The sequence below is a fragment of the Tachyglossus aculeatus genome, chromosome 4 (assembly GCF_015852505.1).
Source record: "Tachyglossus aculeatus isolate mTacAcu1 chromosome 4, mTacAcu1.pri, whole genome shotgun sequence".
Taxonomy (NCBI): Eukaryota; Metazoa; Chordata; class Mammalia; order Monotremata; family Tachyglossidae; genus Tachyglossus; species Tachyglossus aculeatus.
Window position 1 is genome coordinate 116,701,316 of NC_052069.1, and position 119,798 is coordinate 116,821,113.

Here is a 119,798-nt window from a genome sequence, read left to right on the forward strand (position 1 = left end):
GAGTACGGGATGCTAACTAAAATATTGCTCGCCCGGCTTCTGAGTGAGCCCCGGCGCCTAGTACGTTGTCTGCACTCAGGAAGCGCTCAATAAATACGAGTGAATGAATGAAATAAACTCTCAACTTCTACCCCTTGTGATCCAAGGTGGTCGTTGGGGGGCCGGCCCTCCTCCGGGAAGAACGTTTTCATTCAATCGTTATTTATTGAGCTCTTACTGTGTGCGGGGCACTGTACTAAGCGCTTGGGAAGTGCAATTAGGCAACATATAGAGACGGTCCCCACCCATCAGCGGGCTCACAGTCTAGAAGGCAGGAACGGGTTGGGGCCCGACTGGGCCAACCACGTGTGGAAGCCAAACTTTTGCGGGGGAAGGGAAGGCTTTGGGGCGCGGAGTGGGAGGGGGCCACCTAAGTCGGGCAGAACAAAAAAAGGGGTGGTGGGGGGGTCCCCATGAGGAGGGGAATGGCGGGAGGGCGGCACGGGCGATGGGGTCTTGTTAAGTCCCCGTTAAGGGCCGGGGGTCGGCCCTAGACTGTGAACCCACTGTTGGGTAGGGACCGTCCCTATATGTTGCCAATTTGGACTTCCCAAGCGCTTAGTACAGTGCTCTGCACCCGGTAAGCGCTCACTAAATACCGTTGAATGAATGAATGAATGAATACCCCGCTGCGAGGCCGGCCAGCAGGTCTATTCATTCATCCAGTCGTATTTAGTGAGCGCTTACTGTGTGTAAGCGCTTGGGAAGTCCGAGCTGGCAACATAGAGGGGCGGCCCCCTACCCAACTGTGGGCTTACAGTCTAGGAGGGGGAGGCACACAACACAACAAAACCGATTAAATGGGGTAAATATGTGCAAGTAATACACGCGGGGGAGGCCCCACGTGGGGCCCGGGGGGACCTGGGCGGCCGCGTGGTCCGGGCACGGCGGAAACAGGAGAAGAATTGCGGCTCAGTGGAAAGAGCCCGGGCTTGGGGGTCAGAGGTCATGGGTTCGAATCCCGGCTCCGCCCCATGTCTGCTGTGTGCCCTTGGGCAAGTCACTTCTCTGAGCCTCAGTTCCCTCATCTGTAAAACGGGGATTCAGTCATTCAATCGTATTTACTGAGCGCTCACTCTCCCCCTCTAGACGGTGAGCTTGTTGTGGGCAGGGCATGTGTCGTGTTATGTTGTTGTGTTTGTACTCTCCCAAGAGCTTAGTGCAGTGCTTTGCCCACAGTAAGTGTTCATTCATTCATTAAATCGTATTTCTCGAAAGCACTGTAGTAAGCGCTTGGGGAAGTCCAAGTTGGCAACGTATAGAGACCCATGACTGTGAGCCCCACGTGGGACAACCTGATCCCCAGCGCTTAGGACAGTGCCTTGCGCATAGTAAGCGCTTAACAAATGCCACTCGCTCTACCGTTCATTCAATCGTATTTATCGAGCGCTTCCTACGTGCAGGGCACTGTACTAAGCGCTTGGGGAAGTCCAAGTTGGCAACATATAGAGCCGGTCCCGACTCATGATTGTGAGCCCCACGTGGGACAACCTGATCCCCAGCGCTTAAAACAGTACCTTGCGCATAGTAAACGCTTCACAAATACCATCCATTCAATCGTATTCACTGCGCGCAGAGCACTGTACTAAGCGCTTGGGGGAATCCAAGCTCAATCATTCAATCGTATTTATTGAGCGCTTCCTGTGCGCTGAACACTGTACTAAGCGCTTGTGGAGTCCAAGTTCAATCGTATTGATTGCGCGCTTCCTGTGTGCAGGGCACTGTACTAAGCGCTCGGGGGAGTCCAAGTTCAATCAACCAACCGTATTTACTGAGCGCTTCCTGCGTGCTGAGCATTGTATTAAGCGCTCGGGGGAGTCCAATTCAATCAACCAATCGTATTTATTGAGCGCTTCCTGCGTGCTGAGCATTGTACTAAGCGCTTGGGGGAGTCCAATTCAATCAACCAATCGTATTCATTGAGCGTTGTGTGCGGAGCACTGTACTAAGCGCTTGGGGGGGTCCAAGTTCAACCAATCGTATTGATTACGCGCTTCCTGCGTGCTGAGCACTGTACTAAGCGCTCGGGGGAGTCCAAGTTCAATCAATCAATCGTACTTACTGAGCGCTGTGTGCGGAGCACTGCACTAAGCGCTTGGGGGAGTCCACGTTCAATCAATCAACCAATCGTATTTATTGAGCGCTTCCTGTGTGCAGAGCACTGTACTAAGCGCTTGGGGGAGTCCAATTCAATCAACCAATCCTATGTATTGAGAGCTTCCTGTGTGCAGGGCACTGTACTAAGCGCTTGGGGAGTCCACGTTCAATCAACCAACCATATTTATTGAGCGCTTCCTGTGTGCAGAGCACTGTACTAAGCGCTCGGGGGAGTCCAAGCTCAATCAATCGTATTTATTGAGCGCTATGTGCAGAGCACTGTACTAAGCGCTCGGGGGAGTCCAAGTTCAATCAACCAGTCGTATTTATTGCGCGCTTCCTGTGTGCTGAGCACTGTACTAAGCGCTCGGGGGAGTCCAATACAATCAACCAATCGTATTCATTGAGCGCTGTGTGCGGAGCACTGTACTAAGCGCTTGGGGGGGGTCCAAGTTCAATCAATCGTACTGATTGAGCGCTTCCTGCGTGCTGAGCACTGTACTAAGCGCTCGGGGGAGTCCAAGCTCAATCAACCAATCGTATTTATTGCGCGCTTCCTGTGTGCAGGGCACTGTACTAGGCGCTTGGGGGGGGAGTCCAAGTTCAATCAATCGTATTGAATGCGCGCTTCCTGCGTGCTGAGCACTGTACTAAGCGCTTGGGGGAGTCCAAGCTCAATCAATCAATCGTATTCATTGAGCGCTGTGTGCAGGGCACTGTACTAAGCGCTCGGGGGAGTCCAATTCAATCAACCAATCGTATTTATCGAGCGCTTCCTGCGTGCAGGGCACTGTACTAAGCGCTCGGGGGGGTCCAATTCAATCAACCAATCGTATTTATCGAGCGCTTCCTGCGTGCAGGGCACTGTACTAAGCGCTCGGGGGAGTCCAATTCAATCAACCAATCGTATTCATTGAGCGCTGTGTGCGGAGCACTGTACTAAGCGCTTGGGGGAGTCCAATTCAATCAACCAATCGTATTCATTGAGCGCTGTGTGCGGAGCACTGTACTAAGCGCTCGGGGGGGGGTCCAAGCTGGCACCACAGAGAGGCGGCCCCAACACAGTCCATCACTATTATCATTATAAGCAGGAGGAGGCCAAGCTCCACATCATCATTATTATTATTATTATTCTAAAGAGGAGGAGGAGGCCAAGCTCCAACGTCCGGCAGCACCATGCGGCGGCTGATGGGAGCGAGGCATCATGGCGGAACACAATAAAGAGCCGCTGCTCGGCCCCGTCGAGGGGAGGGGGGAGGAGGAGGAGGAGGAGGAGAATGGAGGACACACACACACAAAAAAAAAAAGACGGGGAGGGAGGGACCGTGCCCCTCCACTACGGCCGCGGGCCGCACAATACAGCGCACCCACACCCCACACACAGCCCACACAAAAAAGGGCGCTAACATGGCCTCCTCCTCCTCCTCCTGCTCCTGCTCCTCGGGGGGCGCGCGCTCCCTCACGCCGGCCTGCGCGCGCGCGCCTCCTCCTCACGCTGCGCGCGCACCCCCCCACCACCACACACACACACACACACACACACACACACAGGCGAGAGTGGCGGCGGGAAAATGGCGCCGGCTCGGGGCCCCCGCCGGCGCTCACCTGAGGTCTCGTCGGCCCCGTCGTGGTTGGAGTTGAGCTCCTTTTTACTGACTTTGGCCGCCGGCGCCGACATGGTGGCCGTCGCGGTGGCCGGGCGGGGGGGGAGTGGGGGAGGGAGGGGGCCGGCGGCAGGACTCTCTCTCTCTCTCTCTCTCCCTCTCTCGCGCGCGCTCGCTCTCGCGCACGCGCGCGCGGCTGGGTCCGCGCGCGCGCGCCGGCCTCCTCCTCCTCCCGCGGGCTGAGGCGCCCGCTCCGCGCGGCCTGCGGAGAAAGCGGCGGCTTCGGCGGCGTCTCGGACTCCTCGCTCACGCTCTCCCAGACCCTCCTCCACCACCTTCACCACCACCACCAGCTCCTCCTCCTCCTCCTCGCGGCGACGCGCATGCGCGCCAGGCGGCGCGCGCAGGCCCCGCCCCCCGGCCGTCGGAGCCGGCGCGGCCGTCCCATTGGCCGGGCCCCGAGAAGGGGGCGGGGCCGCGCTGAGGGGGCCCCCTTATCATCATCAAGCGTATTTATTGAGCGCTTACTGTGTGCAGGACACTGTAGTAAGCGCTTGGGAAGGACAAGTTGGCAACATCTAGAGACAGTCCCTCCCCAACAGTGGGCTCACAGTCTAAAAGGGGGAGACGGAGAGCAAGACCAAACATACTAACAAAATAAAATAGAATAGATATGTACAAGTAAAATAAATAGAGTATTATGTACAAACATATATCCATATATACAGGTGCTGTGGGGAAGGGAAGGAGGTAAGATGGGGGGGATGGAGAGGAAGGAAGGGGCTCAGTCTGTCCCCCCTTAGACAGGAGGGAGGGGAAAGTCCCACTTCAAATCACCGCGTCCCCCACCAATCAATCAATCAATCGTATTTATTGAGCGCTTACTATGTGCAGAGCACTGTACTAAGCGCTTGGGAAGTACAAATTGGCAACACACAGAGACAGTCCCTACCCAACAGGGGGCTCACAGTCTAAAAGGGGGAGACAGAGAACAGAACCAAACATACCAACAAAATAAAATGAATAGGATAGAAATGTACAAGTAAAATAAATAAATAAATAGAGTGATGAATATGTCCCACCACATGCGGGACGTCAGCGCCCGACTAGCGCGAAGGAGAGAGGAAGGAAACGATGGGGAGGGGAGAAGGGGAGACAGAGCGCGCGCACGCGCGTGGGGTGGGGGGAGCTTCCGCCCCCATCTCGCGCATGCGCCGGAGCACCGCAGCGCGCGCGCTGCCCCGGAGGGGGGGCCGGTCACGTGGCCGCGGTTCTTTCCGGACGGCGCTTTTCGCGCGAGGAGCGGAAGGAGAGCGCGCGCGCGCGCCCCCTCCCCGGCGTGACGTCACGCGTCACGTGCTCTCCCCCCCTCGCCTCAGGCCTCCCGCGCGGCTGAGGGGAAGGAGGCGACGGCCTCCCTGAGGGAGCTGGAAATTCCGCCAGGGCGATGGAGGGCGGGCGTTCCCACGGCCAGCAGGGTGTTTCTAGTAATAATAATTAACGATAGTCATAATAACTACAATGTCCGGAGGCCAGTCCTCTTCTTCAGCCGCTCGATCGTATTGATTGAGCGCTCACTGTGGGCAGGGCACTGTACTAGTAATGATGGTGTTGGTTAAACGACAAGGTAGTTTGTCTCCTGTGGGGCCCACAGTCTTCATCCCCGTTTTACAGATGAGGTCGCTGAGGCCCAGAGAAGTGACCTAATAATAATGATGGTGTTTGGTAAGCGCTTACTATGTGCCAAGCACTGGGGGGACAACGACAAGGTAGTTTGGCCCCCATGGGGCTCACAGTCTTCATCCCCATTTTACAGATGAGGTCACAGGCCCAGAGAAGTGACAGTAATAATGATGGTATTTAAGTGCTTACTGAAGTGACCTAATAGTAATGATGGTGTTTGTTAGGCGCTTACTATGTGCCAAGCGCTGGGGGGACAACGACAAGGTAGTTTGGACCCCGTGGGACTCACAGTCTTTATCCCTGTTTTACAGATGAGATCACTGAGGCCCAGAGAAGTGACCTAATAATAATGATGGTGTTTGTTAAGTGCTTACTATGTGCCAAGCGCTGGGGGGACAACGACAAGGTAGTTTGGCCCCCGTGGGGCTCCCAGTCTTCATCCCCGTTTTACAGATGAGGTCGCTGAGGCCCAGAGAAGTGACTTAATAATAATGATGGTGTTTCTTAAGCGCTTACTATGTGCCAAGCGCTGCGGGGACAACGACAAGGTAGTTTGGCCCCCGTGGGGCTCCCAGTCTTCATCCCCATTTTACAGATGAGGTCACAGGCCCAGAGAAGTGACAGTAGTAATGATGGTATTTAAGTGCTTACTGAAGTGACCTAATAATAATGATGGTGTTTGTTAAGCGCTTACTATGTGCCAAGCGCCGGGGGGACAACGACAAGGTAGTTTGGCCCCTGTGGGGCTCACAGTCTTCATCCCCATTTTACAGATGAGGTCGCTGAGGTCCAGAGAAGTGACCTAATAATAATGATGGTGTTTGTTAAGCTCTTACTACGTGCCAAGCGCTGGGGGAACAACGACAAGGTAGTTTGGCCCCCGTGGGGCTCATAGTCTTCATCCCCGTTTTACGGATGAGGTCGCTGAGGCCCAGAGAAGTGACTTAATAATAATGATGGTGTTTGTTAAGCTCTTACTACGTGCCAAGCGCTGGGGGGACAACGACAAGGTAGTTTGGCCCCCGTGGGGCTCACAGTCTTCATCCCCGTTTTACAGATGAGGTTGCTGAGGCCCAGAGAAGCGACCTAATAATAATAATGGTGTTTGTTAAGCGCTTACTACGTGCCAAGCGCCGGGGGGACAACGACAAGGTAGTTTGGACCCCGTGGGGCTCAGTCTTCATCCCCGTTTTACAGATGAGGTCGCTGAGGCCCAGAGAAGTGACCTAATAATAATGATGGTGTTTGTTAAGCGCTTACTATGTGCCAAGCGCTGCGGGGACAACGACAAGGTAGTTTGGCCCCCGTGGGGCTCCCAGTCTTCATCCCCATTTTACAGATGAGGTCACAGGCCCAGAGAAGTGACAGTAGTAATGATGGTATTTAAGTGCTTACTGAAGTGACCTAATAATAATGATGGTGTTTGTTAAGCGCTTACTATGTGCCAAGCGCCGGGGGGACAACGACAAGGTAGTTTGGCCCCTGTGGGGCTCACAGTCTTCATCCCCATTTTACAGATGAGGTCGCTGAGGTCCAGAGAAGTGACCTAATAATAATGATGGTGTTTGTTAAGCGCTTACTATGTGCCAAGCGCTGGGGGGACAACGACAAGGTAGTTTGGCCCCCGTGGGGCTCAGTCTTCATCCCCGTTTTACAGATGAGGTCGCTGAGGCCCAGAGAAGCGACCTAATAATAATGATGGTGTTTGTTAAGCGCTTACTATGTGCCAAGCGCCGGGGGGACAACGACAAGGTAGTTTGTCCCCCGTGGGGCTCACAGTCTTCATCCCCGTTTTACAGATGAGGTCACTGAGGCCCAGAGAAGCGACCTAATAATAATGATGGTGTTTGTTAAGCGCTGACTATGTGCCAAGCGCTGGGGGGACAACGACAAGGTAATCAGTTTGTCCCCCGTGGGGCTCAGTCTTCATCCCCATTTTACAGATGAGGTCACAGGCCCAGAGAAGTGACAATAATAATGATGGTATTTAAGTGCTTACTGAAGTGACCTAATAGTAATGATGGTGTTTGTTAAGCGCTTACTATGTGCCAAGCGCTGGGGGGACAACGACAAGGTAGTTTGGCCCCCGTGGGGCTCATAGTCTTCATCCCCGTTTTACAGATGAGATCGCTGAGGCCCAGAGAAGTGACCTAATAATAATGATGGTGTTTGTTAAGCGCTTACTACATGCCAAGTGCCGGGGGGACAACGACAAGGTAGTTTGGCCCCCGTGGGGCTCACAGTCTTCATCCCCGTTTTACAGATGAGGTCGCTGAGGCCCAGAGAAGTGACTTAATAATAATGATGGTGTTTCTTAAGCGCTTACTATGTGCCAAGCGCTGCGGGGACAACGACAAGGTAGTTTGGCCCCCGTGGGGCTCCCAGTCTTCATCCCCATTTTACAGATGAGGTCACAGGCCCAGAGAAGTGACAGTAATAATGATGGTATTTAAGTGCTTACTGAAGTGACCTAATAATAATGATGGTGTTTGTTAAGCGCTTACTGTGTGCCAAGCGCTGGGGGGACAACGACAAGGTAGTTTGGCCCCTGTGGGGCTCACAGTCTTCATCCCCGTTTTACAGATGAGGTCGCTGAGGCCCAGAGAAGTGACCTAATAATAATGATGGTGTTTGTTAAGCGCTTACTATGTGCCAAGCGCTGCGGGGACAACGACAAGGTAGTTTGGCCCCCGTGGGGCTCCCAGTCTTCATCCCCATTTTACAGATGAGGTCACAGGCCCAGAGAAGTGACAGTAGTAATGATGGTATTTAAGTGCTTACTGAAGTGACCTAATAATAATGATGGTGTTTGTTAAGCGCTTACTATGTGCCAAGCGCCGGGGGGACAACGACAAGGTAGTTTGTCTCCTGTGGGGCTCACAGTCTTCATCCCCATTTTACAGATGAGGTCGCTGAGGTCCAGAGAAGTGACCTAATAATAATGATGGTGTTTGTTAAGTGCTTACTATGTGCCAAGCGCTGGGGGAACAACGACAAGGTAGTTTGGCCCCCGTGGGGCTCATAGTCTTCATCCCCGTTTTACGGATGAGGTCGCTGAGGCCCAGAGAAGTGACTTAATAATAATGATGGTGTTTGTTAAGCTCTTACTACGTGCCAAGCGCCGGGGGGACAACGACAAGGTAGTTTGGCCCCCGTGGGGCTCACAGTCTTCATCCCCGTTTTACAGATGAGGTTGCTGAGGCCCAGAGAAGCGACCTAATAATAATAATGGTGTTTGTTAAGCGCTTACTACGTGCCAAGCGCCGGGGGGACAACGACAAGGTAGTTTGGACCCCGTGGGGCTCCCAGTCTTCATCCCCATTTTACAGATGAGGTCGCCGAGGCCCAGAGAAGTGACCTAATAATAATGATGGTGTTTGTTAAGTGCTTACTATGTGCCAAGCGCTGGGGGGACAACGACAAGGTAATCAGTTTGTCCTCTGTGGGGCTCAGTCTTCATCCCCATTTTACAGATGAGGTCACAGGCCCAGAGAAGTGACAAGAATAATGATGGTATTTAAGTGCTTACTGAAGTGACCTAATAGTAATGATGGTGTTTGTTAAGCACTTACTATGTGCCAAGCGCTGGGGGGACAACGACAAGGTAGTTTGGCCCCCGTGGGGCTCACAGTCTTCATCCCCGTTTTACAGATGAGATTGCTGAGGCCCAGAGAAGTGACCTAATAATAATGATGGTGTTTGTTAAGCGCTTACTACGTGCCAAGTGCCGGGGGGACAACGACAAGGTAGTTTGGCCCCCGTGGGGCTCACAGTCTTCATCCCCGTTTTACAGATGAGGTCGCTGAGGCCCAGAGAAGCGACCTAATAATAATGATGGTATTTGTTAAGCGCTTACTATGTGCCAAGCACTTTTCTAAGCGCTGGGGTAGATATAAGGTGATCAGGTTGTCCCCCGTGGGGCTCACAGTCTTCATCCCCATTTTACAGATGAGGTCACTGAGGCCCAGAGAAGTGACTTAACAATAATGATGGTATTTGTTAAGCGCTTACTATGTGCCAAGCACTGTTCTAAGCACTGGGGTAGATATAAGATGATCAAGTTGTCCCCCGTGGGGCTCACAGTCTTCATCCCCATTTTACAGATGAGGTCACTGAGGTCCAGAGAAGTGACTTAATAATAATGATGGCATTTGCTAAGCGCTTACTGTGTGCAGAGCACTGTACTAATAATGATGGTGTTTGTTAAGCACTTACTATGTGCCAAGCGCCGGGGGGACAACAACAAGGTAATCAGTTTGTCCCCGGTGGGGCTCACAGTCTTCATCCCCATTTTACAGATGAGGTCACTGAGGCCCAGAGAAGTGACTTAATAATAATGATGGTGTTCGTTAAGCGCTTACTATGTGCCAAGCACTGGGGGGACAATGACAAGGTAATCAGTTTGTCCCCTGTGGGGCTCACAGTCTTCATCCCCATTTTACAGATGAGGTCACTGAGGCCCAGAGAAGTGACTTAACAATAATGATGGTATTTGTTAAGCGCTTACTATGTGCCAAGCACTGTTCTAAGCACTGGGGTAGATATAAGATGATCAGGTTGTCCCCCGTGGGGCTCACAGTCTTCATCCCCATTTTACAGATGAGGTCGCTGAGGCCCAGAGAAGTGACTTAATAATAATGATGGTATTTGTTAAGCACTTACTGTGTGCAGAGCACTGTACTAATAATGATGGTATTTGATAAGCGCTTACTATGTGCCAAGTGCTGGGGGGGAAACAAGGTAATCAGTTTGTCCCCCGTGGGGCTTACAGTCTTCATCCCCATTTTACAGATGAGGTCACTGAGGCCCAGAGAAGTGACTTAACAATAATGATGGTATTTGTTAAGTGCTTGCTATGTGCCAAGCACTGTTCTAAGCACTGGGGTAGATATAAGATGATCAGGTTGTCCCCCGTGGGGCTCACAGTCTTCATCCCCATTTTACAGATGAGGTCGCTGAGGCCCAGAGAAGTGACTTAATAATAATGATGGTATTTGTTAAGTACTTACTGTGTGCAGAGCACTGTACTAATAATGATGGTATTTGATAAGCGCTTACTATGTGCCAAGTGCTGGGAGGGAAACAAGGTAATCAGTTTGTCCCCCGTGGGGCTCACAGTCTTCATCCCCATTTTACAGATGAGGTCACTGAGGCCCAGAGAAGTGACTTAACAATAATGATGGTATTTGTTAAGTGCTTACTACGTGCCAAGCACTGTTCTAAGCGCTGGGGTAGATATAAGGTGATCAGGTTGGCCCCCGTGGGGCTCACAGTCCTAATCCCCATTTTACAGATGAGGCAACTGAGGCACAGAGAAGTGAGGTGATTTGCCTAAAGTCACACAGCTGACAAGCGGCGGAACAGGGATTAGAACCCACGACCTCTGACTCCCAAGCCCGGGCTCTTTCCACTAATCCACGTCACACACCTGGCAAGTGGCGGAACCGGGATTAGAACCCACGACCTCCGACTCCCAAGCCCGGGCTCTTTCCTCTGAGCCAAGCTGTCCAGCTCGGACTTAACTCCGGTCCAGAGTTTTCAGCACCGACGACCCATTCCAAGGGCACAGGGAGACTCGAAACGCCCAAATCCACGGGGTCGGTGGCTGGGGGTTCAACCCCACACAGCAGGCTCCCGCTTCAAGCAATCAGTCGGTTTGATTGAGCGCTTACTGTGGGGCAGAGCACTGTACTAAGCGCTAGGAAGAGGCCGGTACAACGGAGCGGGTAGACGCATCCCCCGCCCGCAACGACCGACCGCGGGATTGAAGGAGCCCCAAAGAAGATGGACCGGTAAATGGACGACGGCTCCACGGCTCGTGAGTAGTTCAATTAAAAATAATGGTGGTATTCGTTAAGCGCTAACTATGCGCCAAGCCCTGGGGTAGATCCAAGGTAGGTCGGACACAGTCGCTGTTCCACGTGACACTCGTTGTCCAAGTAGGAGGGAGAATAGGTGTTTTAATCTCCACTTTGCAGATGGGGAATCTGCAGCCCAGAAGAACTAAGGGTCTCATCCGAGGTTGCCCAGCAGCAGGAAGGTGGGCAGAGCCAGGATTACCCTCTAGACTGGGAGCTTGTTGTGGGCAGGGGACGTATCTACCAAGTCATTCATTCATTCATTCATTCAATTGTATTTATTGAGCGCTTACTGTGTGCAGAGCACTGTACTAAGCGCTTGGGAAGTACAAGTTGGCAACATAGAGAGACGGTCCCTACCCAACAGTGGGCTCACTTTTTTTTTATATTGTACTTTCTCAAATGTTTAGTAAAGGGCTAAGCACACAGCAAGCGCTCAATAAATATCATTGGTTGATTACAACCCTGGTCCTCTGATTCTCTACTGAGCCCTACTGAGAGCTCACCTCCTCCAGGAGGCCTTCCCAGACTGAGCCCCCTCATTCCTCTTCCCCTCCCCATCCCCTCGCCCTACCTCCTTCCCCTCCCCAAAGCACCTGTATATATGTTTGTACAGATTTATTCCTCTATTTATTTTACCGGTACATATTTACTATTCTATTTATTTTATTTTGTTAATATGTTTTGTTTCATTGTCTGTCTCCCCCTTCTAGACTGTGAGCCCGCTGTTTAGTAGGGACTGTCGCTAATATGTGGCCAACTTGTACTTCCCAAGCGCTCAGTACAGTGCTCTGCACACAGTAAGCGCTCAATAAATACGATTGAATGAGTGAATGCTCAGGCCAGTCCATTAGGTCAGGCCGCTTCCCTCATGGTGGCTTCTCTAAAACTGCTTCAGTTGATGGTGGATGGAAGCTCTTCATGCCTCTCAGATCCACGTTAGGTTAGATTGTGAGCCCCGAATGGGCCAGAGAATTGATGATCTTGGCTCATAGTAAGTACCACAATAAACAGTTTCACCTGAAACTCCCCTGCTTGCAATCCCATGAGTGAAAGAACTTGGGCTAGTGCGTTTGAAAGCCTTGTTGCCATATGACTTCTCCATTCGGAACATCCCTCTTCTCACCTTTCCTGCCCTGGACCTGGAATATCCTGAAGAGGGAGGATTCCAGAATTTGAATTCAGAGAGCTATAAGGCTCTACATGGTATTTGTCGTATTAGCCAGAACAGCTCATCAGAGGAAGTAGGAGAAAGAATTTCAACCCCATCATCATAATAATAATTATTATTATAACAGGGACCGTGTCTAATTTTAACATGTGCATTCTCTCCCAGCGTTTATTAAAGCGTGCTGCACTTTAATACTGTGGCAGAAATACTATGTCTGCCATTACTCCTGTGAGCCAAGTACTGTACTAAACATTGGGGTAAATACAACCCCAGGTTGGATGCAGTCCCTGTACCACATGGAGATCACAGTATAGGTGGGGTGGGAGAACAGGTATTTAATCCCCATTTTACAGATGAGGAAACTGAGGCCCAGAGAAGTTAAGTGACTTGCCTGAGGCCACGCGGCAGGGGAGTGGTAGAGCCGGGATTAGAAACCAGATCCTCTGGCTCCCAGTCCCCAGGGGACCTAACTCCATGCAGAGCTGTTGTCCTTCGCCTGCTGGATAGTTGGACCAGATTGGAGCGTGCCACATTCTGGATGCGGGGGGTGAGAACCGAGGATCGCTGGTCGTGTGCCAGGGTGAACACGGCATAAAGCGAAGTTGGCAATTCGTCTGGTTAAGTTGCTGGGCATAGTCCAGGATCGGTCAATTCAACAACTCCTCCGGGACTCTCACGCTGAACTGATCAATCAGTGATAATTATTGAGCACTTACTGTGCGCAGAGCACTGTACTAAGTGCTTGGGAGAGTACAATCCAACAAGCGTTGATAGACACGTTCCAGGAGATGCTGACAAAGGGGTTGGAAAGGGAGGAAAGCCCCGAAGAGACCGGGCAGTTACCGCTGGGTGGAAGAGGGGTGTGAACACGAGGAGAGAGAAAAACGGAAAACTTTCCAATGATTTACCCATGTCAGCTGTTCCGTTGTTTGATTCTGAAAAGACTCTGAATTCCCTCCCCAGCTACATATGCCAGATCACCATTCTCCCCACCTTTAAGGCTTTATCGTCATCAATGGAATTTATTGAGCGCTTACAGTGAGCCCTGTACTAAGTGCTTGTTAAATAACCATGGTATTTAAGCGCTTACTATGTGTTAGGCATTGTTCTAAATGCGAGGGTGGATTCAAGCAAATCAGTCAGTCAGTGGTATTTATTGAGTGCTTACTGTGTGCAGAACACTGTACTAAGCATTTGCGAGAGTTCAACATAATTTGACAGACACATCCCTGTCCACAGTGAACTTAGTCTAGAGGGGGAGACAGACATTAATATAAATAAAATTATAGATGTGTGCATAAGTGCTGTGGGACTGAATGGGGGGGAGCAAGTCAGACGCAGAAGGGAGTGGGAGAAGAGGAAAAGGAAGGCTTAGTCCAGGAAGACCTCCTGGAGGAGATTCTGTAAGGCTTTGAAAGTGGGGAGAGTCATTGTCGGATATGAGGAGGGAGGGCGTTCCAGGCCAGGGGTAGGACGTGGGCGAGAAGTCAGCGACGAGATAGACGAGATCGAGGTATGGTGAGAAAGTTGGCATTTAGAAGCCAAGTGTGTGGTTTGGGTTGTAGTAGGAGAAAAGTGAGGGCAAGGTGATTGAGTCCTTTAAAGCCAATGGTGAGGAGCTTCTGTTCGATGCTGAGGTGGATGGGCAACCACCGGAGTTTCTTGAGGAATGGGGAAACGTGACCTGAATGTTTTTGCAGAAGAATGATCCGGGCAGCAGAGTGAAATGTGGACTGGAGCGGAGAGAGACAGGAGGCAGGGACGTCGGCAAGAAGGCTGATACAGTAATCAAGGTGGGATAGGATAAGTGTGGAGAGGAAAGAGCAGATTTTAGTGATTCATTCAATCATATTTATTGAGCGCTTACTGTGTGCAGAGCACTGTACTAAGCGCTTGGGAAGTACATGTCGTGAAGGTCGAATTGACAGGATTTAGTGATGGATTGACTATGTGGGTTGACTTCCCAAGCGCTTAGTACAGTGCTGTGCACACAGTAAGCGCTCAATAAATATGTTTGAATGAATGAATGGGAGAGAGGAGTGAAGGATAAGGCCAAGGTTAAAGGCTTGTGAGACAGGAAGAATGGTGGTGCCGTCTACAGGGATGGGAAAGACAGAAGGACAGGGTTTGGGTGGGAAGATAAGGAGTTCTGTTTTAGACATGTTGTGTGAAGTGACAGGAGGTCATCCTAGTAGAGACGTCTTGAAGGCAGGAAGAAATGTGAGACTGCAGAGAGGGAGAGAGATTAGTGCTGGAAATCAGGTTGGACACAGTCCCTGTCCCACCTGGGCCTCATTTTACAGATGAGGGAACAGGGAGGTGAAGTGACTTGCCCCACATCAAAAAGCAGACAAGTGGCGGAGGCAGGATTAAAACCCAGGTCCTTCTGACTCCCAAGCCCATGCTCTACCCGCTAGGCCACGCTGCTTCTTGGGCCTAGTTAAAGCCACATCTCCTCTAAGAGGCCTTTCACAATCAAGACCTCTTTTGCCTGGCTCCCTCTCCCTTCTGCGTCTTCTGTGCACTTGGCATAGACCCTTAGGCGTTTGATATTCGCCTGCCCCTCAGCTCCATGGCACTTTTTAAAAAATCAGATTTGTCAAGTGCTTATCATACGCCAGGCATGGTACTAAGCGCTGGGGTAGATACAACAATAAACAGTGACAATCCCTGCCCACAAGAGCTCACACTCTGGGGGGATGAGGGGGTAGTGGGGAGACAGATGTCAGTACAAATAATAGTAGTGTGTTCTGTACACAGTGAGCACGCAACAAATACCACTGATGGGCTATTTCATTAGTCAGTTGCCCTCCTACAGAAGGTGGGAAGGGGCTGAATGCAGAGGGGTGTCTTCTTTTCAGGAGCTCTTCAAGGGCAAACTGCAAAATGGAAGTTCGGTCTCTGGTCAAGAACCAGAATCCCCACTGACCTCTCTGACCCATAACCCACCATCAGCATTATCAAGTCACATTTACAGGCACCAAATACAGAGTAAGTAGACGAGATCCTTGCCAGGAATTTACAACCTAAGCAAAATGATAAGCAGTGTGGCCTAATGGAAAGAGCACAGGACCTGGATTCTAATCATAAAATGGGGATTTGATACCTGTTCTCCCTCCTGCTTTTTTTGTTGTTGTTGGTATTATATTCATTCATTCAATCGCATTTATTGAGCGCTTACTGTGTGCAGAGCACCGTACTAAGCGCTTGGGAAGTACAAGTTGGCAACATATAGAGATGGTCCCTACCCAACAACGGGCTCACAGTCTAGAAGGGGGAGACAGACAACAAAACAAAACATGTTGACGTTATTTAAGTGCATACTATGGGCCGGGCACTGTACTAAATGCAGGGGTAGATACAATCTAATTAATTCATTCAATCGTATTTATTGAGCACTTACTGTGTGCAGAGCACTGTACCAAAGCGCTTGGAAAGTACAATTTGACAACATATAGAGAGGATCCCTACCCAACAATGGGCTCACAGTCTTAATCCCGATGAGGCACAGAAAAGTTAAACAAATTGCCCAAGTACATTCATTCATTCATTCATTCAATCGTATTTATTGAGCGCTTACTGTGTGCAGAGCACTGGACTAAGCGCTTGGGAAGTCCAAGTTGGCAACATATAGAGACGGTCCCTACCCAACAATGGGCTCACAGTCTAGAGGGGGGAGACAGACAACAAAACAAAACATATATACAGGTGTCAAGTCATCAGAACAAATAGAATTAAAGCTAAATGCACATCGTTAACAAAATAAATAGAATAGTAAATATGTACAAGTAAAACAAGGTCACACAGCAGACAAAAGGCAGAGCTGGCATTAGAACCCAGGTCCTCTGACTTTCCATTCATTCATTCAATCGTATTTATTGAGCGCTTACTGTGTGCAGAGCACTATACTAAGCGCTTGGGAAGTCCAAGTTGGCAACATATAGAGATGGTCTGTACCCAATAGCGGGCTCACAGTCTAGAAGGCGGTGGGGGCTTGGGGGGCATGCTACTTCTCAATAATAAGCAGTGTGCTTGAGAAGCAGCGTGGCTCAATGGAAAAGAGCCCGGGCTTTGGAGTCGGAGGTCATGGGTTCAAATCCCGGCTCCGCCGCTTGTCAGCTGTGTAACTTTGGGCAAGTCACTTGACTTCTCTGGGCCTCAGTTCCCTCCTCTGTAAAATGGGGATGAAGACTGGGAGCCCCCCCATGGGCCAACCTGATCACCTTGTAACCTCCCCAGCGCTTAGAACAGTGCTTTGCACCTAGTAAGCGCTTAATAAATGCCATTATCATTATTATTATTAACAATAACAAACATCCTGCCGTAATCCGGTACAAGGAATAGGTGAAATGGGGTCAACCTGCCCTATCTAGGGTTGAATTCCATCCTTGGCCAAACCCTTCCTTCTCTGGTTCCAGGTTCTTCCCTTCCTGGTTTCCAGGCGAGGTTGCTAAGTGTCCTTTATAAACAAGGGTTGTGCTCCAGCCCAGAGGCAGCTGCCGATTTGATGGAAAACTCTCATCTCCCTCCCCCCCACGGAGAGTTAGGCAAGGCAGAGGGCTGAAGATGGACAGATGTTAGGTGACCTGGCAGCTGGATGGAGAACCTCCCTGCCACATGACCCTCCCCAGGGACACAAGCCTCCATTAGCGAAACCACCCCCTTGGAAGCCTCCGTGGCTACAGAGCGGAGAGGTGATGTTGAGTCAAGGCAGTCCCCCACCCGGGCCCGGGAAAAGGTCAGGGGTGACATCCGATTCCCACCACGGGGTGACCCCAAATAACAATGGGACCAAATAGAGATCCCATGGAAGCTTCCCCCCCATCCTCCCTTCCACGCACACAAACACACCCCCTCTAGAAATGACAAAGCCATGACAATGGGCTTCATTAAGGGGTTCTCCGGGTCCTCATTAACACATCTTTATCCTCCAGGGCTTCAGAGCCGAGGGCAGAGACAAAAGCAGCTTGGGGAAGGAGGAGGAAGAGGAGGAGGGTGGAGAGAGAAAGAATCGATTTTCTGCTTTCATTCATTCAATTGTGTTGAGGGCTTACTTTGTGCGGAGCACTGTACTAAGCACTTGGGAGAGTACAATATGACAATAAACAGACACTTTCCCTGACCACAACGAGCTTACAGTCCACAGTCTGCTCTTTGTCATCTCAAAGGCAGAGACCACTGTCCCTCTGCATGGGCTGGAGGGTCAGGGCACCTGGCTGGGTTCTATCTCTGGCCCTGATTCCCGGGTGATCTCTTCCAGCGGCTCCGTACCGAGGTATGAAATCCCCATCTTCCTCCCAAAGGGCAAGGAAGAAGGAGATGTGTCTGTTATATTTTTCTAGCATATGCTCCCAAATGCTTAGTACAGTGCTCTGCACACCGTGAGCGCTCAGTAAATAAATAATTAAATACAAACCATCGATGGATTGCCCTGTCCTTTTCCCTCTTCCCTGGAGATTCCCACCCTTTCCACCCCCACCCCACCTCATTATCCTTGGGAGTTAGATCTCACCTCAAGCCCAAATCAGTGGTTTGGCTCAAACCTCCGCCATCCCACATGTCCCAAAGTTTCCCTAGTCCCTCCTGCTCCTCCACTACATTCCCCTGCCCTAGGGCCTCCCTATCACCCAATAAGACAATCACAATGGGGAAAGTGCTGACGAGCAGCTTTAAAGCCCTCAATCAGCTCACCCCATCTTACCTCTCCTCACTGATCTGCAACCTAGCCTGCACACATTTCACTCCTCTAGTGCCAGCTTACTCACTGTGCCGTGATCTCTTCTGTCCCACCGCTGACCCCTTTCCCACATCCTGCCTATGGCCTGGAACTCCCTCCTTCTCCATAATTTGCCAGACCACCACTCTTCAAAGCCTTATTAAGATCTCATCTCCTCCAAGAGGCCTTTCCAGTTGAAGCTCTCTTTTCCCTGAGGCCCTCTCCCTTCTGTGTCATTTATGCACCTGAGTCTGTAACCTTCAGCCCCATGGAACTTATGTACATAGCCTTTATTTATTTATTTATGTATTCATCTATTCACCCTCAGCCCCACAGAACTTATGTACATATCCTTAATTTATTTACTTTTTTTCTTTATATTAATGTCTGCCTCCCCCTCTAGACTGTAAGATCATTGTGGGCAGGGAATATGTCTGTTTATTGTTATATTGTACTCTCCCAAGCGCTTAGTATAGTGCTCTGCACACAATAAGCCCTCAATAAATACCAGTGACTGACCCCTCTACAGTGTAAGCTCCTTGTAGGCAGGGAATGGGTCTCCCAGCTCTGCTGTAATGTATTCTCCCAAGCACTTAGCACAGTATTCTGCCACTCTAAGCACTCAATAAACACCATTGATTGATTATTTGACTGCTGAGAGGGCATGAAGTACTCAACAGGGTAGCTAACTGCCTCAGTCATCATCCAATTAATCACTGTACCAAGATAGAGTTGGTAGGTGGGACCCCTGCCCTCAATAATAATAATAATGATGGTATTTGTTAAGCGCTTACTATGTGCCAAGCATTGTTCTTTCAGCCTAGTAGAAGAGACAGATATTAAAACAAATTACAGATAGAGGAAGTGGTGGAATATCAGGAAATGTCCCTAAGTGTTGTGGGGCTGAGGGGGGTGATAATGAATACCAAAGTGCTTAAGGGGTACAGACCTACGGGGAAATAAGGTTAGGCAAAGAAGGCCTCTTGGAGAAGATATTACTTTAGCAGAGCTTTAAAGGTGGAGAGTGGTGGTCTGTATACCAAGTCTGGTAGAGGAAGAGGGAGGGAGTTGTCAAGGGGTTAGAGATGAGACAGACAAAGTTGAGGTACATTAGACGAGCGAAGCGTGCAGTTGGGCTTCTAATAGGAGATACGGAGGGGTGAGCCGATCGAGCACCTTAAAGCCGGTGGTGAGGAGTTTCTGTTTGATGCGGAGATGAATGAGCAACTACCGCAGATTTTTGAGGAGTGGGGAGACGTGGACTGAACAGTTTTTTTTAGAACAGTGATCCGGACCGCAGGGAATTTGTGGATTTTATGGCTGGGTCAGTCAGGAGGGGTCTCAGAGTGACCCAGGCTCAGCCTCTCTGCCAGAGCGAGGAGTAGGCGAAGTCAGTGTCCTGCAAACTCCAAACAGAAATCTGGCAATGCTAGTGATACCGGGCAGGAAGGGTTTTGTTTTTTTTAATTGTTATTTATTTTTAGGGTATTTGTTAAGCACTTGTGCCAGGCACTGTACTAAGCACTGGGGTAGATACAAGATAATCAGGTTGGATACAGTCCCTGTCGCACATAGGGCTCACAGTCCAAGTCGGTGGGAGGAGGATTTAATGCCCATTTTATAGATGAGGTAACTGAAGCACAGGGAAGTGAAGTGGCTTGCTCAAAGTCACACAGCAGACAAGTGGTAGAGCAAGGATGAGAACCCAGGTCCTCTGACTCTCAGGCCCAAGCTCTTTCCACTAGGCCACACTGGGACCGTCTCTATATGTTGCCGACTCGTACTTCCCAAGTGCTTAGTACAGTGCTCGGCACACAGTAAGTGCTCAATAAATAAGATTGAATGAATGAATGATGATAATGATGATGATATTTGTTAAGTGCTTACTGTATGTCATGCACTGTTCTAAATGCTGCAGTAGATGCGAGCTAATTGGGTTGGACAAATGGGGCTCACGTTCTTAATCCCCATTTTCCAGATGAGGTCACTGAGGCCCAGAGAAGTGAAGTGACTTACCCGAGGTCACACAGCAGACAAGTGGTGGAGCTGGGATTAGAAGCTAGATCCTTCTGACTCCAAGGCCCGGGCTCTATCCATTAGGCCACGCTGCTTCCCACTGTTTCTTGTTCCTGTCCTCTCGCTCTTCAAGCTCTCAGCAGCTTGTGGGCAGGGAATGTGTCTGTTTATTGATAGACGTGGCCTAGCGGATAGAGCACGGGACTGGGAGTCAGAAGGACCCAGGTTCTAATTCCGGCTCCCCCATTTGTTCGCTGTGCGACCTTGAGCAAGTCACTTCAATTCCCTGGACCTCTTCTGTAAAATGAGGATTAAAACTGTGAGCCCCGTGTGGGATACGGGATTGTGTCCAACCTGATTAGCTTGTAGCTACCTAGCCTAGCACATACAGTGCCTAGCACGTAGTAAGTGCTCAACAAATGCTACAATTATTATTGTATTCTCCCAAGAGCTTAGTACAGTGTTTTGCACACAGTAAGCGCTGAATAAGTACAATTGAATGAATGAATGACTGCGGACTGACCGGCCGGGACACGTCGAGCAGAGCCCCGAGTCAGAGCTCTCCCACCTGTCAAGGCTTCCCCATCCATGATAGCTGGTAGCCGAGAAGGTGAAACGTGGGGCCGACTCGTGGTTAGGCCCTGGACTTCCGCTGGGAAGGCCAGGAACTTGGCATCCCTTAGCCCTCGGGGCTGCCCAGGCAGCAAAGCTCCTTAATAAATACTTAGTGGAAATAGCAAGCGCTTCCTCAGTGAGACCCAGGGCAGGAAAAGGAAGTGAGGAGGACAGGGAATGGGACCCTGGTCAAAGCTGCTTTCTTTTTTCATGGTATTTGTTGAGTACTTATTATGTGCCAGTCAGTCAGTTGTATTTATTGAGCACTTACTGTAATAATAGTAACTGTGGTATTTGTTAAGCACTTACTATGTGCCAGGCACTGTAATAAGCACTGGAGTAGGTACAAGTTACTCAGTTGGATGCAGTCCCAAGCTCACAGTCTTAATTCCCATTTTACAGAACAGGTAACGGAGGCACAGAGAAATGAAGTGACTTGCCCAAGTCACACAACAGACAAGCGGTGGAGCCGGGATTAGGATCCAGGTCCTTTTGGCTCCCAGGCCCCTGTTCTATCCACTAGGCCACGACATTGCTAAACTGCTACTATGCTGATCCGAGCACTTATCCTATCCCGCCTTGACTGCCTCCTCGCTGATCTTCCGGCTTCCTGTCTCTCCCCTCTCCAATCCATACCTCAATCTACTGCACGGATCTTCTAACAACAAAAACATTCAGTCCATGCCTCCCCATTCCTCAAGAACCTCCAATGACTGCCCATCCACCGCCGTATCAAACAGAAACCTCTTACCATCTGCTTTAAAGCACTCGATCAGCTCACTCTATACTAATAATAATAATGGTTTTTATTAAGCGCTTCCTATGTGCAAAGCACATATTCTACCTCTCCTCACTAATCTAGTAAAGCCCAGCCCACTCACTCCACTCCTTTAGCACCACTTTGGTCACTGTGCCCCAATCTCATCTGTCTCGCCACTGAGCCCTCTCCCACATCCTCCCCCTCTATATATGCCAGACCACCACTCTCTCCACCTTCAAACCGCAATTCCGGTCACATCTTCTCCATGAGGATTAAGCCTTCTTCTCCCTGGCTCGCTCTCCCTTCCACGCCGTCTATGCACTTGGATCTGTGACCTTTGGACATTTGATATTCACCGCACCCCCAACTCCACGGCCCTTACGTACATATCTTTAAATTATTTCTTTTAAATTACTTATCCATATTCATGTCTGTCCTGTCTTCCAGACTGTAAACTCATTATGGGCAGGGGACAGGTCTGCTAATTCTGTTGTAATGTACTCCCCCAAGAGCTTAGAACAGTGGTCCGCACACAGTAAATTTTCAATAAATATGATTGATTGATGTGGTGGAGCTGAGACTAGAACTGTCCTCAAGTTCACTCCTTTCTTGGCTACCCCTGTCAGCTCCATCACCGATTCGAGGAATGACTTCAGGGGTCTTCCAGACCCATTTCTTCCTCTGTGCCTCTCCAGCCACCCTGCCTCTCAAGAGAGCTGGGAGCAGAGTGGAGAGGGCCAGAGGAAGAGAGGGTGGCGAGTAAGCGCCTAACAAATATTATTATTATTATTACTAGTAATATTAACAATAAACTCACACGCTTACATTCCCGAGCAGAGATACCTCCTGGGTCCCAGAGAGAACCGTCAGTAAGCAAGAGCTGTGATGATCATCATCAGTGGTATTCATGGAGCGCTTACTGTGTGCAGAGCACTGTACTAAGCGCTTATGTTATCAGTGCCTGAAAATCACACAAGCCCTTTTCCTCTTCTGACGTCCAAGCAGCGATGCACATTTCCCTGTGTTTCTGTGAGTTGGGGAGGAGGACATTGGCGGTGATAGCTTCCATTTCCTAAATAAGGGATCTCAAACCTGGAAGGAGAAGGGACTGAGGGTCATGGGCAGGAACTGTACTAAGTGCTAGGGTAGATACAAGCTAATCAAGTTGGATACAGTCTATATCCTTTGTGGAGCTCACAGTCTTAATCCTCATTTTACAATTCAGATAACTGAGGCACAGAGAAGTAAAGTGATTTTCCCAAGATCACACAGCAGACCAGTGGTGGAGCCGGGATTAGAACCCAGGTCCTCCCCCGGGCCTGGGCTCTTTCAAGTAGGTCATGCTGTTTTTCCCAAGATACTTTTTCCTTCCTTATTCAAACTCTGTAAAACAGTTATCTATGCTCATGACCTTCACTTCCTTTCCACTAGATTGCCAGTTCTCTGAGGGCTTGAATGGAACAGGCCCACCAACTTGACTGCATTGTACTCTCCCAAGTGCTTAGGGAAGCAGCGTGGCTTCTCTGAGAAGAGCCCAGGCTTGGGAGTCAGAAGTCCTGGGTTCTAATCCTAGCTTTGCCTCGTGTCTGCTGTGTGATCTTGGGCAAGTGATTTAACTTCCCTATTTCTCAGTTTCCTTATCTGTAAACTGGGGATTAAAACTGTGACCCTTATGTGGGGCAGCAGCTGGGTCCAATCGGATTATCTTATATCTATCCCCAACACTTAGTACAGCGCCTGGCACATAGTATACACTTAACAAATGCCACAATTATTATTATTAGGGTGCTCTACGAACAGGAAGTCGTCAACAAATAACATTGGTTGATTGAGAAGGGTTCTAAAGGTGGGGAGGGTCTGTACTTAATATTTTTTTGTATTTGTTAAGTGCTTTCTATGTGCCAGGCACTTTACTAAGCACCAGAGTAGATCCAAGGTAATCAGATTGGACACAGTCCCTGGGGCTCACTGTCCCATTTTACAGATGAGGGAACTGAGGCCCGGAGAAGTGACTGGCCCAAGCTGACCCAGCAGACAAATGACAGAGCCGGAATTAGAACCCAGGTCCTTCTGACTTCCAGCCCGGGCTCTACCCACTAGGCCACTCTCCTCCCCTGCCCCAGGGATGACTCATCCTCACATTCTCAATTGCAACAACAGGACTGGGGTCTTATGAGCCCTATTTCATATGAGGATGAAAGCGATAAAGTAATAATGATGGTATTTATTAAGTGCTTACTATGTGCAAAGCACTGCTCTAAGCGCTGGGGAGGTTGCAAGGTGATCAGGTTGGCCCACGGGAGGCTCACAGTCTTAATCCCCATTTTACAGATGAGGTAACTGAGGCCCAGAGAAGTGAAGTGACTTGCCCAAAGTCACACAGCTGACAATTGGCGGAGCCGGGATTTGAACCCCTGACCTCTGACTCCAAAGCCCGGGCTCTTTCCACTGAGCCACGCTGCTTCCCCAAAGTAATAGTAATAGTATTAATTAAACACTTACTGTGGGTAAAGCACTGGGAGAGAATACAAGGGTTAGAACTAGACATGGTCCCTGGCCCTCAAGGGGTTCACCATCAAAGAACTGAAAAGCAGTGTGGCCTAGTGGAAAGAGCATAGACCTAAGAGTCAGAAGTCCTGGGTTCTAAATCCTGGCTCTGCCACTTGCCTACTTTGTGACCTTGGGCAAGTCACTTTACTTCTCTATGCCTCAGTTTCCCCCTCTGTCAAATGGGGATTTGGAATACCTATTGTCCCTTCTACTTCCTTCATTCAGTCGTATTTACTGAGCGCTTACTGTGTGCAGAGCACTTGGGAGAGGACAGTACAACAATAAACAGTTACATTCCCTGCCCACAAGATGCTTAAAGTCTACAGGCGGGAAGATAGACGCCGATACAAATAAATAAAATTACAGATATGTACATAAGTGCCGTGGGGCTGGGAGGGGTACTTGTATTAATAATGAGGGCATTTGTTAAGTGCTTACTATGGGCCAAGCACTGTTCTAAGCGCTGGATAATAATAATGATGGCATTTGTTAAGTGCTTACTATATGTAAAGCACTGTTCTAAGCACTGGGGAGGATACAAGGTGATCAGGTTGTCCCACGTGGGGCTCGCAGTCTTAATCCCCGTTGTACAGATGAGGTCACTGAGGCACAGAGAAGTTAAGTGACTTGCCCTAGCTCACACAGCTAATTGGGGGAGCCAGAATTTGAACCTATGACCTCTGACTCCCAAACCCGTGCTTTTTCCATTGAGCCAGGGGATTCGCGCCAATTGTGAACCCCATGTAGGATGGGGACCATGTTCGACCTGGTTATCTTTGTGCTTAGTACAGTGCTTGGCACAAAGCAAGTGCTAAACAAAGATTATCAGCATCATTATTATAAGGGGAAGGGCGATCGACAAAGGAGGACAAATAAAATAGTAAAACCACAAAAGACCAGGACGGGGATAAATACAAAGTCAAATAAAAGCTGAAGGGTACTGTGTCCAGAGGAGCAGAGTCCAACAGCCACAGCAATAGCCGCAGCAACTAACAGCCCCAGTCGCTGCCAGAGTTGCAGTCTTCCCCACTTTCCACGTTGTGTGGAGGCGGCATGCTGCTGCTGCTGCCTCTGTCTTTGAAAACCTCCCCGAGCCGCTTGGAGACGGACGTAATAGGAATGGAAGGATCATTATTACCATCTAATAAGTCCTGCCTTGGGTTTTCATGAGGTCTTTTCACAAGACCTCATGACCACAAGACCTCCCAACCATTAGCTTTCAAGCACTCAATCAGCTTGCCCCCTTTCATTCATTCATTTGATCATATTTATTGATTGCTTACTGTGTGCAGAGCACTGTACTAAGCGCTTGGGAAGTCCAAATCGGCAACAAATCGCCCTCCCCTTCTACTTTCCTGATATCCTGCTACAATCCAGCATACTCACTTGGCTCCTCTAACATCAGCCTGCTCTCTAAACCTCCATCTCATCCATCTCATTGCCAACCCCTCCTTCCCCACGTCCTGCCTCTGGCTTGGTACCCCTTCCCCCTTCATACCTGACAGACCATCATTCTCCCTACCTTATTCACTCATTCATTCATTCATTCATTCAATCGTATTTATTGAGCGCTTACTGTGTGCAGAGCACTGTACTAAGCACTTGGGAAGTACAAGTTGGCAACATATAGAGATGGTCCCTACCCAACATTGGGCTCACAGTCTAGAAGGGGGAGACAGAAAACAAGACAAAACATATTAACAAAATAAAATAAATAGAAGAAATATGTACAAATAAGAGTAATAAATAAATAATTTATGATGGGGTGATGGGGAGGAATCACTTCTCCTCCAAGAGGCCTTCCCTGACTAAACCCTCATTTCCCCTACTCTTTCTCCTATCAGACTCGCTTTTGCAGTTGGATTTGTACCCTTTCTTCCCCCCACCTTCTCAGACCCACAGCACTTATGTCCTTATCTGTAATTTATTTTAATATCTGTCTCTCCCTCTAGTCCAGAAGCTCCTTGTGGGCAGGGAACGTGTCTGCCAACTCGGTTGTATTGTACTTTCCCGAGTGCTTAATACAGTGCTCTGCACACAGTAAGCACTCAAAAGATATGATTTAGATTTTAGAAAATGATCTATTGGGATTCCCAAGAGCATATGCTCATTCTGGGTCATTCTGCTTATACTCTCCCAAGCGCTTAGTACAGTTAAGAGTTCCGCTCGGAGTACAGTAAGTACACTGCACACAGTAAGCGCTCTTTAAATACCACTGATTGATCATTCAATAGCTGTTTTCCCGGGGAAAGCTGAGTTCCGAGGTCCATTTTTAGAATTTGGGGCAAAAATCTTCCAGACACTTTTGCAGATTTCCTCACTGGTGGAGCCAGATGCTTCACCGCTGACAACCCCAACTGTTCCTTGCTCTAAATCCTGTCAGTTTTTCCTTCACAACATATTCCCCCTTCCTCTCCATCCAAACAGCTGCTGTGCTGGTCCAGATACTTGTCGTATCCTGGTGTGGCTAGTGCATCAGCCTTCCCACTGGGCTGGTCTCCCTGCCTCCAGTCTCTTCCCTCTCCAGTGCAGTCTTCGCACTGCCTTTCCATTTGTCAGTCTGCGTGCATCTTCCCACTCCTCAGAAACCTCCAATAGTTGCCCACTCCTCTCTACATCAAGCAGAAATTCCTGACCATTGTTTTTAAGGCTCTCCATCAGCTCTCTCCCTCCTGCTTTTATGCTCTCTCCTCCCACTACACCCCAGCTCACACTCCTCATTCCTTTTAAACTGATCTACTCACTGTGCCTCGTTCTCACCCTTCCGAATGCCCACCCCTCTGCCTGGACCTCCCTCTTCAAATTTGACAGAACACAAGTCCTCTATTTTCCAAGCCCTTATGAAATCTCTTCTCTAGGAGGCCTTCCTTAAATTAATGCTAACCTCCTTTGCCTAAACTTCCCCTTACTGTTGTTCAGTAGTTCTGTGTCATCTAATAAGTACTCACAACCTCTCATAGCGTTATATATATGCCTGACTTAGGACTTAAGAAATACTGTACCATATGATACATATCTATATATCTATAGATATAGCTATATAGCTATATATCCTCTGGCCTGGAATGCCCTCCCTCTTCAAATCCAACAGACAAATCTCTCCCCCCTTCAAAGCCTTCATTCATTCAAATTCACTCATTCATTTAACCGTATTTATTAAGCGCTTACTGTGTGCAGAGCACTGTACTAAATGCTTGGAAAGTACAGTACAGCAATAAGGAGAGACAATCCCTGCCCACAATGGGCTCATCATACAGTACAGTATTATTGTATATTACTATGTATAGAAATATTTCATGCATAGATACAGTACAATACAGTATTACTTAAGCCCTAAATCATGTCCATTTCCCTTCTTCCTTGTGTCTGTAATTATTTTAGTGTCTGTCTCCCCTGCTAGATTGTAAATTATTGGAGGAAAAGGGATCATTTCTACAAATTCTGTTATACACTCCCAAGTGCTTAGTACAGTGCTCTGCGTACATTTGGCACCCAATCAATCAATCAATCAATCAATCAATCGTATTTATTGAGCGCTTACTATGTGCAGAGCACTGTACTAAGCGCTTGGGAAGTACAAATTGGCATCACATAGAGACAGTCCCTACCCAACAGTGGGCTCACAGTCTAAAAGGGGGAGACAGAGAACAGAACCAAACATACCAACAAAATAAAATAAGTAGGATAGAAATGTACAAGTAAAATAAATAAATAAATAAATAAATAGAGTAATAAATATGTACAACCATATATACATATATACAGGTGCTGTGGGGAAGGGAAGGAGGTAAGACGGGGGGATGGAGAGGGGGACGAGGGGGAGAGGAAAGAAGGGGCTCAGTCTGGGAAGGCCTCCTGGAGGAGGTGAGCTCTCATCAGGGCCTTGAAGGGAGGAAGAGAGCTAGCTTGGCGGATGGGCAGAGGGAGGGCATTCCAGGCCCGGGGGATGACGTGGGCCGGGGGTCGATGGCGGGACAGGCGAGAGCGAGGTACAGTGAGGAGATTAGTGGTGGAGGAGCGGAGGGTGCGGGCTGGGCAGTAGAAGGAGAGAAGGGAGGTGAGGTAGGAGGGGGCGAGGTGATGGAGAGCCTTGAAGCCCAAGGTGAGGAGTTTCTGCCTGATGCGCAGATTGATCGGTAGCCATTGGAGGTTTTTGAGGAGGGGAGTAATATGTCCAGAGCGTTTCTGGACAAAGATAATCCGGGCAGCAGCATGAAGTATGGATTGAAGTGGAGAGAGACACGAGGATGGGAGATCAGAGAGAAGGCTGGTGCAGTAGTCCAGACGGGATAGGATGAGAGCTTGAATGAGCAGGGTAGCGGTTTGGATGGAGAGGAAAGGGCGGATCTTGGCAATGTTGCGGAGCTGAGACTGGCAGGTTTTGGTGACGGCTTGGATGTGAGGGGTGAATGAGAGAGCGGAGTCGAGGATGACACCAAGGTTGCGGGCTTGTGAGACGGGAAGGATGGTAGTGCCGTCAACAGAGATGGGAAAGTCAGGGAGAGGACAAGGTTTGGGAGGGAAGACAAGGAGCTCAGTCTTCGACATGTTGAGCTTTAGGTGGCGGGCAGACATCCAGATGGAGATGTCCTGAAGGCAGGAGGAGATGCGAGCCTGGAGGGAGGGGGAGAGAGCAGGGGCAGAGATGTAGATCTGGGTGTCATCAGCGTAGAGATGATAGTTGAAGCTGTGGGAGCGAATGAGGTCACCAAGGGAGTGAGTGTAGATTGAGAACAGAAGGGGACCAAGCACTGAACCTTGGGGAACCCCCACAGTAACAGGATGGGAGGGGGAGGAGGAGCCTGCAAAAGAGACTGAGAAAGAAATACTATTAGTTGAATGATGGGGTTTAAAGAGCTCAATCGCCTTGCCCACTTCTATCTAATCTTTTCGACCTCCTTCTACAATCCAGGATGCTCACTTTGCACCTCCAATGCCAACCTACTCACTGTACCTCGATCTCATCCGACTCAATGCCGACCCCGAGCCCACTTCCTATCTCTGGCCTGGGACTCCCTCCCACTTCATACCCGACAGAGGAGCGCTTTCCCCACCTTCAAAACCTAATTGAAGGCACATCTCCTCCAAGAGGCCTTCACCACTATCCCCTCATTTCCCTCTTCTCCCACTTCCTTCTGCATCACCCTTGCACTTGGATTTGTACCCTTCATTTACCCCACCCTCAGCACTTATGAACAGATCTGTGATTTATTTTAATGCCGGTCTCTCCCTCCAGACTTACTGAGTGCAGGGAAAGTGTCTACCAAAACTATTATATTGTTTGTGTTCTCCCTAGTCCTTAGTACAGTGCTCTGCACAAAGTACGTTGTTGTTTTTAAATGGCATTTTGTAAAGTAATAATAATAATGGCATTTGTTAAGCACTTATTATGTGCAAAGCACTGTTCTAAGCGCTGGGGGGGATACAAGGTGAACAGGTTGTCCCACTTGGGGCTTACAGTCCTCATCCCCATTTTACAGATGAGGTAACAGGCTCAGAGAAGTTAAGTGACTTACCCAAGGTCACAAAGCAGACAGGGACTGTCTCAATGTGTTGCCAACTTGTACTTCCCAAGCGCTTAGTACAGTGCTCTGCACACAGTAAGCGCTCAATAAATACAATTGATTGATTGATTGATTGATGTTAAGTGCTTACTTTGCGTCAGGCATTGTACCAGGCACCGGGGTAGATATGAACTAATCACATCCATGTCCCACATGGGCTCACAGTTTTAATCTCCATTTGACAGATCAATCAATCAATCGTATTTATTGAGCGCTTACTTTGTGCAGAGCACTGTACTAAGCGCTTGGGAAGTACAAGTTGGCAACATATAGAGACGTTCCCTACCCAACAGTGGGCTCACAGTCTAGAAGGGGGACAGATGAGGTAACCGAGGCAGAGAAATGAAGTGACTTGGGCAAGTGGTGGAGCTGGGATCAGAAATCAGGTCCTTCTCAAGTGTTCAATAAATACAATCAACTGATTGTTGATCTCTCTGGGCAGACTGAGTTCTGCAGGTATGCCTGCCCCAAATCTGTGACTTCAAATCTTTTTAGTTCAGAAAGATCCTGGCAAGAATGAATAATTCAGACGGAAGGAAGGTGCAGAGAGGGGAGGCTCAGGCCTCGGAGGCTGGGCAGGTTTCCAAAGGCCATTCCGGGGTCCTGCCGACAGAAGGCTGGCCATGGCTGCGGGGCTGACAAGAGCCCCAAAGGCCTTGGGGATGGGGGCGTAAATCATCATCAATCGTATTTATTGAGCGCTTACTATGTGCAGAGCACTGTACTAAGCGCTTGGGAAGTACAAATTGGCAACATATGGAGACAGTCCCTACCCAACAGTGGGCTCACAGTCTAAAATACGGCCTAAGCCCTCGCCTGGGCTACTGGGATCGGAGAATCATTTCAGCTCTCTGGTGACCCGCTCTCCTTACTCGGAAGCCCCCTGCTCCAACGGAGCCCGGGCCTTCTGGCCCGCCCCCGCCGACATTGTCAATCAATCAATCAATCAATCGTATTTATTGAGCGCTTACTGTGTGCAGAGCACTGGACCAAGCGCTTGGGAAGTACAAGTTGACAACATATAAGGTTTCCCCTTCTAGACTGTGAGCCTGTTGTTGGGTAGGGACCGTCTCTAGATGTTGCCAGCTTGGACTTCCCGAGCGCTTAGTACACAGTAAGCGCTCAATAAAGACAATTGAATGAATGAATGAATAAGGTTGTCCTTCTCCAGCCTCCCTGCCCGCCACCATCTTTGATTAGGGATCCCTTTTCCCCACCTTCCCTCCCTCCCCAGAAGCTCCCATCCCACCTTTTTGGATTCCCTCTTCCCCGGGAATTCCCGCCCGAGGGAGCCCCCCCCCCCTAAACCCGCAGGAATAACGCGGCATTCCTCTCGTCTCTGCCCTCACAGGAACCAGCCGTGCCCGCCACAAAGATGGAGTCTCCCGCTTCAGCACCGCCGCCCTCCCGTCGTCGGCCCCGGGCGATGGCCGCATCGGAAAGCGCCCGGCTCGCCGAGGAGGGGCGTCACCTAGGCAACAGGGAGGTGGGGCGGTTGCGCGTCGCCAAGGCAACGGAGGAGGAGCGGTTGCGCGTCGCCTAGGCAACGGGGGCGGGGATCCCTCGAGGCTGCGCGAAGAGGGGGCGTTGGGCGAGTAACGGCGGGGCGGAGCAGGCCCCGGCTCCCTCCCCGTGGGCCGGCCATGCTGCGGGACGATGCGGTAGACGTGCTCTCCTTGCCCTCCCTCTGGAGGGGGACCCAAGAGAGCCGGAGCGAGGCGGTGAGCCAACCCCCCCCGGGGACCGGCAGCGGGAGGGAGGAGGCGCTCAGCACGCAGTAGAAGCCCCCATAAAGAGTACGGCTTGACTACGTCTGTACCTGTGATTTATTTAGCCGTTTCCCCATCTATTCGTTTCTGTTAACGTCTGTCTCCCCCGCTAGACTGCGAACTCGTGGGCAGGGAATGTGTCTGATGTTCTGTTCATTCAATCGTGTTTATTGAGCGCTTACTATGTGCAAAGCACTGCAAAGCACAACAAAGTGATCAGGTTGTCCCACGGTGGGGGGGCTCACCGTCTTCATCCCCGTTTTACAGTTGAGGCAATTGAGGCCCAGAGAAGTTAAGTGACTCGCCCAAAGTCACACAGCGGACAGTTGGCAGAGCCGGGATTTGAACGCATGACCTCTGACTCCAAAGCCCGGGCTCTTTTCACTGAGCCACGCTGTTCCCAAGCGCTTAGTAAAGTGATTTGCTCACACTAAGCGCTCAGTAAATGACTAACGAGGCAAAGGAGAACCCTGGGGCGGGGGCTGAAGAGAGGGTTTGGAGATAATAATAATAACAGATGATGGTACGTGTTAAGCAGTTACTATGTGCAAAGCACTGTTCTAAGCGCTTGGGGGATACAAGGTAATCAGGCTGTCCCACGTGGGGCTCACAGTCTTAATCCCCATTTTACAGATGAGGGAATTGAGGCCCAGAGAAGTTAAGTGGCTTGCCCAAGGTCACACAGCTGACAAATGGCGGAGCTGAGATTCAAACCCATGACCTCTGCCTCCCAAGCCCATTCTCTCTCCACTGAGCCACGCTGCTTCTTTGAGATGTAATTGCCGACAGGAGGTCACAGAGTCAAGGGGTGAAGCAGGTTTCCCTACCTTCTCTCCCATCTCTAATAACTTCTTAAAGTCTGAGCCGACAGCACTGGGAAGGGGCTGTGTCTAATTATTATTTGCATGTTATCGCTCAGCGTTCAGCACAGCACTCTGCACACGTTAAGTACCGAATAAATATGATTTTTACAACCCTCAAACCCCCCAAGGGAGAGGGAGGGTTGGGTACCCACAGTCCAAGTTGAGTAGGTTTTGGGGCCTCATTATAGGGGAACCCCTCAGTTAAAAGATGCCGCTTGACCCCATGCAGATGAGAGAGATCACTGATGGAAAAGGGGACTTGGGAAAAGAAAAAGAACCGTAGAAATGTAAGGTTTTATATTATTGTGGCGCCGGGGAGGTAGTGCCCGGCGAGCCGTGGGGCCACTGTAGCCTGCCGGGCAGTTGACAGACAAGCCCTTTGAGGAGAATATGGGGGCATTTCTTCTGGGATCCAGCCCTGTGCTTGCAGAGCCAGACAGGACAGTGGGTTCTCATAGACCAGAGCGCTCAGCGCTGTGTCCTGATGACAGAGGCCCTGCACCCCAGGACATCTTGGGCTCCTCCTGAGTCTCCCCTCACTTGGTGCCCCACTCACTCCCTTCTGGCTGTCTGGAGGGGTGGGGATCCAGCAACCCAGGCCAGACCCAGCTGGCTGCAGTTATGATACAATATGCCCCAGGTGAAATCCTGGAAAGCAGCTGATTCCAATCCACGTGTCCCCTTGTAGACCATGAGCTCGTTATGGGCAGAGAATGTGTCTGTTTCTTGTTGCATCGCACTCTTCCAAGCGCCTAGTACAGGGCTTTGCACATAGTGCTCAATAAATATAATCAACTGAATGAATGTGTTTTCCCCCAGCATGGTCTCTGGGCTAGGAAGATGGTTGTCCCAGGCCTGCTTGCTGCTTTGGTTAAAAGGTTGTTTTTGGGGTTTTTTGATATTTGTTAAGCGTTATGTGCAAAGCACTGTTCTCAGCACTGAATAATAATGATGGCATTTGTTAAGCGCTTACTATGTGCAAAGCACTGTTCTCAGCGCCTGGAAGACTACAAGGTGATCAGGTTGTCTCCCATGGGGCTCACAGTCTTCATCCCCATTTTACAGATGAGGTCACTGAGGCACAGAAAAGTGAAGTGACTTGCCCAAAGTCACACAGCTAAGTGGCGGAGCTGGGATTTGAACCCAAGCCCGGGCTCTTTCCACTGAGCCACATTTTGCCACCGTTTTGGTCCCTGCTCTTTGGGTTGGGTCTGGTGAGGCAAGAGTTTGGGGGTACTCCTTCCTAGAATCCCCCCCCCGGACCAGGGCAGCCCAGTAGACATGAAACCCCTGGTCTGAGCTGCACTGGTTTTGCTGGCAGGGCTGCCTGGGTGGAAGTGAGGTAAATGAAGGGAAGTATCTGGGGGGCTCGAGCTCCATCTGCCGAAGCCCAGCCTGGAGGTGAGAGAAGGAAGGGAGGGTGGGATTGCCCTGGTTCTGCCAGCTTCTGCTTTGGGGTTTGGTTCAAGCCTGTGAAATCCTAAGTCAGCTAACCGAGAGGCAGGTGATGGGCAGGCGGCAGGGCTATGGCGGTGCCGGACGTCCATCTCCTCCTTCTGAAGTCAGCATCTCCACCCCCAGCAGCTCTCCGTTAACCTGACCCTTGCCCCAGGGCTGGCAGACCGGGAACCTGGGTATCACATGCCGTCTCTTGCTCTCTTCTCCAGAAAAGCTGCCAGACCGTCAGCATCAGCACGGCTGAGGCCTCGGCCCAAGTCCTCCAGCAGGCGGATGCAGAGGTGCAGACCGACCCCCCCGGCCTCCCGGCCCCGCAGGCCGGGGCCCTCCCCGACCCCCCGGGGTTGGCGGCCTTCCTGCGGCGGGTGGAGGGTCCCCTCATCCGGGAGCTGAACAGGAACTGGCAGAGCCACGCGTTCGACGGGTTCGAGGTGAACTGGACGGAGCAGCAGCAGACGGTAAGTCCCTGCTTCCCGGACCCCCGCGCCGGCCGGTCTCCCTTCCGGCTCGCACCGGCGGCTAAGGAGCGTGGCCCTGGACCTTTGCAGGTTTCCTGTCTACACAGCCTGGCCTACCCGCCTGCCCAGGCGCAGAACCTGCAGGTCACCAGCGTCTCCTGGAATGCCACCGGCTCGGTGGTGGCCTGTTCTTACGGCCGGTGAGTAGCTCCGGGAACCAGGGATCAACCCGTGGCCCCTCCTGGTGTCTCCAGGGTCAGTCTGCTTGGGATTCGAATGCCGGTAGGTGAGATTACACCTTGCCTCTCTCCCCTGCCCTCTCGGGGTCCTTAGCGCTCAGGTCCGAGCCACACCTGGGGGTCAGTCCCCTCAAAAGTGGGGCTCTGCTTTCTCCATTCTCGGGGAGCCGCCTCTTGCTAGTTGGGGCATCCGGTGTTTCCTGTCCATGTTGTGCGCATGTGAGCCCAGCAGGAGACAGATTCCCCAGGGGCTGAGCCCGAGGGTCCTTTTTTCGGGGGGGGGGGTTATTTGTTAAACACTTACTACATGCCAGGCACTGCAGTACTAAATGCTGGGTTAGGTACAAGCTAGTCAGGTTGGACGTAGCCCATGCCCCACATGGGGCTCACAGTCTCAATCGCCATTTTTACAGACGAAGTAACTGAGGCACAGAGAAGTGAAGTGACTTGCCCGAGGTCACCCAGCTGGCAAATGGCAAGGCTGGGGTTATAACTGAGGCCCTTCGAACTCCTAGGCCGGAGCTTTACCCACTAGACCATGCTGCTTCTCTGGGCTTCTCTCAGCTCTGTGCCTTTCGAAGGGGCCCGGGACCCGATCCTGCCCAGGCTCTGCCCTTGCGTCTCCCCGTCTGACCCCGCACCCCCTGTCTTTTCTCCTGGCCGGGCCAGCACCCTTTGAAGACAGGGAATCGGGGCATAAAAAGCGACTGGAGGTTCTGTGTTTTCGGCATTAAATGAGCAACACACAGATTGGCATCTGAGCAGCTGTTTAATTCCTTGCCGTGGCAGATGGCGGTGTTGGCTGCACTCAGGCTCCTGGCCCAAGGCCTAGCGGTGCAGGGAGTCGGCCGGGTGTGCCCGGCTAACCCCCAGCGAACCCGAGCCACCCCTCAGAGGCTTCTCGGGGCAGACTCCGGTTACCCGCCTGAGGCCTTCATCCTGTGGGAGTCGTTTCCTTGTCGCATTCCCGAGAGCATCGAGTTGAGTCTCTCAGGATACCTATGGGAACGAGAAACTCAGGAGGGCCTTCTTGCTCCCTCCCCACCAGGGCCAGCCTGGTCTTGTTCCTGCCCTCGCCGGGGCAGGCTGCCCATCTGCCAAGCTAGCTCTCTTCCTCCCTTCAAGGCCCTACTGAGAGCTCACCTCCTCCAGAAGGCCTTCCCAGACTGAGCCCCTTCCTTTCTCTCCCCCTCACCCCGCTCTCCATCCCCTCATCTTACCTCCTTCCCTTCCCCACAGCACCTGTATATATGTATATATGTTTGTACATATTTATTACTCTATTTATTTTACTTGTACGTATCTATTCTATTTTATTTTGTTAGTATGTTTGGTTTTGTTCTCTGTCTCCCCCTTTTAGACTGTGAGCCCACTGTTGGGTAGGGACTGTCTCTATATGTTGCCAACTTGTACTTCCCAAGCGCTTAGTACAGTGCTCTGCACACAGTAAGCGCTCAATAAATGCGATTGATGATGATGATGATGAAGTGCCAGCCGGGGCCCACCCAACTGGAATTGGGCCGGGATTCCCCGTGGAGCTGGGAGCTGCTGGCTTAGTGGAAAGAGCACCGGCTTGGGAGTCAGAGGACATGGGTTCTAGTGCCAGCTCCACCACTTATCAGCTGTGTGACTTTGGGCAAGTCACTTAACTTCTCTGGGCCTCAGCTACCTCAACTGTAAAATGGGACTGACTGTGAGCCCCACCTGGGACAACCTGATTACTTTCTATCTACCCCAGCACTTAGAACAGTGCTTGGCACCTAGTAAGCGCTTAACAAATACCATCATTATTAAACCGCCAGGGTCTGCAGGGATGGGGCTGGATCCAACGGGCGGGAGGATTATTCCTGGCTCCTCTCCCGTCACTGAGGTCGGAGTGTGGAGAAAAGTCCACATAGAGTGGGGAGGAGTGAAGCCCCCGGGCCCAGGCCAATGGGCCGCCCCCATTCCTGGCTTCTCCCCTTCCTCCCACAGGCTGAGCGATGGAGACTGGAGCACGGAGAAGTCCTTCGTGTGCACCTGGAACCTGGACAGGCGGGGTTTAAATCCCAACCAGCCCTCTGCCGCTGTGGAGGTGGCCAGCGCGGTGATGTCCCTGGCCTTCCACCCGTCCCAGCCATCCCACGTTGCAGGTGGGACCCCGGTGCGGGCCTCGGGGAAGCCCGACTGCCCTCCCTGCTGGCCCTGGCCCCCGGCTCCCTCCCCCCAGCCTGGGCCAGGGCTAGCCGGCTGCCTCTCCTGGGCCTCTGCTTGCGTTATTTGTGGGGAGCCCTGTCCGGTGGCCCGGGAACCCACCACTCACCTCCCTCCTGGGCGGGATCTGCCCCCCCAACACCAGGGGATGGGACGAGAGACCGTGGCCGGCATCTGAACCGAGTCCCCCTCCCCTGCAGGCCAACACCCATCTCTGGGGTCAGGGGTGAGGAGCCGGTGCAGGGCTCCGAGCCCACGCGGCTCCCGGGTAGGCTGGCCGAGGACCCGTGCTCCCCCAGGGGGGCCCGTACGGCGGTGAGGCCCTGGTGTGGGACGTGAGCCAGCCAGAGGGACTCGGGGGAGGCTGCCCCAGGACCCGCTCTCTCCCCAGGGGGCCTGTACAACGGGGAGGTGCTGGTGTGGGACACAAGCCAGCCGGAGGACACCCTGCTCTGGAGGACGGGGTTGACGGACGACACCCACACGGACCCAGTCTACCAGGTGGGTGCAGGTTCCGGGGGCTTCCCCCGGGGGGGACGCTGACCCTCACAGGTCTCTGGCAGCTGCCCCTCTCTGGGAGCCTCAGTGCTCTGCCGATCCTCGACAGGGCCCAAGAGCAGTAGGCCGGGGTGTGGGGGAGGAGACCGAGGCAGGACGAGGAGAAGGGACTTGGCCAGATCCCACGGCGTTGGGAGTGGAACTCAGGGTAGGACGCAGGCATCCCGACTCTGTTCGACAAATCATTTCCGGAGTCCTCCGGCCCCTTCCCGCCCCACCGGGGAAGGGGGGAGAAGAGCATCTCTCTCCATAGACCTTCTCTCCCAGCTCGGAGCCGGGCCCCACCCCCAACCCCCGGAGCTGTGCCGGACAAAGGTGGCATTGAGCTGCCCGGTTGCCCTGGTTCCTGGCTGGCACAGTGATCCGCGCGCCAGGGGAGGCTCCTGGCCTCTGATGGCATTTCCCAGAGAAGGCCAAGGCCTGAGGCACCCCCGCTCAGTGAGAGGAGGGAGCCTGCCCTCCCCGCCTGGCTCGCAACGCCCTGCGTTGGGGCCAGAGCCGGGGCCTGTGGCTCACGCCTGCCCGGGAAGCGGGCATCTTGGGGCCTTGGCCAGCTCCGTCCCTGAAATCCCCTTCTTAATGTCATCTCCCAGTCTCCAGGCAAGCAGGTGGGAGAGATTGGGGAAGTCCAAAGAGAAGGGCAGGATGGCACCAGGCACTAAAGCTACAACATTATTATTATTGCCAACATTGTTATTATTGCCAACATTATTATTATCAGCGCTTAGAACAGTGCTTTGCACATAGTAAGTGCTTAATAAATGCCATCATCATTATTATTGGGCTGGCTGGTCATTGAGGGCCCCGATATGGCACCATCAGAGAGGGGCACACACAAGGCCTGGGGGTCTGACGAGGCTGAGAGTTGGGCAGTCGATCAGGCAGTGGGTGCAGGGCGCTGTACTAGGCGTTTGGGAGAGTACTGTAGCATGGGGTACGTAGGTACGATCCCTACCCTCGTAGAGCTTACTGTCCAGCGGGGGAGACAGTGAAATACATGATTGAGAGGGGAAGTGTGGTCCACTGTGCGGCCGAGATAGTGACCACCCCATTCCTCCCCGCCACCGATTGTCCTCGAAGGCTTGCCCCACTAGGGAAGAGGGACAACTTTCCAGCCATGTGGCTGAGCAGGTGGCCCCTCCCCGCCCCGCAACTCCCCCGTGCCCCAGGAGAAGCAGGGGCCAGATGTGACAATGGTTCATCGGCGACGGGTGCCAACCACAGGTGGGGGCGGAGGAGCTTCCTCCGTGGCAGGGCTGGTGGCCACTAAAAGCCCCCCTGGCTTGGGTAACGCCCGTCTTCTTCCCAGCACAGGTGGCCTGGCTGCCTGACCCCAAATACAGCCACCGCTTCCAGCTGCTGAGCGTGTCCACGGATGGCAAGGTGCTGCTTTGGCGGCTGGGCGCTGATGGGCAGCTTCAGCTGGCTGCCGGCTATGCCCTGGCGGCCCAGCAGGTCCCCCGCAGCACCGGGCTGAAGAAGGTAAGGATGGGCACGGCTCGCCGGCGCACCCGGGCACCGAGACGGGGTTGGGCCCCGGGCCAGCCAGACACGGGAGCTTTCTGTTGAGGCTCCGGGGCTTCTGGTCTCCCCGGCCAAAGCGAGCGGCAGAGCCAGCTGTGCCCCCAGGGGACAGGAGCAACAGGGTAGGGTTGGGGGAGCTCGGACCAACTGACCAGACCCCACAGCCTCAGCAGCCCTCGGGCAGACCGCATCCCTCCCCGGCTCCTCTGCCCTGGGGGGCCTCGCAGAGGCTGTGGCTCAAAGGGGGATGGGTGGAGGTGAAGAGAGGCCTCACTGACTTCTTGAGTAGTAGTGTGGACACCTGGAACGGCCCTGAGGGGTTCAAGGCTGCTGCCACGCTAGTGCTGAGCTCCTTTCCAGGGAGGTTTCAAGACTGATAATAATAATAATGATGGCATTTGTTAAGCGCTTATGATGTGCAAAGCAGTGTTCTAAGCACTGGATGTGCCTGTCTCTTCTCTCCCCACAGCCGAGCCAGGGTGAGGCGGCCGTGGGAGTCACGGCCCTGGCCTTCTCCCACTTCGACCCGAGCCTGTTTGTGGTGGGCTCCGAGGGGGGCTTCCCCATGAAGTGCTCCACGGCGGCCGAGACAGCGGCGCTCACTCGGCTGCCCTGCTCCGTCCCGCTGCGAGCCCCCGTCCAGTTCACCTTCTCCCCCCACGGCGGCCCCGTCTACTCCGTCAGCTGCTCCCCGTTCCACAGGTGAGCCCCGGGCTCAGAGCCCGTCAGCTCTGGAATCCCGCCCCAGGCCGGGCTTCACTATTTAGGCGGCTCTTGGGCCTCAGAGAGAGGGCTTATGGACCCGTCAGTCAGTGGAGCCTTAGGCCCGGGAATTCGGCCACCCTTCCCGTGCACGGATCGGCTCTGACCTCTCTGGCGTGGGATGGTGAAGGAGCAGTGAGGAGGTGGAGCGGGAAGCCCAGGAGAAGGGCTGGTTTGCAACAGAGCCTAAGGGAAGGTCACAGAGAGAAGGCCACCTGACCCTCGTGTATGAGGGGACTGACTGGGGCTGCCCATCCCCTTTGAAGGCTCCTTCTCAGCCCCCCACCCCCCCCCCAATTCTTGCTCTCCTCAGGAACCTCTTTCTGAGCGCCGGGACCGACGGCCACGTCCACCTCTATTCCATGCTGCAGGCCCGGCCGCTGGCCTCCCTGCAGCTGTCCCAGAAGTACCTGTTCAGCGTGCGCTGGTCTCCCACGCGCCCCTTGGTCTTCGCCACCGCTTCTGGGGAAGGTATGGCTACTTTCGGGGGCAGGGGCGGACCCGCCTCTCAACCCCGCGGGCCGCTTGAGAACAAGGAGAAGGCACCAAACTGCCGGCAGGCATCGGACTGAGGAAAGCTGGCGTTCGTATGCTGGGAAGGGCGGGGACGGCTACATCCTGCTCCTCACATCTCCCCTCTGAGCTGCCTTTTTTTTTTTCTTTAATGGTATTTGTTAAATGCTTACTATGGGCCGGGCACTGTTCAATTACAAGGTAATTGAGTTGAACACAGTCCCCATCTCTCAGCCTTAACTCCCCATTTCACAGCTTTGGTGTCAGCCAGCCCTCACTCCTGCCATGGATCTTTTCCTCCCACAGGAGCAGTGCAGCTGTTTGACCTCCGAAAGAGCTCCCAAAAGCCCACGGTGTCCATTCAACAGACTTCTGACCGGAGCCCAGTGTACTGCCTGGAATTTAACGCCCGGCAGACTCAGCTGCTGGCGGCCGGCGATGCCCAGGGCACGGTGAAGATCTGGCAGCTGAGCTCCGAGTTCACGGAGCAGCTGGCCCGGGAGACGGAGGACCTGGATCAGCTGGCCAACGAGGTGGCCGACTGAGAGCGGAGAAGAGAGCCCAAGTCCAGCTGACCGGGCCGCAGGTAGGGCAGGGCGATGGAGGAGGTGGAGTTAAGGGGAAAGAGGGAGACTGAGATTGCACCACTCGGCAGCAGCTTCCCCACCTCCTCCCCTGAAGCACCACGGGCCCTTTGCCCAGACACCCGCTGGCCCCCGGACCGTCTCCTCTTAGAGGGCATGGTGCTCCCCAACGTGGGCACTTGATGATGATAAAAAAAAGCCTCCACTTAGAGTCGAGCCGTTTATTTCTCTTTCGCATAGACAGAAAAATCGGGGAGGGCGGGTTGGGGTTGTGAAGCCGGCTGTCCGTTTCCCGCTCAGAAGCGGAGGGGCTGGCCGGAGGACACACGGGAGGCAGGTTGAAGTCCCATAATTTAACACGAATCCGGACCCTGACGGGGACAGGGCGATCCCGACTGGAGCGGTAGCGTTTTATGAAGCACCATTTTTTTTTTTTTTCTCTACTAAGTTTTCACCCAAGCTAAGCAGTTTTGAAGGTTACAGTGGAGAGTAACACTGTGTGGAATTTACCATAAGAGCACAAAGGTGGACAGACATGCAGAGGCGGCGAGGACGAGCGGTACCGGGGCCATTGCGAGCGGTGGCTAAGGGCCGGGCATCAGTTCACGAAGAGTGAACGCGTGAATTCTATATAGTCGAAGGAGGAGGGGAGTTCGCGGCCCTTGCTGTCCATGTAGGGCTTCATGTGTGAGATGCAGTAATCCGCTTGCTCCCTGGTCAGATTCTGGAAGGCGAGGGGGAAAGACAGACACACACACAAAACAAAAACACAGGGGGGTCAGGCCAATCTCCCCTCACCCTGGGTCTCACCCTCAGGACCCCAACCCCGTTCCCACTTTTCAGAGTCCAAACCCCCTGCCCCTGAGGAGCTGTCCTTTTCCTATGACCTCAGCTACTCCTGAGTCCTCCCTCCTTAATCAGGGCTGGAAACTGGATCTGACACCATAATTAATTTTAATAATAATGATAGTATTTGTTAAGCTCTCACAATATTAGACTAAGACCGTTATGGGCAAGGAGCGTGTCTGCCAATTGTTGTATTGTAGGCGCTCGGTAAATACCCCTGATGGATGTCAAGCACTGTTCTAAGTCGGGGATAGATACAAGTTTATCAGGTCGGATGCAGGCCCTGTGCCTCTCAGGTGGGGCTCACAATCTAAGGCACGAGAACAGGTATGGAGCCCCCCACTTTACAGTTGAGGAAACTGAGGCACAGAAAAGTTGAGCGACTTGCCCAAGGTCCCACAGCAGACAAAGGGCAGAGGCGGGGTTAGCACTCAGGTCCTCTAACTCCCGGGCCCGAACCCTTTCCACTAGCCCACGCCGCTCAAAACCTCTCCAGCGGCTGCTCGAGCTCCTTTTTTCTTGCTCTATTGAGGGCGGCTGCTAAGCAAGGTCTCCAAAGTGGATCCGACTCGCCCTGGGCCCCGGGCTCCTACCCACAGCTCCCGTGGATCCTGTCTCAAGTGCCAGGGGGCCAGGTGGTCCCCCCCCGCCCCCCTGTAGCCCTCACATACCTGGTACAACTCTTCCTTGGTCACGTAGGGCTTGCCCTCGGAACTGAGGGCGCGGAAGGCGCTTTCGATCTCCTCGCTGGACTTGACGTTCTCGGTCTCTCGGCTGATCATGAAGGCCATGTACTCCTGCAGCGAGACGTGGCCGTCCCTGGGAGAGAAACGTGAGGGTGAGGCGAGGCCCTGAAGGCACATAATAGTAATGATGATGGCATTTATTAAGCGCTTACTATGTGCAAAGCACTGTTCTAAGCGCTGGGGAGGTTACAAGGTGATCAGGTTGGCCCCCGGGGGGCTCACAGTCTCAACCCTCATTTTACAGATGAGGTACTAAGGCACAGAGAAGTGAGGTGACTTGCCCAAAGTCACCCAGCTGACAATTGGCAGAGCCGGGGTTTGAACCCATGACCTCGGACTCCAAAGCCCGGGCTCTTTCCACTGAGCCACCAGCTTAGGGCGGGCGGGGAGTCTCGTCCCGTAGGCCCAGGCCCCAGCCTACCTGTTGGGGTCCACGGTGTCGAGGATAGCCTCGAACTCGGGATCTGGCTCCCCTTCCTCCACCATGGGCAGGTCGTAACCCAGGGAGCGCAAGCAGGACTTGAACTCCTGATGATTCAGCCGGCCAGACTTGTCCTTGTCGAAGTGCCTAGGAGACAGGGGTGCGGGGCTTAGCTCCAGGGGGCCGGGGCCGCCCTGACTTACCCCCTCTAGCCCCCGGGGCCCGGAAGCTCCTGCGCCCCTGGATCACTCACTTAAACATCATGCTGAACTCCTTCAGGGCCTCCTCCGTCACTCCAGTCGTGTTCCTGAAAAACCACAGGCAGGGGTGAAGATAAGTAATGGTACTCATTCATTCATTCATATTTACTGAGCACTTCCTGCGTGCGGAGCACTGTACTAAGCGCGGGGGAAGTAGCGCTTACCACGTGCCAAGCACTGCTCTGAGCACTGGGGTACATACAACATAAACAGGTTGCCCGCTTGCGGAACCTCTGCCCCGTCCCACGGGGGGCTCACAGTCTTCACGTACGTATCTATTCTATTTATTTTATTTTGTTAGTATGTTTGGTTTTGTTCTCTGCCTCCCCCTTTTAGACTGTGAGCCCACTGTTGGGTAGGGACTGTCTCTATGTGTTGCCAACTTGTACTTCCCAAGCGCTTAGTACAGTGCTCTGCACACAGTAAGCGCTCAATAAATACAATTGATTGATTGATCCCCATTTTACAGATGAGGTACTGAGGCCCTCAGAAGTCACTTGTCATCCCCAAGTCTCCCCAGCCCGCATGGCCTATTACTAGTAATTATTATTCCTCTGTTCTATTTGCACATATTTATTCTATTTATTTTGTTAATATGTTCTGTCGTCTGTCTCCCCCTTCTCGACTGTGAGCCCGCTGTCGGGTAGGGACCGTCTCCATATGTTGCCAACTTGGACTTCCCCAGCGCTTAGTCCAGTGCTCTGCACACAGTAAGTGCTCAATAAATCCGATTGAATGAATGAATGAATGGCCTCTGAAGACGGCGGGGGCTGGATCGCAACGTCGCTTCCCCATCACCAACTCCCCGCCTTCCCAGTCCACGGTCCGACACTGAAAACGCGGACGACGGGAGCCAAGCCTGGCAGCGGAGGGGCCTCGGGCCCGTGGCCACCAACTATTTTGTCCCGTGTTCCCCCGATGGCTCACCTGGCCTGGATCTGCTGCTCCAGGTTGTGCTGCATCCTCATCCCCAGCTGGTCCAGTTGGTCCCACTGCTGGGCCAGCCCCACCGTGCTGTGCTCCGTGTACTTGTTGTCCAGGATGAGCGCTTCCTCCATGGCCGCTCCAAGGTCCTCGATCTTCTTCAGCTGGCTCCGCATGGCCCGGATCTCCTGGTGCTTGCGCTGTGCGGGGAGGGGGACGGGACGGAGGGGTCGGCACGCCGACCCTACGGGGTCAGACTCTCCCAAGGGCGTGGGGCCCGGGGGATCAGGCGCCCGCCCCCAGCCAGCTTCCAATGTGAGGAGGGCAGGATCGAGACCACCAAGGAGCCCAACAGATAATAATAATGGCATTTGTTAAGCGCTTACTACACGCAAAGCACTGGGAATCACGGGGGGGCTCACAGTCTTAATCCCCGTTTTACAGATGCGGTCACTGAGGCCCAGAGAAGCTGTGACTTGCCCAAAGTCACACAGCTGACAATTGGCGGAGCCAGGGTTTGAACCCATGACCTCGGACTCCAAAGCCTGTGCTCTTTCCACTGAGCCACGCTGCTTCTCTGTGACCAACCAGGAATAAATAATAATAATGACGACGGCATTTCTTAAGCGCTTACCAGGTGCAAAGCACCATTCTAAGCGCTGGGGAGGTTACAAGGTGATCAGGTTGTCCCACGGGGGGCTCCCAGTCTTAATCCCCATTTTACAGATGCGGTCACTGAGGCCCAGAGAAGCTGTGACTTGCCCAAAGTCACCCAGCTGACAATTGGCGGAGCCGGGATTAGAACCCATGACCTCTGACTCCCAAGCCCGGGCTCTTTCCACTGGGCCACGCTGCTTCTCTGTGACCAACCGGGAATAAATAATAATAATGATGACGACATTTATTAAGTGCTTACCAGGTGCAAAGCACTGTTCTAAGCACTGGGGAGGTTACAAGGTGATCAGGTTGCCCCATGGGGGGCTCACAGTCTTAATCCCTATTTTACAGATAACTGAGGCCCAGAGAAGTGAAGTGACTTGCCCAAAGTCACACAGCTGACTATTGGCGGAGCTGGGATCTGAACCCGTGATCTCTCAGACTCCAAAGCCCGGGCTCTTCCCATTGAGCCCTGGGAAGTTCCTCTGGGCGGCAAAAAGGGCCCGCGGAGGCTCCAAGAGGCCCCCACCCACCTCTCCCACCGGAGGAGTTTGGCTGGGAGTGGAACAGCGTCCCCCCACTTCCCCGGGGGCCAATCCCGGAAGCGGCGTGGCTCAATGGGAAAAAGCCCGGGCTTTGGAGTCAGAGGTCATGGGTTCAAATCCTGCCTCCGCCACTTGTCAGCTGGGTGACTTTGGGCAAATCACTTCACTCCTCCGGGCCTCCGTTCCCTCACCTGGAAAATGGGGATGAAGACCGTGAGCCCCACGTGGGACAACCTTCTATCTCCCCAGCGCTTACAACAGTGCTTTGCACATAGTAAGCGCTTAATAAATGCCATCATCATTATTATTAATTCCTCAGAGGGGCCAAGCCGAGAGGCCCGCGCTACTTACTTTAGTGGCTTCCAGCTGAGATTCCAGGGTCCCCGACTCCTCCACCATGCACGACCTAAACACAGACCCACAGTGAGGGAGGGGCCGGGCCTGGGAAAGGGCTCCGAACACCCCTTCCCTCCGGCTCCCTCGGCCCTCCTTGCGGGAGAGAGCCACCATAATAATACCGTGCCCCTCCGTGAGATGCTCCAAGTCCCTTGGGCCTTGGCTGCCCATCTCAGTGGGTGAGGTCAGGGACCGGGCGGGTATTATTAGCCCCATTTTACAGATGAGGAAACTGAAGCCCCGAGAGATTAAGGGACTTGCCCAGAATGGCCCGGACGAACTGGGGACGGGACCCAAGCCCCCGGGCTCCCAGCTCAGCGCTTCAACCACTAGACTCCGCCGCCTCGGACCATCTTTTCGGTCCCGACGCCAGTGCCCCCGGCCCGGACCAGGCCCCTCAATCCGCCCGCCGGCAGGAGCCGAGACGCTCGTGACCGGCTTCCGGGCTTAACTGGTCGCCTTCCCGACAAACCGAGGGACTCAGGCTCGGACTTCCCAAATCAGGGGAAGGCGGTGATCTCCGCCCAGCTCCTAGTTTCTCTTCCCTGATCCCGGAACGTCTACGTGCCCACCCTCCTGATGCCAATGGGCCAAGCCTTCGGTTGTGGGTGCCAACCACCGTCTGGGCAGCAGTTACGTTTGGCTTCTAAGGGCCTTCACCCTTTCAACGAGTCACGGGGAGCTACCGCAGCGGAGCACCAGTGAGCAAACACGGGGTTACTGCGTGGGGGGGAGTTAACGTTACTTGTGCCCCCTTTCCAGTTCAAAACCCCACCTCCGCCCCAGCGCAGGCATTCCTCACACCCCGGGGGAGGGAGGAGGGGAGGAAAATAATACATAAGACCAATCTTCTTGGGTTCTCAGAGTTCCAGAAATCGTTCCAGCCATGGAAACTCGCCAAGCTTCCTCCTAGCCCAGTGGGTTAGATACCATCACACCGTTTCCAAAAGGGAAAAGCCAACGAGGCGGGGGCCCCCGCTCCGTCCTAAGCGGCCGAGGGCAGTGAGAGAGAGTTAGAGAAAGCACAGCGACTTAATGGGGGCGGTGGGGCGGGCAATCACAAGTGCATCGGTCAAACCACAGTGAGGTAAGAAGAGAAATAAGAGGAGAAAAACCTTCCAGACAGATCATCCCCAACTTCATACTGATAGACACGAATGACCCGACGATACGCTATGCTAGTCAAAGAAAAGAAACCAAATGAATACACCGAGGGCAGAGGGGGGCGGGGGAGACACGGGCCACGGAATCCAAGCAGGCAGCGGAGCACGGAGGACGGCGACACCGAAGCCCGGGGGGGCGGGCCCGGTGCCGGCCGGACGGCGCAAGCGGGGACGGGGGGGGGACCGGACGGGAATTAAGGAGCCATGAGGTGAACGGACCGCCGGACGGCACTCGTGGATGCACGGACAGCGGGAGGTGGAGCACGGGGAGGCACAGGAGGAGAGGCGGGTGCGGGAAGACGAGGAGGAGGAGAGCCAGGTACTCTCTAAGTTCCCCTTCCCTTCTCCACCCACCCTCGTATCTGCCTTCTGGAGGAGAAAGAAGCAGTTCTCACCGACGCCTGCCCCCACCGCCAGTCCCCTAGCTAAGCTTGGCCGCCGGGCGGTCCCGGAGAACAGACTGAATGCCCTGCTCCACATCCCACTTCTTCCCCCTTTATATGCTGCCCTTGCCTCAGTACCCCATGTGATCCCGCTGTTGGGTAGGGACCGTCTCTATAGGTTGCCAACTTGTCCTTCCCAAGCGCTTAGTCCAGTGCTCTGCACACAGTAAGCGCTCAATACGACAATGAACAGTGGAAAGAGTGAGGGCTTGGGAGTCAGAGGTCATGGGTTCGAATCCCAGCTCCGCCACTTGTCACTTGGGCAAGCCACTTCTCTGGGCCTCAGTCACCTCAACTGTAAAATGGGGATTAAGGCGGTGAGAGCCCCAAGTGGGACAACCTGATCACAAGCGCTTAGAGCAGTGCTTTGCACGTAGTAAGCGCTTAACATATACCACCGTTAATTAATTAAGTCCGAGCCCTGGCGTGAGGCCCAACCACGGTCTCGCTCGTTCTTGCCGGTGCCTCCTCCCCCGGCTTAAATAGGAAGATTTCAAGCCCCAGGTTTGACGGGCCCTCTGAGGCCAAGGCACACCCACCGGCCCGGCCCCAAGGAAAGCATCACAGAGAGGCTCTGGGTCCCAAAAATCCTTCTCAGAGGCACCGCAGGCGGGCCCCGTCTGAGAAAGGAGGCCCCCGCTCCGGTTCACCGGTGTCACCCGGTGCCCTGGGCTTCTACGTGGTCAAAACCAGCAGCCACCGGGTCCCCGGCCACGAGGCCCAGCGGGGCAGCTGGGCCCAACGCGCCTCCGTGGCCCATCAGCCCGGTTGGTGCTCAGGACGCGAAACCGAGCTGATGGGCCGGGGCAGCCGATCGGCAGATTTTTCCCAATTACAACCTCATCTGCCCCCGCGCCGTGGAACGCAGGAGCAAACTGAAGCAGGGGGGAGGCTCAGGCTTCGGCGGGGAACTTCAAACTACAACCCGGGTCTCCCTGACTCCCGGCCCAGAACTTCAACCCCGTCCGACGCGGCCTCTGAACGAGGTGACGCTCCGGGTCTGACGACGGATCCCTCATCCTTAGGCCTCGACGACCTGGGCTGGGGCCACCCTCTCCCCGCAGCCGCCCCGCGCCGGGAAGGGGCAGTGCACGGTGTTTGTGAAAGGTGGGAGCCGCCTGCCCGACACGAACGTCCACGAGCCAAGCCATGGGCCGGGGGGCGGGGGGAGGATGGGGACCAAGCGCACGAGACACCACCAACGCCACAACATGACGAGGCCCGGGGAAAAGAAAAAGACAATATTAACCCGTCGAGGAGATACGTTCTTCGCGGGTGACGATCCAGGAAGTGGATGGTGGTGGCGGTCGCAGCAGCAACAGAGGAGAGGGAGGGGAAAAAAAAAAATCTACGTTAGCACACTTTTAAAGCATCGCTCTCATTCAGGACAGAGGAAGTGTCTCTGGGGGCCCCCAGTCTCCTCGGTTTCCAAAACGTGCAAATCCTCGGTGCTCCAAGTAGGGGGGCTGAGCCAGGTGGCATTCCCTCCTGGCTTTATGATCTTGTATCCCCCTGAGATACAAGGCCCTACTGAGAGCTCACCTCCTCCAGGAGGCCTTCCCAGACTGAGCCCCTTCCTTCCTCTCCCCCTCTCCATCCCCCCATCTTACCTCCTTCCCTTCCCCACAGCACCTGTATATATGTATATATGCTTGTACATATTTATTACTCTATCTTGCTTGTACATATCTATTCTATTTATTTTATTTTGTTAGTATGTTTGGTTCTCTGTCTCCCCCTTTTAGACTGTGAGCCCACTGTTGGGTAGGGACTGTCTCTCTATGTTGCCAACTTGGACTTCCCAAGCGCTTAGTACAGTGCTCTGCACACAGTAAGCGCTCAATAAATACGATTGATGATGATGATGATGATGAGAAAAACGGGAAAGGCAGATGTGCCAGCCCAAGAACCTCCTCTCTAACGGAAGACCGAGGCCCGGGTGTGTTGTTTTCCCTTAAGGCTAATCTACATCCACGGCTTCCGCCAGCGGTCCGACGGGCTCGTGACCTCCCTCGGCCGGCTGAGGAGGATGGGCGGGCGGGCCGGTCCTGTTTCCCGGCCGGGGTGAGACCGGCTGGGTGGATCCATGTCAGTCTTTGCCCCTGCCCACACCCTGGCCCAAGTGGGTGTCTCGGGAAGGAGAGCCCAGCCGCGGGCACTCTCCCTCCAGAAAGCAACCGCAAGCGGGGCGCCGGTTTCTGGGTACCTGGTCTCCTGGATCCACTGGTGGAAGGCGTTGGCGTGCTGGGCAAACTCCTGGCGCAGCTTGTCATTCTCCTCTTGCCTCCTCTGTTCCTTCTGCAGCTCCAGCTCCCTTTCCTGAGAACCAGAGACAAGCGCTCTTTGTGCCAGTCCTCTCACACACACACACACACACGCACGCGTGATCGCCTCAACCCCCTCAACCCAGAGAAGCCCTTTGGGGAGTCCATGTGAACCCAGGTGTGGCCTCACTGACTTCCAGTGGAAGCAATCCGGGGCCCGGCCCTTAGAGGGATAGGCCGAGGAAGCGAAGAAGCCGCAGGGGAGACCAACAGATGAAAGATACACTATAGGGGCCAACTCTCCCCCACTAAAGTGCTTGAAACACTGCAGAAACATCATCATCATCATCATAATAATGGCATTTGCTACTATGCTAAGCGCTGGGGTTAGATACAAGCTCATCAGGTTGGACACAAACCCTGTCCCACATGGGGCTCACAGTCTTAATCCCCACGTTCCAGATGAGGTAACCGAGCCACAGAGAAGTGAAGTGACTTGCTCAAGGTCACCCAGCAGACAAACGGCAGAGTCAGGATTAGAACTCAGGTCCTTCCGACTCCCAAGCCCGGCCTCTATCCACTAGGCCATGTTTCTTGCCATCTTCATGGCATCCCCAGGGACTTGGGGAAGGAGCGATGCTCATCCTCAGGGGCAAAAGAGGGGGAAATCAAAAGCCCAGAGAGAGGAAAAGTGACGTGCCTCAAATCAGAGCGGTCAATGACGGAGCCAGCAAGAGAATGCCCACCTTTCCCCATCTCCCATTCAATCAATCATCAATCGTATTTATTGAGCGCTTACTGTGTGCAGAGCACTGTACTAAGTGCTTGGGAAGTACAAGTTGGTAACATATAGAGACAGTCCCTACCCAACAGTGGGCTCACAGTCTACAAGGGGGAGACAGAGAACAAAACCAAACATACTAGCAAAATAAAATAGAATAGATACATACAAGTAAAATAAATAGAGTAATAAATATGTACAAACATATATACATATACACAGGTGCTGTGGGGAAGGGAAGGAGGTAAGATGGGGGGGATGGAGAAGGGGGACTCCCTTCTGCATCACCCTGACTTGCTCCCTTGGCTCTTCCCCCCTCCCAGCCCTACAGCACTTATGTACATATCTGTCACTTATTTATTTATTTGTATTGATGTCTGTCTCCCCTGTAAGCTCACTGTGGGCAAGGAAGGTGCCTGCTTCTTGCTGTATTGTACTCTCCCAAGCGCTTAGTACAGTGAGCAGCACACAGTAAGCTCTCAATAAGTACGACTGAACGAATCCAGGTTTCTCCACTCTCAAGCCTCCCTCCCGCCGGTCCCCTCCGGCTTCCCGCTTCTCAGGAATGGTTTCCCCCAAGCGCGGGGGACGGCTCACCTTGATGATCTTTTGCAGGTTCCTCCAGGTCTCCTCCAGGGCCTCCATGGTGAACCACGTGTAAGGGTTGGAAGCCACCCGGAAGCTCTTGATCTGGCGGTCCAGCTCGGCCAGCTGGTTGAAGTCTGCCTGGGCGGAGCTGAGCGAAGAGCGGAAGGCGTCGTGGGCCTCGCGCAGGGCCTTGATCTCCTCCAGGGAGTTGCAGCGCACGGGGTCCGTCAGGTCCTCCTCTGCGTTCTCAAACCAGCTGTTGAAGGCCGAGGCCTTCTTGGCAAAGGTCAGGAAGAGATCCTCCACCTGGAAGGGGCGAGACAGGGGACTGGCTTAAAGGACACCTGGCCAGTCTGAAGCCTAGGATGGACACCCCCACCGTGGAGAAGTTCCAACAGGCTGCTGCTTCTCCCCCTCCTGTAACCTTTCTCTTTCTGCTCCTCTAGATCTGGCCTCGATTTCCCTCTTCCTTCTCTTGCCCGCAAGGCAAACTCAGGCGGAGACTACGGAACCCAAGGCCAGGGACCCTCTCGTGTGGAAATCCAACGTCCCCACCGGCTCACCGGGACTTGGGCCTACAGGTGCGCTTGTCACGTCTTTTAAAAATGAAGGGTTGTTCCCAGGAGTGGGGGTGGCAGTGTTGGCGAGAAGAGGCGGGCCTCGGTCTCCCCTGCCCGGGTGGCGGCTACCTCAAAACGGAAGTTCCTCCCGGAGGGGTCATGAGCCGTACTTTCTAGTGCCGCCCCCACGGGTAGGGACTGTCTCTATATGTTGCCAATTTGTACCTCCCAAGCGCTTAGTACAGTGCTCTGCACATAGTAAGCGCTCAATAAATACGATTGATGATGATGATGACGATGCCGCACGAGGCTCATTCACGAGGGTCGCGACGTCCCAGGCCCGACACCTCCTCGGAGCCAGCAGTGGGGCCTGGGACGGTTTTCTCCCCAGTTCAGCCGTGGGAAAGGAGGGGATCCCAGCGGGGGCCTCACCTTTCGGAAGTGCTCCTGGGCCTCCAGGAGCTTCTTCTTTCGGGTGGCCGAGTTGGCCAGCAGTTGGTGCCAGCGCTTCATGAGGGAGGCGTGCCTGGCCTCGATGGCTTTGGACTGGATGTGTTTGGCGGCCAGCAGCTGGTCTTTGAGAGCGGTGATGTTGGCGATGCCTTCCTGCTGGAAGGCCTGGAGCCCGGCGTCGAAGGTTTCCTGCCGCGAGAGGAGCCGGGTGGACGTCAGGCAACTCCAGGGCAGATGATGGACAGCCCGCCCACCTGCCTTGGGAAACGGCCACTGACCTGTTTGGTGAGGAGCGTCTGGACGGAGGAGAGGTCCCGTCCGTAGTCGTCGGTTTTCAAGCTGTTCTCCTTCTCACCTGGAGAATCACGCATGGAGAATACAGAATTGGCCCTCTTCTCAAAGAGGAGACAGCCGAGTAGGCAACGGGGAGTCCTATTTTATAAGCGTGTAGCCCCTGAGCCACCCACGTTGGCCCCCAAATCTAGACCCGGATAGAAGCCCAGACCCTTAGATCAAGGAGTCCCCAGTGCCAGAACGGGACAATCGGAAACTCTGGGAAAACTTGGGGAAAAAGGCCATACCGATCCAACTTTCCACCACGTCGGCCTTCCAGTTGAACTGCAGGAAGGCAGAGTTCTCATCCAGCTTGGCCTTCCGCTGGGCCGCCGCTTTCTCCAGGTCGGACACCTTCCCGTTCAGGCCCTTCATCTTGGCGGAGATATTCTCCTCGTGGTGATTGTTCTAGGGCGTCGAGAACGCCACAGGCACAATTGGTCTCCACTTCCCGATCCCCCGGGCACTCCGGCCCCAAGCCCACTTTCCAGCCTAACTCAGGAGGGTGGCCCACTTTCAAGCTGACTGGTCGGTCGAAACGAATCAAGTGTCCCCTGAGGGCCGAGGACGCTACACGGGAGATGAGCTCCCGCTTCCACGTTCGACTGGTCAATCAGAGCGGCCGGTTGGCTTTGCCGGCCCAACGGCCCCGGGGGAGGGATGAAAAGTGGCCCCTGATGGCTTATTGTGGAGGGAGAAGCTTACCCAAGGGTCTGGGTTTAGTAAAGACCCTCCCTCCCAACCCTCACCCTTATCGGCGCAGACGGAGGATGTGGGAAGGACAGCTGACAGACAGGTTCAGAGAGCCAGCACCCTTCTATTCCAAAGGCCTAGAGGTGGGGTGGGTAACGGGTGGAGGAGATAAGAGCTCAGGGACTTGAGCCCGTGAGAGACGTTCACCTTCTTAATGAGGTCTTGCCCATTGGTACAGACGTCGTTCACCCGGTCCTTATGCACCGTGAAGTCAGTTTCAAACGCTTCATGCTTTTTCAGCAAACCCTGGTGAGAAAAGCACACCACCTGCTCACGGGCCTCGCCTACTGCTAGCCTTGTATCGCCCTCGGCAGACAGCTCACTGGCTCCGAGAGAAGGTCAATGGAAGATGCTCAAAACTAACAAAAAAATCCCACTTTCCTCAAGGGCAAGGATCAGCTTTTCTACCTTTACTGAACTCGCCCAAGCGCTCGGTTTGGTGCTGGGCTCGATGCTTCCTTAGTCATTGATCTTTCACATGTCAATCGCGTGATTGTGATGTGGGGGCTTGGGGCAGGTTTTACTTTTTCCTTAAGCGGCCTAACTCTGGCCAGCACAGCCCATGGCCATATTGATACGTCGAACACTGGTTTCCAAACAGGTTATTGCAATACTCTCCCAAGCCCACATTACAATGCTCTGCACCCAGTAAGCACTCAAATACCACTGATGATGATAATGGCAATAATAACGGTGGTGATAATAACGACGACGATAGTAGCAGTTGTTAAGCACTTACTAATGTACCAAGCACCGTACTAAGCGCTGGGCTACATATACGATCATCAGATTGGACCTAGTCCCTGTCCCATACGAGGCTCCGATTTGTGGATTTTTCTACGGGATCTAGATAAGCGCAGTCAACAAATGCGAGAGGGGCCCCGCGACCCAAATCTGCTACAATGGGGGGAGGATCTATCTTTTAGGCTGCCTTTCCGATGGAACCCGTCAACTGAGACTCGGAACCGGGAAGCGAGGGTCGAACAGGGCAGCAGCTGGTACGGGGACAGGCCCGCTCGCTGGCTCACCTACCTGGATAGCGGCGAGGGTGTCTCCGTAGTCCTCACTGGCTACCAGGGTCATCTTCTCATTGATCCAAGCTTCCTCCTCTTCCACGTTGGCTACAAACTGCTGATATTCAAGGGACTCCTCCAAGCGCTGGCCTCTGGAACGGGAGGCAGAGTAAGGGCAAATTCCAATGCCCGCCCCTCGACTCTGTCCCCCGGAGACAGTCAGCGGAAGGGGTGGAATGGCTCCGCTGCGAGACCACCTCCTTCGCTCTGTTTCTAGCCTCTTCCTCCGGAGAGCCCTCAGCTCTCTCCACCACCGAAGACTTGGCGGCCTGAACGCCACGGGGCAGAGACTTCCACGTTTCTCTCGAGGCCGAAGAACTGCCTCTCGCCTTTCTTTCTCCAGGCCAGCGCAGGCCTCCGATCAGATGGACATCGGGACCAGACCATCGGGTCGAGTTGCCTACGGGAGGCGGAGTTCGGCCCTGCTGGGTTGTGGTGGGGTCCGTGCCAGTGAGAGGGGACTGTGAGCCCACCCCTTTTAGACTGTGAGACCACTGTTGGGTAGGGACTGTCTCTATGTGATGCCAATTTGTACTTCCCAAGCGCTTAGTACAGTGCTCTGCACACAGTAAGCACTCAATAAATACGATTGATTGATTGATTGATTGATTGACTGGGAAGGCGGCGTGGAAGCCTGTGCCAGTCCGGGCCGGGTCGGCCCAGCGAAGGGCAACGACCGGTGGCATGGAGTACTGCCCGCCCCGAGCCTGGAGGAATCGGTCCCTCCTCTGGCCCCCTTTTTTATTTTTTTTTAATGGCATTTATTAAGCACTTACTATGTGCAAAGCACTTTCCTAAGCGCTGGGGAGGTTACAAGGTGATCAGGTTATCCCACGGGGGAGCTCACAGTCTTAACCCCCATTTTACAGATGAAGGAACTGAGGCACAGAGAAGTTAAGTGACTTGCCCAAGGTCACAAAGCAGGCAACTGGCAGAGGCAGGATTTGAACCCGTGACCTCGGACTCCAAAGCCCGGGCTCTTTCCACTGAGCCACGCTGCTTCTCTCCCTCAGAGCAGTTAGACCTGAGGTTCCAGTCGCACTCACCGGGCAGCTGCCAGTTGCTTCAGCTCCTTCCAGTGCTCCACAAACTGAGCCAGGCGCTGCTGGATCTCCTCTTTCCCGATGGTGTTGTCGTCAGACAGCTTCTTCCCCGTGTCCAGCACACCCTGAAAGACAGAGAGTGAATGAATCACCACCACGCGCCACCTCATCTGGCCTTTCTTTTTTCTTCCTAATGGAATCTGGTAAGTTCTTACTCTGTACCAGACACTGTAGTAAGCGCTGAGGTAGACACAAAACTAATCAGGTTGGATACGGTCCATGTCCCCCGTGGGGCTCACGGACCTAGTTCCCGTTTTACAGATGAGGCAGCAGGCACAGAGAAGTTCGGTGACTTACCCAAGGTCACGGAGCGGACATGTGGCAGGGCTGGGATTAGAACCCAGGTCCTCTCCAACTCCCAGGCCTGTGCTCTTTCCATAGGCAGTGCTACTTCTCGTAATCAGGTCGGACACAGTCAACGGGGCTCAGTCACAATCTCAACCCCCATTCGACAGATCTCTCCTCCACTAGCCGCCGGTGTCTCGGAAGGCTCCGTTCTGGGACCAATCAATCAATCAATCAATCGTATTGATTGATTGATCCCAGAACGGAGCCTTCCGAGACACCGGCGGACCAGTGCTCTTCTTCCTTATACTCACGTTTCAGCGGCCTCTGTGCGGATGACTCCTAAGTCTATCTTGCTAGCCCCAACCCCTTTCCTTCTCTACCATCTCGTATTTCCTCCTGCCGGCAGGACAGTGCCGCTGGCGCCTTAAATTCAATGTGTTAGGAAGTAGATTCACCTTCCCTTCCCTTCCTCCAGCTTAAGTTTCCATCATAGCCAATAATCAAACAGTCGTACTGATTGAGCGCTCTGCATGGAGCACTGTACTAAGTGCTCGAGAGGGTACAATACGGAGTTGGTAGCCACGTTCCCTGCCCTTAATGAGCTCGCAGTCAAGACGGGGAGAGGGATAATAATATAAATAACGCCGGACCATTGGCTTTAAGACACTCCATCTAACTCCCTCTTACCAGTCCACTCTATTATTTTACACCCCCCAGTTCACACTCTTTTCCTCCCAAGATCACCTACTCACTGTGCCCGGCTCTCCCACCTCTGACCCGTGGTTCGCACCTTTCCCCCAACCTGGAGGTCTCCCCAACCTGCAAATCCGCCAGACCTCAGCTCCCCCATCTTCAAAGTCCTTCTGAAACCCCACCTCTTTCCCAGTTCATTTTTCCTTCTTCCCAAGGATCATCTCGGCCTGTCTGCACTCACATCCACCTGGAGCACTTCTGCACCTGTCATTTTACGTGGTCCGCTACTTAAGCTCTTCTTCCTCGTATCCGTAAATTATGAGGAGTCAGTCTTTCCAGCTAATCTGTAAACTAATCTGTAATCTTGGGAGACAGGGAACGGGTCTCCTCCCCCTAATGTTCTCTGCCAAGGGCTCCGAGCATATGCTCAACAAACACCACTGACTGACTGATTTTAATCTCATTGTGGGCAGGGAATGCGTCTGTTAATCGCTATGTTGTACTCTCCCGAGCACCTTGTACAGTGCTTTGCACACAGTAAGTGCTCAATAAATGCAACTGAATGAATGACTATTGCCCTGTGGGAGGGTGTATACTCAAACTACAAATTAATCCCATTTTCCTCTAGTTCTCCAGAAGGGAAAATACCAGAACTGCTTGGCCCAAGAACCCTAAGTCATCCAGGAGTGATGACGAATGCCGGTCTTAAGTGCTCCAAGGCCTCGCCACACACCAGACGCTCACCCCCAAACCCCTCCTTCGCCCGCCCACGCCCCGTCTGCTCACCTGGATGGCGGGTTCGTGAGCAGCCAGCTCCGCCTCCAGACGTTTGTGCTTCTTCCTCAAATTCTGCACTCCAGTTAGGTCTCGGCCATAGTCCTCTGAACTCACGAGTAATTTCTTCTCCCTGAGGGCCAGAGGGAAGACGAGGGAAGATTGGAGCCTGCGGTTTCCCCGGGGTCTCTGGCGCCAGTCTTCCTACCCACTTGCCCCAACCATGAGAAGACCGAAGGCCCAGTGGGCACGCACTTGACCCACTTGCCCCAACTACGAGAATACTGAAGGCCCAGTGGCACGTACTTGATCCAAGACTCCTCGTCGTCCATATCCCGGAAGAACTGGTGCAGGCGGTGGGATTCGTTCAGTTTGGCCCTGCGGGCCGTCGCCATGCTCTTGATGCGCTGGAAGCGGCCGTTGATGGTGTCCCGTTTGTCCTTCACCTGGCTGGTATCGAAGGCGCTGCTGGTCATCAGACTGTCTGCTTGGCCGTTGAGGTCCTTAAGGCGATCCTGAGGTTGTGAAGGGCAGGGTGGGGGTGAGGGAGAGGGGAAAGGAAGACACGGTGCTCAAAATGATTTGCTGTTTGGGGTGCAGCCGCTGAAAAGTTGGCAATATTTCCGAAGGTGACGTCAGCAGGTTTCCGACTGGACCGGCGGCGGGCAGAAGCCCCCATAACATCTGCAGCCTGGCCAAGACCGGTTTTCTATAGGCAGCATTAGGAAAATTTTGTATTAGAGAAAGATGTTAGCGTTCTTGGTTTGTTGGAATATTTTTTTTTAATGGTATTTGTTAAGCACTTACTAGGTGCCAGGCACTGTACTGAGCGCCGGGGTAGGCACGAGCTAATCAGTTTGAAGACAATCCCTGTTCGACATGGGGCTCGCAGTCTTCACCATTTTACAGATGAGGTACTGATGCACAGTGAAGTGACTGGCCCAAGGTCACACAGCAGCAGACCAGTGGCAGAGCCGGGATTAGAATCCAGGTCCTTCTGACTCACAGGCTCTATCCACAAGGCCGGGCTGCTTCTCGGCTGGTTCACGACGGTACTACCGAGACTCGCTGAGGCCTCCCCTCAGCGCTCAGAGCATCTGGGACTTCATATATCTCCGTGAGGTGGGGAGGGACCATTTTCCAGGTGGGGAGAGAGAGACAGCGCCCCAGAAAGTGGAAGGGACGGGCCCAGGTTAGAGTAACTTGCGAATGACTCTGGGGCCGGACCGCAAAGACTCTTTATCCCTCTTCCACAGCCTTGGACTCCGGGGCTAACCTCACCTCATGGGCTGAAATGTCCGCCTCCAGCAGCTGGTGCTTCTTCAGCAAGTTGTTCACCGAGGCCAGGTCTTTGCCGTAATCTTCGGATGCCAGCAGGGCTTCCACCTGGTGGGGGAATGGCACGGGGTTGGTGCGGCCCCCTGGCAACCTCCTAGAGCCCTCACCATGCACACGGCACTGTGCTAAGCACTTGGGAGAGTACTATGCAACAATAAAAGGACACATTCCCTGCCCAAAGTGTCCTTCCTTCCAAAGCTTTCATCGGCAATAGTGCTTACGGGGCCCCTGTTGTGTACAGAGCCTTGTACTAAGTGCCTGGGGGAATACAAAGTAGTTAGAAGTGATCCCCGCTCGCCTCCTGTCTAGCCAGAGAGACAGACATTTATAGAAGGAGTAATACGATGTACTACATAGGCACGTAAGTGCCACGGAGGCCAGGGCGACCTTAAGTGCTTAGGTGGCATTGGCAGAGAAAGGCCTAGGTGACGGGGAGGATATACGGTGGGAATCAATCAATCGTATTTATTGAGAGCTTACTGTGTGCAGAGCACTGTACTAAGCGCTTGGGAAGTCCAAGTTGGCAACATAGAGAGACAGTCCCTACCCAACAGTGGGCTCACAGTCTAGAAGAGCGATTACTCGAGGAAGGCCACCTGGAGGAGAGGTGATCTCAGAAGGGTTTTGAAAATGGGGAAGAGTTGTGGTCTGTCAGCTGTGAAGGGGGAGGGAATGTTACACAGGGAGGAAGGCTTCATTCACTTGTATTTATTGAGAGCTTACTGTGTGCAGAGCCCTGTACTAAGCGCTTGGGAGAATACTATAATAACAATAAGCAGACACATTCCCTGCCCATGACAAGCTTCTGGTCTCGGGGGGACACCAACATTAATGAAAATAATTCAAATATGGACACAAGTGCTGTGGGGCTAGGAGGGGGATAAATAAAGGGAGCAAGTCAGGGTGCTGCAGAAGGGAGTGGGAGAAGAGGAAAGTAGGGCTTAGTCGGGGAAGGAAGGCTGTGAGCGTGAGGTCGATGGAAGGAGGAATGAAAATGAGGCACAGTCAGGAGGCTGGCTTCAGATTGCGAGCTGGAGTGTCGTGGGACAACAGAGTTGAACGCGTAGTGGGGAGAGAGCTGTGCTTCAGTTATGACGGCCAGGAGTTTCTGCTTGATGTGCACAGAAATGGGCAACCACTGGAGCATGCTGAGGAGGGGAAAGACGTGCGATATGAGACTTTATAAAAAGGATCCAGGCAGCACAGTGAAGCACAGCCTGGAGAGGGGAGAGACTGGCGGCTGATCTAGTAGTCAAGCTGGGATGTGACAAATGCCTGGACCGGCAAGGTGGCTACTTGGATGGAGAAGAAGAGACAGACTCTTGAAACGTTACCGAGGAAAAGAGGCCTGAATTCACACAATTGACCCCACAACCTAAGGCTGATGTCTTGGTGTGTTTTTTTTGGTTGGGGGCGGGGGAGGAATATGCCTCCATCCTCCAAGCTGCAGCAGAGGATTCCACTTGCTGCAGAAAATGGTCTTTGGAATGGCCAGTCCCCAGATTTTTACAGTTCGTAGCACCCCAAGCCTGGCCCGAGGGGCAAGAAACGTCACTGGTGTCGAGGGGTGGCCAACAAACCCAATCAAATCTGTTACCTCTGAGAGCCAGAAGTCAAAATCTTTGATCCCAGTGTTGAAGTTCTGCTGCTTGTTGGCTTCTTTTAGCTTCTGGCTCTTCTCGGCCGACTTCTGCACAAGGAACTGCCACTGGTCGGCCAGGGCGGCCAGCCGGGCCTAGGGGAGAGAGATGGGTTTAGGACTGCGGGGTCGGAGATGTATTCCAACTCCACCCCCAAGGAAGCTAATTTATTACTGCCTCCACCCCGAACCCTTCCCCGGCCAGGGTCTGCGAGGTAGCAGAACGCCGGGGGAAAATATTTTGGTACTTTTCCCCACATCCACCTGCCACGTCCAATGTGACTGGGTCCAAGGCTGTCAGTTAGTTTCCAGCATGGACAGGGCCACTATTTTTGGATCACATCACAGAGTGGGAAGACTACGATCTATATCTAACCACCCCTCTGCTGCTGTTCTCTACTATTTGGTCAACGATAGCGACAACCGTGGTACTTGTGAAGAGCTTAGTATGTGCCACGCACTGTACTAAGCACCAGGTTAGATTTGAGATTCGGGCAGCAGCACGAGGCCCGGTCAGTCTGTACCTTGACGGCGTCTTCACTGCCGGCGCAGGCCCCCCGCTCGATCAGGGAGTTGCCCATGTCGATGACGCCCCGGATACGGTCAGCATTGGCGTGCAGTTCCGCTTCAAAGGCCTGGTGCTTCTGATGCTTGCTCTGGAGAGGGCAAGGAAAAAGTCATTGAGAAAAACAGCTCGCCAAGGTCCCGGAACACTCTTTCGGCCAGAGCCGACAATCCAGAACAATAATCCAGAACGCTCTCTCGGCAGAGGGGTCAGGAGGGAGTTTTGAAAGGGGCAAGGCCTCGGGCCAAGATGCCTTATGAAGTTCAAATGCCACTAATCACCTGTGGGACAAGGGACAAAATTCAGACTATGCAGAATTCTGTGTGCTATAGTAAGCGAGCATCTCCGGTTCATTTCTAGGTGTGTTTCTTGCTTTTCCTGCTTGACTTTGTAATGTGCTGGGCAGATCCCCAATGCTGGGTGCAAGGAAACCCCTGTTGCTACGTCAGGAGCTACAGAGAGCCAACTCATTCATTCAATCGTATTTATTGAGCGCTAACTGTGTGCAGAGCACTGTACTAAGCGCTTGGGAAGTCCAAGTTGGCAACGTATAGAGACGGTCCCTACCCAACAGTGGGCTCACAGTCTAGAAGAGCCAATCTAATCCGGGTGAGGAGTCGTAGACATCTTCCAGAGTGAAGCAGTGTCTTAAATGCCTCTTCACATGCCACAGCTATTACGGACCAAGTTATCGGTGAAGTGGTAACTGTGGTGAGCCATAAAAACCTCCAGTCTAACTATTTAATAATAATAATAATAATAATATTGGTATTTGTTAAGTGCTTACTATGTGCCAAGCACTGTTCTAAGCACTGGGGGGGATACAAGGTATTCAAGGTTGTCCCACGTGGGGCTCATAGCCTTAATCCCCAGTTTACAGATGAGGGAACTGAGGCCCAGAGAAGTGAAGTGACTTGTCCAAAGCCACCCAGCTGACAATTGGCGGAGCCGGGATTTGAACCCACAACCCCTGACTCCAAAGCCCGGGCTCTTTCCGCTGAGCCACGCTGCTTCTATGGGACTTTCTCTTGAAAGAGCAGCAGAGGAGCCAGGAGAAGAGGAAAGCAGCATGGCCTAGTAGATAGAGCACAGGCTTGGGAGTCAAAAGAACCTGCGTTCTAATCCAGGCTCTGTCACTTGTCTGCTGTGTGACCTTGGGCAGGTCACATCACTTCTCTGTGCTTCAGTTTCCTCATCTATAAAACGATTAAGTCTGTGAGCCCCACGTGGATCATGGGACCGTGTCCAACCTGGTCAGCTTGTGTCTACCACAGTGCTTAGTACAGTGCACCGCACATAGTAAGTGCTTAAATACCATTTGTTTTTAAAGGGAGAACCATAAGACTAACTGTTGCCCTCCTACCTGGGGGATTGGAGGATGATTATTTCGGTTTTCTCACTCCATATGGTGGGAGGATAAAAACAACACATCCTGGATGCTCTATCTGCACTACCCAGTGCTTAGTACAGTGCTCTGTACATAGTAAGCGCTTAATAAACACCATTACTACAACAATAATGACCCAGAAGAAGCAAATGCCAACCAACTCTTCGCAGAACAGGCCGTGAGAGATGTGGGAAAGTGGGGAAACATTTTCCGTCCCAGGGAAGAACTGAATAATGAATCCAACGACTTGCAGTGGGGGTGGGAAGGTGAGAGAGGAGCCATAAAAGAAGAGGGGGAAGATTCTACATCAATGCAGAGACAACAATTACTGATGACTGGAGGTGGGGGGGGGGGGGGTCCCTTGTGGGTGGATTCAAACTCCTCTGCCTAGCTTAAACTGTGGTTCTCCAAGAAGTGGGAATTTGCAAGAAAACTACGGAAAGAAAATGTCACTTGATGCGGTCATTTATCTTCTACTTAATCCGATTCATTCAGACAGTTCTCAGGCAGCCCCTCCCCCAGGATCCTCTCCTCTGGACTCTGCCTGGGCGGTGGAATGGCTTTACATGTCACACTCTCGTCACCTCTGGCCACGGGAGAGCTTGAGATCATGTTAGTAAAGAGGAGGCGGTATCAGGAAGGATCCCTCTGAGGAGACCCCTCCACACCCTGCCCCTCACAGACAGATCATGCAGAACATGCCCAGGAAATTAAAAAAAACACACCCACCTCCCCCCAGAAAAAAACAAAAATACCCCAAACCCAAATCATCAATAAAAAACCCTAGGAGTTTTGCGGCATGATTAAAACAAAGAAAGCCACACCCAGACGGGGACACCTGGATGGAGTATTATGGATGATTAGAAGCCAAGGGGATGGGATGAACAGACTAACAGACTGAACGTGACTGGACCTTGGCACGCTATGCAGAGGAATGCACAAATACCGGGGCTAGTTTGACTAAGTTCTCAAAAAGAAAAACTTACCAACAGCTTGGAAAGCTACAAAATAGATGAAGAGAAAGAGTTCAGTACACTAACACGGACTTTCACAAATCAAACCACCGAGAACATCAGTTTGTTGGAACAATCAGAAACGTTTGCAGCTGGGGGGAGCAAACAGAGCTAAGACAATTCTTGTCACAGTTCGGCAGCTCCGGAGGACAAAAGCTAGAAATCTTATGGTTTTCTTTCTCTCTACGTTGCTCCTCTTACTTACGGCTTCCTTTCCTGAAGCCTATTCATTTCAGATCTGATTCGTTAACTGCTAGGAGGGGCGTTCCCGGGGTCGGGATGTGTGGGGATGGACGGTGGGCCTCTATCAGGATCTCGGCAGCTCACCTGGATATTGGTGGGATCTTTGTAGGACTCATCGCTCGCGGTCTGCAGCTTTTCACTGATCCAAGCCTCGATCTCATCCACATCCCTACTGAATTGCTGGAGCGTTTGGGATTCTCCCAGTTTGGATCTCTTCTCAATCATCTGGGCTTTCAGGCGCCGCCACCTTGGGGAGGAGAACGATCAGAGCCAATGTTCTTTGGGGGAGGGAACATGTCTAACTCTGATATTGTATTCTCCCAAGCACTTAGTTCAGTGCTGTACACTCAGTAAGCACTCAACTAATACCACTGATTGATCAATCAATCTATCAGCTCCTGCTTAGAAAGGGGCAAGTGTGCTTTCCCAAGAGGTGGCCATTTTCCCACTGATAACCTGCAGACTGGGGAAGAATGAAGTTAGCCTGGGGGGTAGTCCCTACCTGTCCAGAACTTCATTGCGCCGATTAGAAATGTCTCCCTTGGCATAGTGGTCCGCAGAGATCAGCTGATCGGCAAACGACTGCAGAGCTGCGATCTTCTCTTCCTGTGGAAGAATGAAGGTGTGGTTTCAGGATGGGGGAGGCCTCCAGAAGGTTAAAAAAAAAATCCCAAATCTCCAAATACAGGTTTCATACAAGGTTCTGGACAGAGGACTGGCATGAACTCCTCAAATAAATAGCTAACGCCAATTAGCCACTGGCCAAGCATCTTTCTAAACCCAAACTCTCTTTACGAGAAAATGACTTTTTAGACTTCCCTTCTGTTTAAAAAGTATCATTTCACTTAAATTGCCAAATTAGATCAGGTTAGTTTTCATAATCAGCAGCATGGCTTAGTGAATACAGCATAAGCCTGGGAGTCGGAGGAACCTGGGTTCTAATCCTGGCTCTGCCACTTGTCTGCTGTGAAACCTTGGGCAAGTCACGTCACTTCTCTGTGCCTCTGTTACCTCATCTGGAAAACGGGGATTAAGACCGGGAGCCCCATGTGGGACAGGGACTGTGCCCAACCCAATTACTTTGTATCTATTCCGGTACTCGGTACTGTGCCTGGCACAAAGTAGCGCTTAAACACCACAATCATTATTGTTCATCAGCTACTTCCCCAACTTCTAGCCTAGACTAGAAAAGGACAGGAGAAAAGGCAATCTCGGAGGAAAACAAGTGATAGACTTCAGGGTTTGGTATCGCCAGACTGGTTTCCAGTGGGCTGTCAGGTGGCGGAGATTTTGCAGGGAGGGTGGGGAAGATGGGCGAGAACAGAATGGTCAGCGAGAGACCTGCCTGTGGGGTGTCCGCCCCTCCCCAGCCCTCCTGCAGCTCCTAAAGGAAGGACTGGGCTGGACGTTCATTGGCAAGAAGCTCCTGATGTGTGACAGCCAACCACCAGCCCGTGCCAAGGATTTCCAAGGTTTTCAGCCAGGTGGCCTGAAATTCAGGAAGGGATGGTTCTCCAGAGCGACCCCCTTACCTGGACGTTGATTGCTTTATCAAAGTCTTCGTGTTTTTTGATCAAGGCCTCTACGCTGTCCAGGGAGTCTCCTTTATCCTCAGTGTTCAGGAAAGCCTCCCGGGCAGCCATCCAGTTTTCCGCTTGCTCACAGTCCCGGTGAAACAGCTGGAGGAGAGGACAGATGGGTCAGAGACACTGGGCCAGGCAGCGGGGCCTCCGGGCACCCCCAAAGGGGGACTCGAGGGGCTCTGTGTGTGTGTGTGCCCTCCTCAATCAGGCAAGTACCTGTAGTTCGAGACACTGATCCAGCATCATCCGGCGCTGAACCCACGCCTTCTCCAAGTCGGCTCGCTCCTGGTCTAGGATATCCAGTTTCTCCTTGATCTCTGGGCTGGCGTAGTGCCCACGAGCCAACAGCTGTTGCCCAAACTGCTCAAATGCCTGGAAAGTGCCTGCCCTGGCATCTATTTCCGTGCGATGTTCCTGCCAAGGGGAGGGAGGGGATTAGAAACCTGGCAGCGGAATGAATGCCCACCCTGACACGTGCCACAGTTCGCCCCTCAGGGCGGAGACAAGATCTTGGCCCGGCTGTTGGTGGGCTGGCTTCGGCCGGCCCAGTCCACCATCGCAGCTTCTGGAATTCCTCGGGCCACTTGACGCACCTGGTGTCTCTCCAGCAGGGCTTCCGCTCCGGTGACGTCCTTGGCCAGTTCGTCAGAGGACACCAGCCCCCGGATTCCATTGATCCACGACATGAGGTCTCTGGAAGACAGAACCAGAGGAACGTAATCATAATAACCGTGGTATTTGTTAAGTGCTTACTATGCGCCAAGCACTGTACCGAGCACTGGGATGGATACAAGCAAATCGGGTCGGACGCAGTCCCTATCCCACACAGTCTCAATCCCCATTTTCCAGATGAGGTAACGGGCACAAAGAAGAAATGATGTCACACGGCGGAGCTGAGATTAGAACCTACGACCTTCCAACTCCCAGGCCCGTGCTCTAACCACTACACCATGCTGCTTCCTGATGATTCAACCCTCTGGCTGGCCGACCAACTGCTTTGAAAAGCGGAGGTTAATCGAATGCATCCTCCAGAAGCAACTGTTCTGGCCCAACAGATTCCTTGGGCGGGTCAGGAGTTGTAAGATTCCTGAGCCTCGAGGTCAAGGCAGAAGAGGGGTAAGCCATTTCTTTAGCTTCTCACTGCTCAGGTTCCTTTCACTCAGGGAGCAGCAGGATTCCCCGGAATAGCCAATAAAATGCTATCTTTTAGTGGCGGCTCATTTCTTCTCTGGGTCCGGATGCAAACAGCTTCTCATTCGCCTTTAAGAATCATCATCATCATCATCAATCGTATTTATTGAGCGCTTACTGTGTGCAGAGCACTGTACTAAGTGCTTGGGAAGTACAAATTGGCAACATATAGAGACAGTCCCTACCCAACAGTGGGCTCACAGTCTAAAGGGGGAGACAGAGAACAAAACCAAACATACTAACAGAATAAAATAAATAGAATAGATATGTACAAGTAAAGTAAATAGAGTAATAAATATGTACAAACATATATACATATATCCAGGTGCTCTGGGGAAGGGAAGGAGGTAAGATTGGGGGGATGGAGAGAGGGACGAGGGGGAGAGGAAGGAAGGGGCTCAGTCTGGGAAGGCCTCCTGGAGTAGGTGAGCTCTCAGTAGGGCCTTGAAGGGAGGAAGAATGGCAGAGCTCAGTGGAAGATCACAGGCCCAGGAGGCCGAGGACCTGGATTCTAATCCCGGTTCCCTCCCTTTGTCGGCTGTGTGGCTTTAGGCAAGTCACCTAACTTCTCAGTGCCTCAATTTCTTCAACTGTACAGTGGGGATTGAATCCTACTCTCTCTCCTACTTAGCCTCTAAGCCCCACGTGGGACAGGGACTGTGTCCAACCTGATTATCAGGTATCTTATCCCAGAACTTAATACAGTGTTCGACTTCACATCCACCTGGGAGACAGAGTGTGCAGGGAAAGCTCCAAGTCTGCAGAGAACAGTAAGCTCTACTGTTGAAGTTACCCGCAAATGGGGACAAGTTCTAGGAGGTCCACATACATCATTAAATGAGATTGAATGCCCGCTCTGTGCACAGCACTATAGTAAATGCTTAGGAGATTACAATACTAGTGGAGGTAACATCTGACGACAGACGGAAGGTAACTAGGGTCTATCCCACAGCCTTGCTTCACTCAAACAGCATCAGGAAAACAGTCAAACATGACGCCTTCAACTCAGATTCTACAAACCATCCCATCATGGGGTTGCCTAAGGATCTGGCTGATTTTTTCATAATTGCCACATTTTCCAGAGGTCTCCTGCATTCATTCTGCCCTGGCTGGAGTTGAAGATGATTTTCCTTTTTGGAGGGGGAGGCATCTGTGAATTTGATGAGTTTTTTTTTGTTGTTGGGGAGGATGGGACCCAGCTGGCTGAAATCTGGCCAGGTGCAGGCTTTCAGATGAGGTTTATCTTCCTCCAGCCCCTGACCTATAAACGGGGATATGTCCCTCGGGGGTTGCGGGGGAGCAAGACATAATAATAATAATAATTGTGGCATTTCTTAAGCGCTATGTTCCGTGTACTCTTGTAAGCACAGGGGCGGATACAAGCAAATTGGGTTGGGCAAACTCCCTGTCCCACGTGAGGCTCACAGTTTCAATCCCCGTTTTACAGGTTGAGGCAACTGACGCACAGAGAAGTGGAGTGATTCGCCCAAGGTCACACTACAGAAGTGGCAGAGCCAGGATTAGAACCCATGACCTTCCAACTCCCAGGCCCGTGTTCTATTGGGGTAGAGCTTCTCGTGGGGTAGAGCTGAAACCCAAATTTTCAGCAAGTGGTGAGGCTTCTGTTGCTGATTGTGGCCGATTTGTACTTTCCAAGCGCTTAGTCCAGTGCTCTGCACACAGTAAGCGCTCAATAAATACGATTGAATGAATGAATGAATGAATGAATATACAGTAAGCGCTTAACAAGTTCCACGATTATTATCGTAGCGTGCGGGAAAGCTTGGAGTATCTCTTTGGGTCTTTACCTGAAGTCACTGAGGAAACGCTGGAGGTCATGGGAATCCCCAAGCTTGGCTTTGCGTTGGTCGGCCCGTTTCCCCAGACTGTTCCAGGCCTGGTTCAACTCGGTACATTTCTCCTGGAGATCTTCGGCAGACTCCGGGTGGGACTGTATCAGGCGCTCTGCTGTTTCCCCAAGGGAATTCACCTAGCGAGGGAAAGGGAGGTCAGAAGGCGTGATGGGCAAAGCTACTGGCTGGCGGTTGGGGGGGCCGGATAAGAGAAAGCCAACATGTTCTCATTTGTACGCTCTCTTTCTCGCTCTCCCTCTCTCCTGCCACTGCTTACCTTGTCACCTAAAGCAGCCAGGTCTCTCTCAAAGCCCTCATGTTTGCGTTGCAGGGCCTGGACGCTGGCCAGATCGTGGCCGTAATTGTCCGTGTTCAGTGCCTGATTCTTCTCTTCAATCCATTCCTTGGTTTCATCAGCATCCCTGTGGGAACAAAAAAGGGAGAGAGGGAGAATTCAGGTGACTGCAAAATTCTCATGCTCCGGCTCCAGAAATACAGTTTCCAAAGCACTAAGACCCAAGTTCTAAAAGTACGGTTGACCTTCCAAATGGATGTAACTCTCTCAGATGTTTTTTGGTGCAGCTCAATGAGGATCCATTATTAATCACTTTACACAAGGAGTAATGTCCCAACCCTTTGGCTGGAGACCGGCAATAGATTCAAGCATCAGCCACCTCGCTGACTCCAGTCTCTCCCGTCTCCAGGCCGTACTTCATTCTGCTGCCTGGATCGTTTTTCTAAAACACTGTTCTACACATCTCTTTATTCCTCAAAAACCTCCATTGGTTGCCATTTCCGCATCAATCAGAAACTCCTGACCATTGGCTTTAAGCCATTCATTCAGTTCTCTCCCTCCTGCTTTGCTCTTTTCCCACTAGGCACCAGGTTGCAACCCTCACTCTTGTCTAGTCAGCCCTGTTCCTGGTTTTCCTGCTGCCAACCTCCTGCTCAATTCTTTCAAGTACTTTCCCAAACGCTTAGTACAGTGCCCTGCCCACAGTAAGTGCCCAGGAAGTTCCAATGACTTACTGACTCTCCCTCTTGCCTGGAGCTCCCTCCCGCTTCACATCTGACAGACCACAGCATTCCCCATCTTCAAAGCCCTTCTGAAATCCTATCCCCTCCAGGAGGACTTCCCCAATTAATCTTTGATCTCCCCACTTTGATCTCCCATCTGCCACTTTGGCCCTCCTGTGCCCCTTGTGAAAACGCAGCGTGGTCTAATGGGAAGAGGCTTGGGAGTCAGAGGACCTGGTTTCTAATCCTGGCTTTGGCATTTGCCTGCTGTGTGACCCTGGGCAAGCCACTTAACTTCTCTGTGCCTCAGTTACCTCACCAGCAAAATGGTGAGATGGGACTGCATTCAACCTGATTATCTTGTATCTACCACAGACCTTAGTACAGCCCCAGGCATGTAGTAAGTGCTGAACAGATGCCATTAAAAAACAAACAAAAAAGACAACACTTGAGCACTCACAACCCCAGTAGTACTTCTATGCACATTCATTCAGTGGTATTTATTGAGCACTTACTGTACGCAGAGTACTTTACTAAGCGCACAAGGAGAGTAAAGCCATAAGAGTTGGCAGATATCTATCTTGCCCACAAACTCAGATGGCATTTGTTAAGCACTTACTATATGCAAAGCACTGTTCTAAGCACTGGGGGGATACAAGGTGATCAGGTTGTCCCACGTGGGGCTCACAGTCTTAATTCCCCTTTAACAGATGAGGTAACTGAGGCCCAGAGAAGTTAAGTGACTTGCCCAAAGTCACACAGCTGACAAGTGGCGGAGCCGGGATTAGAACCCATGATCTCTGGCTCCCATATGTTACATATTCTATTGCTTCCTCCTACCTGTAATTTATTTTAGTGTCTGCCTCCCCTGGTCTAGACTGTAAGCTCCTTGAGGGCAGGGATCAATGTCTACTGATTTTATTGTACTCTCCCAGAGTGCTTAGTACAGTGCTCTGTTCACAACAGGGACTCAGTAGGTGCTTCTGATTGATTGATAGGCATGGATGACATTTCACATGTATGTGAAATTGAGGTCAATCACAATCAGTGCTTAGAATAGTGCTTGGCACATAGTAAGCGCTTAAAAATGCCATCATTATTACTATCAGTATTCTTTTAATGGAGCTAAATGCTTCGTTCACCAAGCAGATCTGCGGGTTTGGGGAGCTGATCCGAAGCGGAACAGTTTGATGGACTAAAATTTCAGATGGTGTAAAAATTCCTTTCTTCCCGCCTCCCTCCTCCTCCCATCCCACCCCCTGGGCTGAATATCCGGAGCCAAGGCCTCAGACCTGTGGAATCTCTGCACTTCATGGGCACTGCCCAGCAGCTGGCTCCTCTCCTCCGCCAGCAGCTGCAGTGATCGCCAGCGCTCATTCAGCTCCTGGGGAAAGAAAACCACAGCCCACCATCAGTTCTGCTTCTGGCTTCTGCCCTTAGGGGCAGGGAGCGTTTGGGGAAGGGCACTTTGGTCCTCTTCCTAATGCCCCACCATCCTGCTGATGGCAGGAAAAGATGGGGGTGAAGAAGCCAATAGGTTAATGTGACGAGAAATGCCAGAACTCAGAGAAGCTGATACTCTGTCTCCCGAGCGCTTGCGGGAAGCTGAATTACCAAGGCAGAATCAAGCCCAGGCAGGGCTTCCTTCGCCGCCCAGATTGGACCACAGGGAAGACGATGTCGGCGCCTGTTAGGATTCACCATTCTACCTCTCCCTGGGACATGCATTGACCATTCCTTTCCCATCCTGGTAAAATGGGAAATTGCTCAGCAGGTTCACAGGCCCGAACAAATACCAGACTCTCCCTCCTCAACCCTTTTACGACACACATGTTTGCCGCCAGTGCTCCCTCCCATGTCCGGCCCCCTTCCCCCTCACTCCACGGAAACCCAGAGCTCGAGGCCTTGGCCCATCTTGCGTTAAACCCACACTTATCCGTTGCAAAATAAAGCCCACGAAGCACGGTGCAATGGTTAAGGAAGGCTTCTCCAAGCTTTCCGGCAACAGCCGACCCCTCCCTCCAACAGAGGCATGCATGACTGGAGACCAACAGAGGCATTCCTGGACCTGAACTCGCGGCCCTGCCCGTCTACTGCTCGGGGGGCGGAGGGGTGGTCAAGAACCAATCTCTGGCAGCAAAGAGTCGCTCTCTGCCACCCGTCGGCCCCGGGGCAATTATGAACAGAGCAGGTAACCCAGCCCGCAAAGATGGAGGGTTGTGAGGGATTAATCAGAGAACACAGAGAAGCAGAGCCGAAGAAAAATAGAAAAGGCGAGGGAGGGCCATTCATTGTTTCTTACCTTGATGGAATTAAAGGTGGCCACTGTGTGAACCATCAGGCGAGCAGACTGCATGGGGGAGGAAAGCAGAAGGAGAGCAAAACTAATCAAAGAACTGCCAATCGGGGCAGGAAATGGGCATCCCGATATTTTCGATCGGGCCCCGGAACTAGCCGTTGCCCGGGATGACATTAAAGGGACACTGCTACCAGTGATCTTTGGAGTGGAGGCATTAATTTTTTAAAAAACAACAAAAAAACCCCCACACACCCAAAAACTAATTACAGATAGATCACTGCAAAACCTGGTGTAGCCAATTCAAAAGATGTTCTATGGATCGTTTTTTATTGAGTGACGGAAAAGTCAATTTAATATTTCCCTGCTGTACTGAAACACCGTAGTCCAGCCTTACAGGAGAAGCAGAGCCTAAAGATTAATAGATGGGTGTTGCTTCCCTGCCTGTATCACGGGGATAGACACCCAGAAGCCGCTCTGACAGAAATATTCAACCGGGTTCCTCTGGAATCCACTCTGTTACCAATTCTGGCTCCCAGGGTTGTTTGCCTAGCAACAGTGTCCCCTTAATCCAAAGACAAACAGCCTTATAGAGTAGAAAAGGAGACCACGAGTCAGAGACTGATTCTTGTGTTTTAAGGACTTGCCTAAAAGATTCCCCCCTCTGGGCAAAATTCCCATCATCTCAAAGAAGGAAGGACTGAATTCTTTTTAGGGATTTGAGCTTGGGCCCCAGAGAATTCCGGCATTTTAAGTGGTCCCAAAATGTTCCGAATATATTCTTAGCCAGCACGAGTGGGTATAAGGCTAGGAAATTGAATGTGTGGGCCAACCAAAAACTGGAACAGAATTATCCCCCGGGAAAACTCTAGTAAGGCTGTTGCTTTCTCTATTACCAGTGATCCATTTTCGGTTCGGGAAGAGAGAAGGAAAGGCGGAAAGAATATATTAAGAGTCAAAAGGAAATGATTTCTCCAAATTGGAATTTGCTTGTCCATTGAGCAGAACAATCAGTGCTGGAGATGGGGCGGGGAGGAGAGAGGGAGAGAGAGAGACACACACACACACACACAGACACACATACACTGTCCCCACCCAGAAGGGATTCTCAGCCTAATTTAGAGAAGATAGTGGTAGCCCCCTTTTCTTTGCCTTTCTCTTGCTCCTTTGTTTTTCAGAACCCAACTGCTCCACAGGAGGCAAATCAAGTCATTAACCTCTGGGAAGATTCCCTAACCAGGAAGGTGGATACAGCAGACCTATTCTCAGTGCACTTAACTAAATGTAAGCAAAAGAGGGAGAAACCTAACCACGGATATTTCACAAAATAAAACAGCCCCTTCCCCCACCATTGTGTCTGCTTCTAACCAGCCCAACAGTACAACCACCGTCCGGAACCCGACCACCAGTCAGTTATTCTCCCCTCCTTCAAAGTCTCCTCCAGATTCATGGCTCCTAGATTCCCAAGTTGGCCTCTGAACTCCTTTTAGGCAGCTGATGGGTAAAACGAGTCCTTGTTTCACGCCCTGGTTGTCACTCCTCCGGAACCTCTACTACTTATCCCTGATACTTCCCTCTTTGTACTACGCCTAATGTGAAGCAGCTGGGCCTAGTGGAAAGGGCACAGGCCCGGGATTCAGTGGGCCTGGGTTCTAGTCCCGGCTCCACGACTTTCCTGCTGTGCGATGAGGGGCAAGTCACTTCACTTCTCTAGGCCTCAATTCCCCTATCTGCAAAATCGTGATTCAATACCTGTTCTCCCTCCTATTTAGACTATGAGTCCCATGCGGGACCTGAAGATCTTATATCTACCCCAGTTCTTAGTACTACGGTGGCCCATAGTAGCACTTAAATACCACAATTATTGTGATAATTCCACTGAGCAAGGACCAAGCCTATTTGGTCCAGTGCTTAATTCCCAGTTTGCCCACAAACATATAACAAAAATACCATAACCGCACTATGCAGTGAAACACGACCATTTTCCTTCCATCCTTTGACAGATAAGAAGTTAATCAAACAGAAGACGACATAGTTTAAAAAAAAAAAGTTTAAGCCAGCATCTAGAAGCAAACCCAAAGTAACCAAATGTTTCAACCAGAACGGGGTAGCCCAGATTTTCAAGGGGGAAATGTGGCAGAGGGAAAACCGACACTCTTGGCTCCTTCTTTCAAAACAAACCCAAGGGGCGGCAGCATAAAGAGATCAGTCTTACCTTCCAAGGAGAGGCGGTCTTGGAATCGGTCTCATCCTATCCAAAGAAGTAGGTGTTTAGAGCAGCCTCGCGATCCAGCTCAGAGCATCTTTCAGAACACCGATGTCCTCCCGCGTCTCCCAGCTGATCAAATACCTCCCCCTCCCCCAAGGCTAAAATAAATGAAATCTTGTTGGCGGCCCCAAAGACAAATTGTTACTGCCCATTGGGGTGACTGGCTAGGTGGCTAGCTGTCAGTCTGGTAAGTCGATGAAGGAGACAGAGAATATATAAATGAGCTGGGGCTGCTGGGGGAGTCCCTCTCTCTTGTTTGCAGCCCCTGCCCAGGGGAAAGAAGCTTTATAAGCCCAAGCATTCGCCTCCCTCCCTTCCCCACCCGTTTACAGTTGATCGGTTTTAGACCTGACGATTCTTTTCCTCCCTGAAATCCAGACTCTGCCCTCAAAAGAGACCGGGTCCCTCCGTGTCTCTGCCGGGCTCCAACATCCATGCTTCAGGACTTTGTTCCAGGCAGCTGAGCACCAGCAAAGCAGTTTCCTTGACAGCTTGAATCGAGACCGACACCGAATCTGTTTACTGAGTGAGCATGAAGCTCCTATCACTCTGCCCACCCTTCAAAGTTGGAAAGGAAGAAAGGCAGAGAAAGCAAGACCCAGGTTGGCAACGTCACCCTCTCCTTTTCCTCCTCTTCCTCTTTATTACTATTTCATTTTCTACTCCATAAGGAAGTAACATTAAAGGTGATTCGGTGTGGTTGAATTTGAAAGAATCGCTCTTTGTGTGTGTGTGCCAACTGCTCAAAGTTTTCATTTTGTTTGGCCTCTCTGCATGATAAGGTTGCAGACCCCTGATGCAGGCAGATATTTCCATGAACCACAAAGTGTGGTTTTAGGACGCTCTTAGCTGAAAATCTTTTCCCGGGCTGGTAAACCCCCAACCTCTGCCTATTTAAAGGAAAAAGAAAAGAAAAAAAGAAAGCTTCGGAGAGATCGCAATAAAACTTGAGACTTACCCTGGGCATCATCCCATACACTTCCTACAAGGAGAGAAAGGATTCGGTTTAGCCTCTTAGAAGAGAAGCCCACATTTATCTCGATATGACTGTCCAGGGCCCGAGGCAGAATTCAATCCTGCCTCGCTGCAGCAGGTGGGGGGAGAAGTAACTGAGCTAAGCCCAGTGACTGGCAGCCCTTTCACAATAGCCTTGCGAGGGTGAGTGGCCAAGTCACCCTGCTCGCTTCCTTGAATTTCGGGCAGGAGCTGAATGAGCCTGAGAAGCAGCGTGGCTCAGTGGAAAGAGCCTGGGCTTTGGAGTCAGAGGTCATGGGTTCAAATCCCGGCTCTGCCAACTGTCAGCTGTGTGACTTTGGGCAAGTCACTTCACTTCTCTGGGCCTCAGTTACCTCATCTGTAAAATGGGGATGAAAGCTGTGAGCCCCCGCGGGACAACCTGATCACCTTGTAACCTCCCCAGAGCTTAGAACAGTGCTTTGCACATAGTAAGCGCTTAACAAATACCATCATTATTATTATTATTATTAAGTTCAGGGAAGCGCTGTCGGACTGTGGAGCAATGCTACAGCACAGATTCAAAGGGGGAGAAAAAAAAACCCTTCAGCACGACTTCCTATCAGCTAGAGAAAAAAAATCCTGTCGGAAGGCTGAAAGGGAACAGGTCTTTGAGAACTTGTATTTCCATATGGTCATTATATAATTCCCACAAGGCCTTACAGAGGACAGCGTTTCTCTAAAGGAATGGAGGGGTATGATTCCAATTTTTTGAGACCTCCGGAGGGATGAACTAAATTGTATCTCAATGCCACTACAGCCCTATGAGAGTCAGTGACCAAGAATGGCTCTTGATCTACGTGGGACTCAGAGGGGCCTGTATTTCCAGAGTCCCAGGAGAGTGGATTGGCCAGAAGCCGGCATCATAGCCTGCTGACCCCCGCGGCTGCTGAGGACAGGATAAAGAATGCAGGAAGGAAGCAGTCTGTTTGCTTCGATCTGGGTTTTTGTGCGGGAGAGGGGAGGGGAGCTGACCTGTTGCTGTACGGCCTGTACTTCCTCTACCATCAGCCCTTCTGACTCCAAGTCCTCAGCCACCTTGTTGATGTCCTTCAGCCGTGACTCATTGGCTTTCAGATCCTGTAGGAGAAAAAGAAAAACAAAACAAAACATGGCAATTGAGAGGTAGAAAGTCAAGGAAGCGGGAAGGTTTTTGCTGTTTTGGCTTGACAAGTCAATTCCTGGCCTGCAGGAGTCTTCCCATTGATCCTGCTTGTCGTGGTTCATCTGTGATGGGTGAGACCGGGAAATCCAAATGCATCCTGACATAGTTAGGTCATATCTCCTCCCAGAGGCCTTTCCCGGATCACTCTTCCTTCTGCCTCATCTACGCATTTGGATCTGTGACCTTTGGGCATTTGATACTTATCCCAACCCCAAAGCACTTATGTATGTGTCTTTGAATTATAAACTATAAATTATTTATTTACATTAATGTCTGTCTCCCTCTCTAGACTGTAAGTTCATCATGGGCAGGGAACATTTCTACTGATTCTGTTTCATCGTACTCTCCGAAACGCTTAGTACAGTGCTCAGCACATAGTAAGCGCTCAATAAATGCCACTGATTATTGATTATATTCAATTAAGGGACTGAAAGAGTAACAGGATAGTGGGGCCTTCCCCTCCTTGTTAACCCTGGCAAACTATCATACCCCTCCTGACCCCTCATAGTGGAATTTCTTGAGCTCTTACTACATGCTAAGCACTGTACTAAGCACTGGAGTGGATACAAGATAATCAGGTCCTACAAGGGGCTCAGAGTCTAACAACTCCCATTGTACTGAACACCCATTTTGCGGATGACAGAGCTGAGGCATAGAGAAGCGAAGTGACTGGCTGATTCCTATGCTGTTCCTGTCTAAATCCAAGCACCTACGGAAAGGAGCTGAAGTTACAATTTTGGGGAAGACTAATATGGCTGCAATGCAACTGCCTCAACTGCTTGACTAACAGTCCCATCAGCATTCCGGCTGGATTCAGCTCCTGTAAACTGTAAGCTCAGCGTGGGCATGGAACGTGTCGACCGACTTATGTTGTACTGTCCTAAATGCTTAGTACAGTGCTCTGCACACAGTAAGAGTTCACTGATTGATCAATACAGGGTAGTGGTCTGTCTCACCGCTTCACACTTCGGAACCATTCCCCCACCAGCTCCCAGGGATGTCATACATCGCTACGCACAGATTCCTCCTCTCAGCCAGTCACTCTGTGGTATTTATTGAGCGCTTACTGTGGGCGACGCACTGTATCAATCAATCAATCAATCGTATTTATTGAGCGCTTACTATGTGCAGAGCACTGTACTAAGCACTTGGGAAGTACAAATTGGCAACACATAGAGACAGTCCCTACCCAACAGTGGGCTCACAGTCTAAAATGTATGAAGCGCTCGGTCCCTCCCTCTATGCCTCCTAGTTATTGCTCGGGGTAATTGGAGGCTCCCCAGATGCAAGGGTGCCGTACCTTCTGGAAGTCATCAAACTTCTTCTGAAGCACCTCAACCTGCTCTAGGTCAGTGCCCACTTCCTCACTGGTCAGAGTCGCTTCCTTCTCATTGATCCACTGCTGCAACTCATTGGCTTCCCGGAAGAGCATGAACTTCTTGCAGCTCTTCTCCAACATCCCTTTGCGTTTCTCGCCCAGTTCCAAGAGAGAGTGGTACCTGGATTCATTCGAGAGGTGACAAGGAGGGGGAGGAAAGGAGGGGATGTCTTAGATTTCAGTAGGTAGGAACGAGATGGGCAGCAGTGGGAAGCCTCCACGAGGTGGAATCCCAAACCCGCTGTTTGGCACGATACACGGAAACAAAGGATTTTGGTCCGGATACGCATGTGAACGCGGGAGGAGACGGGAATGCCGACTTCCGGTATGACAGGGTCAAGACGACGCTCTCCTGCAACCTCCGTACCGGCTGCTTCTGGGGCAGGAAGAGCCAAGCCCACGTGTCCCGAGGCTTGCCTGCCAACTGCCACAGTGTCACAGCCACCAAACACGAATGCGTCAACCCAAGCAAGTACGACGACAGGAGGGGCATGCGGCCACAGACGAGAGGGATTTGCAAAGGATTCTGCATCGCAGAGGATTTCCTGTTCCTGCTTTTTTCTCTCACAATTTTCTAATAGCACCTCTGGGTCAGCTGATCCGAAAAAGGGCCCAATCTCAGAGGCGCCCGCCTGTCCAGCATGAGCACAATATTGATCCTGGATGACTGGAAATGGCAATATCTCTCTTTGGCAGGAGAGGTAAGGGCAACTTTAAAGAAGAGAGGGGAACGAAGCTTTAAAAAGCCTCAGGAAAGATGAAGGGAAAAAAAAAAGGAACTTTTATAGGGAAGAGGAAGTTCTCCTGGCAGGAAACACAACGTATTGGGTAAGCATTCAGGAGTAACAGTACAATAAAGATTGAGTTTCTCAACCAAAAATTCTAGGCAGATCATCTATCTCCCTCTAGACTATAGGTTAGTTATGGGTAAACAATGTGTCTGCCAACCCTGTTGTACTATACTCCCCCAAGAACTTAGCACAGTGCTCTGCATGTAGTACGTACTCAATAAATACCATGGATTGATTCATCCTTAGGCAAGCTGGTGGGCAGCAAACTAAAGATTAAGTGACCTCTTTTTCTGGGGGAAAAAAACCTCACCACCCAAAAACACAAATCGAGGCAGCGGTCAAATTGGCTTCTCTTCGGAAGGTTGGGCTTAGCTGTTAGATCTCCGGGAGAAAAAAGGCAGGCGCCGCCCGACACTTTTAGCTCTTGAATGGATTCATTCCCACCAATGGTGGGTGTTTTTGGCAGGCCTCAGACTCCGCTGGGGAGGACAGAGCAGCTCACTGGCTGACTGGGACCCCCAGAAGTAGTCCACATCTTTCTGAACCAACAGCTGACAGTGCAAGCGACTGGTGAGATAAACAGCTGCAGGTCGATTTCATTTAAAACCTCTTTCCTTTTGGACAAACGATATCCCTTGTGCACTGATACATTGATTCATCTCCTCCCCGACTCCCAATCCTTAACCCCCGACTCCGACCCCCTTGGGGAGGCAGTCCCCAGCAAGAGAGGCAGCAGAGGGAAAAGCAACAGGCATGACAGCAGTGGACACAGGGACGGTTCAGCAAAGACTTTTGGCCTACTCACAGTTCTTCCACCTGTTTCATACGCAGCGAGACACTGCCAACCTCCTTAGTTATGAGTGTCCTGCACAGAGGGGGCACAGCAAAGCATGCAAAAAAAAAAATTAGTCAGATTAATTTAGATTAATGAAAAGCAGCAGCTCCATCCAGGTGCTGCGGGGGTGAGGAGTGGATCCTCAGTTCAAGTGGGAGATGATTAGGGAGTCATTCAAGAGCTATTGGAAAGCGAGGTGGAGTAGGAATGCAAGTCACAGTATGGAAATATTCAGCAGAGCGTTCATATCTCCTTCTGGGTCTTGTAGGCTCTCGGATCTCTGGGCGTTGATTTCCAAATTGGGACAGGGCACCAAGATTTCGGGACACACCCTGACTTCACTTTCTTGGGATCCCAGGGAGAAGTAGCGTGGCCAAGTGGAGCCTGAGCGTCAAAAGGACTTGGGTCCTTAATCCCGGCTCCGTCACTTGTCACCTTGGGCAAGTCACTTCATTTCTCTGTGCCTCAGTTAACCTCATCTGTCAGATGGGGATTAAGACTGTGAGTCCCATGTGGGACATGAACTGTGTCCATCCTGATTAGCTTGTCTCTACCCCAGCGCTTAGTACAGTGTCTGGCACAAAGTAAGCCCTTATCAAATACCATTAAAACAAACAAAAAACCCCCGATAAGAATGGACAGCTAATTTACGGGAGGTTAAGTCCGGCAATCAGAATTAATGGCATTAGCTGCCTTTGGAAGTGAGAATCTTCTCATGACTAATAAACCCTCCACCTCACTCAGATTAGCCCATGGTAAAGCATGAGATTTTTTAGAAAAACACCAGATACTGACCTATATGTATCAAAAACTGAAAGGAGAAAAAACAACAACAATGAAAAAAGGCAGCCAAATTCTTTTCTGAACAATGCCAGGAGGAATTGACAAAGTCAGTGCGGCTGAGGACATAGTCTTTAGTTCTGCTCTATTCAATAGGGTGTTGAGAATTCATTTTGCTGCTCTGAGCCCAAGGGACCGTGCCACTTGTCAACGTGTCTCCAACCCTCCCAGACTGTCAAGTTCACTCATGGAGCAAAATAACGGCAAAGAGGGGAAATGTGGTTCAGTTGAGGTACTGAGAGGTGCCCTGCCCTCAAAAACCAACTTCCTCTAAGAAAATACAACCCTTTTGAGAACCAGAAACTCCAAGCAAATCAACACCAGAGGTCCAGAAGACGGTGGAGGGGGCCAAGCTCCCTACACCCCAATTTCAGCGAACATCTTGAACCCAGATGGGAGGAGGGTTAGAAAGGTGTGACTCGCAAAAGGAAGGTGAAGAAAAAGGATTTCAGGAAAGCACTGTTAGGGAAAAAACAAACCCAAAAGACAGCCAGGGAATTTAGTTCCAACTGAAGGGGTTGGAAGGGTTACAGGGAATTCTGGAAAAAAGCAGAAACAGAGAGCATTCCCTTGAGTGACGACTTGCCGCCAGGAGAGGCCCCAGCCTTGGAGGACTCCGGAATTCTGGCCTAACAGTGGCCCCGGCCACGCCCGGCGTGACAGAGACTTTGGACGGTGACTGGAAAACGCTCTTACTGATTGTCGATCTGCTCCTGCCGCAGGGCTATGCTGCCTTGCTCCTCCAGGAGGTTCTCCCGGGAGGCTGACTGGGCGGGGTCCAGTTTTTTCACGTAGGCAGCGGGTACAAAACCCTGGCGGTCGTTCACTTCCACTTTCCACCAGTCCTAAAGGAAAGGAATGGACAACCGCGGGTTAAGCCCGATGGGAGGTTCCAAAGAGGCTTCCTTCAAGACATCCCTACAGAGAGAAGCTATATGGCACACGCAGGGAAGGACAATGGCAGTTATCTCTAGACTGCCTCCAGTCCTCTAAATTCATTCATTTATTCAATCGTATTTACTGAGCGTGAACTGTGTGGAGAGCGTTGCACTAGGTGCTTAGGAGAGGACAATACAACAATAAACAGACACGTTCGCCGCCCACAGCAAGCTTACAACCTAGAGGGAGACTATAGTCTAGACAGTAAGCTCACTGTAGGCAGGGGATGTGCCTCCCTTCCCCACAGCACCTGTATATATGTATATATGTTTGTACATATTTTTTTACTCTATTTATTTACTTAATTTATTTGTACACATCTATTCTATTTATTTTATTTTGTTACTATGTTTGGTTTTGTTCTCTGTCTCCCCCTTTTAGACTGTGAGCCCACTGTTGGGTAGGGACTGTCTCTATATGTTGCCGATTTGTACCTCCCAAGCGCTTACTACAGTGCTCTGCACATAGTAAGCGCTCAATAAATACAATTGATGACGATGATGATGATGATGATGTGCCTACCCAGCTATGCTTTTCTCTCCCAAGCGCTATGTATTGGGAGAGTATGCAGTAAATACATACCAGTGAGTGATTGATTGCCTCAATGATCTCCACTTCAGGTCGACCCAGAATCCCAACCAACGCGCCATAGACACTAACCCCCTCGGGAACCAGATTCTTGGGTCCTTCTTGGTGGTCCTCTGGCATGCAAAAATGGGATGCGGTGAAGAGGCCGCTGGCTTACTGCCAAAATACTACCCCGTTTCCTCCTGTCCACTGTCCAATCCAACAGGAACTGAGTGTTGGGGATAGGACACGCCGAAAGTAAGCTGGGCTTTATGTCTGGCCTCAGTTGGAGACAGGGGAAATGAGGAATTTCCCAGCCCTGGGGCCCTACGGAAGAAAAGTTTACATCCAGTCCCCAGCCCAGCTAACCCAGAGACTGGCAGTGGGCCAGCTGAATGGCACAAAGGACGCAGACAGGCTAATCCTTGGGCAAACCCTGCAGGCAGGAAACAGCTGCCATGTTTAAGAGGTTTCACCTTGTTGGTGCTGTTGAGCAGGGTAAGGATATCTCCCTTTTTCATCGTGACTTCCCGAGGACTCTTCTCTTGGTAATCGTACAGAGCCAGGACCAGTTCTTTCCCGGTCTCATCATCTGTGGGAGCGACTTGTTGCTACGGTTGAAGGGGAAGTGAGAAGGAAGGAAAGTTGAAACAGAGTTATTCAGTGGCTTGGAATCGTGCATGGCCTAATGGTTAGAGCACCCGCCTGGGAGTCAGAAGGACCTGGGTTCTAATCCCAGCTCTACCACTTATCTACTGTGTGACCTTGGGCAAGTCACTTGACATCTCTGGGCCTCCGTTCCCTCACCTGTAAAACGGGGTTGGAGTCTGTGAGCTCCATGTGGGCTATGGACTGCATCCAACCTGATTAGCCTGTATCTACCTCAGCACTTAGAACAGTGCCTGGCCCTTAGTAAGTGCTTAACAGATACCATTTAAAAAAACAAATCAAAACTTCAACTTCTATGGTTTCAGATTCATCAGTTCTGATATTCCCTTAAATTGGTTAAAAGCATTTAAGGACCAGGAGAGAACAGTGGTGAGTTCTAACGTGCCCTGAGCGATCCGGCTACTTCTTCTGTTTGAGAATGACCAAAAGCAGATGCGTAAAGACACCTGTTTGGAACGCCCGTCCTGGGAAGCCCACTTCCAATTTGGGCAAGCCTGCCGCGGTTGGACGGCACCCACAGGCCCGAGTAATCCCACAAAACATCGCCAAAGCCCGTTAACTTCGCCTTCCTCACCCGGCACGATTGAGCTTGCTCCCGTAGCGCCTGGATACTGCTGCCGTAAGCGCTGAGGTCTGACATCAAAGCTTCGTGCTTCTTCAGAAGAGCCTAAAATCAAAAATCAGACCCCTCACAACACGTCCTGGGAGTTGTAGTTCATAGGCCGGGCTGTGTTATTGATACTCACCCTCTTCCTTGCAGTCGTACTCAGTTATGCGTTAATTTCATACGGTAAGAGAGGTGGCTTTAAGAGCCACCTGCCATGGAGCCTGGCCGGGTTGGGGGGGGGACGGGCCGATCCCGTACCTTGGGGTGCAGCCACTTTGTGGGAACACTGGCTCATGGCAACACAGGGATGGGAAGGGATCTTGCAAACCCCTGGGAACCTGATGGACAGCTACCCAACTGGCCCAATTCGCCCAGGAACTGAGCAAAATAGTTGGTGTCATCCCATTCCCTTCTGCCCCAGGCCAGAGTCGACTAATGATCCAAAGGTACAATGTTTCATTTCTCCTGACCAATTTTTGGAATTTTTTTTAGTTCCGGGACCTTGGGAGAAGTTGTAATTAACCCTCAACCCTGTCCGGGGACTCTTCCCTACTCAGCCTCCTCCACGGCGGAGGACTAGAAGATGACACTCTAGGTCCTTCTCAAAAAAGTCTTTCTAGTGGACTGACGGGGCCTCGTGCCTCCTCCTCACGGGTTCCTTTTCCCTACGCGTAGACCGATGCCCCTCCCAAGTCAGCTCAACTCCTCCCACTCCCCCGAGGAATGTCCTACCTCAGCAGAGTCCTCGTCCTTCCCATAGTCGGTACTGCCCACGATGGGCTCCTTCTCCCGCATCCAGGACTCGGCCTCGTTGGCGTCGGCGAAGTACTGCTGAGCCTGCAACGAGTCCTCCAAGTCCTGCCGGCGCTGGGATGCCTTGGCTTTCAGCGACTCCCACTTCTGGTTCAGTTCATTCAGTTTGGCCTTCACGTCCTCGGAAGCAAAGTGCCCTAGTGGGCGGCGAGAAGGTCATCAGCACGTTAGAGGGGGGCAGCTTTGGCTACAAAAGAGACTCCTCGGCTTTCACGGAGAAAAACGCCGGGAGTTTAGTGAGAAGTAGCCAGGCATGCTGGAAGCCCTTCGTGGGCGGGGAATGCGCCGGTTATATTGTACTCTCCCCAGTGCTTAGTACAGTTTTCTGCATCTAGTAAGCATTCAATAAATACGACTGCCTGACTGACAAGCTCTTCCTCTACATTGCCAAAGCCCTTGACTTCTTGGCTCCACTGCACATCCCCAGATCTCACAAACCTGCATCGCCAGGGCCCCACCCCTTCCGCGGAGAACTGCAGCTGGATTAGGGTCGGGGGTGGTCCCTTGGGGAAGGAATGAAAGGAGGAAAGAAAAGGCACAACGAGCAGAACAGAAGCCAACCTGGAATTCTCAAACCGACAGGAAACCTCTACAACGCAACTCACCCTCCTCTACCATGGCGTTGCCCTTCTGGGTGACGGCTTTGATACGGGGTTCGTGGCCGGCAATCTCGGCCTGCAGGGCCTGGTGCTTCTTCAGTAGGTTCTGGACGCCAATGAGATCTTTGCCTGGAATCAGAATCCCCAGAGGAGCATCCTTCGAGTCATCGTTTTGCTTTCCCCACCCTAGGGCAACCACCCATGATTGATCCAAAGTACATGCTGGAACGACTCAAACGCACGGGTCAGTTTACACAGTGCCCGGCTACTTTTAGGAAAGACAGCCTCTCATCAAGAAACAGTGTGGCCTAGTGAAAAGTGCCCAGGATTGGGAGTCAGAGGACCCAGGTTCATAATCTTGGCTCTACCACTTGCCAGCTGTGTGACCTTAGGCATGTCACTTAACTTCCCTGTGCCTTGGTTTCCTCATCTATAAAATGGGGATTAAATACCTCTTCTTCTCCCTCTTAGATTAAGAGCCCCATCTGGGACATGATTACCTCTTATCTACCCCAGTGCATAGTGTTTGGCACATGGTAAGCAATGAAAAAACCCCACAATTCTTCCTCTTCAACTGGGGATAAAATACTTATTCTTCCTTCCTCAGACTGGGAGCCACATGTGGGATAGGGACTAAGTTGAGCTGATTACCTTGAAACTGTCTGTTGCCAATTCCCTTTTGATTATTAGATTGTGAACTCTGGAAATGACTGGAAAGACTGGAAACCTGTTAAATTCCCACCTGTGTATTCCTTCCCAGTGCTTATTACAGAACTCTGCATCCAGTAAACACTTAATACTATTACTAGTATCTCAGTGCTTAGCCCAGTGTACGTGCTTAAATGCCTCAGTTGTTATTATCATGGGGAAGCAGCACGGCTTAGTGGGTAGAAAGCGGGCCTGAGAGTCAGAAGGACCTGGGTTCTAATCCCGGCTCCGCCACCTGCCTGTTGTGTGACCTTGGGCAAGTCACTCTTCTGGGCCTCAGTTACCTCATCTGTAAAACGGGGATTAAGACTGGGAGCCCCACGCGGGACAGGGATTGTGTCCTTTTCAACAATTTGCTCTGAACGAGAAGCCGGGGTTTGGCCAAACCTCTGTTGGTGGAGGCAGCGATAGGCTCCTTTTCCCGAATCCAAGTTTCCTCATCCTCCACGTCCCGGAAGAGCTGCTGCAGGCGCAGGGAGTCGGCCAGTTTCTGCTTGCGGGCAACCATGGGGTCCTTCAAAGCTTCATAGCGAGCCACCAGGGCCTCCTGCTTCTTCTTGATGTTGTCGGCATCGAAGTGGCCGGCTTCCTGGAACTGCCGGGCCTGGATGGTGATGCCGTCGATACGATCCTAGGAAGGGGAAGGCAAGATATTCGAACAAATGTGGTGAGCTGCTCTGGCAGGAATCTCACCAGACCACCACTCTCCCCACCTTCAAAGCCTTAGTGAGGGCATATCTCCTCCCAGTGACCTTTCCCGATTAAGCCCCTCTTTTTCCCCAGCTCCCTCTTCCTTCTGTGTTGTCCACACACTTGGATCTGTGACCTTTGGGTATTTGATAGTCACCCCACGGCATTTTGGTACACACTTATAAATGATATGATTGATATTATCTATTTATATTAGCATCCACTTCCCCCTCTAGACTGTAAGTCGTTGTGGGCAGGGAATGTGTTTGTCAACTCTGTAGCATTATGCTTTCCCAAGTGCTTAGCAAAGTGTTCTGCACGTAGTAAGCCCCCAATAGACACCACTGATAATGATGATATATTTGGGGCGGGGGGGACTATCCCCATAGAGGCCTACTATCTCTAAGTGAGGAGGCATGGTGGGGGAAGGAAATCAAAGATAAAGGGAAGGGGGTCACTGTACATTCGGCTCCTGCCGTAGTCAAAGCGCTCCATTCCTCTACTCAGGAGCATCCCGCATAGCAGCGTTGAGAAGCAGCGAGGTCTAGCAGACAGACCTTTTCTCTCTGGGAGTCAGAAGGACCTGGGTTTTAATCCTGGCTCTGCCACATCTGCTATGTGACCTGGGGCAAGTCATTTCACTTCATTCCATTTCACTTCACTTCCCTCAGTAGGTGAGCCCTACTGAGAGCTCACCTCCTCCAGGAGGCCTTCCCAGACTGAGCCCCCTCCTTCCTCTCCCCCCATCCCCCCCGCCTTACCTCCTTCCCCTCCCCACAGCACCTGTATATATGTTTGTACGTATTTATTATTCTATTTATTTTATTTGTACATATTTATTCTATTTATTTTATTAATATGTTTTGTTTTGTTCTCTGTCTCCCCCTTCTAGACTGTGAGCTCACTGTTGGGTAGGGACCGTCTCTATATGTTGTCGACTTGTACTTCCCAAGCGCTTAGTACAGTGCTCTGCACACAGTAAGCGCTCCATAAATACGATTGAATGAATGAATGGTCCTCCATTCCCTCATTTTTAATAAGGGGATGAAGAGTGGGAGCCCCGTGTGGGACAGAAACTGGGTCCAACCTGACTGTGAGCCCGTTGATGGGTAGGGACTGTCTCTATATGTTGCCAACTTGTACTTCCCAAGCACTTAGTACAGTGCTCTGCACACAGTAAGCGCTCAATAGATACGATTGAATGAATGAATGGTCCTCCATTCCCTCATTTTTAATAAGGGGATGAAGAGTGGGAGTCCCGTGTGGTACAGGGACTGGGTTCAACCTGACTGTGAGCCTGCTGATGGGTAGGGACCGTCTCTATATGTTGCCAACTTGTACTTCCCAGCGCTTAGTACACAGTAAGCGCTTAATACAAATAAATGACTGAATCTACCCCAGGACTTAGAACAGTGCTAGGCACATAGTAAATGCTTAACGAGTACCGTATTATTATTACTACTCTATTTCCAGATTAGGGTGGAGACACAAACAGAATACGGCGTCGGGCGGATATACTGAATCTCTTTTCCACCACACCCAGCCTCTGCTTTGATCTGCTTGCCATTCCGGATGCCGGCCTCACTTTGTTCAACTGTCCCCGCGTCGCCTTCTCAATCCTGCTTCCTACCTGGTGGGCGGCTACATCGGCTTCCAACAGAGCATGCTTCTTCTGGAGGTTCTGGACGTTGGTCAGGTCTTTGCCGTAGTCGTCAGAGGCCAGGTGCCCTTCCACTTCATACAGCCACAGCTCAATGTCCTCCACGTTGCGATTAAACTGCTGCTGCTGGTTGGCTTCACGTAGTTTTATGCCTGCTCAGCAGGGAGAGATTTGTTATTGACAACGGTAATAATAGCAAATATAATAAAAAATAATTGTGGTATTTGTTCCCATGTCACCCTCCGTGAATCTCTCTCTTCGCCTTGGGATTGGGCCCTGGACACCCAAGATCATTAATCCCACGGCTGAAATTGGTCCCTTCAAAATCCACTCCTCCTTGGGAGGTAACTGGCTTCGCTAAAGGCAAGCCTTGTCCCAAGATTTAAAAAAATGCCCATTTTCCTCTTTAACAGAGGAAGGCACAGCTGCCTCCAGTTTTCTAGCCCAAGGAAACCATGTTCCAGGGACTCACCCATCTTTCTTACCCTTCAGTTCTGTGGCCTCCAGCAATTTCTTCCACAGGCTAATGACCTCATTCATTCGCGCGGCCACCTCATCTTTGGCGTAATGATCGACGTCAATCAGCTTCTGGCCCGCTTTCTCGAGGGCATCAATACGACTCTGATTGGCAGACAGCTCGGCTTCAAAAGCCTGATGCTTCTGAACTTTGCCCTGCAAGTTGGATGGGTCCTGAAGGTAGAGGAAGCAGGAGAGCGGCTTCAGTCCGGAACCCTGATCTCCCACTATTGCCAGCTCGTTCACCGCGCCCTGATTTCGTCTATCTCGCCAACGAACCCCTTTCCCACACCCTCCCTCAGTCCTGGAACTTGGTCCCCCTGCGTATACGTCAGACCACCGCTCTCCCCACTTTCAAACCCTTATTAAGGTCACACCTCCTCCAGGTGGTCTTCCTTGACTAAGCCCTCTTTTCCCTGGCTCTCTCACTCTTCTGCATCATCTATGCACTTGGTTCTGTATTCATTCAGTCATACTTACTGAGTGCTTTCTGTGTGCAGAGCACTGTACTACGCTCTTGGGAAACTACAATGCAACAATAAAACGGACACATTCCCTGCCCACAATGAGTTTAGAGTCTCGAGGGTGCTTAGAGTCTAGAGTACCCTTTGGGAACTTTGTATTCACCACCCACTCAGCACTTATGTACATATCTTTAAATTATATATTATACAACATATTAATGTCTGTCTCCCTCTTTAGACTGTAAGCTCATGTTGGGCAGGGACCTTGTCCGATGAACTGTACTCTCCCAGGCACTTTAGTACAGTGCTCTGCCCAAAATGAGTACTCAATAAATACCATCGATCAAATGACTGATTCACGTTACTCTAATACCTGGGGAGAGTGGGGAACAGTGGAGCAAGAATAGGCCACAGGACATTAAATAGAGCTGGTTCCCATGGGTTTTCTATGTAATTTCTCACAATCTTATTTTCCACTTTCTGCTCCGGCTCAACAGACTCCTTCCACACTGCTGCGATTCTGAGTTTACTCAAAGCCCAAACCAACTAAGCAGTGTGGCTCAGAGAAGCAGCGTGCCTCTGTAGAAAGAGCACAGGCTTGGGAGTCAGAGGTCATGGGTTCTAATCCCGGCTCTGCCACTTATCAGCTGTGTGACTTTGGGCAAGTCACTTAACTTCTCTGGGCCTCAGTTACCTCATCTGTAAAATAGGGATTAAGACTGTGAGCCCCACATGGGACAACCTGATCACTTGTATTCCACCCCCAGCGCTTAGAACAGTGCTTTGCACATAGTAAGCACTTAAATACCATTATTATTATTAACTAGTGAACATCTTGTCAGAGTATGAGTGACAAATCTGGACAGCAGGCTCAGGGACACAGAAACAGGAAATGTGGGCATTAGGCTTTGTTTGCTGTGTGGAAAGGTGAGCTGCATGGTGCTCCCCCTCAGAAATGGAGTTAGGGATTGGAGAATTGCTATTCTCTCTTGCCCTCCAGGAAAACCAGAGTGGACGTTACATCTCTCCTCAGACACCCACTGAAGGCAACCGAGACAGCTGGCATAAACAACTTCCTCATTTAGGGCAGCAGCGGAAGCCTAACGAGTCGTGTTGCTGCTTTCGGGCCACGCTGGAGAGGCCTCAGTTTCCCCACCTGCCAAGGGGGCTCATTCACCCCAGCATCACTCACAGTGACACGGTCTCCTATTGTGAAGGGCTAAAAGACAACAACCAGAATTAACAGCAGAAAAACCTTGTAAGCCTCATCGGTGGCCGTTTTCATCTTCTCATTGACCCAGCTCTTGAGCTCATCGGAGTCTCGGAAAAACTGCTGCAGGTGGAATGAATCAGCCAGCTGGGTGCGCCGATACATGGCCCGATCGTGTAAAGCATTGCGTCGGCTCAGAAGCTGAAAATAAAAACAAAACACCCCATTTGCATTTCAATCTCTGATTCCAAGTGCTCAGCACGAGCCTTATCAGTACCCTTCCTTCTATGCCTGTCCCGTTCAGACAGGCAACCCCTGGTGTTTTCCCCCAACTTGGAGACTTACCGCATCTCTGCGGGTGGCCACATCTTCCATTGCATAGTGGTTATTTTGGATCAGCTTGGTTGCAAATTCATCCAGTGCCTACAGAGACAGAGACTGTCATTCACCCATTTGGGGGGGGAATCTCAAGTCACTCTACAGTCAGAAGTTGGAGGAGATCCATTTGGCAGACTGCATCTTGCCAAAACCGTGCTGAGAGAAGCAGCGGGGCCTAATGGATAGAGCCTGGGCTTGGGAGTTACAGGACCTGGGTTCTAGTCCTGGCTTGTCTGCTGTGACCATAGGCAAGTCACCACTTCTCTATGCCTCAGTTACCTCATCTGAAAGTTGGGGATGAAGACTGTGAGCCCCGTGTGGGACAGGAACTGTGTCCAACCTAATAGGCTTGTATCTACCCCAGCACTTAGTACAGTGCCTGAGACATAGTACGTGCTTCACAAATACCATTAAAAACAAACAAACAAAAAAACCTGTTCATTTTTCTTTTGCCAGATATCATGGCTTTATGCCCTGTAAAACTCTGGCAAACTTGGTTCTCTCTGCTCTGGGGTTTCACCTTCAAATTTACTTCTATATTGAGTCCCGGGGCCTCTATTTTCACAGCTGAAGCCAAAACCATCTGTGGGGTCTCTTAAAACTTTGATGCAGTCTAATTTCTACTTCCCAACTCTGACAAATGATTCCGGATTTCAGTAACCCAATTCCACTCTAAAGCACAAGGGATTCATTCATTCATTCAATCGTATTTATTGAGTGCTTACTGTGTGCAGGGCACTGTACTAAGCGCTTGGGAAGTACAAGTTGGCAACACATAGAGACGGTCCCTACCCAACAGTGGGCTCACAGTCTAGAAGGGATAAAATAAACATGGCTTGATTCCACATATACCTGATTCCATCCTCTGGCAAAATGTGACTTCAGATATAAAAAACAAAAACCAGGCAGTACTTTTTGCCTGACTTCCCAGAAGCAAGCAGTGCACAAATTTCCCGGAAAAAATGCACAATCTAGCTCAAGGATGGCCAGACTCACCTGCCCTGTCAGCCACCACTCCTCCCTTCCTACACCCACTCTAAGCGGGCGAGTAAGTCTGGGGAGAGGGAGTTCAAAAATCGTCTCTGAAGACAGAGGCCCCTGCTTTTGGAAATGAGTCTGAAGAGAGTTGTCCGAGAGGGCTGAAAAGAGATCAAGCCTCTTCCTGTATATGCTCCTGGAGCCCATGCCATTTCTATCTCAAGAGAGTGCAACTTCGCAGAAGTGAAATGGCAGGAGAAAAATGGAAGCCCTGCAGGACCCAACAACACTCACCGCCTCAGCAGCTCTCTGGCCCGACCAGTGCAAGTCACACACGGATGACCAAAGAGCTACCAAAACAGAGGGGAGGGAGGAATTGGGGGGGACAAGGCGGGCAGGGGAGGGCAGGCATCTCGAGCTGCATGAGAGCAGCCGGTAAACTGCAGTTTGCCCTTCGTCGGGCTAATCCGTTCTTGAGAGTCATAACAAAAGATCTAAAACCAAAACCGCGGAAGGTGTCTAACCGTGATCTTCTCTTCTTGGGCACTAAGGGATTTCTCAAAGTCCTCATGCTTCTTCAGAAGAGCTTCCACACTATCCAGGGAGTCTCCCAGGTCTTCGTTTAGCAAAAACGCCTTTGGAAAGAAAATGAGAAAGGAGGTGAATGGCTTTACAATACAGCCAGGTCCAGGAAATGCCACAGGTCCCTGGGTCCAGGGGGCTGAGGAACCGAAATGCTAAAGGTGCACCCCAAAGAAGAGGACCAAGGAGTTTGAACATCTATGTCTATGAGGAAAACACTTCTGGATAATTAATCTGTGCCGTACACCTTCATTTGCCCCTAAAACACGAAGTGACTCTTGGTGTGAACACTAAACCCACAGCCCAATCAAACAATGGAGGCAGGAGGAGTGGGGACACACATGGAGTTTGGGCCAGCTCTCTTCCTGGCACTCAGACGGGACGGACGTTTGCTGGTGCATTCTGGACCCCCGGACCTGTGGAGACCCACTTCTTTTCTGAAGCATTCCCATCATCATCATCATCAATCGTATTTATTGAGCGCTTACTATGTGCAGAGCACTGTACTAAGCGCTTGGGAAGTACAAATTGGCAACATATTCCTATCTTTTCCAGTGCTTAGGACTTCAGCTCTTTCAAGAAGCGTGCCTAATCCGACCTCCTGTCCTGATGTCACTGGCCCTCACGGAAGGAACAAGGATGGTTTTCAAAGGCCATATACACCTGGCCCCCTGGAAGCCCCTCCCGCCTGAGGAGAAACCAAGGATGGGGACATCAAAGACTTGGCTGCTTCGGGAGGGAGGGGTAATAGTGCAGTTGAGTAAGAATGCTGGCTCAGCACCTTCCCATCATGAGTCGCACGGCACCTGTCTCCCGGAGCGCATCACTTCCCAAATGGGAAATAGATACTGGAAAATCGCCAGACTCGCTAAACTCTGCTTCCTTCAACCCGCCATTATAATTGAAGCACCGACCTCTTGCTTGCTCATCCAGTTGTCCACCTGCTCGGTGTCTCTGTAAAAGAGCTGCAGGTCCATGCACTGCTCGTACTGCTGCCGGCGCAATTCCCAGAGTTCCAGTAAGGCGGCTCGCTCTTCGGAAAGGATGGACAGCTGAAGGAGAGGAAGGACGGGGAGGGGAGGGTCAGAAGCGATGCTGGGAAGGAGTCAACACGGAGGACGGGGGTGCTCTGGGCATGTCGACGTATGGTCTGGCCCTAGCCCGCTGTGTAACCCTGGACAAATCACTTCCCCATGCTGGGCCTCGATTTCCTTGTCCACTGATTTTGAAAGAAAAGGTTACTCAGTGGTAAAAATGATGTAGCTGCTCTTACAAAACTGGTCTTATTCCCCTAAGGACCCAAACCCCCTACCACTGTGGGAACCATGGAGAAAACATCCCTTATTTTCTTGCTTGCATGGACTTACCATCAGTCACTGTAAAGTCCAAGGTGACAGGACTGAATTAGTGGTGCGAAAGACACAGAGATGGTTCCTTTTACCTCTAGTTAACCTGGACTTGATTCAGTTTCATTTTGTCACAAGTTTGCCTCCACAGGAATGACCACAGCAAGGGACATTTTGGTGGTGGAGGAGACCAGCAGGGGATGGGGCCATGGGAAGGACAGACAGAGCGAGAAGCTGACCTATTTGTTGGCAGCTCTTTTTCAATGGCAATTGGCTTTCTGAGGTTTTCTGCTAGTAAAAGTTGCTTCCCCGGGGATTTTCTCTGTGAATTTTTCCCCAGAACAATGGCTGTATGGGAAAGGTCTGAAGAAGCGATTTTTCACTTTACAAAAAGCCACAGAAGTACACGGCTCTCCCCTGTGGTGTCAGGGAGCCGGTCACTGTTCGCCAGAGGATGTAAACATGGGGCACACGTGAGGGGGCCCTTTAACTTCGGCTCACCAATATCACTTATCTCCATATTAATTTTTAAATTCTCCCCTCCTTCCCATCCCTCTGATTTCAAGTTGCCCTTTTCCGTCAGTAGGATCTGGAAAATCGGGGACTGATAGGATGAGCTGGAGTAGAGCTGAAAAACTGCCAAAGCAGCTCAAGAAGCAGGGTGTGGAGGTAGAACCAGGTTTCATCATTGCCACCCCCCTCCCTTCCTTCCCTCAGTTTACCTTATCTCTCACTTCGTCGGAGGCATAATGACCAGCGGCAAGCAAGGCCTGTCCTGATTCGTCGGCGGATTTAAAGCTATCTTCGTGGGCATCGATCTCACCCTGCGAAAGGGAGCAAATGTACACAGTTTGCCCCACCTTCCCATAGGAGAACAGAATACCCTGCTTTGCAAGAGATCGCAAAAGGAAAAAATCGGAGTTGTCATCTCTGGAACTGGAAGACAAGTTAGTTACTCAACGTGTTAAGTTTTCCCACAATTAAATGAAAATACTCAATGACTTCTGGAAGGCAACCTATGTGGGATGAAGAGCCTGAGTGCCGACACTTCAGCAGCTAAGGTTAAAGAGCGGCAGAAGGACAACGTAGGAATGCCGAGAGGTAAAAGGGTCCTGAGTAGAACAACCTCATAAAGAACCCTGGGCAGCTCTGGAGGAGAATCGTGTAACTTGTTTTGCAGAGTCAGTAGGGGAAGAAGGGGAAGACTGAGCAACAGGACTCCAAAATCAGGAAGCGGCCTGTCGTAAAGGATACAGCACGGGGCTGGGTGTCGGACGTGGGTTTTAAACCCAGCTCCACCATCTGCCTGCTGGGTGACCTTGGACAAATCACTTCACTTTTATGAGCCTCAGTTACCTCAACAGTAAAATGTAGACTAGGACTGTGAATCCCATGAGGAACAGGGACTGTGCCCGACCTGGTTATCTTGTATTTTTTCCAGCGCTTAATATAGTACCTGGCGCTTAAATGCTATTTAAAAAGAACCACAAAAACAAAAAACTCCCGTCTCCCTCCTTAGAATGAGCACCCCATTTGGGACAGGTCCCGTGTCCAACTTGATTGATTTGTGTCTATGCCAACGCTTTACACATAGTAAGCAATTAAATAGTGTTAAAGGAAAAAAAAATCTTGGAATTACAAAATGACTATAAAGATAACCAGACCACTCGCCCCTCTAAATACGTGGTTTAAAAAACATACATTAAGGCAGGGCAAGATGAATTCAAGCAGAACTTGGGGAATTCAGACGTTAAGTGGAAAATCATTACTGCCAATCTTATCGAGGTGTAAGAGTGAATCCCACGGGGCAAGTTTAGACCTGACCCAAGGTAATCTCTTAGCTTGTGTGGGTTCCTGTTAAGACTCCTGACACTCAACCCCCCGGTGAACAGGTTCAATACTGTCCGGTGAGGACAACACCCCGGGTGAACAGGCTCTCCCTGGCCGGGAGTGTGAGACAGAGAACGGTGTCACGTTGCTGTGGAAAGCCTTGAAATTGGGTCACTGGAAACACAGAAGGCCCCGACAGCGGATTGTAATGCCCATCTCCCGACCCCTAAAAGACCCTGACATCAATACCTTGTGTTCCTGGTGCCGGTCTAGCAGGGCTTCGGCCCCAGCCACATCATTGGCCAACTCGTCGGCATTAATGAGCGCTTTCATCTCAGTCACCCAGCTGGTGAGGTCGCGGAAGTCGGCGAGGAAGCGCTGGAGCCTTGAGGAAATGGAATGAGAAAAAACCATTAACCTCTTCTATACGGGTTACCCAGAGAGAAGCGGATGCCCTGGTACCCACCAAAGGGAGGGAAGCCCATCAGGATTGGGCCTTACTGGAGATCACTTAGCCCCTATCAACCAACGGTATTTCCTGAGTGCTTACTGTTTGCAGAGCACTGTTCTAAGCACTTGGGAAGAAGAGTGGTAGACACGCTCCCTGCCCACAGTGAGTTAACATTCTAGAAGAATCTAGACCCTCTGCTGCCCTTTCCCCTCACTAAACCACCTTTCATTCTCCTGCTGCTCAGAACCATCCTTTCCTCTCTTAGCTGGCCCACGTGTTTCCTTGGAAGACTGGAGACTTCCCCTGGTGTGGCTCTAGAGAGATAAAAGCACTATGATAGCCCTTGGACCTAACCAACTGGAAAGGTTCAGTGCCCTAAATTTCAAACACTTGTGCAGAGAAGTTAGACATATCCAGTGAGGCTGGAGTTGTGTTCTTGACAAACCCGCTGGTATGGAAAATCTGCATCTGTGTCCAAAGGCACACCCAAGCACCCAGGTGTGTCTTCTGACAGTTGCATTCTTTTCACACAGATGCATGTTGAGGGATGGTAATTCCCTAATTTTGTCTTTGCATTCCTTCCAAAATGCAGCGTGAAAACACATATTGCGGCAGGACAGACTGATGGATTTCTTTGGAGGGGAAAGGGAAAGGTGAGAAATGCTTTTGAAATTGTTGAAACTTATTATTCTAGACTGTGAGCCCACTGTTGGGTAGGGACCATCCCTATACGTTGCCAACTTGTACTTCCTAAGCAATTAGTACAGTGTTCTGCACACAGTAAGCGCTCAATAAATACGATTGAATGAATGAATGAATATCATCCCCTCAAGTGAGATGGATCACCCATGCCAGAGAGCAAAATATTCTCGGAAACGTTAAAGTATCAGGTGGGCCAGTCGACAAAATTCAGGTACCCTGTATGGTGCGGACCTTGGTAAAAAAAAAAAAATCATTTCAGTTTTGTTTATTTTTTCCCCAGGAGGTAAATCCCAGAATCATCTTCCCTTTTCAGGAATATGGTTATTCAGTCAATGCTTTTTATTGAGCACTTACTGTGGGCGGAACACTGTACTAAGCATTTGGGAGAGTACGTTAGAGTTGGGAGGCCTGTTTTCTGCCCACAGTCCAGAGGAGAAGACAGACATTGATATAAATGATTTATAATATATATTATCTACATAAGTGCTGTGGGGGTGAGGGTGAGGTGACTACCAAATGCCTAAAGGTCACCAACTGAGTGACCAAAGAGATTTTGGTCATGTTTTTAAAGCTGCAACTCCCTCGTGTATTCTAAGATCCCTCTGGGCATCCTACTAAACTTCAGGGGCTGGGGCCTGAATCTTGGGAAGTCCTGCTAAAATTGACGACTGGTGGAGAGGGACCAAAGTGTTTGGAACCTTGCCCTAAAAGCTGAGCCGTTCTACCTCTCTCTCTCTCCTGCCCACAAAAGGGAGGCTTGGGAATGCAGAGGTTGGGAGTGGTGTGGTTGAAGGCTTTTTATTTTTTTTTCACCTGTAGGAATCATTGAGGCGAGCGTGTCTTTCTGCTGCCAGGGTGCGAATCTGTTCCCAGTTGGCAATCAGTTCCTCCCGCTTCACTTGGATCTGGGACGCACTCATTGGGTGGGACTGCTGCAGGCGGTCCGCTTCGGCACACAGGGCCTTCACCTAGACCCGGAGCCACAGTCAGATCCCGCTCTTCCGGCCGCCTCGTCGCTAGGCGATCAAATCCCGGCCCCGGGACCCACCTTATCCTCTAAGGCCGCGAGGTCCCTCTCCAGTCCCTCGTGCTTCCGCAGCAGGGCCTGTACGCTCGCCAGGTCTCGGCCGAAGTCATCGGAGGCCATCAACTGCTCCTTCTCCTTAATCCAGCTGATGGTTTCATCCACATCCCTAGAAAACAAAGGCCCCCCACTTAGGCGACTGATCCTAGGGCTCTGCTAGGCGGAGCAGTAGCCCCCAGAGGGGAAAAATGGAGGGGGTAACTGGCAAGATAAATGCATCGTCGAGTTCTCCTTCAGCACGACTCTGGCTCAGCGGGAGCCGCTGGCTACTACCGGCCCATCCGAGGACTGTGGGCTAGAGGTTCCGTATCAACCGACGGTATTTATCGAACACTTACTGAGTGCAGGGCACTGTACAAAGGCTTGGGAGAGTACAATACAACAGAACTGGTAGCCACATTTCCCGCCCCCATCGAGCTTACAGTCTAGAGGGACCTTTCCATACCTGTTAAAGCGCTGAACTTCAGCCGCCCCAAAGAGCTTTCCCTGCCTCTGCAGAGCCAAGCCCTTCAGCCGTTGCCAGCCCGCGTTCACTTCGTCCTGTTTGCTTTTGATCAGCTCCTCTTCAGGGTGCTGCTCCTAAGGAGGTGAAAACGGGTCGGGGTGGGAGTTTAGTCAAAACCTTTGGATCTCTCTCCAGCTTCTATGAGTTTCGAGAGAATCCTGGTAAGGGAACTCCCATCAGAACAGCCTTTCGGGAAAACCCTTACACCTCTGGGGACGGGAAACCCGGGACAGGGAATCTGAATCCTGGCTCTACTCAGTAACCAGAAGCAAGTTCCTCTCTGATCCTGAGTTCGCTCCTCCTCTGCCCACCTCACAGACAAAAGCAGTGTGGGAGATCAGCTTCAACAACTTTGCTTAGAGAAGCGGCGGGGCTTAGTGGAAAGAGCACAGGCCCGCGAGTCAGGAGACGTGCGTGGGTTCTCAACCCGGCTTCACCACTTGCCTCCTGTGTGACCTCGGGCGAGTCACTTTACTTCTCTGGGTTTGTTTTCTCATCTCGAAAAGGGGAAGATGATACCCGTTCTCGTTCTCCCCGCTGTAGACTGTGGGACAGGGACTATGCCTGCACAAAGTATTTCCAATCTAGCCCAGCCCTCAGTAAGGTATTTAGGTATTACAGTGCTCCCATCCAACCTAAACACAATCCCGTCCCCCTTGTTCCCAATAGCTTGAGTCCCTGAGATGAGCCAGAACCATCTTCCAAACCCAAATTTCCAGGAGTACTGAAAATCTAGCTGAAAGGACTGGCAGAGTTCATACCTTTCTTTTCAAGGCCACACTGATATTTTTATTGATTGATTTATTTTTACATCTGAGGCACCTCCTAATTTGCTTCATGTTCAGTTTTACTATGCAGGACAGAATCCCCGTGGCAGAGGGGAGCGATCGGGTGTTTATGGAAGACTGCCAGTTCCTTCTGAGAAAATGCTCCCTGCCACACCCGCCTCTGAGAAACTCTCCCTGGGCCCAGCTCCAGTTGCCCAAAGCATCCCTGAGCCCCACCCCCTATGTCCTACTGCCACTGGCTCTCTCCACAGGAGAAAAAGACAGAACTCAAATGATTTCTGACATTCCTACTCAAGATAATAAGCATGGGATGTTCACAGAGGACAAATTCTCTCCCACCCTGGAGCCCCAAGGCCAGGGCTGGGGACTGATCATAGCCCAGCATCACCCAATCTCTAACTGGATCCCAGGCTCCCGGAAATAAAATGATGCATTTGGCCACTAAATATCCCTTGGACATCCAAAAGTTTGGCATTCACCAGAAAACCCAACTCGTTACCTCCTGGCCGAATTCACGATGGTGTTTCGGGCACCGGGAGCGAGACGCTTCTGATATTTACCTGAATGAGTTTGGCAGCGAACTGGTTCACTTCATTCACTCTGTCCTCATGGGCTGCCATATCTGTCTGAAACTCTTCAAATTTCTTCTGCAGAACTTCCACGTGCTCCAGGTCCTGGCCCAGCTCCTCAGAGGTGACGATCGCTTCCTAGGCAGGAAGCACAAAACAGAGTTAAAGTCTCCCCGGAATGGACAGAGCAACCTGTCTCCGCCACTTTCCTGTGGAGACAGGGACAAACCGGGGCAAACCAGTACAACCACCGACCTTTCGCCCACGTCCTGCCTCGGGCCTGGAATTCCCTCCTCCTTCATATCCGACAGACCACCACTCCCCCGACCTTCAAAACCCTCCTAAAAATCACATGTCCGCCGAGAGGCCTTCCCAGACTAAGCCCTCCTACTCCCTCTCCCTCCTGTGCTGTCCTTGAATTTGGATCTGTACCCTTTATTCACCCCACCCTCAAGGCAGCACTTGTATTGGTAATTTATTTTAATGCTCGTCTTCCCCTCTAGGCTGAAAGCTCTCTGTAGGCAGGGCTCGTGTCTACCAACTGTTATACTGTGCTCTCCCAAGCACTTAGTACAGTGCTCTGCGCACATAGCGCTCATAAAAACCATCGATACAAAGAAGATGGAGCCCTTTGCCCGCCCTCTGAGAAGGGAATGATATTCTTGCTGAGATTTATTGTTCATTTCCTCTTTAATTTAGAGGTCAAAGTGCAGGAGGGGGAGGAGGAGGGTGGAGTGTCCCAGGACAGAGTACACCTAGAGTGTGCTCACTGCCAACTTTTGGCTTTCTTCTTTGTCTTCAACTACTGTCCCTAAAAACCCCGCTGATGGGGGCAAAGCCTTCCCTGAGTTCTCCCCGACACAGAGGCGAGAACGCACCTTGTCATTGATCCAGTCCATCACGTCTTCGCACTCTCTCAAGTACTGCACCAGCTTCTGGGCCTGCAGGAGTTTGATGCCCTTCTCCCGCATTTTCTCCAGCAGTAACTCCCACTGGCGATGCAGCTCCATTAGGCGGGTCTGCGGGGAGGGTGATGAGAATCAGTTTCAGGCATTACGACCAGGTAGTGGGAAGCTGATCATCTGCGGTTTGACTCCCACGGTTCCAAAACGGTTGAAATTGTCACGGGCATCTGCCCAAAACCCTCTGTTCTCATGATGAGCACCTGAAGTTAAAAGGGGGCTGGGCCAAACCTCCAGTGGGAAACAAACGAACGGATTTGGTGGATTTTTACAAATTACAAAGTGAGTGGGACTGAAGTTCGGAAAATGGGATCCGGGAACCCCGGCGTTCCTGCCGTGGGCTGCTGGGTGATGCCCCAGAGAAGTCAAGTCCTTGTACTACGTCTCACAGCAGACAAGCAGAGGACCGGAAATTCTTTCATGTCACTTAAGCTTTTGGGCACCCCCAAACCCCCAACTGCTGCACTACATATCCACTGCCTTTATGTACTTACTACTGTGCTGGGCACATAGTTAGCAGTGTGGCCTACTGGACAGAGCTGAGTGATCTTGGGCAAATCACTTCACTTCTCTGTGCCTCAGTTACCTCAACTGTAAAATGGGGATTAAGACTGTGAGCCCCATGTGGGACACGGACCTTGTCCAAATTGATTATCTTCTATCTTCCCCAACACTTAGTACAGTACCTGGCATATAGTAAGTGCCTCCCCAAACTAAGCCCTCCCTTTCCTTATCTCCCACTCCCTCTGCGTTGCCCTGACTTGCTCCCTTTGCTCTTTCTCCCTTCCAGCCCCACGGCACTTATGTACATGTCTGTAATTTATTTATCTGTATTAATGTCTGCCTTCTCCGTCCTTGTCTGAAGCTCACTGTGGGCAGGGAATGCGTCTGTTTATTGTTGCGCTGTACTCTCCCAAGCACTTAGTACAGTGCTCTGCACACAGTAAGCACTCAATAAATACAACTGAATGAAAGTGCTTAAATACAGTTTAAAAAAAAAAAGGAGGGAAGGTAGCAAGGTTTCAGGGGAGGGAAATAAAAACTCATTAAAATGAAGTTCTCCTGATCTTTTTTCTGCTGCAACTTGGGGCCCACAAACTACCCGAGCCCACATTACCACAGGAACCGGTATGGCGGGACATCTTACATCAATGAGGCGGCTCTGGGGCGAGCTCCCCCAGGGCAGGAAAGCCCAGGAATGCTTTCCCTCTTCTCAGAATGAAAGGGCAGCGAGAAGCTTAGTGTTCTTGGTAGGCTGAGAGACAAGCCCACCAGGGTGTTACAGCAAAAATCCCGGTCAGCCAGTAATAATAATGGCATTTGTTAAGCGCTTACTATGTGCCAAGCACTGTTATAAGCACTGGGGGACTACAAGGTGATCAGGTTGTCCCACGTGGGGCTCACAGTCTTAATCCCCATTTCACAGATGAGGGAACTGAGGCTCAGAGAAGTGAAGTGACCCGCCCAAAGTCACAAGGCAGACAAGTGGTGGAGGCGAGATTAGAACCCATGACCTCTGACTCCCAAGTCTGGGCTCTTACTACCGAGCCGGTGCTTAATATAGTGCTCTGCATATAGTAAGCACTCAATAAATACCATTGATTGGCTGATTACCAGTGGGGACAAGAGTGATGTGGCGGATAGAAGAGTTTCCCGCTATTCAAATCCCATCCCTTCCCCACTGGTCATTACTCTTAGCAGGAATTCCTAGGATTGTTGCCAACTTGTACTTCCCAAGCGCTTAGTACAGTGCTCTGCACACAGTAAGCACTCAATAAATATGATTGATTGATTGATTGATTCAGTGCCAGTCAGGCCCAGCCCCTGAAATTTAGTCAGATGCCCAACAGGTTCTTGGGATAGGGGAGGGAGCTGCAGCTTTAAAAATATGACCGGTAAAAAAGTTGCTTTGATCACTTAGTTGGTGACCTGTGACTTTGGGGCATTTGGCACTCATCCCACAGAACTTATGTCCAAATCTGAACATTCTATATGATAAATGATTTATTCAATTATTATTCAATGTCTGTCTCCCCCCGTGAGACTGCAAGTTTGCTGTGGGGCAGGGAATTTGTCTGCTTATTGTTGTATTGCACTCTCCCAAGTACTTAGTGCAGTGGTCTGCACACAGTAAGCGTGCCACTGGTTGAATAATAATAATAATTATTACGGTATTTGCTAAGCATTTACTACGGCGCTAAGCACTGTTCTAAATACTGGGGCAGACACAAGGTAATCGGGTTGGACACAGGCCCTGTCCCGCATGGGGATCCGCAGTCTTAATCCCCAATTTACAGATGAGGTAACTGAGAAGTGAAGTGACTAACCCAAGGTCACACAGCAGAGAAGCGGCAGAGCCAGAATTAGAACCCATGACCTTCTGACTTATCCACTAGGTCATGCTAATTCACTCAGCTCGGTTCATCATCCCCCATGAGGCAGCCAACGCTCAACTTCCCCAAACGGCCCATCAATACCCACAGGACATTCTCCCCAGCATCTCTGGGTTTGGTGGGCACTGGTCGGGGGACGCTTAGGGTGGCACACGTCTTCGCCACAACCTGTGCCCGTGGTTGTGCCGCCTCAAGACACGGGGAGTTTCTGCGTGCCGTGAGGGGGGAGCCGAAACACCAAAAACGGAAGAAGTACACACAGGAAAGAGCCCGGGCTCCACCCATCCTCGAGGGGTACACCACACCCTCCACCACGGCTCCTTGCGAGTCAAGTCACAGAGCCTGCTGGAGACGGGGCCGGGGTGTGGGCTCTGAGAGGACAGGGACGGCTACTCTACACGAAAAGGAGATCGACAGGTAGAGAGTGAGAGAAAGGGCGCACAAACCAATACATTTCCACCACTGTCCGCTTCCAGTGCAAATCATCACACGGGGAGGAAGACTGGAGGCATGCCGAGGACCGCAAACACGTCACCTACTTGGATGTGAGACCCGACGTGGGTGGTGGTCACTATGGGACGACACGCGGTCCGGTACGGCGTGAAAGTCTGAACCGGTGACAGACAGGTTACCCGGGAGGGAGGACTAGACCCCACCCTCCTCAGCCCTTTGCCCTTCACCCCCCCCGGGGGGTGAGGGGATGGCTTCTACCCTGTATTTTATTTATCTATACTAATGTCTGTCTCCCCTCCTAGACTGTGAGCTCGTTGTGGGCAGGAATGTGCCTGTTTGTTGGTACACTGTACTACTGTATTATACTCTCCCAAGCGCTTAGTACAGTGCCCTGCACACAGTAAGTGCTCAGTGAATACTCTCGCTTGCCTGAGTCTATTCTGACTTCAGGGAGGGATCCAATGACGGGGCTAAAAACTTTTAGGGGAGATGGAGCATGAAAGCACGGATTAGAGGAGAGTGCTTTCCCCAAATTAAAAATGACATCATCAAGACCGCACCTATTCAGGAAGGAAAAACTAAATAAAAAGACACCTCGCCCTAAAAACAAAAAGACACCTCACCCTAAAAATGCCTTCTGCATTCCTAACAAGCGTAAACTGTCATGCCGTGGAAGAGAGTGGGGGCCCAGGCCAGGCCACCAACTTTAGGGGACAGATCCTCTACCTCCTGATGAGTTTTCGCTCTCACAACCGAAAACATTTTGAAGACGAGTTTTACAAGCTTATGACTGCTTGAGAATGTGGGCAGGTGAGCGGGCGGGGGTGGGCGGGACTAGTCTGAACAAAGAACCCGTAGTCAAAACTGACGGGCTGATAGGCCGAAAGAGAAATCCTGGTCTTGGGACCGGTGGATTTCTCAATAGGACTCTGATGCAAACGGAAAGAGTTTTCAAATAGGCAGAAGCCGGTGAAACTACAGGAATGTCAGAGCCAACAGGCCCGAAAAACAAACACAGGTTGAAAAGGAGGAGGGGAGAGGAGTAAATGAGATCGAGGAGAAGTGTTTGCGTTGGGGGGAGACTATGATTAAATATTTCCTCAAAGTCAGCAGCCCTTGTACTGTTCAGTGAAGCCAAGAGTACTGCTGCCCCGTGGAGCAGGGGGTGCCTAAATTTTAATCACAGCTAATGCCCCAGGTGACAAAATTTAAAAAAGCCATCCTGCTCTCATCCTCCTCGGTTTTCTACTCAGTAACTAAGGAAATACTTCTGGCTCCATAAATAGCCATTAACCTGGCTTGAGTAGTTTAAACCACACAGAGTCAAGCCCAAATTGCCGCACCAACCATCTAGGGGCATAAGGAGGAAGCAGGACAATTTTTGTACTTCTTGGCAGGATGACTACAATTGTCAATCAATCAATCAATCAATCGTATTTATTGAGCGCTTACTATGTGCAGAGCACTGTACTAAGCGCTTGGGAAGTACAAATTGGCATCACATAGAGACAGTCCCTACCCAACAGTGGGCTCACAGTCTAAAAGGGGGAGACAGAGAACAGAACCAAACATACCAACAAAATGGTCAAAGGGATTACTGAATGACAGAAATGATTGTAAAGCGCTTGGCAAAAAGGAAAAGTTGGGTAAATTACGGCTAAGACAGATAATGAATGACTGATCCGTGCTTTGCTGGTTGCTTGTACCATCTCATTACAAGCTACGTAGTGGGGAGGGAGGGAGAGAGGGAGAATGAATGGGATTGGAGGATGAATGTTTGTGATGGCAGTCAGGGGTGGGTGGAGGAAGAAGAGTTTCTATTGAAGGGTAAGAGTTGAACACAGATTAGGGCCTGCATGGTTGAAGGAGAAAGGGGAATAGGGGAAGCCAAAGCTCTTATAAAGCTCTGACCAGAAAGGAAGGGGCTGACCATTTTTTAAAGCGTTGGGTTTGAACAAAAAGTGGAAAATGAGTGAGAGGAAAATCCAAGGCTGTGAAGGACAGCAAAACGGAGTATCACATGCAGAAAAATATCTGTGCATCTTATCCCATAGAGGAAGTACTTGCATTTTTCCTCATTATTCGGGTGCTAGGAGTTGTGAAGTGAGGGAATGCAGGATCCATTATTACTCCAAATCCCTTGTAACAGCAATGAAGCCTACTGGAAAAGGCCCAGTAGAACAGACGATAAACAGGGCCAGTCTGGCTTCTCACCTCTGGCCTCAGAGCCTGGCGCAACGCCTGGGGATCTAACAGCTAAAGCCCATCACTCTGCTTTGTCTGTCCCACAACCTGATGACTTCAGACTCAAGGAGAGAGCCAGAGTCCCTGGTGAGGAAGCAACATCGAAAGCCCTCCAAGGGGAACATTTTCCCAGGGCCTTTGGAGAGTTCTAGCCTCATCCCTTTGATTTCCACCTTAATCCACTCACCAAAATCTTCTACACATCTGACCGATGCGTATAAAATGTCACGGTCTAAAATCTCATCAGCCTATTTCTGCCATAGCAGTGCGTTCACTACATAGACCGCCCTCCAAAAGGAATAGCAATTTCCTCCCTGCCTCCGTAATTGGTCTGTCGTCACTCCGAGTTCCTTCCCCATGGAAGCCACCCTCCCCGGGCTCTGGGACTCACTCGTATTGTCTCGGATGCAAAATGTCCTTCGGAGATCATCAGGTTCCCGGTCTCGTCCAGTTTAACGATGGCTCCCGAGTTGGCTTGCACTTCGGCTTCAAAGGCCTGGTGCTTCTGAAGCTTTCCCTGCAGGTGGAAAGCACACGAGAGATCGTCTCAGCCCTCGCTCCTGTCCTAAAAAAGAAAATCGATCCTCCTCCACACCACCAACGGGACAGTATCCCACACAGTTCCATCAGAGAAGCAGCATGGCTCAGTGGAAAGAGCCTGGGCTTGGGAGTCAGAGGTCATGGGTTCTAATCCCGGCTCCACCACATGTCTGCTGTGTGACCTTGGGCAAGTCACTTAACTTATCTGAGCCTCAGTGACCTCAATTGTAAAATGGGGATTAAGACTCTGAGCCCCACGTGGGACAACCTGATCACCTTGTATCCCCCCAGTGCTTAGTACAGTGCTTTGCACACAGCAGGCGCTTAACAAATGCCATTATTATTATTATTATCCCTCTCCCCTCTGGGTCCAAACACCTTGTCATTAACTTTGAACCTGGCATCAGCCATCTCAGGATTTGAAGCCTACCCCACATCAGTTGGTCAAGGGAATTCAATTAGTGCTTACTGTGGACAGAGCACTGGACTAAACATTTGGGAAAGGATAACACAATAGGGTTGGTAAACGTGTGATCCCTGCCTGCCCTCCAGGAGTTTACAATCTAGGGGACCTCCAATAAAGTAAGTCCCACTCACGTTTTCAGTTTGTCGGCTGACCCCATTTGGAGACGCTGGAAAACTTTCCCATTTACTGTCACATCAGAGTCTCAGAACTCAACATCGACATGGGAGGGAAGCCAACTCATTAACTGAATGCATCCAGTCTATTCTGGGAAGAGTCATATTGACACCATTTTCCTGCTGGGAAGTTTTTAACCCTAAAACAATCATTCCTCTTTGTATCCCTTTTGAAATCAATGGGTCATTGAAGGCAAACTCTATACTTTGTTTTGCATTCTGCTTTTCTGTACCTTAATATAACTAGCTTTCTAGAGCCCTCTGGGGACACAGTCCATTCCCCTACTTCAATCAATAATATTTACTGAGTGCTTACTATGTGAAGAACAGTACACGAAGAGCTTGGAAGAGTATAACATAACAGATTTAGCAGACACGTTCCCTGCCCATAACAAGCTTACTGTCTAGAGGGGCCTCGAGGCAAAACGTTCAAGACAGAAGAGTGGTGGCCTATTTTTAAAAATCTGTCCTAGAAAAGCACTCCAGGGGTTTAAGCCACCCCCGTGTCCCTTCTTTCTTTGGACTAATCTAAATTTCTCCTGCCAAGATTGAAGCCAACTTCTCGTGACGCTATTCTCGTTCTCCCTCCGTACCTCCCGCTGACTGGGCTTCGGAGCAACGGGACCCGGGAAGGCACGTCAGAGGTGCTGGACATACCTGCAAGTTGGTTGGGTCTTTGTAATTCTCATCGGATGCAATCTGCAGCTTCTCCTGGATCCATTTCTCCAGCTCGTCGGCATCCCGCTGGAAAAACTGGAATCGGTAGGAATCCTCAAGCTTCTGGCGCCGGAGGGTCGACAGCTCCTTAAAGCGATGGTAGCGGTCTAAGACCTGCTGCCGCCTCTCCTGGATGTCCTCGGCTGTTTCCAGCACCTTGACTCCACTCGGGTCCATTTTCTGAAACGACATCAACACTGGGGTGAGGACCTCGGAAGCCAAAGCAGGGCCCCTCGGAAGAGGATGAGAGGGGTTCATTTAGGGTCTGCGTAAATCCCCAACATTACCCCAAAAGCCCTTCCAAAGAAAGATTATTTACTACCAAAGCGTGGAGTTAATAGAGCAGCTTCCCGTTTTTTTTAAAAAGGCATTTGTTAAGCACTTACTGTGTACCAGGCACTGTATTAAGTGCTGGGGTGGATACAAGCTTATTAGGTTTGGACACACTCCTTGTCCCACTTGAGGCTCACAGTCTTAATCCCCATTCTGGAGATGAGGTAATTTAGGCACAGAGAAGTTAAATGAGGTCACACAGCAGCCAAGTGGTGGAGTCAGCATTAGAACCCAGGTCCTCCTGATTTCCAGGGCTGTGCTCTATCCATTAGGCCACGCTGCTTCTCATTTGTAAAGGACAGTTCTAGATAAAAGCACAAACACACACAAGCTCTTTCTCCTCCCTCCCCACCTCTCTCCTACTTAGTCATTAACTTCCAACACCTTTACCAAGATATTTACAATGGTACGCAAACATATTTATCAGAGGGCTGGACACGAAATCAGGCAGAGGAAGATGTGAAAAATTCAGATGGGATTAAAACTATTCTTCACTGCTTCTTAAAGGGGCTTTGCGATTCAACAGAGGCTTTATCTCACACTCACAGAATCAATACCAAGTCCACTCAAAACACCCTTTCACCTATTGACTCCCATTTCCTTGTAGGAAAATGGGAAGAATTACTCATTCCGTTCCTTGGCAATTCAAAAGTCAAATCTCTTGATGGGTACTGCCCACCTTCAGGCCGTCAGCTGCCTGGCTTTCTCTGAAAGGAAGATGGTAGAATCACTCATCTCCCACAGTCCTACGTTCCGCCCAAACAGTTCCCTCAGTGCTGAGGACTCCATTAAAAAAAAAGGGGGGGTTGCAAGAAAAAGCATGACTTTTCCCCCTTTCCCTCCAAGCATACGTTCCTAGTAGTGTAGGGCCCCTCCTCCCCTCCATCTGTTTTAGGGTACACAGCCCAGATGGGTGCAGCCTGTCAGTTGTGGAGTAGGCTGGGGGTGGGGGAGTGGGGGACGAGAAAAGGGGACAAAGAGGGGAGGCAGGCTGTTGAGCCCACTCCCTCCCAGATGGTCAAGTGCCCATTTGGGGGCCTAGATTTTCAACTCCCACCTTTCCATTCATTCAGTCGTATTTATTGAGTGCTTATTGTGAGCACAGCACTGTACGGAGCACTTGGGAGAGTACAATACAACAATAAACAGACACATTCCCTGCCCACGACAAGCTTATAGGCTAGAGGTTGGTGGGGGGGGGGGGGGACAGGCATTAAATAAATAAATTACAGATCTGTACATAAGGGCTGTAGGGCTGGGAGGGGGAAGAATAAAGGGAGCAAGTCCCAGGATCAAACTCCTGGGTGGCCCCAAGTATGAGTTCACTCTTAACTGGGTCCCTGGGAAGTTCTATCAAAATGTAAGCTGGAAGTAGAAGGAATGGGAAGTACACAAAGATCCAAAGTGCAACGGGCCATTTCATTCTCCAGCCGACTGCTGCCGTTGGAGCCAAGTGAGGGTTGGGGGGACGGAGGCACACTGACTCTCTTAAAATGCAGAGCATGTCTGAGAAGTAGTGTAGCCTTGTGGATAGAGCAAGAGGCCTAGGAGTTGAAAGATCTGGGTGCCGATCCCGGCTCTGCCACCTGTCTGCTGCGTCGCCTTGGGTAAGTCACTTCACTTCTCTGTGCCTCAGTTCCCTCAGCCGTAAAATGGGGATTAAAGCTGGGAGCCCCATGTGGGACAAGGACTGTGTCCAAGCCGATTATGCCAACGTTTAGTCCAGTGCCTGGCAGATAATAATAATAAAGGCATTTGTTAAGCGCTTACTATGTGTAAACCACTGTTCTAAGCGCTGACTTAGATAGGAGGAGTTTAACGAATACTTTAAAAAAAAATGTTGGCTCTAATGAGCAATCACATCAACATCTTTCTCTTCACCTATTAAAATGTTGGGGATGGAGAGGGAGATGGAGAAAGGGCCGGGGGAAGGTTCCGGGGGAACCAAGGCAGAGAAAGTCCAGGAGAAAGTCCAGCCTTCTCCCACTGTCCCCAACGCACAAGTGGGAACAGGATCCTTCTTTGACAGTCCCGAGTCTTCTTTTGGCTCAGTATGGTAGCCACCGTGGATGGAAGGGAAGCAGAAGATGAGGGAGGCTGGTTTGCCGCTGTGCTGGCGGCGCGGGACTTCCTTCGCATCCTTCTTCGAGGCAGGCTCTTCAAGGACAGGTGACCCCTCGGGCCCCCAACACACAGAGTGTGTGGGGTGGGCATCCAGGGTAGCTGCCTTTCCACCCAATAGCAGATCTGAATGCAGAAATAAATGAGCTAAGACATGCTGCCTTCAGTGAGAAATTTCCATTTCACCTCTTCCAGCTTGGTGTCCAAGTCCCAATGTCTCCAGGCAGAATTTTTCCTGCCATAATCCTGTTTGTAGGGGGGACAAGCAGATACGGTCGATGGACACCCAGTTCACATTCCGGCCGTGTGAAGAGACTCTCGAGGGAAAAGAGTTTACGGGGCTTCGGGGGTTGTTCTCTGGTTTCTTCTCCCATTCCCCCCACGGGCTGGAAGAGGCCGACGGGGCTGAGAACGCGGGCGTCTGTCTCTGCTGAACCCCGATCCCCAACTGCACTGCGGCAATTTTGAAGCGGGGAAGACCACCTTTCCACTCTTTCGTTTTCCAAGTTGTAAAACTGGGTGTCTCCTCTGTAGCTTTCCACGCTACACTCATAACTCGAAAGACAAAGCCAGCAAAGGCAGCACATAATGGAGGAACCCAGCCAAGCGTCGAGCTCATTAGAGAGGCTGAATCACATTTGACGCTACAGTCCAAGGTAATCTTGGATCTACCAGAGGGCAACATTTTCTGGGGAACCGGCTGCTCTTTTCGCTGTAGTTTTCAGAGGTCAAGAGGCGTCACGGAGACATGGAGGCAGAAGGTCTTATCTCCGACACACTGACGGACCTCAGTGGGCAAATTAATTACAGTCAAGAAAGGAGGGCCTCAAAAGTAGTTTCACAACCAAAAAGAAGAAAGGGTTCTTGTGACCATGTGTACATCTGAATAGATATAGTATGCACCTTGAAGGGCATTAACACTGACATTCTTTTTCCACTGCTGCCCGGGAACATATGATGTTCTGGAAGATTTACCCAAGGACGCAGAGAGTGAATACGTTGATTACACCATCGCCACCCTATATTTCTTAAATTGCCTTTCTCTAGGGAGCTCAGCTCACTTTCCAGACAGGATCTTATTTATCTTCTCTTCCCCAAGGGCTGGCAGGGGGCTAAGGAAAAACCAAAGCTTATACTCTTTCTACAAATTAACAAAATGAGGCACAGGAATAGTCAGGCGACCTAGCTAAGGTCACAGAGTAAAGCCAGGAGTAGAGACAGAAACAGAGGTCACAGGCCTCTGCACTGCACATCTGCTCCAACCCCCTTTCTATGGTATTTATTAAGTGCTTACTACATGCCACTGTACTGAGCTCTGAGGTGGATACAAGATTGGACACATTCCGTATTCCACATGGGCTCACAGTCTTAATTCCCACTTTACAGATGAGGCAACTGAGGCACAGAGAAGGGAAGTGACTGGCCCAAGGTCACAGAGCAGACAAGCAGTGGAGCCGGGATTAGAACCTAGGACCTTTGGACCCCAAGGCCCGTGCTCTATCCACAAGGCCACGCTGGGGAGGTAGGGTTAGAGGGAGTCGTGGAAGCAGCTGCAGTGACTGAAGAGCACGAAGGGGAAGCGGTGACTTCAGCTTCCTCTTCGGGAACAATGTGGGAGGGATCATCCTGCTCCTCTTTACCTTGTGGGAATGCCAGGAGGGCAAGTGGATAATAACAGTGTTGCATGGGTGGCGGGCAGAAGGGATCATTATTGCTGGGTGATTAAGCTTCCTTAAGACCCAAGCTCTTCCCGGGGTTTGGACACTTACGGCGGCCAGGGAAACCTCCACGAACCACCGTGCATACCACGGCGGGGCCCATTGGGCCTCAAGAGGATCTTCCCCGCAATTCCCCTCTAGACCGTAAGCTCACTGTGGGCAGGGCACGTATCTACCAATGCTGCTATACTGTACTCTTCCAAGAGCTTAGCAGAATGACCTGCAAGCAGGAAGCACTCAATCAATACCACTGACTGATTGACTGTAAGCTCGTTGGGGGCAAGGAACGTGGCTACCAACTCTGTTGTAATGCTAACACATCTACCACCTTTGTTCTACCGTACTCTCCCGAGCACTTAGTACAGCGTTCTGCTCATGATAAGCGCTCCATAAATACGACCGACTGATCGACTGATTCCAGGTCACCGCCGGCCTGACCTTCCGCCAATCCGGGGAGGTGAGCCAGCCGGGCCTGCGGCTGGGATCTCCAACCTAAAAGGCCCTCTTTGTGGCCCCAGTGGAGTAGGGCGAGTCAATTGTGAACCAAGTGCTTCGGCCGGACGATAATGGACTGTTCTTTCCCGCGGCGGGTCAGCAGGTCGGGGATCTGCCAAGACCCAAGCGGCAGGCGCTCGGGAGCCTGGAAGTCATCGATGCCGCGGAAGGAGGTGGTCTGCGCTCAGCTTGCTTGCTCTTGCAGTGCCGAGGGAGCCTGGGGCTGCCTCCGCTTCAGCCGCATGGGGAGCTCAGCTCCTCTTTTTAATTTTTAATCGTATTTATTAAGCGCAGACTATGTGCCAAGGACTGCACCAAGCGCTGGGGTAGATACGACCTTATCAGGTTGGACACAGTCCACGTCCACCATGGGGCTCACAGTCTTTGACCCGTTTTACAGATAATAGTGTTGGTATTTGTTAAGCGCTTACTACGTGACAAGCACTGTTCTAAGCACTGGGGTAGATACAAGGTCATCAGCGGGTCCCATGTGGGGGCCCCCATTTTACAGATGAGGTCACTGAGGCACAGAGAAGTGACTTGCCCAAGGTCACACAGCAGACACGTGGCGGAGAGGGGATTAGAGTTCATATCTCTTTGTCTCCCCCTTTTAGACTGTGAGCCCACTGTTGGGCAACTATATGTTGCCAATTTGTACTTCCCAAGCGCTTAGCACAGTGCTCTGCACATAGTAAGCGCTCAATAAATGCGATTGATGATGACGATGATCCTCCGCCTCCACAAGGGTGGGCCTCGAGAGAGCCCGACGGAGGAGGAGAACAGCGTTGTTGGGGGTTGGCGGGGAGGGGATACAGAGGTTGGAGGGGGTCCTCCGCTAGAACTATAGCTCTTGTCGTCCCGAGGTGCTACAACCTCTTGCCCCGCACGGAGCCGGAGATAACCGACCGCGTTCTTGGACTCTGCCTACTTACAGCGCATTCCTCCCGTGACTGCGAGCAGCCAGAGACTCACTGTAGTTCCAGAAACCAGCCCCTCCCCTTGCAATATGCAGCAGGCTGATAAGGTCAGACGGGAGACAGAAAGTTCCAGGCTGCTCTCCAAGCAAATGGTCTATTTCCTTCTTAAGGCCTCAAAAAAGGAAGATCTGTCGACCTACCTCCCTTTAAAAAAAATAACGCAAAGCCGCCCCACTTATTCTGTGTCTAGCTGTTTCAAGCCTCTTAGCTGCTGTGACTGGCAAAAAACCTCCAGGTGCAAAGATTCATTCTCCAGCCTGCTCCTGAGCCTAAAAAGGCAGACAACCGCTTATCTCTAGCACACTGGCATATTCTGATTTAACAGTCCCTGATTGCAAGGAAATCTTAACTGGGCAAGTTGAGTTTAGGCTGATCTGGGGGCCCAAAGTATGTGCTTATTCAGTCACGATTCACGCTCACTCTTCTTTCGACTAATTGTGGGCCCAAGATCAGTCATTTGCAGGCAAATCAGAAGAGGGGTGAATGCTAAGCAACGCACGGGGAATATTCAATAGGGACCGACTATTTATAAATGCTGCAATGCAACAGTCATGATGTCAGCAACATCATTCAGTCAGCAAAAGCGGTTTGATCTTGGTGGGTTAAACAGGAATTTCAGCGGTGCCACCAAAGAGTGAATAACAACGAATTATGAACCGGTCAGCATTCTCGGGGAAAAACAATATTCGGGAGTTAGTGGAGGGAATAGGGGTGTTAAACAGGGCTCTAAACATCTGGCTGGGAGCCAAATACCGGCAGCCGGAGAATTTCTGAATCGTGAGCACAGCTCTCTGCTAAGGATGCCAGTGGTTTCTGGATGTGGGGCTACTAAAACAGCCTCTGTGTCTGTGGCTTCCTGTCGAGTGCCAGAGAAACAGCAGCTCCGGACGATTCGCGGTCCCCTCAGAATCGAAGAATGGCTTTCCGATGAACTGTACAGGGTAACGTCTCCCCGGTCTGGGTGGGTGCCTCTTGGCATTTTTAAGAGGGAGGGGAACTGAAAAAAGGGTTAAGGGAATAAGAAGGCTGCAGAAGCAAACCTTTTCCGCCCCAAGGTCTGAGCTTTTTGAACCCCGCGACCTTGACATCAGCATCGGGCTGCTGGCTGGGGGTTCTCCCTGGCTCAAGGAACTTCAGAGACTAGGTGGCATCACCTTCATTCAGGTCCCGGGGGGCAAAAGGGGGATGGGAGGAGGGAGTCAGGCGGGCCGGCCCGGAAGTGCAGGGATGGTGGGAATACAACCACCCTTTCAGGAAACAAAACCATTTGGGAATTTGAAAGCCTTTCAAAGCAGTCCATTTGACTCCAGCCATCGGAACAGAACGATGAAAGGTGATTTTTCAGAGGCTCACTCTCACTTATTCGGCATATGAAGGTCTTCAAATACCTAACGCCAAAGCAATCTTACTGGGAGGGGGATTTTGACGACACTCGGCCACGTCCCTCTCCATCACTCCCAAACCGATTAAGTGGGCCAAGGGGCCACCGGCTCCACAAAAACCTCTGCAAAATTCTCAGACATGCGAACTGAGGTCAGGGAATATCTAACAGGTTGATTTTTTTGTGCTTAGTCAGACCTATGACATCAGCAACTGACAAGCTGGTTTTCTGGAGCTTAGAAGGAACGCCCCTTGTTGCCAGATTTCCACCATGACCAGCTAAAGAACTGAATTCTGTAGGCACATTTAGGATTGACTGGCCACGAGCTCTCAGTATGTCTTAATTCTCACATTAACAAAACTCCTGGGAGATTGCCTAAAACATACTCTGCCTGGGCTCAGTTAGCGGTATCGTCCGCTAACAGGAGAGCGGGTTTCGACCTTTGCTTTGGTTCCTCGGGCCATTTCTTTAGGTTTTTGCTTCAAAGGAGGTAGAGGACCAGGGCTCTGCAAACAGGCTCGGGAAAGCCAATTATCCACACTGCATTGCATCAAAACCCAGAAATGTCGGGTTTGGAAAGAACGTGATCTTTCGAGAAACTTGCTTCTGGACTCTTCCCAATCACTCCCTCACTGCTTACTTACCTTTTTACTTGTAATACTGAGATAAGAGCACTTAACGTACAATATAATGTTACTGTAATTCAGAAGCGGAAAATGCTATATGTGGTGGCACGTTTAAGGGAAGCCTCACAGAGCAATACTAAGGATGATTTTTAAAGGGGTGCTCTGGATTTTTCACCTTCAACCAGAGGACATTTGAGCATTGCTAATTCCTCTTTCCCAGAGTCTGGCTTCAGATTCTATTTAATTCCTATTTTGAAAAAGGCCCAGTTCAACAGACTGTCTCAAAGGTAACAAATAAAATGGCTCTTGACACACCGTGATGCTTTGTAAAGGAAAATATGTCATCTCTTTCATTCTAGGGACACTGCAACAAAAGAGATAAGGTGGGTGGGGACAGGAAACAAACCCAAGTTTTCAACAAACAGCAATTTAAATCCAAACTCCACTAGTTCAGAGAATTCTGATTCAGATTCTTTTCCAAATAGCCAAGAGAGCCTGTTGCCGGCCTCCCCGACTCCCAAGTGAGAACTGGAAAAGACAAAGGCCGAATCAACCAACGCCACATGCAAACTGCAGTCCAGCAATGGGATGATTATCTACTCATGCGTCAGAGAGAGCAGGGTAAAACATGAGGATTTGGGAATTTGGGAGGAAGAGCTCTTGAGAATCCACTGATTACCCACCACCAAAAAGATCCCCCGCAACCACCCCCTCCAAAAAAAAAAAAGAAACCCAGCCAATTGGCTCATCAGAAAGACCATTTGGGAAGGGTCTCTTTTTTCCCCCCCTTGCTCTTCTCTGGGTCACACAACTTCAACAACACTACAAGACAGGCAACCCCCAAAAAACATCTCCCGCATGCTGGGTGCCAAATACCTGGACTCTGCGCTTACGAAACGATGACAACATGATGGAGGAATGCAGAGTCTAAACGGGGAGGGGGAAGATCACAGTAACACAGGCTGCTGAGGGCAAATGAAGCAACACGTCAAAAGAGGGTGGGGGTGGAGGGAGGAGGAAACGCCTATCACAGGTCCAGATCACAGGTCCATTTGGTCTTTGAAACTCTCCTCTCTTTCCTCCCCTTGGCTTCTCACCGTCTCACCACTGGGACTGACCGATGGGACTCGAAACCCGGTTAACCCCCCGCATTGATAAAATTGGACGGGGTCGATTCATTAAGACTTTTTTTTTTTTTTTAAGTGACAGAGGTCTCAAATGGAGGAAGCACTTTGAGGGAGAGGAACCCTGCCCTTCCAGAGTTCAGAACTGCGCCTATTTCCTAGCTTTGGTGAAATACCGCTCCTGTTAATCCCAAGCAAGGAGAGAAAGGGGTGAGGCTTTCGAATTTAACAAGAGCAGTATTTCACTGCAGCCAGGAAATAGGCACGGTGTTGAATCACAATCGCAAGTAATGAAAGGGGTGAGGCTTGGGAAGAGGATGCTTCAGTAGACAGGGCTCTTCTAAAATAGGCAGCCAAGGAGGAGCTTGGCCCACTGGATGGAGCACGGGCCTGGGATTTTGAAGGACACGGCTTCTAGTCCCCACTCTGCCACTTGTCTGCTTTGTGACCTTGGCCACGTCGCTTCACTTCTCTGTGCTTCAGTTACCTCATCTGTAAAATGGGGATGAAGATCGTGAGCTCCACACGGGCCATGGACTGCGTCCAACCTGATTATCTTGTATCTTCCCCAGTGCTTAGTACAGTGCCTGGCACGTAGTAAGGGCTTAAATACCATAAAACAAAGACAAAAGCCCACCTAACAACGCACTGCACGGAGGCAAGTGACTCCACCCTTCCTTTTCCAAAGGACCATTTGCAGCCAAGCACTGGTGGGATGGGAATTCACGAAAAACGGGGGAGGTGCTGTGCAAAAGACCAGCTGCTCCATTCCACTGGCCAACCCATTCCAAAGGCTGGATGAAGCTCCTTGCATTCCGCCCGCTAATTCCGTTGTATTGTACCCCTCTGACCGCTTAGTACGGTGCCCTGCAATCAATGGTATTTACTGAGCGTAGAGCACTGCACTAAGCGCTTGGAAGACCGCAACCCAAGAGAATTAGCAGACCCATTCCCTGCCTGGAATGAGGTTATAGAAAGCACTCGATCAATACCATCGACTGATTTGGTCTCCAGCTTGCATCTGCCATCAGGCCGCTGCATTCCAGGCTCCTGCACGGCTAGCTGCAGCTGATGTGCCCCTGCATACCTAGCGCAGTCCTTGCATAGCCGAGAGGAGATTGATTACTGAGGGAGGAGACGAGCAGGCCCAGTGCCCACTGGCCTCGATGTTGGCTCAGAAATGGCCGGATCGTGCCGGGCGCCAAAGGGTGCTCCACTTCCCAGCCAGCATCTGCGGCAGCCTGCCCCTCCCTGTTCTTTTGAGGCCTGACCTAGAGAACCCCCCCCACCCAAAAAAAGCTAATTTGCCAGGAAGGGGGGGGCAAAAAAACCCATTTCTAAATCTGCGTCACAGAGCAAATCACCAATTTCTCCCTAACAACCCCTCCGAATTGATCAAAAACACTGCACGACTCGGTAATTTGGGGATTAATTATTAAACCGATACCTTCAGCCACGGGAATAGTTTTATACACGACCAAAGCACCCGGGCCCTTCCGCCTTTTATCTAGGCCTCAGGAAAGCCACTAACAAGGTCTGAGAGCCCCACTGCTAATTATTGACCCACTTACAAAACAAAGGGATTTTTGTTACTTTCCCTCCCTGCGGAGTCTACTGCAGCACAGCCTTTTTCCTGATCGCATTCAATATGACCTTTCCAAATGACGGCGGTGAAGATTTCTGAATTTTTGCGCCTCTACCACCCTTCTTATCCCTGCCACTGTGCCGTAGCAAAACACGCCATCCTTTGTGCTTTTTGTGCCTGCATTTTTTTTTTTCTGGTCTACCGGTGGGTGTAATCCTATCGGATTTTTCCACTGATCACTGACCGTTTTTGCCAACTCTCTCACCGGAGTCCCTCAAATCGGGTCTTCCAACAAGCGGATCTGTAAAATCTGCGGGTAGAAGAACAACAAAGAGCACCGTCTCCCGATCCATTACGGAGAGAGGTGACAGATCCATTTTCTAGCTCGTTGCTGGGTTTCTTCTGATCCTCCCCCTCCTCCCTCTGGCCTTTTCTCGGAAGACCCTCCCTGTCCCAGGGCCCCCAACTTTCCAAATTGGCTACCTTTTACATTCTAATCGGCAGAAATGCAAAACCATTAGCCGAGGGTAGATTTAGGTGGCAAATCTAAGGGCAGATTTAGGTGGCAAATATTAACCTTCCGTTTTCAGACAAAAGGGATACCCGGCCCGCCCTAAAACGTTCATTCATTCATTCAATCGTGTTTATTGGGCGCTTGCTGGGTGCAGAGCACTGTACTAAGCGCTTGGGAAGTCCAAATTGGCAACATATAGAGACGGTCCCTACCCAACGGCGGGTTCACAGTCTAGAAACGTTGTCACTCGTAATGACGCTGAGAAATAGGACAACGCGGAATTTTGCTTCCCTCTCATTAACAATCTGGAGAGAAAGGGCTGTTTATTTGGGCCTCGCTGGCTCAAATAGCCTGGTATTTAAGCCCACCTTATTGAAGTGGAAGCCGTCGTGATGTTTAGGGCGGGATAAGCTTCCAACCGGCCCGAAAGCCTTGTCCCAAACCTTCCCTGGAGGAGGGGGGATGGAAAAGGAGGGTCGGGCTGAGCGGTTTTTTTTGTCCACGGTTGCACAGACGGCTTCGAGGGGTTAGAAGATGGGCCCAGTGAAGAGCCTTCATTCAATCGTATTGATTGAGCGCTTACTGTGTGCAGAGCACTGGACTAAGCGCTTGGGAAGGGCAAGGTGGCAACATATAGGGACGGTCCCTACCCAACAGCGGGCTCACAGTCTCAGTCATTCATTCATATTGACTGAGCGCTTACTGTGTGCAGAGCACTGTACTAAGCGCTGGGGAAGGGCAAGTTGGCAACATATAGAGACGGTCCCTACCCAACATGGGGCTCACAGTCTCAGTCATTCACTCATTCGTATTGATTGAGCGCTTACTGTGTGCAGAGCACTGCACTAAGCGCTTGGGAAGGACAAATTGGCAACATATAGAGACGGTCCCTACCCAACGGCGGGCTCACAGTCTCATTCATTCATTCATTCAATCGTACTGACTGAGCGCTTACTGTGTGCAGGGCACTGTACTAAGCGCTTAGGAAGGACAAATGGGCAACATATAGAGACGGTCCCTGCCCAACGGCGGGCTTGCAGTCTAGAAGAGAGGGGCGTGGGGCACGGAGGGGGGTGAGGGTGGGGTTGTTTGGTGAGCCCACTGTTGGGTAGGGACCCTCTCTACATGTTGCCAACTTGTCCTTCCCAAGCGCTTAGTCCAGTGCTCTGCACACAGTAAGCGCTCAATCAATACGACTGACTGGATAACAATAATAATAATGGCATTTATTAAGCGCTTACTATGTGCAAAGCACTGTTTTCAGCGCTGAGGAAGCAGCCATGGCTGCTTTTTGCACGGGGGGAGCATGCCAGTCCCGGGGAAGGGCGGGGCAACCACGGGGGGCGACTAGGGGGAGGCAGCAGCCGCCGCAGGGACCCTCCCCCCCGTGCCCTCTCACCGGCCGTGGTTGGCGTGGAAACCGGGGAGGAGGAGGAGGAGGATGATGATGATGCTCTCTGAGACGAGCAGAGCCGAGCGCGACCGGTCCGCACCGAGCGCTGCCGCTGCGGCCACTGAAAGCGACGCGCGCGTCCCGGCCTTTTATAGCCGCCGGGAGCGCGAGGACGGCGACGAATCACGGGGGGCGGGGCTTACGGAAACAGCCGAGGGCCTACGGAAATAGCCGAGAGCCTACGGAAACAGCCGAGGGCCCACGGAAATAGCCGAGAGCCTACGGAAACAGCCGAGGGCCCACGGAAATAGCCGAGAGCCTACGGAAACAGCCGAGGGCCTCCGGAAACAGCCGAAGGCCTACGGAAAGAGCCGAAAGCGCTCGGGCCCGGCCCTCGGCGGCGGAAGCGGCCGCCTGAAGGGAGGCCTGACGGATTGAGAGGCCTGCGGTCCTTCATTCATTCAGTCGTATTTATTGAGCGCTTACTGGGTGCAGAGCACTGGACTAAGCGCTTGGGACTAATAATAATAATAATGACATTTTGTTAAGCGCTTACTATGTGCAGAGCATTCACTCAATCGGATTTATTGAGCGCTTACTGGGTGAAGAGCACTGTACTAAACGCTTGGGAAGTAATTCATTCAATCGTATTTATTGAGCGCTTTCTGTGTGCAGAGCACTGTACTAAGCGCTTGGGAATAATAATAATAATGATGTTTGTTAAGCACTTACTATGTGCAGAGCATTCATTCATTCATTCAATCATATTTATTGAGCACTTACTGGGTGCAGAGTGCTGCACTAAGCCCTTGGGACTAATAATAATAATAATGACATTTTGTTAAGCGCTTACTATGTGCAGAGCATTCATTCAATCGGATTTATTGAGCGCTTACTGGGTGCAGAGCACTGTACTAAACGCTTGGGAAGTAATTCATTCAATCATATTTATTGAGCGCTTTCTGTGTGCAGAGCACTGTACTAAGCGCTTGGGAATAATAATAATAATAACAATGACATTTGTTAAGCGCTTACTATGTGCAGAGCATTCATTCATTCAATCGTATTTATTGAGTGCTTACTGGGTGCAGAGCACTGGACTAAGCGCTTGGGAATAATAATAATGACATTTTGTTAAGCGCTTACTATGTGCAGAGCATTCATTCATTCAATCGGATTTATTGAGCGCTTACTGTGTGCAGGGCACTGTACTAAGCGCTTGGGAAGTAATAATTCATTCAATCGTATTTATTGAGTGCTTACTGTGTGCAGAGCACTGGACTAAGCACTTGGGAATAATAATAATAATGACATTTGTTAAGCGCTTACTATGTGCAGAGCATTCATTCATTCATTCAATCGGATTTATTGAGGGCTTACTGTGTGCAGAGCACTGTATTAAGCCCTTGGGAATAATAATAATAATAATGACATTTGTTAAGTGCTTACTATGTGCAGAGCATTCATTCATTCATTCAATCATATTTATTGAGCGCTTACTGGGTGCAGAGCACTGGACTAAGCGCTTGGAAATAATAATAATAATGATAATGACATTTGTTAAGCGCTTACGTGCAGAGCATTCATTCATTCATTCAATCATATTTATTGAGCGCTTACTGGGTGCAGAGCACTGGACTAAGCGCTTGGGAATAATAATAATAATAATGACATTTTGTTAAGTGCTTACTATGTGCAGAGCATTCATTCATTCAACCGGATTTATTGAGCGCTTACTGTGTGCAGAGCACTGTACTAAGCGCTTGGGAATAATAATAATAATGACATTTTGTTAAGTGCTTATTATGTGCAGAGCATTCATTCATTCAATCGCATTTATTGAGCACTTACTG

At 51.2% G+C, this 119,798-nt stretch overlaps 3 protein-coding genes across 4 annotated transcripts in view; 1 reads left to right on the forward strand and 2 right to left on the reverse strand.

The window, feature by feature from the left end:
• Positions 1-3,832, reverse strand: part of SET (SET nuclear proto-oncogene) — a 10,249-nt gene extending 6,417 nt beyond the window's left edge. The window contains exon 1 of the mRNA XM_038745142.1: positions 3,742-3,832. Within this exon, the coding sequence (XP_038601070.1) occupies positions 3,742-3,814 (73 nt within the window). The 5' untranslated portion in view covers positions 3,815-3,832. The remainder of the gene's footprint in view (positions 1-3,741) is intronic.
• Positions 3,833-11,219: 7,387 nt separating this feature from the next.
• DYNC2I2 (dynein 2 intermediate chain 2) lies at positions 11,220-40,803 on the forward strand. The gene is made up of 11 exons (XM_038745679.1): positions 11,220-11,241; positions 31,025-31,105; positions 31,156-31,394; positions 33,973-34,221; positions 34,312-34,421; positions 36,435-36,592; positions 37,045-37,154; positions 38,526-38,693; positions 39,205-39,437; positions 39,811-39,968; positions 40,317-40,803. Exons 1-11 carry the CDS (start codon positions 11,220-11,222, stop codon positions 40,553-40,555), a joined length of 1,767 nt encoding a protein of 588 aa, XP_038601607.1. The 3' UTR covers positions 40,556-40,803.
• On the reverse strand, positions 40,801-114,253 carry SPTAN1 (spectrin alpha, non-erythrocytic 1). Of its 2 annotated transcripts, XM_038744497.1 has the most exons (58): positions 114,206-114,253; positions 105,619-105,858; positions 104,174-104,299; positions 98,609-98,749; positions 97,722-97,868; positions 96,314-96,447; positions 95,833-95,977; positions 95,598-95,752; positions 93,881-94,016; positions 92,524-92,625; positions 91,370-91,507; positions 90,398-90,508; positions 88,863-88,940; positions 88,563-88,718; positions 86,813-87,017; positions 86,298-86,479; positions 84,365-84,608; positions 83,276-83,398; positions 82,590-82,807; positions 81,825-81,917; positions 81,058-81,192; positions 79,772-79,920; positions 78,206-78,265; positions 76,532-76,730; positions 75,042-75,146; positions 74,011-74,034; positions 72,999-73,034; positions 70,790-70,837; positions 69,780-69,871; positions 67,748-67,892; positions 67,426-67,607; positions 65,020-65,119; positions 64,643-64,840; positions 64,376-64,522; positions 63,346-63,449; positions 62,928-63,090; positions 62,574-62,588; positions 60,160-60,291; positions 59,594-59,731; positions 57,940-58,044; positions 56,965-57,173; positions 56,671-56,791; positions 54,847-54,968; positions 53,760-53,892; positions 52,875-52,973; positions 52,223-52,382; positions 51,920-51,996; positions 51,621-51,830; positions 50,638-50,934; positions 49,202-49,314; positions 48,245-48,262; positions 46,505-46,567; positions 45,345-45,399; positions 43,795-43,991; positions 42,861-42,914; positions 42,608-42,754; positions 42,112-42,259; positions 40,801-41,318 (listed from the first exon to the last, which is right to left on the reverse strand). In XM_038744497.1, the coding sequence occupies exons 1-58, from the start codon at positions 114,236-114,238 to the stop codon at positions 41,193-41,195; spliced, it is 7,533 nt and encodes a 2,510-aa protein (XP_038600425.1). In that variant the 5' UTR covers positions 114,239-114,253; the 3' UTR covers positions 40,801-41,192. The 2 variants fall into 2 exon arrangements, with proteins under 2 accessions (XP_038600425.1, XP_038600426.1); XM_038744498.1 differs by lacking the exon at positions 46,505-46,567.
• Between the last annotated feature and the right edge of the window lie 5,545 nt (positions 114,254-119,798).

Coding starts and splice junctions, on each gene's coding strand:
- SPTAN1 (XM_038744497.1), bottom strand. CDS start 114,238: ATGTTGTCATCGTTTCGTAAGCGCAGAGTCCAG. Junction 91,508..92,523: donor CCGACGAAGTGAGAGATAAG/GTAAACTGAGGG, acceptor CCTCTCCTTCAG/CTGTCCATCCTTTCCGAAGA. Junction 41,319..42,111: donor CCAAGGAAGAGTTGTACCAG/GTATGTGAGGGC, acceptor CTCGCCTTCCAG/AATCTGACCAGGGAGCAAGC.
- DYNC2I2 (XM_038745679.1), top strand. CDS start 11,220: ATGGACGACGGCTCCACGGCTC. Junction 31,395..33,972: donor AAGAGAGCCGGAGCGAGGCG/GTGAGCCAACCC, acceptor TCTCTTCTCCAG/AAAAGCTGCCAGACCGTCAG. Junction 39,438..39,810: donor AGCTGCTCCCCGTTCCACAG/GTGAGCCCCGGG, acceptor TGCTCTCCTCAG/GAACCTCTTTCTGAGCGCCG.